Genomic DNA, 144,179 nt, shown 5'->3' with positions numbered 1-144,179 from the left:
TAGCAGAGACCTTGCTAAGCAAGCTGGTCTAGCTGCCCATCATTGAGCCCTGAGAATCCTCCTGCCTCTGCCTCCCCAGCACTGAGATTTCAGAAGCACACCACCATATCCAGCTTTTTACTTACAGGGATTCTGGAATCAAACTCAGGTCCTCCTGCTTACAAGGCAATCACTCTACTAAGTGAGCCATTTCCCAGTCTCCCTCTTCTCTCTGTTCTCATTCATTCATTCCTGGGGGCTCTTCTAGGCCTCATCTGGCCTTATACTACCTCCATGACACTTGGACTCCCTTTTTTGAATGCCCGTGGAGCCATCGTCTTTTTTTTACTCACTTGAAAACTTACATTGTCCTCTTCTAATATATGCTATCCTTAGCTAGTCTAACTTCTAACATGTTACTACTTTCAAGTTTTCATTTCTTGAATCTTCAAAGACAACACAGATTTCTTGGGGGAGCACAATTGTCTTGTTCCCTCTATCCCAGCCTGGCTGTGCAAAACTCTGGACAAAAAGGAAATAGTGAGGGCATCACCCATTACTATAATTGGGGAATTGACATGGTTCTTAAAGATTTTCTCACTAAGAACTAGTCACCTATAGAAATCCCCCTAATGATCACATTGGCCAATAAACAAAGATATGTACTGTTGCATATATGTACTAGTCTGCCCAATTCTTTCTTCCCTTAGGCAGCATCTATAATTTTTAAGGAGATGAAACAGAATCCATTATTTGAGAGTTTGGGGCTCTCACAGTTCCTGAATTGATAGATAATCCCTTGGAGCTCACCTATGGGGCATGCTGCAATGCTTTTTTAATTAAATTTTCTATATACCACATATTTTGATCATATTATTTCCCCTCACCCTCAACTCTTCCCAGAGACTGGGAATTCTAAAATTTTCATGGCACATGTTTAAATATCCCAGCAACATCAATAGTAAGACACTCCATTAACATTTCCACAGTGAAACATGTATATTCATACTACCAGGGATAAATAAAATCTCACTACAGCCATGTGCCAGGACAGGATTTTACTTCCAAATATGTTTGACAAGCACAGGATTTCAGAGCTTTTCCTGGCCCATAACAGGCAGTAACTATACCTGCCTGATACCTACCATGACTTTACCTCTAATAACCCACCACCAACACTGAACTCCCTTATCACTGATGATGAAACCAGATTTAACAGGCTTATGACTTGTCTGAGATTGTATCAAGAGGAGCATTGGATCAAGACTCCACATACACATTAACGCCCCCTCATCTCTATGGTCCCCTCTAAAGGCATTTAGATGGTAGACTGAGAGATTGGGGCATGGTAAGTAACCCCATAAGATTTTTGGACTTTTGGACTGGGGAAATTTTACCTTAAGACCTGGGAAAGCTGAGTTGCCAGCCTAAAAAAAAAATAAAACCACCTTTTTGAATTAACTAAATGACATATTCAAGGACAAAGCATGACAAAGGCTCTTCTGGAACTAAAAGTCTAACTAGCACACCTGTTAAGAATTAAGCTCATGCAATGAGGACCCAACCTTGTAACAAGTTGGGTGTCCTTCACAAATGTACTTCTGGCCAAGCTTCAAGTCCTTCTGAGGAAGGTGGTTTTCTGGTGCTTCTCCACAAGACCACTTTGAAGACTAAATAAACAAGCCAGGTTAAGCTCAGAGCCTGGCACAAAGTGAGCTCACTATGTCAACTCTCAAGCAAACTATGCCATGGAAGAAAACAAGGCAGCAGAGTCAAGCAAACAGAAACACTAGCAGTCTGATCCTCCAGGGTCCTTGTGCCCAGTATAAATCTGTTGGCAAACACAGCCTGCTTGAAGTTCTTTATTTGTTTTGCTGTGTTGGGGTAAGGGAGGAAGATGTAGGTATAGATGTAGGTATGTCATCCAGAGGTAGATACTGGGTATCTTCCTCAATAGCTCTCCACATCTATCTATCTATCTGTCTGTCTGTCTGTCTGTCTGTCTGTCTGTCTGTCTATCCATCCATCTCTTTAGAGACAAAGTCTGTCACTGAACAATGAAGCTCACCAATTCGGCTAATCTGGCTAACCAGAAAGCCCCAGGAACCACCTCTCTCTGCCTCCCTCCACCTAGATTATAGATGTACAATAGTTTGCCTATGGCATGGGTGCTGGGGATCCAACCACAGGTCCTCATGTCTGCACAGCAAGTACCTTACTAACTGAGCCTGGGTTCTATATAGTTCAGCACTTGAGCACACTAGACAGATGGGTTTTGTTGTTGTTGTTGTTGTTTGGTTTTGGTTTTGGTTTTTCGAGACTGGGTTTCTCTGTGTAGCTTTGGAGCCTATCCTGGCACTCACTTTGGAGACCATGCTGGCCTTGAACTCACAGAGATCCACCGGCCTCTGCCTCCCGAGTGCTGGGATTAAAGGCGTGCACCACCAATGCCAGTCTAGATAGTGGTTTTAGGAGATAGCATGTGAGTGAAGAAAGTCAGATGTGGCCAACACAAGCCATTGGAGGAGTGGTAGTTTTGTGGGGGTGGGCAGAGGGTATCTTCATGTACTTTCTGTTGCTGTAACAGAATACTGAAAACTGGGAACTTGTATATAAAAGAGGTTTGGTTTTGGCTCATCTTCTGGAGGTTGGGAAATCCGAAAACATGGCACCCACATATGCTTTGATTCTAGAAAAAGCTTAATGTTATCCTAACTCATGGCAGAATATGAAAAGATAGGTGGATATGTGTAGAAGACAGAAAATATAAAGGATTCCTGGCCCTGTACAATTCACTCTTTGGTAACTATCCCAGCACAGAAAGAGTGAGAATTTCAAAGAGGAACACATTGATCCTCACTAAAACTTTATCATTTCTTAAAGACTCCACCTCCCAATGCTGTCCCAGTGACAATCACATTTCAATATGAGCTTTAGAGGAGTCAGCCACTTGGACTGGAATATGGTGGGTTAAGCCAGCCTCCACAAAGACCTTGGTCTTGATCTCTTAATACAGGTGGAGAGTCATTTCTCTTGTTGGTTGCTGCTTGTCCATACTCTCAGGGAGTTACTAGCTGCCTGGGATTTTCCTCCCACATTCCTAAGACTAAGGTAATTGTTCATGGTGTCAAGAAAAGCCATCTTGAGCAGCCAAGATGATCTAAAGACGATACAGCAGAAGACACACATCTTCAATGGAGGCTCCAGGATCATCCCTAGGCCTGTCTTAGGCCTAGGTTCAAATTATACATGATGCTCATGGAGTCATAGTGTCTGTGGAACCTCTATAGACTCCATAAATTCAGGGCCAGCCCAAGTACCAACTAAGATGAACAGTAAAGATCCATAAAAGACTGAGTATTTGATTAACTTACCATTGTGTCTTCAAGAAAGAGAAATGTTTGGTGAGCAATACTCAATCCTCAATCAACATTTGTTGAGTAAAATACATACAAAAAGACACATGCCTTAGGGACAAACATGGTTTCACTTCCTCTGAGGGATACCCCTGACTTGTCCTACCCCATCCTGGCCTCAGATTCCTCTTGGTCAGCCACAGAGTTCATCTGAATATCATGTCCCACCCCTGAGACAGAGGGAAAATGAAGCCAGAGTAAAAACACTGCCTTGACTGGCTACTGTTGGCTTGGTCTGTCATTTCCCTATTTAAAGCTCAAAATGTCTGCTGTTATTCCACAGACAGACCCTCCATTAGGAGCAGTCCAGACCCAAGCCAGCGACTCCAAAGAGCAGTAATTAAGTCAGTAGACCATGGTGTTTGCTTTCAGTTCTTTTCACACCTGCCTGCCAAGAGCAGAATTACTGTAGGAAGAGGAGCTCTTGTCTGTGCCAGACCTGGTAAGCATCCTGCAAAAATAGCCAGTGGAGAGAGAGGTGGTGGTCACATGTGATCCTCATTCTAAGAGCCACAAAGCAGCTTGCTGACATTTCTTCAGGGCTGCCATGCAGCCAGGGAGTGAGTACATGGGGAGGCATTGGGATGTGGTTAGGCTTCAGAGAAAAGTGGTGCATGCATGGTCAGTAACAGAGTATGAATAGCTCTGTATAGCATTGCCTAACACTTTTTAGGTACTCCTATATGGCAGAGACTTTATCTACATCCTCTTCTTAGTCTCTTCTCACGTGGGTAGCATGTCCAATCTCTTGATGTCATGACACAATGTTAACATGTACAAAATTCTCGCCTAAGAACTGTGCGATCAAGTTACAAAACATAATTCTCAAAAAATAAACTTCTCATAATGGTTTCATTTTTTAAATTTTTATATGTGTGCATGTATATATGTATGTATCTGCTCATCTGTGTGTGTACTATGGGGGCTTTCAGTACACAATGGGGCAAGAAGAGGGCATCATCACTATCATCATCATCACTATCATCATCATTATCTTCATCATCCTCAGCCTCATCATCCTCATTCTAATCATTCTCCATCATCTTCATCACTATCACCATCATCATCACTATCATCCTCATCCTCATCATCCTTGTCATCATCTTCTTCATCATCACTATTGTCATCATTATCACTATCATCATCATCCTCATCATCCTTGTCATCTTCATCATCATTACTATTGTCATCATCATCATCACTATCATCATCATCCTTATCATCCTCATCATCCTCATCATCATCCTCATCACCTTCATCATCACTATCATCCTGATCCTCATCATCATTATCCTCCACATCATCATCTTCTTCATCCTCCTCCTCATCATCATTCATCATCCTCATCCTCTAAATCCTCATTATCATCCTATCACCATCATCCTCCTCCTACTCCTCCTCATCATCTTCTTCATCATCATCCCTGTCCTTATCATCCTCCTCCATCCCATGGAACTAGAGTTACAGGCAATTGTGAGTGGCCTGATGTGGATGCTGGGAACTGAACTTGTGTTCTCTGCAAGACTACCAAGTGCTCTTAACTGCTAAGTCATCTCTCAAGCTGACCCCACACCTATGTCACCTATTACAATGTTTTAAGCCAGTTTATACTTTTGTGTCAGGTTGCATTCATAGATCTCCTGTATACACAACATTTGCACATTGATTTGAACATACCTGGAACTTTAAAATTTCCCCAAGGTTGAGGACAGCACAGTGATGCTCTCAAATGACACTCTGAAAGTCTTGTTAAAGTGGGCTGACATCCCAAAGATTGTGAGAGGCTCTGCTGCTAAGGTCCCCTCTTTCTGGTGCAGCTTGGCCAATTCTTCAGTATCCTAGCTTAGGCAACAGCCTGGAGGAGGCAGGAAGAAGTCTCTCTGTGCCCAGGCTCCTCATAAGAGAGGTCAGTATGTCACTTTCCTTTCTCAAGACCCCCCATAGCTTTCCATAAATACATACAGCCTGCAATTCCTGTCCAGCTGGCTGTCAGGAAAAGAAAAAACAACCAGAGAACCCCCATGATCCTCACTGTGTTTCAGGTCTCATAAACAACAGTGCCCTTGAGGGCAGCTCACTGGAGCTCCCCAGTCTGAGACAAATGAGAGAAGCTCCACTGAGGTCATCATCATCCCCAAAGGGCCTGCCACCAGCCTTGGTAGAAGATTCTGGAAGCAGAGGTGCCTCCACAAACTGGAAAGAAAATCATGCAAGAGGCCTGAGAATGCTAGAATTAAACCCATCCAAGGCCTGCCATGTCTCCTTGTAGCTGAGGCATGGAATCAAAGGATACATGAAGAATGGCCTGCTTCTATCACCAACGGGGAAAGCAAACTGTATTTCCTTCTCTAAATGCTCCCTTCATAGCCCTGTCTGCCAGGCTCTACCTCATCTGGGCACTTTCTGACCTTTCAGCATCCTAAGGAATGGATGGTTTGGGAGCTTAGCGTAGAAAGGCAATGGATGGTGTGGGCTAACTTAGGGTAGAGGAGCCTCTGAAGTAAAGCTGAGGCTGAAGGAGAATTTCCAACCTAAGACGGAAGCTGTGCAAAAGGGTGGGAGAGCGGGCAAAAAAATTCCCCATGGATTGTCCCGCGCCCGCTCCGTATTCCTCGCCAGCAAGAAATACACGCAGGACATTCGGATCCTTCTGCAGACAAGCTTTAATGCATTTTACCAGAGTGGAGACTGAGCAGAGACTGAGCAGAGACATTGAACCAAGAAAACCATCCCTATATAAAAGGCTGACCAGCCGCCTGGGACGTATTACCCTATGAATGGCTTTAGCTCCTCAGGCTAAAATGAGCCACGGGATAGGCAGAGATCAAAGGAATGGAGATTACCCAGCGCCTGTGAAGTAATTTACACCTTGGTGTCTTCAGGCAGCATTATAATGCAGGAACCGGCTTCCTACATATCACCCTTTTTTTATTAATTAATGAAAAGGCTTTATATTATTACAAGCAAATAGGTCACCCATATGTTGAGGGATAGAGGCAGGGGTTGACCTTCCCAAAATCAAACATTAAGACTGTGTACGAGAGTCACCATCAGGCTGTCAGCTTGACCCGAAGTACTCCCGACCTGTCCTCTGCCGTTTTTCTGGGAAAGGGAAATTCTCAAGGCAGGTAACCCTTATGCAGGTCAACGTACCTCCCAGAGAAGCCTGTATAATAGGCAACTCTGTGCGATGCCTATGCTCAGCATCCCTCTTTGGGGCTGCACAAACCAGACACTCTACCCTGTGCAGTGAGCCTAGGCTCCGGGTGTGCAAGAGCTGTCTGGCCGGCGGCCTATTGCTAGTAGCCAAAAATATAAGCGCTTGGATGATCTCTTGGTTTGAGCCCTGGAGCTTACATGCCAGCCAAAGAAGTAACAGCATTTCGCAGGCGGCTGCATCAAACAATTATACCCACCCCTTTTCTCATAGACCAGCCAAAAATAACAGCAATCTGCAAACGGCTGCATCGAACAAACACCTCCACCCCTTTTCCGCCAAGGGCAGGAGTTAATCTGGATAACAATAGCGGCTCTCAACTCCCGGGGGTAGAGGGTGGAGTTTTGACTTTTGAAGGTCTGAAGGGACTCTTTGGGTGAGTCTTTCTGGGATCCACAGAGGATTCTCTTCATCCTGTGGAAAAACACATATCGCTCCCCTGGATCTTATGAGAATAGGATCTGGGCCTTTCTAAAAATCAGTTAAGATATCTTTTTATTTTACCATTTCCTTTTGGCCTTTTAGTTTTTGAGGTGAGACGCTTGGCCTCGGTATGGCCCCCAGCGTTAATGTTAATGAGGCTTTAAAGCCCCAGGCATTCCAGGCCTTTAAGAAGTGTTGAATAGCAGGCATGGCCTTTTCCCCTATCAAAGACTGGGAAAGCCATCTGTAATTTTCTTCGCTCCTCTGATGGTAAGAAGGAGTCGGTTCCAAATAGTGGGTGTGCTGATAGAAGTACACCCGCTGAATTAACAGGCGATGGCCTCATATTTGTTTTTACTTTTGGCAGCTCTTCCTCTAGCTCTGCTTCCTTGTTAGAGTCTAAAATCTCAGAGTCTGAGCTGCTCAGCTCCAAGGCTTCCAGTTTCGTTGCAGGGCAGAGGCTAGGTTCCTCATCTCTCCTAAATTTACCGGGGTGTGACCGGTTATTTCCCATTCTTTCTCTCTCCTTCTCTGTCTCTCCCTCATCCAGCTGAGCTGTTCCTTTTAAAACTTTATCTCTTGAGCTTTTTGTTGTAGTTTTTCTTCTTATACACACTCCCTTGTCACTAGACATCCCGGGAGGTCCTTTTTTCTTATATTTTATTGTTAGGCGCGCCCCATCTCTCACCATATTCGGTTTCTGATATGTAATTCTGGACTTCTTTAAGATTGTTTCAACAGTGAGAAAAGTCAAAATAGCTCCTAGTAAAAGCATAGAAGCCTCTATATTAACCTCCCAAAATAGCAACATTCCCAAGCCAAAGTCTAGAAAAATCATACCTCTCCGAATTTACCATCCTGCAGTTCTGAATCCGCCTCATTAGAGGGGTCTCCGTGGTGCTGGAGATGTTAAGATTCCCGGGTTTCGGCACCATATGTCCCGCGCCCGCTCCGTATTCCTCGCCAGCAAGAAATACACGCAGGACATTCGGATCCTTCTGCAGACAAGCTTTAATGCATTTTACCAGAGTGGAGACTGAGCAGAGACTGAGCAGAGACATTGAACCAAGAAAACCATCCCTATATAAAAGGCTGACCAGCCGCCTGGGACGTATTACCCTATGAATGGCTTTAGCTCCTCAGGCTAAAATGAGCCACGGGATAGGCAGAGATCAAAGGAATGGAGATTACCCAGCGCCTGTGAAGTAATTTACACCTTGGTGTCTTCAGGCAGCATTATAATGCAGGAACCGGCTTCCTACAATGGATAAGTTTACAACTACACATTTGCTAAGCAGGGAGGACACCTCTGTGCTCCTCTCTTGAGTAAAAATGACATCAGTCTTACTTCAAACAATCTTTTCTTCTCCCAGAGTAGAATTTCCTAAGACATGAAGGTAAACATGGCACTGCATTGGTTGACGCAGTCACCACCTCAGTTTTGAGTTCGGTCTGATCGTTCTCTTCTATGTGTCCCTTTAAGGATCTGTATCTCCTAGATAAGATGGGGGGTCTAGGAAGCAAAAGGAAGGTGTCCCACCACTATACTGTCTGTGTCCTTCTGGGCAGTTCTTTTCTTACAGCTCTGGGATCTATGGATTATAAATCCTCATTTCTCAAAAGGGAAGTTTCTGATGGGGACCATGGGAAGATTTCATTGAACCAATGTATGACTGCCACTCGAATATTTTGTGTTCTTGGGCCATGGATCCAGAAAGTAAGAAGTAGCACCAAAGATAGACCACTAGAAATTCAATAGTGAGCTCCCCAGATCTGCCCCAACCCCTAGTACTGAAGGACTCACTATCTATACTGGCTTCTGTAGGTGCTACTAATGATAGATCCTTCAGAATGGCTTTGACGAAGGAGAGTTGCATGCCTCCCAAAGCCACTGCCCTTTCCTAGGCAACCTCCATGTAATGACTGGTGGATACCCTATACTCTGAACAGAGACAGATTCAACAGTCCAGCCTCTACTTGTACAGCCTCCCCCTCTGTCAGTATTTCCAACCAGTCTGGCTCAGTTGTTTGTCTGTTTTTACAACTAATGAGCTTAGAGTTATACATCATCATTGGCCAAAGCCCATAGTTTACACTAGGGCTCTCACTTGGAGTCGTATAGTCCATAGGTTTTGTTACATATCTAACCACACAATCCAACACTATAGTATTATACAGGACTCTTCTGCCCCTGAAAATCAGCCCCCCACACACTTCACTTGTTTGTCTTTTGCTGCCTCCAGGCCTCTTTAATTACCAATCTTCATATTGTCTCACAGCATTGCCTTTTTCAGAAGGCCACGTAGCTGGACTCATGCCACATGTAGCCTTTTCAAATGCATTTTGTTCATTCAGTGACATGCAGAAGGTTTCTCTGTGTCTTTAATGGACTCATAGCTCCTTTCTTTACGGTGCTGGATGATATCACATTGTCTAGATGTACCATGATTTCTTTATCTGCTCACTTACTGAAAGGCAACTTGATTTGCAGCCAAGTTATGGCAAGTACTGATGTTTCAGCAAATATTCCTATGCAGGCTTTTGTGTGGACCCAAGACTTCTCAATCAGCCAAACAGAAACAGCCCAATTTCTCTATTACATTTACTATAGCTCTCCTGACCTCCAACTTCAGGAATAATAATAACACTATAGGACAGTTTTGAAATTGACTGAGATGATGTACATGAAGCTTAGTGTAGTGCCTAGCACTTGGGCAGCCTGGGTGTGCACACAAGACAAAGTTGTTTTCTGTGTCGCAAGCAGGGTGGAGACACAGCCAAGCCCTGTAGTACATATAGCTCTGTCATAGTTTCATTTTTGTTGCTGTCATAAAATACCTTGACAAAATGCCACTTTGGACAGAAAGGGCTTGTTTGAGTTCATAATTCTGCCTTGACTTCCTTACTATGACAACCTGGACTAGTTACATCTCAACTGAGAATGAATGCATGCATGCATATTTGTGCTCTACGTTAGTATAGTTCATGACCATATGCCTAGGAAAAGGTGCTATCCACAATAGACCAAGTCTCCCGACATTAACTGAGTAACCGAAGCAATCCCCAACAGACATGCCCACAGGCCAAGCTGATCTAGACAATCCAGAACTTCCTTCTCACATGATTTTAGACTATGTCAAAAACGACCGATAAAACTAACTGCCACAGGCTCCACCCTTTGTCAGGGGCTGTGGAAATGACTAAAGGGCCAACAAAGGTCACAAAGCTGTACCATTTGCTACAGATGGCAGGTGTGAGGACCAACTCCATGTGATAAAAGTCCACTGAGTTTCTAGATCTGAGAAGAACATGGAGATTTGAGTCAGTTTACCTGGATTTCTGTCTTGCTCAGCTACTAACCCACCCAATGCATGCTACACCTCTCTTTGACTATGCCTTTGCCCAGAGACAGAATTGATGTTCAGATAATGAAATTACTGTGAGATAAAGGTGCTCATTTAAAAACAAAAGTATTTGTGAGGTTTGAAAGATTCAGGGGTGGTGGGGGTGGCAGGGAAATTATGGTGTGAAGACAGAGAACATGGTGTTCACCATTGAAGAGCCTTCAGCTATGGGTAGCCTTCTTGTTATCCTGTTAAGTGTAGTGACAATTTAAATGCAAGAGCCATAAACTTGAGTATTGACTAGAGGTTATAATATATGGGATATCATAGTCGCAGCCCATCTGTCCATAATCCAAGAAGTCACAAAGAATAGGAAATGCTATAAGTTGGTCATGGTACCATGACACCTCATAAGGTAGATTCAGTGTCTCCTATGGGCCTAACTGAATCATTCAGTCCTGAGCAGCCTGACCTCAAGAGGGGAGGTAGAGATCAACCCATTGTCACACAGTGATGCCTGTTAGCAAGACAGGGTGCTGATGTACACCTAAGCATGCTCCTTCCTTCCACTGTCAGTTTATCTCCTCCCAGGGGTGCCTCTCCTACTCTTCTACCATTCACTCACATGAAATAAAGCCATGCCCCATAACTGAAGCTCACAGGTATGGAAAACCAGGCACACCTGTAACCATGGTGATGGCTAGATGGAAAGAGACAACAGGAAGGTCCATAGAAGCTTGCAGGCCAGATAGCCTGGATTCTGTGGCAGCAGTCCAAGCCAATGAGAGACAAAAGGTAGAAATTCTTGTGGATCAAAACTTAAGGTTGCCCTCTGACCTTCACACAGGCACTGTGCACATGTGCAGGACCACGAACATTCATACACACAATACAAACATGTATGTGTACACATATATCAGAGTTAGTTGGCATTCAGTAAGAGTGAAAATTCAGCTCCTCAGCCACATTGGACATCGTTCAACTGCTCAGTAGCCACATGTGCTGTGACCATTGGATTAGATGGCAAGATATAGAATGTTTCTATCATCGCAGAAAATTCCTTTGGATGGCAAAGTTCTGTAACATTCTTCCCCTGCTTTCTTATCCATTTTTCAAGTCTTAGCTTAAATATCACATTCCCACAGAGTCCTTCTCTGACCCTCCAGGCTAAATTAAGTTTCCCTGCTTTCTTTCTCAAACAGCCAGCAATTTTCCTCTTGAGATCTTACAACTGTTTGCCAAGTGATGGTTGAGCCTCTGCTAATTTCCTATCTACATCCAGAACATACTCCTCCCGGTGGCTACATCAGTCACAGCCCCTGGCTCGGCGCACTTAGTAAGAGCTGATCATATGGTGGATAAGTGGAATAATGAATACTTGTACACATGGATGAGTGATTACACAGCAGTGTCTTGATTAAGAAGTGTCTGGTAAGAAGCAAAAGCTTGGAGACCGAATGCTCCTGGACTGTAACCCTGACCTTTGGAAGTTAGCCTTTGGAAGCCAGCACCTCCTCCTGTGGAGAGAGAGAATGCTCTTATCTATCCAGGAGTGCTGTGTGGGAGTGAGTGGGACGGCATACATACAGGGCATGGAGTCAGTGCTAGAGCTATGTGCATCTGCCCACCCCCCATACCTCAATCATGTTTCCTAACCCTTTCACCTTCCCCCAAGGTCCCTTCCATCCTCTCTGTGTCTCTGTCTCAGGCTACTAAGTCTCATTCATCATGCCAGCCTACGCCCAAAGACCTTCATTGCCTTTTAAGTTGCCACAACTGAAAGATCAAACCCAAATTTTCCCCACTACAGACAGCCCACTCACTCTGTCTAGACCATTTTTCTTTCTGTGTCCTCCCTGCCGCTATAGGAACCAGCCTAACCCATTTTCTCACTCTGAATAGTCAGAGGCAAGCTTGATCCCTGGGCTTGTTCTCAGAATAGCCACCTGGCCCATTCTCCCTGGGCAGTTTCATCAGTTTGTTCTTGTGAAGCCCCTGCATCAGTACCCCCACCAGTGCCTCCTTAAAATGCGGCCTCTCCGGCCTCAGTAGACTCATTGGATCTGAATCTCTGTAACAGGACCCCAGAGCAAGGTTTTCAAACATGAGCTCAGATGATTCAACTGCTCTCATCAAAGCTTCTCGGAGTACATTTAGCCCCACAGAACACTGTGAAGATTCCTTTAATAAAGCACTGATCCTTCCTTCATTTTCATTAAGAGATCATTTGCAAAATAACCCTCTAGTGGGTTTCCAAATTTGTTTTTATTATTCAGAACTCACAAGCTCCCAGGCTGGATATAGTCTCATCTCAAAACATCCTCCAAAGGTTTGACCCCAAAACTGTGGCATTATGGGAAGATGGTGGGGCCTTTTAAGGGGTGGGGCCTAGTTGAAGAGAGTTGGTCCTTAGTGGTGAATCCTGGAAGTGGATACTGAGACCCTGGTGAGGAGACTTCCTCTATTACATGATCCCGGACATTCACACATACATTGTAGCCACAGGCCCAGGTACTATGTACTGAAACTATGAGCCAAAATTAGCCCTTCCCTTTTAAGCTAAGGATCTCAGTTATTTTGTCCCAACAATGAACAGACAATATACTACATGAGGAATTTAGCCGGCTTTGCAGTGAACTCCAGCTTCCTGGTAGAAAAGAAGGCAGCCATGCAGTACCAGGCCCTTCTGTGAACCTCTATGGAGGCACATGTCCACAAAACTCACTGCAACCCCCCGTTTGCATTTAAAGGTCCCACTGTAACTACAGGGCCCTCACTGTGTCCTGGACCCTCATTCTTTCACACTGCTGCTCTTCTTGATGGGTCCTGATGACCTATGGCCAGTTCCTCACTATGGATTCACAGTGAAGAGATAACCCTCAACATTAACACAAACACAGTAAGTGGACTTAAAAGAAAGACACCTTCCTGCTTGTCTTAGTAAGGGTTTCTAATGCTGTGATGAAACACCATGAACCAAAAGCAGGTTTGGGGAGAAAAAGGGTTTTTTTTTTTTTTTTGCTCATATTTTCATATCATTGTTCTTCATTCAGATAAGGCAGTCAGGACAGGAACTCAAGCAGGGCAGGGACCTGGAGGCAGGAGCTGATGCAGAGGCCGTGGAGGAGTACTGCTTATTGATTTGCTCTTCATGGCTTGCTCATCTGCTTTCTTATAGAATCCAAGACCACCAATGGGCTGGGCCCTTTCACATCAATCACTAAGAAAATGCCCAACAGGCTTGCCTACAGCCTGATCTTATGGAGGCATTTTCTCAATTGAGTGTCACTCCTTTCCAGTGACTCTAGCTTGTGTCGAGTTGACATAAAACTAGCCAGCACAATTGACCCCTTGTCAACTTGACATACAAGCACATCACTATTAATCCACAACTTTTTCTTCCTCATTCATTCTGCAAGATACCACATTAATATGAACATGACAGTATAAGATATTCCAAATTTTTAAAGTTCCACAATCTTTAAAAATTCAGTCTCTTTAAAATCTAAAGGTCTTTGAAAATTCAAAGTCTCTCAACTATGGGCTCTTGTCAAGTGAAAAATAAATACTTTCTTACTTCAAGAGGGAAGAACCAGTGCACAGCCACACTCTAAACAAAGCAAAACCAAACCCCAAAAGTGTAAATAACTCAATGTCCAACTATCTAGTATTTACTCACAATCTTCTGGACTCCTCCAAGGGGCCTGGGTCACTTCCCTGGCTCTGCACACACATATTGCCTTCTAGGCTCAGTCTGACTCCACTCCACACCTGCCACTGTTCTTGGTGGTCATCCCATGACACTGGCATCTCCAAAATGCTGGGGTCTTCACTGCAACTGGGCTGTGCTTTCACCAATAGCTTCTCCTGGGCTCCCTTAAGGGACTCGAGCCCTGCCACACAGTGCCAAGCCTGCTTTCTGTGATCTCTTCATGCCTTCAAAACTAGCACCACCTGGCTGACTCTTACACATGATGAAGTTTAGCTGACAGCATGAGGTGCCACCTTGGCCTCCTCTGGAACCAAGCTTCTGTGTGTTGACCCTGAGGAAACACTTCCCAGAAGATTTCACCTCAGTGACTCTGGTCTCTTCTTAGTCACCACTAATTTCTTGTCCCCAGGTGACTAGCATCTATTGTCTCAGTAAAGCAAAGGTTTCACTTCAGTAGTCTGGTCTCTTACTAATCACAGCTGATTCTTATCCCCAGCTGACCACAAGCCACAGATTCTCAACTCAAAATAGCAAATGGTTGTAATGATAACCAGCCACCTGAGTTCAGCTTCCATGTTAGGACTGACAAATAACACAGAGATATTAATATTAGTTACAATGCTGCTGGCCAATGACTAGGATTTCCTATTTGCTAGTTCTGTCTTAAGTATCAGCCATAACCATTAATGTATATATTTTATAAAGACTTATCAAGGATGTCAGCGGCATGCGTCCTCTCTTCCCCAGGGATCACATGGCAACCCTCTCCCTTTCCTACATTTCCCATAATCCTCCTCTCCTAGTCTCACCTAACTTGCTTCCCTATTGACCAACAGTGCTTGATTTATCAACCAATAAGACAAACATATACACAGGAGGACTTCCCTCATCAAATGGTCCTGATGGAGTCTTTAAGGGGCTCCCTGTGAAACATCATAAGCCAGTCCTCCATCGTTTGCATCACCTTCCACATTCTTTTCTCCCAAACTCCATCAGAACATGTCACCAAGCATTGAATACTCAATGGCTTTTCTTGCCCAAAGTTCCAAAATCCTCCTACAGTCCTCCCTAAACCAAAGGGCCGGGTCTATCACAGCAATACCCCACTATCCTAAGACCAATTTTTCTTAGTTAGGGTTACTATTGCTGTGATAAAACACCAAGACAAAAAGCAAGTTGGGTAGCAAGGGGTTTATTGGCCTACATTTCCACACCATAGTTCATCATTGAAAGAAGTCAGGACAAGAACTCAGGTAGGGCTGGGACTCCAGCCGGTCTGGAACCTGGAGGCAGGAACTGATGATGCAGAGGCCACGGAGAAGTATTGCTTACTGCTTGTTCCCATGGCTTGCTCAGCCTGCTTTAATATAGAACCGGAGACCACCAGCCAGAGATGGCACCACTCACAACGAGCTAGACCCTCCCCCATCAATCACTAATGAAGAAAATGCCTTACAGCTGGATGTTCTGAAGGCAATTTCTTAACTGAGTGTCCCTCCTTTCCAACGGCTCTAGCTTGTGTCAAGTTGACATAAAACTAGCCAGCACACTGCTCAAATACAAATAGGATCAAAGCTAGAGCAAATGAGTGTGTACATGATCATTCCAAATTGGCCTTTACATTCATAGCTCATTATAAGAATCAGCCATTTTTCACAGGAAGCTATAAAGAGGGGAAATGGAGGATAGATAAAAGACTTTTAAGTAGTCTTGAGTTGGATTCTGAGTATAATTATTGTCATTCCTTTCTTTTACTGCCCTGGGAAGAAAGAAAAAAAAAAAAGCACCTTCCCTTGTACCTTAGGCCAAACCTCTTCCTTCGCTGCTTTGTGCTGTCCTGTCTGTCAGAGTGCTCTATCAACTCTGTCCTCAGGCGCCACGCTGGACAGACACAGCCCACTAAATTGGTTGAGGTTTCTCTGGTCCTCAGAAATGAGCAGTTACTAGCAGCCCCAGCCCCTATCTCCTTTCCCTCCTTGCTTGGGGATGGTTGACTCACAGCCTCCATACTCGGGAAACCACAGAGCGCAGTGGCAGCCGACCACTGCCTGCAAAGCTTCTGGAATGTTCCTTCATATCCCAACTAGCTTCCATGTGTCACTCTCAGTCCCTAGTCAGGTCCACAGTGGGCTTTCACACATGGAACACTATGAATTCTGCTCTCAGTCTCCACACTGGACAGACAGAGCCCACTGAGCCAGTTGAGGTTTTTGTGGATGCAGGAGGGAACAGAGGAAGGAGCTGCAATAAAGCAGAAGCAGGAGAAATGCCATCTCCACCGTCTCCACCTCCACTGCAACATAGAAGCAAGTCACCTTTAGTTGTTTATTTTATTTTGTGAGTCTGAGGAAGATCAAAGCCACAACCTTGCACATCCTAAACAAGTGCTTCGACACTGAGCCACACCCCAGCCCTGCAAACATGCCCATTGCCACTTCCTTCCATTCCAAAGGAAATGGCCTTCCAGCGATGCCTTCCTGGTCACGCCCTTCACCTCCTCAGCACTCTGCCAGTCTCACACCCCCTGCCATTTCCAGCCTGAGCCAACTGTACTCTACATCCGGCACAACGATGCCTTTCCTCCAAGGACCCCCTCCACCCCGATAACACGGCACCATGATACTCAGCACCTTCTCCATTTGTATGCCAAGAGTCCAACCTGGAGCCTGCAGGAGCCACTGGATCAAGTTAATGACAGAACAGTATGTGGCAGTTCTACCAAACCCCTCTGCCTCATGGATACACAAGGCAAAATAGCCCTTGGCTGTGACTACATCCAGGCACTTCTCCACATTCCTGCCGAGGGTCTGATGACATCCTGCATAACAGGTCTGTAAAAAACATCTTTGTTATGTTCATCTCAGTCTTGTTGATGATAATAAGGCAACTTGGGAGCAAGCCAAAAGTCAACACTGGGAGAGTTCATTAAATAAACTATGGTTCAATCTATACAATGGAAAATTGCATACCCATTAAAAATAACATTGAGGAAGCATATAAATAGGCATGGAAAGCTAGGGAGATACACTGCCAAGTTTTAAAGGGATCTTAGAAAACACCCAAGTGTTAACAGGTTTCCTCTCTGAGGTCAGCATTTCGGGTCACCATCTCATTCATATGATAGGCTAGTGCTTTGTGGGAGGCCCTAGTAGTAAAAAATGAAAGTCATTTATGGAAGGTGCCCAGTTTGATGCTGTAACAGCTTGAGGGAAGAGCGAGCACAAGGGTGTGAAATGTTATGACAGCAATCCCCATGCCAAACTGACCCCAGTGTCCCTGTCCTCCAAAGTTGCCCATGTCTCCTTGGAGTCTTTCTCTGTTCAAGGGCTTGCATGCACAGCTCATTGTTTGGAGGAAGGTTGATTGTTCCTTTACTTCTCAGGGACGGCTTCCCACTACCATGGTTTTATTTGCTCCCCTCTCTTTCCCAAAGAGCCCTTCTTCATGACTCAGCAGATGTAATCCAGCCATCCATAGGAGGCAAGTGAAAAGCTCCTCAGAGATGTTATGGCCCCAATCCTCTGGGTCTGGTAACTAGATTATACAGTGTCAAAAAAGTGACTTTTCAAATGTGATAAAGGAGGCAGACCCTCAAGTACTTGAGGCTCTTGGATTATGTAGATGGGCCCATGAGATCTAATCACATGAGCTCATGAAAGCACAGAACATTGTGCTGCTGGGGTCAGAAAAGATGGCGCAGCAGTAGTCAGAGAAGCATGAGGGAGACTGTCTCCCCTTGGAGGAGCACAGGGACTGTGTGTGAGGATTGTGGCTAGCCTTAGGGGACAAGCAGCAAGGAAGAGGGGCCTTTAGTCCTACAACCACCAAGATCCAGTCAACTACCTTGAATGGGTTCAGGAGCATTCACAGAGTCCTCCACAAAGGAGCACATCCCACAGCACCTTGATTTCAATGCTGTGAAGTCCTCAGAGCAGGACCAGCTGGAGCCCCACTGCGTTCCCACTGCAGATAATAAGTAGGTACTGTGTTCTTCTGTAATAATATGTTATGCTAATAATTAAAGGGGGAATCCTAATGCGCTGTGATGGTTTAGGTCACCATTCCCTAAAGCAGTGGTTCTCAACCTGGGGGTCAAATGATCCTTTCACAGGGGTCACCTAAGCCCATCAGAAAACACAGATATTTACATTACAGTTCCTAACAGTAGCAAAATTACAGTTATGAAGTAGCAGTGAAAATAATTTTATAGTTGGGGGTCACCACAACAAGAAGAACTGTGTTAAAGGGTCACAGCATTAGGAAGGTTGACAACCACTGGCCTAAAGGTCTGTGAAAGTTTGCTCCCCAGGGTAATGGTATTAGAAGTTCTATGGACCTTTAAAGGATGTGTCATGGAGGCCAAAGAGATAGTTCAACCATTAAGGACCCTTGGTACACAATTATGAGGATCCAAGTTTGGATCCCAACACCCACATAACAAGCTGGGCATCTCTTGAACACTTGTAACCTCAGCTCCAAGATGTGTGGGGGCAGGCGGGTCCCCAGGACTTGCTGGCTTCCATCCTAGCTGTGAAAACATGAGCTCCAGGTTCTAGGAGAGATGCTGTCCCTAAGGAATAGATGGAGAGTGGTAAAGAAAGACAGTCAATGTCTTTTTCTGACTTCTGTGTTGGCTCCTAGGCCTGCACACCCCCCTACACAGAGAGAGAGAGAGAGACACATATAAATACATAAGCAAACACAATTTCTAAGATATTTTAAAATAAGTAGGTCATAGTAGGAGGTCCTTTATCATTGGAGCTATGATAATGGGATTCCCCACCTTCATTCTTGCAACTTGAATGTTGACATTTGTCCAACACACATTCCATCCACATCCCCTGCCAGAGGCCCAAAACAGTAACACTGCTCAGTTCTTGGGCTCCAATCTCCCAAATTGTCAATTAGATAATCTGCAGACTGTCAATTAGCATCAGTACAAATGCCACTTCAATGAGACCCCCTCAGTCCTTCATCTACAGGCAAGTTTTTCTTCCTCCAATTTTTTGAGACAGGATTTCTCTATGTTACCAGGCTATAGATCAGGCTGTCCTCGAACTGAAGGGATCCACCTGTCTCTGCCTCCCAAGTGCTGGGATTAAAGGTGTGTGCCACCATCACCCAGCTTTCCTCTGACTTTTTCAATCACTCAGCCATTGCTATAGTCTACTGAACTTACCACTATTTCTACATAGGTCACAATTCTCCTGGATTCTGTGATACTTTGAGAGATATAGTAAACTGGTTCATCTTCATTTTCCTTCCAGTTCAGAGCATAACAGCTAGTATACAGTCAGTGCTAGACTTTTGTCAGGAGGATGGCTGGCTATCTGGATGGGTGGTTATTGTTTAGTGAAATGAGTCTCTATGGCAGTTAGGAATGGAAATGTGGACCTAAGGATGTTACAGATGTAGGAAAGAATAGGTAATTTGTGATGAATTATGACAGCATACAAAAAATATGGAACAGGAAAAAAAACTCTAAATGTCCCAAAGGAATCTAAAGGTGCTTGGAATTTCACAGTGCTTAGGTATCTGGCCCTAAGACACAAATTAGTAAATAAAACAAATAGGACTATATGTTGAAATAACGGATTTTGAAACCAGATGGGTGAGGCTCATGGGCTCCTTGGTCCAGTCTCATCTGTGCCACTTAGCTATGTGGATCTGAGGGGGAGTCCCCCTCCTTTCCAGTGTGCTGAGGCAATCACTGGAGTTTGTCTGTGATCATTCATTACTATTTACATCAAAGTGCAGTGATAAAAACCAGTCTCACCTGGTGCAAGGCCCCAGTTATCCATGCTTGCCTGTTCCCCATTACCACAACCTTCTGATGCTCAATAGTATGACTCAGCCGACATCTTCCTTTCCACCCCAGTTTTGAAAAGCTATTCATGCTTACCTAGTGGTCATCTCTTTGCAAACCATGATCAAAGGCCTGAAAACCATGAGAATTCTGCTCCCTACAAAGTATGTTCAGCTGGTGGGTACAGAGTTGTCCTGGAGATTATACCCATGACCTTATGTATGCTAGGCAAGTACACTCTACCACTGAGTTATACCCCAGCCCCCAAAATGCCCTTTGACTTCACTCACTCCTCACAACAGCCAGACAAACCTAGTGATCTCAGGTTACTCTTTTACATGGGAAAAAATCTACATTCAGATGAGCAAACAAACTTGACTGAGAGAAAAAAAAAGGGGGGGAAGGGCTTAGGTGGACCATGGGTGTTATGCCAAGTCCCCAACACCTGAGAGCCAGCAGTCTTGCTGTGTCCAGAGACGGGTGCTCATTCAACCTGGGGTGGAAAGGAAGACAGATGTGCCTGTAACGAGTCTTTTTCTGTCCCACCCACCAGCTTCCAAATAATGACACAGAGACTTCTTATTACTTATGAAAGCTCGCCTATAGCGTACGCTTGTTCTTATAACTTAAATTAACTTATATTTTTATTAATCTACATTCTACCACATTTTGCCTCTATCTCATTCTGTGTGCCTGACTCTTTCTGCATCTCATTCTGTATCTGACTGGCTTCTCTGCTTCTCTTCTTCCCACAGTCCTCTCTGTCCTGAAGTTCCACCTTATCTCTTGCCTGACTATTGGACATTCAGCTTTCATTATACCAATCACAGCAATACATTTTCACATGGTATACAAATATCCCACAAGGATGTCACCAACTAGGAGGACACCTGGAAATAGGCTACCAGGCAGGACCACAGAAACTCACACATGTGCCAGTTCAGCACTTAGCCAAACAGACACATGCCACTCCAAGTCTCAAAAAGGAACTCCAGGAGGGAGGGAGGAGGTGGAGGGCTGGGAAGAGGTGAGGGAGGGGAAGCTTTGGCTAGGATGTAAAAAAAAAAGGGGGGGAGGCACTCTGGGATGCTAGATTGATGCAGGAGCACATCAGAACAGGAACAACTGTGACACAAGCTGAGAACCCTTGGTCTTGGTCCTGTTCATGGAGCACCAGGAGAGAAAGGGCTGCTACTTTCCTAAAAGGGAATGGTACAGGAAGGAAAGGCATGAAGCTGCAACAGAGGACACAGGAAATTCCTTATGGGCCACAATGCAACAAGTAGCCTCACACAGTGTTCCTTTCTCCCACTGGGTGAACCCCCTCTACCACAGCCTACTGGTACCCTTGTATGCCAGTACAGGAGTGTTCCTCTCTCCATGGCTTTGTACCTGTCATTGTCCTGATGCCTCAAGATGACCTGACCACAGCTTCCCAAGCAAATGTTTTGGTATGGATTTCCAAATGGTTCATATGACTTTCTCCTTCCTCTCTGGTTGGGCACGTGCGCACACACACCACACAAATACACACACACCACATGCATACACATAAGCACACATACATACACCACACACACACATACACACACACCACACACACACATATACACATAAGCACACATACATACACCACACACATACACACACAAGCACACATACATACACACACACAAATACACATACACACACCACCAGCATACATGTACACATACATACACACACAAATACACACACATGTACATATACACATGCACAACATATACACCAAAAACACACACAAACATACACATACACATACACACACACAAACATACACACACACACACACACACCAATACACACCTACACATTTTCCCCTCTCTTTGTTATGGAAAATATACAGCCTTCTGGCTCCAAGACAAACCCCATCAGACCTCTCAAATGTCATACTCCACTGCTTCATCCTCTGATGTGGATGACGAACTACAGGAGGCAAAAAGCCATTACCCACCACTCCTTCCACAAGTCCTTATGACAGTTTGGCACCTTGCTTTGGGAATGAGATAATATTTCTGCACTTAATGTTGTATTCTCCACTTGTGGTTAGCAGAGGAGTCCCATTTGAGCATCTTATCCCAGGAGCATGGGCACAGAGGCACAGAAGGCAAATATCCACTTATCACAGTGCACAGCTTGGTCCTTTACTCTCCCCCAAGCAGGGTAAACCAGATTTCTGTCACCAGTGAAAGCTGCAGAAGAGAAATCACATCTGACTAGCAGATGCATGGGTTTGTTGCAAAAGCATGGACTTGGAGCTGAGAGGCTGTGCTGTAAGCCTGGCTCTGCCGTTAAGTGGCTATGGGGACCTAGACAAAGTCAGTTACCCTCTGTGAGCTCGAATTACTCAACATCAAATGAGTTGAACCTGATGGCCCCCAGGGTTCTTCCAGCTTGAGGATGCTCAGTTGGTCTTGGGGATTATGCAAGGCCAAGGCCTTAGTAGGTCAAGGACAGAGATGACCTCAGAATCCCCTTGGGCAGAGGCTGTCATTTCCAGATTGTCCCAGGCCTGTCTCCTGACTTAGGAACATGTCCTTCTCTGATTCAGGATAAAGACAAAACAAAAGGGCAACTTCCTGGGTCTGAGGGCACCAGGCTGAACTCAGGCCTCAGCCATTGAAGGAAACTGCAAGCTATGAATAGGTTCATCCGGGGATCCAAAATAGGCAGCAATGGGAACACTTTCCAAGTGCTCCCTCAGCTAAAGATAAAAATATCCCAGGCTCAGGGATGTTCCCAGTCATAAATCAATCAGCCAGAACTATTTCTGTCTTTCTCCTCTGCCCAGGGTTCCCCTCTGAATGACTTCCACCCTGTCCTCTGCACTCTGCCCCCAGCCAGCTTACCCCTAGAGTAGGATGAGTTGACCAGCTTCCTCACCACAGGTCGCCATCTTGTTCATGCCAATATGGGAATCCTTACCCCACCTACAAGTGAGTGGGTAGGGATTCTTATGCCTCTGTCCTTCTGCACACCAGAGGGCCGTTCTGACGGGCAGACTGATTCCCCCAAGGCATGCCAGAGCTCTCTGCCTTCAGAGGAACTGCTCCCAGGTTGTTCTGGGTTTCTAGGAGTAAGCAATCTCGACTTAACTCCTTTCACCCCCGGCATGGCTAGAGTAAGGCTCCTCCTTCCTGTGCTTACAGGGCTCAGAGTACCTACCCCTTAGGGCCACTTGGAGGATTAAATGAGGCTCTGTAGATAAAGCATTAAATTTGGCACATGGCATGTTGCAGATGTTCAAAAACCAAGAATTGCCTTCCCCTGCTAGCCTTCCATCTGGCTCTCATCCTCCCACGGTTGACCCACGTCTTGAAAAAGCTCCTTTGAGAAGATTTTGTCAGCCTGTCAGGTTCAAATCCAGCTCCCGGGAGGCCCTTGAAGATATCTGATCTACTCTGAGATCCTAAATCAGTCTCCTAGTAATAATCACAGATGCCATGCTGCTTGGCCATCTGGAGACGCCTGCCTTATAGTCAATCTTCTACCGCCCTCTGGAGGCTGCAGTGACGCACTGCAGGCAATGTTAGCTAGCCCCAGAAAGTCCAGGGAACCTCACTCCTAGACTTGAGGCACCCTGTGGATTAAGACAAAAACAGCAGGCAAGGCAAGACATCTGGGGAAATCAACACTTCAGAGAATCATGGAGATTTCTAGTTTACAAAGCACTTGCTGGGTGAGTTTCCATGAGCACTCTGTTCTTGCTTCAACCTAAGCACACAAGGGAATTCCCAGTCATTCATTGCTCACTTGGTAAAACCTCATTAATGAGTGGTCCTACCTCATAACAATCCAGAAAATCATCTGAAACAAACCTGTATAGTTCCTGTAAACGCCAGCTTGGTGATTAAAGTGTTGCCAACTATACCCATATGGTAAATAACAGCATATCTAGAATAAACTGAAGAGTGTTTGTAAGCATGGGAGGGGCAGCCCCATTGGTAAAATGTCCACCTATTATGCCCCAGGTTCCATCCCAATATTCCACAGATAGAACAAGGTGGCAGATGCCTGTAATCCTAGCAATTGGGAGGTAGAGGCAGGAGGACCAGAAGTTCAAGGTTATCCTCAGCTATACAAGTTTGAGGCAAGCTATGAGACCTTGCATCAAGCAAGGGGGGGGGTGGTGTAATAGAAGGATAGAGAAGAGGAGGGAGGGAGGGAAAGAGAGAAGAGAGAAAGGAGACAGGGAGAGAAGGAGACAGGGAGGGAGGGAAACAGGGAGGGAGGGAGACAAGAAAGGGAGGGAAAGGTGAGGAGAGAGGGAGGAAGGAGACAAGGAGAGAGGGACACAAACAGGAAAATGGAAAGAGAAGGAAATATAATACAAAGTGTGGGGGGGTATGTGCATGTTTCACATTTTAGAAAAGAATGACTGACTGATACAGAAGATGCTAGCATTTGATGTAATAACTCATAAGCATTTCTCACACGCCAAGCAGCTAACAGTTGCCTTTATTAGTAGCATCAAGCATAATTAGACTGCATCATCATTTCTGCCTATCCGTCCATGGCTAGAAATGCAGGCTCTGTCTGGCAGGCTGGGGATTTGAAAGAAAACACATGACCCAGCCATATTGTCCACTCAGTACTGTGTTGTGCTGGAACCTCCTGCCAGGGCAATAAAGGTGGATGTTTGTCTTTCTCCTGTTCTCCTCACTGACTGCAAGCACATGAGGGAATCTACACAGGGTTCATTAGGCTCCGACATTGCATAAGAGCAAAGGAAGCCAAGTCTTTGATAGCTACAGCTCCCTTATGTAAGTGGAGTTTTCAGGTCATATATATATAGACTTCGAGCAGGGGAAGATCTTAGTGATTGCTGTAGTCTAACCCTTTCCTTCCCAATAAAATGAAGCACAGGAAGAGAAGGGACACAGCTGTTATACTCTGGATTTCCCCTATGGCTGATATTGATTTCAGGATCATCATTTCCAGGTGAAAATTACTCCAAGGAAAGTTCCTAAGCCAAATCTTCTATATATACATGGGGGCTGGAGAGACCCAGCACACTGTACATACTCAGTAATTGGATTGATTGGAGTTTTACATCAGGAATAATCTTACTTTAATAGTCAACAATACAGAAACTAACTTCGAATTCATTTCATTCTTTATTGTCTTCCATGACCCAAAAGAGTTGGAGGTTTTAATCTCCCTCCACTGTCTCAGTGTGGATCTAAGGTTACAATGTGGTTTAAGGGAAAGGCTTTTTGAAGAAGGCATTTGGATCTGGAAAAACTTTGGTTTAAGCTTCAGGAGCTGTGTGAGAATCCTGGCAACATAGGACATCTCTTGAGTAGAGACATAACACAAATACTTCCTAAACCCATTTTAAACACATCATCAAAATGGATTCAAAATGACCCAAGCTTCTTATTCACCACTTAAGCCCAACATCTCTCCATTTCTTATCCTTTTGTTCGAAACTCTTATTTAGACCCAAATTGTCTTAATGCATGCCATTTTCTTTAAAATGCCATCCTGTTGAATCACGGCTCTCCCATGCAGCATGAGGGAATCTGGATACTACAATATGCACTTCTGGCTCCATGGAGGCCCCACCTTAGCCCAAAACACTGCTGGGACTTTCTCTTCAGACCCTCACAGACCAGGGTTTACAGTTTTCCGATGCTCCAGTGACACACTAGGAAGAAATAAGAGAATTCTCATTGTCATGGGTTTTTCTTCATGGTGTCTCTCCCACTCTGTCCCAATATATGCCACCTCCTAGCACAGCCAATACCAATCTAAGACCAAACCCCATTTTACAGTCTCAGCCTCAGGGAACAACCCCAGCACAGGGACCTTAAATTTCTAGTCCTTCATTTAGTTTTACTGAGCACTTGCCATGTAGCAACCATTCCAGTCGGCTCTAGAGAGATGGTGATTAACAACACAGAAGTGGTCCCTTTACACATGGCACTCACAGTCCTTAGAAAACACAACTGACATGTAGAACCAGCTGTTCTCACAAGTCTACTGCAGGGTTTTATAGTCACTGGTGTGTTGTTACAGAGAAAAGAGTCTTTGTTCTAGGTTGGCGGCCTCTGCGGACCACTTTATTATTGAGTTTTGCATCCCCATTCCTTGCATGATGCTGACTTTGCAACCTGCCCATAGGTACCACTCTTGTTCAAGATACAGGGCTTGGGTAACCATCAGCAGTGGAGATCATGGTGGGTTCTGGGTCTGGCACTGCTGTGGGAACTTCACTGCCTAAGACCTCACACACATGCTCTGTGGTTCTCACCTCCTAGCTAAAGCTATTGGCAGGCAAGAAAGTAGCTTGACTGGGAACCACCCTGTCTCCTTCCTTCTCAGTATTGAGGTCTAGGTGGCAGACTTTCCTCCCTTGAGGACCCCTCTATCCATTCCTCATGCCTGGAATATTTGGGAACAATAAGTATTCACTTTACCACCAAACCCAAAGGTTATGAAATTTCAAAACCCTACCTGTCTGCTAATCCAACAGAGGTTTTGAGTACTACTATTTGCACAATTTAGGCCAGGATGGCTCTGGGATTCCATGGAGGAAAAATGTGGTCCTAGCATGTTCTCCTTTTGCATGACATCATCTACCAAACATGAAATAAGGGGACTTCCCAAAGGGATTCTGAGGACCATAGAATTCCTCTACTGCAGTGGTTCTCAACCCATGGGGCACGATCCCTTTGGGGGTCACAGACCAGATATCCTGCATATCATGTTATAATTCATACACTTCATTCATAACATCAGCAAAATTATAGTTATGAAGTAGCAATTAAAATAATTTTATGGTTGGGGTCACCACAACATGAGGAACTGTATTAAAGGGTCACAGCATTAGGAAGGTTAAGAACCACTACTCTACTACTTGCCCCTCCAGTGTGGAAGTCAGTCACCCCATCATGCAGGCGTCTGGCTTCCCAGAAGGCTGCAAAGTCCTCGAGAGTACTTATATTCCCAGTGTCAGGAAAGCTAATGGTAATGTTGAAGGAAATGGTATTAACCATATCGTTTCCTTCCCTTTCCCTCTCCACAGCACCTCACATGGTGTTTTAAGCTGAGGAGTCCCCCAGATGATAATGATTAGCAGCCAAGACTGGGCTGTTCTGAAGATTTAGCCATCGCCTGTAGCCAGCTGGAAAATAACGAAATCTGGGGGTAACAGCTAAACAACACGTAGCCCTTCTGCATCAAGAGAAGCCCATCTGCAAGCTGAAGCTTCAAAGCCATGCTCATTATTCTCTTACAAGTCCTACTCAGTGTCCCACCTGGCTCGGGGAAGGCAGCCCTTGACCCAAGGCTGCCCAGGTAAAACAGACCCTGACATCTCTCCTCACTGCGGAACTTTCCACTCAAGTTGGCCAGTCAGCGCCTGTCCTCCCCTGGGTGAAATGGGAATTTGAGAAGTATCCTACCAGAGTGGTGAACTGGTCCACACAAGCATTCCGGATCTTCTCCGGAGTGGCAGGGCTGTTTAGCTGGAAAAGCTGTTTTGCATTATCACCGCCATGCTGAGCTCGAGCTGCCCGGATAGCATCCTTGATGGCAAAGAAGATAGACGAAGCCAGGAAAAGAGGGGGCTCTCCAACAGCCTGGATGGACAGGACATAGAACAAGGAATCAACCAAAGAGGTTCCAGACTCCATGTCATCCCACAGACCCAGGAAGCCAGGCTGTAGTCCTGCACCAGGACAGCTAGTGATGCCCACAAACAACTCCACCCAGCCCTAATGGAAACACACCAAACAAGGCAAGAAGAGGCAGCCAAAACTAATAGGTCTGAGAAACTATTTCTTAAATGACTGTACTTCATAGTTGTTTTTTAGCTCTTACTATGTCATTTTCTCTGATGATAACAAAATACCCATTAATTATATAATATACCTTTGAAAGTTATTCTAAATAATTATTTTTATTACTGAAACAGGTTTGGCTATGAAAACCTGCCTGGCCTGGTCCTCACTATGTAACCTAGGTTGTTCTTTGATTTGCAGCAATCTTCCTATCCCAGACTCTAAAATACCAGGATTCCAGGTGTGCACTACCATGCCTGGCTACTGTTTTATAGATCAAAAACTTGCCATGAGTCTTAGCCTTTTCCTTAGTTACTGGCACAGTGAATAGTCTATCTGTAGCTCTGGCAATAATGCTTCATGTGTACTGTAATTACGTGTACGAATCTGCTAGGGTTGCAGGTATCTCCTGATAGAGGTCAGTTTTCCTTCCCCATCGGGCAGATACGGAAGACCACCTACATCAGAACCACCAAGGATCCTTATTAAAATGTATGTGTTCAGGATCTACCTCCTGAAACTATAGACCCAAAATATCTGTTGTTATTTATTTTAATAATTTATTTTTATGTGCATTTGTGGTTTGCCTGCATATATGTCTGTGTGGGCATGTCAGGATATCTAGAACTGGAGTTACAGACAGTTGTGAGCGGCCATGTGGTGCTGGGAATTGAACCTGGGTCCTCTAGAAGAGCAGTCAGTGCTCTTAATCACTGAACCAACTCTCCAGCCCCAATTTCTGGGGTTATGATCCCCAGAGATGCACTTTTCTCATAAGTCTAGTAACCCTAACATATTGTACTTTGTAAGAACCAATGGCCAAGATTACAATGTGTTCCAGACCCTACCAGCCATGACAGCATAGTAAACCATGGCCTGAGCAAATGTTTCATTGGCTACATCTCATGATTGTCCTTCCTTCAGAGATACAGGACTACATGAATAAGCTAAGTTGATTTTCAACCATACTCTTCACTTCCCGATGACAGGAATAAAGGAGGCTCTCTGTGCATAATTCCCCAGGTTGGTTAGTAAGGTTTTTAGGGTTGGATCTCAACAACTAGAGAGCATGTATTAGAAGGTGTCCCCCTCCTCTGCACTGAATTTGCTAATTCTTACAAGAACGTGGAGATACTGTATCTTTAAAATCATCTCTGAGGACCAAGGACCACAGTGCAAGACTGAGGCCTGATCATAGGTCCAAATTTGACCCATAGGATTTGGTTAAGGAATCTCTTCAAGGCTCCCAGAAGGAGCCAGCTTCAGTTAATACACTCAAGATGTGTCCTCAAAACAAGATGTGTCCTCATCACACTCCCTTTGTTTCTCAGCTCTGCTGCCTTCCCAGAGCCAGTGTCAATCCTCTTTCTGCTTTAGGAAGAATCCCTTGCAGACACACCAGATGACTGGCTGAAGCTCCTTACCACCCACTGTGATCTCCCATCCTGCATGTGAGAAGGCAGCACAGACCCATAGCCGCAGTACCTTGGAGGCATAGATGGCCTTCTTGTTGGGACAGTCACGGAGCAGGGATACTCTGAACTCAATGGGGATGCTGCCAAATGCAGGTATCTTGTAGGTGCTGGGGCCACGAGTATGCAGGCTCCCCTCAGGGGAGTAGTGCAGCTCCTCCATAGTGAAGAGACCAAGGCCCTGGACAAATGCCCCTTCAACCTATGGGACAAAAGGTGACCATGGTTGCCACATCCCCTCTAGCCCTCCAGGACAGATACTGGCAGCTACAACGGATGTAAAACCTGACCTATAATGGGGCCTGGGAGGAAGCTAAAACAGCCTTCAATCACCTGTCTGGCTCTTGCCTCCATACCAAGGCATCTCTGATGACATGTCGCTGGAACTTGGTCTTAAGCAGAACAGAGGTTCAGAACATGTCAGCACAGTGGCAAGTACCATTTCTCACCAAAACCTGCCACTATGTAGATGGAGATGCCGTCTACATGTCATCATTGGTGATCCAACACTGAGAAATAAGCTCACAGGAGGGATTCTTTGAGTTGATTCTTTGAAATTTGCCTCCAGCCTTGTTGGGCTCCCACTCCTGCCTGTCTTCCGGGAGGGAATGTCCCCTCCATGGCTTACAGATCTAGGACACCTCTGCACTATATGCTGGTCCATCTGCTCCCCCACCCCTATTCAGAAGAGTGATATGAGGCACTGCAAAGGCTGAACAAACAAAGGAGGAGGGCTGTCAATAATCTTTGCATCCATAGTGCTTAATGCAATGCCTGCCTACAGAGGACATTCCCAAGCAGTCAGTGTGTGTGTGTGTGTGTGTGTGTGTGTGTGTGTGTGTGTGTGTGTGTGTGTGTGTGTTGACTAAAGAGATTACCCTTTTCCTTTTTAGAAATACACTCATATTTTCTACCAGATGCCACTATCTCAATTGTGACCCCTCCCTTTGTCCTCTCCAGCTTGGCCTATTCTATCAATTCCATACTTTCCAAAAATGGTTTTCATTGGGCCATCTTTTCCTCCTCATGATTGAACCCATGTCTTTTAGTGGATCCCTCCACCCCTTCAATCTTGGTACCATTTACTACCTAGAAAGTAATTAATCTAATGTCCTGGGTCAGTGAGACAGTCCGTTCTTCTAACATCAAAGCCTACTGCCTAGGATTCAGCCCCAGTCTCTATTTCCCTGCTATATTATGCTCATTCCCAGCTGCTTGATCTCCCCTCTCTCTCTCTCTGTCTCTGTCTGTCTCTGTTTCTCTCTCCTATCTCCTTCCCTTTATCACTCCTTCCCTCCTTCTCTTCCTTCCTTCCTCCCTATCTCCCCCTTTGCCCCCTGTGTCTGTCTGTCTATGTGTCTGTCTGTGTGTCTGTGTTACATGTGCACATCCAATGTCTCCTCCTGTACCACACTGGTCTTTGGGGTGTGTGACCACCCTTCCCAAGTTAATCTGTTTTTCCCTGTTTTCTGATTTGAGAGTTGGATGGATGATCATCAATCTAACTCTTACTCAGAATGGGGTTCTCTAAGTGCCCGTTCTGGCCTGCTTAAAAATGACAACATGCTGTGTCACCACCCTGGCCCCCACAAACCTTACCTGTCCAATATCAATAGCAGGGTTCAAGCTGGAACCAACATCCATTACGATATCTGTGCGGAGATTCTGGGGATGGAAAATAGTTTGAGAGCAAAGGAACATCTGGATTTGCACAGGTGTGTCTTGATAACACTTAGATTATAAGTCCCAATCCAAATAGCACTTTCTCAAGCACAGAGCCCTGAGCATGCTGAGACAGGGGTTCCTGTCACATCTTGACTGCCACTATCAAAGATGATTTATGAGATCTTAGCAGCTAAGTAAGGGATGGGCTTGAGCCCTGATCTCACCACACATCCACCCATGAGTGGTAAGAGAGGGTCTCCAGGGACTGGGACTTTGAACCTGGGCAGATCATGTGAGAAAGCAGTCAACAAACTATATTGTGGCTAAATCCAAAGCATTCTGGTTTTGTAGCACCTATAATGTAATAGCTACATTACTAAAAGGCTGAGGGGATGGGCTTCAGATATAGCTTAGTTGGTAGAGTTCTGGCCTTGCATGCATGAAGCCCTGGGTTTACTCCTCCAAATAAGAAAAATAAATAAAAATAAATAAATGGTTGAAAAAATACAGGAAGAAGATTTTGTGCTACAGGGGGGCGGAATGATTTGCGATTTAAATTTCAATATCCAGAAGTGGAACTTATGGTGCACATCCCATTCATTGCGGCTTTCACGACAGCAACAGTCAAAGGACTCAGGCAGTAACTATGTGACTCACGGCCTAACATATGTGCTCTCTGGCCTTCATGGGTCATTTACCTGCCTCTGATATAAGGCCTGTTTCTTCACCAGAAAACATGCCTCAACCAGCAATTCAGATGGCAGTTTCGTTGTTTTTCTTATCTTCTCTCTTAGGCTAAAGCTTCGCAAATGTCTTACCTTATGATCCCCTGTCAAGCAATCAATTTCTACTTCGGAGCAAGCCACCCCATAACTGAAATAGTGGAAGGGATTCCCGGAATTTGTCTCAAAGCTGTAGCCAAGATTGGGTGTCCTGCAAGAGAAAAGAGAAAAAGGCTTGTGTGTTAGGCATACCCACCCCTTTCCATACATACTTCTTGCCCCATAAATCTGTAGATCCTAAAGGTCTTTTTTTCCATTCAGCAATTCTCCTCCAAAGCCCACACATTTCAAATACTCCAAACTTTAAATGAAATCAAGATATTCTAGAGCATTTAGCTTGTATTTCATTTTTCCGAAACCCACGTTATAAGCATTCTGTGCAACCTGGCAGCATTTAGCAGAAGCCTGTCGGTTTCTACGTGGTAGTGACAACAGTGACAGACATGCCTGGGCTCCTGAAGGATGTGAAAATCTCTTCCTAAAAGAGTGAGCTAGTGAACCAGAATTCAAGGTCCTCAGCACTGCGGCTCTGCCTGGGATTGTGCCATACTGCTCTCACAAGTTCACCTGCTCACCTCTCTCCAGGTGAAAGGTCACAAGATCAGAGCCTCAGAGCAGCCTCAGGGTGCATCCCTAGGCAGGCACTCCCCATCTCCTCGACCCTTTGGAACTTCAACAAGTGATTTGAGAAAAGAATTATTAAGAGAAACAGATCTTGCATTGTGTGTGTTTCCTTTTTAGAGCCTGAGTGCCCCGTACAATTTCCATAGTGTGTAAACCACATAAATGGGTATTTAAACTCCAGAGCTTAAAATATGCTGTCCCTATGGTATTATATGTTGTACATATAATGGTATTATATGTTGTACATATATATTTACTATACAATGTGTGTTTACTAATGTGATTATATGTTGTGGAATAATCTTTTTGTACACTGTGAAGATTTATCACTCAGATTGGCCTAATAAAAAGCTGAACGGCCAATAGATAAGTCGGATTTTCAGGACAGAGACGATGCTGGGAAAAAGAGCAGAGATGCAGGGAGTCGCCAGCCTGATGGAGAGGAAGCAGCATGGGCATACAGAGGAAAGGTAATAAAGCCATGAGACAAAAAGTAGATGGGTAAAAATGAGTTAACTTAAGTTGTAAGAGCTAGTTTGTAACAAACCTAAACTATCAGTGGAGCTTTTAATAATTAATAAGAAGTCTCCATGTGGTTAGTCTGGAGCTGGCAGGTGGAACCAAAAAAATCTGCCTACAATTATATATAATGTATGCACATAATACTTATATATATATATAAAATACACCACATAGAAATAATGTGAACTGGCATGACCAGAACTCACCCTCAAACCAAAGCAACACAAGGCTGAGGAACAAGACTCCTCCCAGAGAAACTTCACTGTCTTTGACCTCTGACATCACCTTGTTTATCTAGGTGATCATTTGGAAACCCTACCTGTGCATACTCCAAACAGTCAGAGGGAGTAGGAGGACATCTGCATTAGTTGTATTTGTGTAGGATTACTGGGATGGATGACCTTCATTATCATCAGCCTAAATGGATTTAGAGTCACCCAGGAAACAGAGGCTCAATGGAGGCAGGAAGCCCCTCTGTGAACATGGAAGCACTTGCCCATGGACTGGGGCCCAGGACTAAATGAGAGGGATAGTGGAAAAGGTGAGCAGAGCACCAGTGTGCAGCTTTCTGCCTCCTGACTTGGGATGCAAGGTGACCAGTGGCCTCACATGCCCTTGCTGTGTAGCCTCAGGCTTGCCTTCTCTACCAGGAGAAAAGTAACTGATATAATTATACAGCCTAGATTATGAACAAATCATTCTATTCACAAATGAATATATAGTGCTCATAATAACCACATATTCAGTGAAGACATTTTAAAACAAACATGAAGAGTTTTCAGTTAAATTTCCCAGAAACATTAGGATGGACCCTTGTAACATTTAATTTTAATTGTCAACTTGATATAACCTGTATCATCTGGGTAGAGTCTCAGTGAGGAACTATTTGGATCAGCCTGGCCTGTGGACAAATCTGTGAAGGCTTTTCTTGGTTGGGTTATTTGGAGTGGGAAACCCCATGTTGAATGTGAGCATCATTATGCCATGGACTGGGCCCTGGACTGTCTGTGAGGGAAGGAGGTGAGCTGAATGCAAGCATGCTTGCATGCATTTCTTCTCTGCTCTCTACTGTGGATGCCATGTGACCCAAAAGCTCAAGCTCCTCCTCCTACAATGATGAACTATAACCTAGAGTTATGAGATGAACCCATTCTTCCATGTGTTGCCTTTGTCAGGGCATTTTTTCATAGCAACAGAACAGTAAACATAATCGTAGCTTTTTTTTTTAATGATTCCAAATTCAGATGGGAGGGGGTCTCCAACTAACCACACTGTGACACAAAATTAGGACTGTAGAATGTGCATACTTCCATCTATGTCTCATGAGTCACTGTGAAGAAATCCAATGTTTAGCACACGGAAGCACACAGGTTGCCCTAACACCTGTCGTAGTGTGGCTGAGTATCATATCCTGCAGAATTCAGGACAGGACTGTCCTTCTCCTAGGATATAGCACTCTCAAAGCCCAGAACTAGAACTGGGTTCTTCTAACACAGCAACCCCTGCTTTTGTTCTCTCATTCACAGTTGGTAATTGGGTGTAAGGAAGCGTCTTTAGACTGAATGAAATCAGCATGAGTCCCATTGACATAATGATGGGTTTGGGGGGCACTCTGCTTTTTTCTGGCTGTGGGCTAACTAGCATTCAGAGTTGTCAGCACACAGGAATGGATAGGAAGAGGATCATACTTACTTATAAAATCCAGTAGCAGACAAACTCACTGCACTTGTGTAGGCATCCATGACCTTAAGGAAGACAATGGCCATCAGGAAGAGACAATGATGGTTTCCAAAGACTCAACCCACCACTAAGCTATCATTATTCCAATATTTCACATGACAGAACTAATGCTTAGAGAAAACAATTTTTGACCTAGGATCTTACTGGGCATATAATATAAAGCAGGTACTGGTGACTGTGGATAACCTATTGGTGTTATCTGCTCACAATGGCTACTGGACTACATGGCTGGTAGCAGAGGACAAAGCTAAGAACAACAGGGTGAGTGAAAACATTATCATCAAGGCTGCTGTGAAAATATTACAATTGCCTGACAAACCTGTGCACAAGCTACCAGAATTAAGCTAGAGATGAGCAGTCTTCATGGATATGGTACTTAATAAAATGTGTGTAAAAAGGGAAGAGCACAGGAGACATGGAGAGAGAGTAGACGCGACACATCAGCTTGTGTGCTGCAAATCTGTTGAAATGGGGCTTGCTATCATATGGTTTATGGACAGTCCCATTTTGTTACTGCTCTCTCCTTGTCCCTCCTGTTGGGGGTGTGGGTGTGGGTGGTGTGTGTGTGTGATGTGTGTGTGTATGATTTGCGTGTGGGTGTGGTGTGGTGTGTGTATGTGTGTGTGATGTGTGTGGTGTGATGTGTGTATGTGTGTGTGTGTGATGTGTGTGTGGTATGTGTGTGTGTGTTGAATGTGGTCCATGTGGTGTGTGGGTGTGTGTTGGATGTGGTGCATGTGTGTGTGTATATGGTGTATGTGTTATATGTGTGGTGTGTGTGTGTGTGTGTGTGTGTGTGTGTGTGTGTGTGTGTGTGTGTGTGTGTGATGTGTGTGGTGTGGTGTGGTGTGGTGTGTGTATGTGTGTGTGTGATGTGTGTGTGGTGTGTGTGTGTTGGATGTGGTCCATGTGGGGGGTGTGTGTGTGTGTGTGTGTGTGTGTGTGTGTGTGTGTGTGTGTGTATTCTACCACTGAGCTTATACCCCCAGTCCTTGCTTTTTGAGAAAGTATCTTTCTACATAGCTCAGGCTGGCTACTAATTCATAATCCCCTTGCCTCCACCAAGGATTACAAGCACACAACACTTCTGAGAATTCTTAGCATGTAGACATCTAGTCTAGAATTCAGACAACAAGGCTCATTCTTATCAGAATTTTCTGTTTTATCACTCCTGGCATCTTCTAGCTCTCTCACAGATGACATTACAGTAGTTCCCAGATTCAACAGTTGGGTGAGGGGACATGGAGTTTCTAGAAGACACACCTCATTAGGGCTACTGGACATCTGTGTGGACCCATGCCTGAATGAGCCAAGATATCATGAGGAGGTGTTTAAGGCAGGCACTACACCCTTCCAGGCTTGGGGGCTGAACCCTAATCTAAACAAACATCAAGGTCTTGGATCATAAACTTTCCTCATGTGACTCCCATCACAGGGCTCATGAAGCGTGAATTTGTCCCTGCGCTGTGACTCAGGCATAGCTCCTTCTATGTGTGTGACTAGGACATCATCTACATGTGTTGGGTAGGCAAAGGCCCTGCCGTTATTGATAAACTTCTCCCTTACAAAAAGCAGCTTGAACCAGCTCAGACTTACCCAGTCTTCCCAGGAGCCTTGGGGTTTCTTTTTCTTGAATGGTTCCAGCCTTTTCAATATGACCTGGCAAGCTTCCTGGAGGAACCCCACCACACACCAGACATGTCAGTGTTATGCCCTCCATAGCCCAAGTGACACCTTAGGCCACCTGTAAAACCCAGACCCCAAGCAACCCTGCTGACCCTGAGAGTAGGCCACCATTGTCCTTTATCTAGAGAACCCTCCTGACACTATGCCTAAGCTACAGAGAGGGAACTTCTGAGAGACTCCCAGGGAGGCACCTTCTCCCATCATGCTTCTTGTTTGAGTATGCCCCTCTGTGACAAAGAAGCAAGTAGCTGGGACCCAGCTGATCCCATAGTCAAATATCAATTTCAGTCCATTATTTTGTGAGCAGTTTCAACCCTGGGTAGCATTATTTCCCAGAAGGCCCTGCTTGCCTTCCAATCCCCCTCCCACTCTGTAGCCAATTCTCCTGGCTTTGATGGAAATGGTGATTCTGGATTTCTCAATTGGCTGGGCATATGGAGGAATAGCATCCTCATTGGTAGCAGAGTGAACCACTTCCAGATCGTCACGGGGACCTCTTGAGACCCCATACCCAGAGCCCATCCTCAGCCATGCAGGCTCCTGTAGGCTCCTCACTTACATAAACAGCCTGGCCATTGATATCAGCACTGGCAGAGGCAGCCGTGGGAGAAGTGTTGGGGACAGTGTTAGTGCTGGTCTCACTGATGTGAATCTTGGAGGTGGGGATTTTCAGAGCTCGACTGGCCACCTGCAACAAAGGGGACATCACTCTCTGAGAAGGTGGTTATCATAGAGCTTGGCTGCCTGCTTCCTAGGGCAAAGTTCAGTTTTACTGCCAGGGGCAAGAAACAATCTCATGAGGCTCACTCTATTGACTCTGGAATGTTGTCACACCTGGCTGAGTTTGGAGGAGCATTTTTTTTAGTGGGGTCTGATTGGCTTAGACATTCAGAAACCCATTGTGAGCAAAGACTGGATTTTTTTTTTTAAAGTCTGGATAAAACCCAATAGACTAGCAGATATTCTGACTAATATCCAGTAGGATTAGCCCAACTCCCAGGTTTTGATACATGTGGGAAATGAGCTGTTTTCATAGATACAGTAAGCTCAGAGCCCGGGATGGCAAAGATGGACATGTCCTCAGAGACTGTACAGTCAATCCTTTAACACAGATAAGAAAACAAGCGAAGATGGGAGAAGACTTGCCAGAGGCAGTGTGTAAATGTGCTCTCAGGTCTGTTGCTTCTCCTGGCACAACTTCCCCCAGCATCTTCTGGACACCAAACATCCCAGTCCCCAGGCTTCTCACCTGAACCATCTTTGTGTGAAGACCTTGACCCATCTCAGTACCCCCATGCGTCAGCAGCACTGAACCATCAGTGTACACGTGGACCAGGGCACCTCCCTAAGTAAGGAGAAGGAAGCCAGATACAGCATTTGATAATCCAACTTAGCTCAAGTTTTGAAACTGAGGGGACAGCCCAGGAAGGAGAAAACTATCAGTCAGTCATGCTTTAGATGGAAACCTGAGTAAAAACTACACAGTATATACATTGTTGTTTAATTAAGTAGTCCTTCAGGAGTGTGAGAAATGCTCTCTCTCTCTCTCTCTCTCTCTCTCTCTCTCTCTCTCTCTCTCTCTGTGTGTGTGTGTGTGTGTGTGTGTGTGTGTGTGTGTGTGTGTGTGTGTGTATGTGTGTGTGTGTTATTCTGAGAAGAAAGTAGGTCATTTCTCTCTGTCTCGATACTATTCCTGAAGAAGTAGAATGAAGAAGACAAGTATCTGTGTATGGTCTTTCAATCATAAAGGGCAAGGACTCGAAGTTGACCCCAGATCCCTGTCTCACTGCTCCTTCACACACTACATCAATGGGGTGTGCAGATTTCATTTTATTTCAACAGCAGAAAGAGCCCTGGTCAGGTCTGCTACCAGTGATGAGGGATTCTCTTGTCACACCAAAAGCAGGGTGGAATAGTATCCCAATCCAGAGGACATAGTTATGAAAGCCATTACCTGGTTCAGAAAAGGAAGAGTGAAGCTTATTCCAAACTTGGTTGGGATTATACACAGTCCTCTTTTCTTCCAACAATTCTCCCTGTAGAGAAAAGAACATTGAAGGTCTCACTCTGTGGATCTGTCTGGCCTGGAACTCACAGAGATCTGCCTGCCTCTGCCTCCCATGTGCTGGGATTAAAAGTGTGTGCTACCCGACCTGGCCTGAAAAGGACCTTCTTATAGAATACATATTTATGTCTAGCTGGGTACATTTCAGTTAACATATTTGTGTGAACTCAGAATAGGACATCCTTGGAGCCATTTACACAGACACTGTCATAACTGAATTGGGTCCCAGTAGAGTGGACAAAAATGAGAGGTAGGAATCTGGGTCCTCCAGTGAAGGTGGCACAAACTTCAAGGTATTATAGAATTATCTCCCTATGTGGATTTGCATTTAGACCATGTGCCCTAATGAACTTTAGCTGTCCTTGTCCCAAGGAAGAAGATAATGATGCTTTCTCTATATATTTGTTCAAATAAGTTACTCCGTGAAGAAGATAGAGCCAATATAATTATCTCCACTTTAGAGGTGGATTAACTGAGGCCCACTTCCGAGAAATGGAATGACTGTCAACATCGAATGATTTTGCTAATTTCAAAGGTAGGCAAGTAGCTGTGGTGTTGTTGGTGACCAATAATGTGGTACTCTCAGGAAGTACACAAATCGATACAGATGAACCTCAATTGATGAGCTCTAATGCTGAGTGAAGGCTGAAGGTCCCTTGTTCTTAGACTAAAGAGCTTCACCTGATATTAAAGAGGAAGCTATCAATGAGCTGGCAGCTCAGTAGCCTCAGAAGCTGTCCATTAAACCATCAACTTGTAATTTGGGGATCAGTAGAAAGGCTGGGCCACAGCCAAGCAAGAGTGCATCAAAACAGCGGACGCCCCATCCTTTGCTTACTTGTTGAACTTCTCCACTTCCTTCTTTCGATCGAAATACTGAGAGCTTGCTATGCATTCATCCCAGCACCTGGGCAAGTTGAACACCTCCAGCTTCTGGTTGAAGTGAGTCAGGTCTCCTTCTTTGTACATGTTCTTCCTCCGTACCTTCCCAAGAAGAGAGACACTTGGGTCTTGTAGCTTCTGGATCCCTCCACAGTAACTGTTTATACTCCCTGCCCCTACCTAGGTAAGAGTCACTCTCCCCTGCAAATAGGCTTACCCACTGCTAGGCCAGCTCACCTCCTCTGCAGGCAGTCCACAGGTCACAGCCACCTCGCTCATCCAGTGTTCTGCAATTAGCATCCCCTGAGGACCCCCAAAGCCTCGGAAGGCTGTGTTGGAGGGCAGATTGGTCTTACAAATCCTCCCAGTGCCCCGAATGTTGGGGATCTTATAGGCGTTGTCCATGTGGAATAGAGCTCGTTCCATTATCTGGGGCAGAGGAAATAAAAAAGCATAGGATGTAAAAATCCACTGACTTCTTCTACATGCCAGCACAGGAAATGTTCTCAAGCCTGTGTTCTCTAAGCCAGATGTGACCATCTCTATTTCAGGCCTGTGATATTTATTTCTCCCTTAGGATAACTTAACCTCCTATGAAGGTCCCTAACCCTGTCTCTTTCAAGGGAATTCTTCCCAGGATCACCAGTTAGAACTGTTTGCCTCTTTCAAAAATAAAAAGTTGATTTTTTTGGTCCACTGTAGATTTGATTTGTTTTTAAAAATTTGAGTGCCTGTATGCCTGTGTCTGCCCATGTGAGGGAATGTGTACATGTGTACAGAGGAGGTTGCCAAAGCTCCCAAAACTGGAGTTGGGAGTCACCTGACATAGTTCTGGGAACTGAACACTGGTCCTCTGGAAGAACCAATGTTCTTAATCACTGAGCCATCTCTCCAGTACTGTAAATTTGCTTTCTCTCCATTAGAATTGTACTATAGTTTAAAGAGTCACCCCATCTCTAAGTCATGGTCTCTGACCATGTTACTTCCTCCACTCTCCTGAATCAGCCACCTATAATTTATAAATCTATTTCTTCTACAAGATGGTTGGTTGGTTGGTTGGTTGGTTGGTTGGTTGGTTGGTTGGTTGTCCTAGTGTTTGTGCATGTGTACATCTGCATGTGGAGGCCAGAGGTCAATGTTGATGTGTTCCTCGGTCACTCTTCACCTTAAATTCTGAGATAAGGTTTCCCACTGAACAAGGGTTTCCCACTGAACCAGGCTTTCCCACTGAACCAGGCTTTCACACTGAACAAGGCTTTCCAACTGAACTGGGCTTTCCCACTGAACTAGGAGCTCATGGATTTCTGTAGAAGGGATGATCATTAAACTCCAAGGACCCACTGGTCGCTGCTCACTCCCTGTCCCCCAGTGGTAGGATTGCAGGCAAATGCTGTTATGCCTGGCTTTTATGTAGGAGCTGGGGATTGAACTCAGGTCCTCACGCTTGTGCACCATGTTCCCAGGCCCCTTTCTCACATATTTAGTTCAACTTTCTGTATCTCTAAGGACTTTTATATTTCAGTGTCTTGCTTTTCCAGTTTTAGACTGTGTGTGTGTGTCTGTCTCTCTCTATCTCTCTGTCTCTATCTCTCTCTCTCTCTGTCTCTCTCTGTCTCTCTCTCTGTCTCTCTCTGTGTCTGTGTCTCTGTCTCTCTGTCTCTCTCTCTCTCTCTCTCTCTCTCTCTCCTTGTTTTTTCAAGACAAGGTTTCTCTGTATAGCCCTGGCTGTACTGGAACTCACTCTGTAGACCAGGCTGGCCCCAAACTTCTGCCTCCTGAGTGCTGGGATTAAAGGTGTGTGCCACCACCACCCAGCTTAGACTTTCATAGTATCTTCCCAATTTGGAAAATTGAAGTTTTATCCCTGCCTTGACCCCTTTCCCCACAGACACACCAGCTTCCTATCTCTCAATATACTTGTATTTTGGATGAATCAATGCTCAGTTTGATATTATAAATCTGTATACATTACCAACAGTTACATTGTGATTTCTTTCTCTCCTTTTCTCTCATTTTCCAGCTGAAAGGTAATTACTGACTTTAGTTTCTCAATTGTTTTGTTTTCTAGGTATAAATTATTAACCCTTGTAAAGTTTCTCTTGATCTGTTCAATTGTATCAGATTTTTCTATTTGTTTCATAGAATTCCTGGAGCTGACTGGTCTACTCTAGTTTAAAACAGCTACCTGCTAAAACTACCATTCAGCTGCTGACTTTAGAGTCTCCTTCATGGCATCCCCAATTCCCTTTCTCTTCCTGGAACGCATGTCTTTCCCTTTTAGTTTCACTCCCTCTTTTCTTGGAGTACATTTGTCAATATTTTCTCAAGAGTGTTGGTATGTCTAAGGCTTGGCAAACATTGAAAAGGGGGAAGAAAGATTATAAGAGCCAGAGGAACAGGAACTTTACTGTGGGACTGAATGTCTGAGAAACATCTGAGATACCTCACCAACATGGCTACCTAAACAAGACCAGTGACGGCAATAATAAGACAGGCCAGTGTGGAAGATGGAAATCTCATGGGGCCTCAACCCTAGAGCAAGCACTATCAGTAACTAAAGGATGCTGAGAGCACAAGAAATAGTCTTCCCCAGGGAAGTGCCCCCATTGGGTATGTAACATAATACGGACTAAGTTGTATTTCTATGTCTAGGAATTTGTATGTATGTGTATGTGTATGTGTGTGTGTGTAAAACAATATTTTTTAAGAGACCATAAACTTGAGAGAGAGCAAGGGAGGGGTTGAGAAAGGAAAAAAAGGAAATGATGTAACCATATTTTAATTTTAAAATAGAAGAGTGCCTGTATGCATTTACTGTGCCCTCACTCTTACCCAGCTCTGAATAGGATTGTGCATTGTAAGTTTACTAATTTTCTACTGTATTTTGAAAGCATTTACTGCTACATCCTAGTTCTCCAATACTGAGGAAAAATAAACCCCTTTCCAACTCTGGAAAGAGCTGTGTTTTTAACTTCCTAAAAAAACTCTAAAACTCAGTTTCCGGTTTCTAAATTCCATGGGGAGCCTAATTTCCTTTATTATGCTCTTTATAGATGGTCTTTTTAAATCTTAAAATCTATGTCCATTAGTCTAGGGATGGTTTTTAAATTGTTTCTTGACAGTTTCTTCCACTGTTTGTTCCCACTCTTTGTTTTCTGAAATGTCAATTACTTGCACCTCCTGGACTGGTCCACAATTTCTCTTGTATTTTCTTTCATGCCCTGCGGTGTTTTCTCTTTAGGGGAGAGCCATCAGGTTGCTTTCAACCTCTCTTACAGTTTTAATTCACAAGAGCTCATTTTCATTCTTGGACCATCTAGCATTACAGCATGCCGCTCTCTCTCTATGGTGCAATGCCCAATCTTCCTGAAGACAAATGCTGCCTTTCATTGCTTTTGCTTGCTTGTTTCACTTTGGTTCTAGTTTTCTTCCCCAAGTGTAGTTTCATTTTCCCATAGATAAATTACTTTGTGTGTTCTTCTGTCTCAAGTCCATTTTTACTTCCTTTTACAATCCTATCAACTCCTTTCCTTCTTTCCTTCATTCCTTCCTTCCCTTTTTCCTTTCCGACTTCCTTCCTTCTGTTTTCTCCTTTCTCTGTTTTTCCCACCTATTGTGTTTTTTTTTCCTTTGGGGCAGAAACAATGCCAGTGTCTCTTCACACCACCACCTCAGAGCTAGGTACTCAAAGTATATTTATGGAATTGAATTACAAGTTTTTATGATCTTTAGGGATAAAGACTGCATGCTTGTCACCCTGATTTACTCTAAAACACCAAAATATACTACACATGGTGAGAAGGCTAGAAATTCTGGTTTGAACAGTTGTAATAGTAGGTAGGGAATGCAAAGTTTTCTGACTGAACTAATCAGCCCCTAGCATAGAGGGAGACCCAACAGGCATAATGGAAGCCAGCCTTTTCTGAACTGTTACTTAAAAAAAATAGGAATCTATAGAGGTGTAACTAGTCTAAAATTAGGTCATAAAATTAGGATAATGACTTCTAGAAAGTACCACCAGCAAGGTACATTTGATAATTCTCACAATTGCTTTTATTTCACCCATTGCCTCTACTTCCTTCCTTTTTCTTTTCCTTTTAAAAGCTACATTTATTGTTTTACTTGAGGGGATTGTCACAGTATGCATGTATAGGTCAAAGGACAACTTGTGAGAGTCAGCTCTCTCCACCATGTGGGTTCCAGGATTAGACTCAGATGGCTAGGCTTGGTGCCAAACACCTTTGCCTACTGAGCACTACCTGGCTGGCCCTACTGTTTATTTTACTTTAATACCCAAGTATTCCAAGCTCATCTGCCAAAACTATGGCAGTAAAAGGAATATGCACTTCTTCTGGTCTTATCCTTGCCATTTGTATGACTCAAGGAGCCTTGGCAGTAGCTAAATACAGAACTACCCAAGGACCATGTTTGACATTATTCACAATGCTATCCTGGGAGACAGAAACCCAACATTAATATACAGTATGAGGACTTTCCCTATCCCAACAGGCATCACTAAGATATTACATAAATATATAGGCAGGATAAGATAAGATATATGGATAACCCAAGTAAACAACAATGCCAAGGGCATGCCCTTGGCCTCCCAATCACCCCTTGGGCATACTGATCCTACTTACACTCCGAGAGAGATCCTCAGTGTTCCCACCATTGCTGAAGTGAGCCACCTCCAGAGCCACTATATTCCCAGTCTTCATGAAGCCAACCTGATGAAAAGACAGTCATCCTCAATAGAACTTATGGCTGTCTGTCTCTGATCCATATCTGTCTGTCTCTGGTCCACCATACCTGCTTATACTACCCAAGGAAACAGAAAAGACCAAGAACCTTGTATTTAGCCAGGAAGGGATGTCTGCCACCAGTTATCAGCATGTCCTCATCACGGTCTAGCATGCAGCGTACAGGGCGGCCTGTCCTGGGGCAGGGAGAGACCAAGAGGGTTAGACACCTGTGAGCCTCCAGCAGCCCAACCCTGTGAGTCTCAGGGATGTGAAACAGGATGAAGGACTTCCTTTTCATCTGACCATTAAGCTTCACAATGAAGGTACTATGATAAACAACACAAAGAGTGCCAGGTTGAGTCCTCTCCACACTCTTAGGCTCCACACTCTTAGGATTACAGCTAATTAAGGAAAATCAGACATGGATACATGGGTCGATTTTCGAAGAAACTACCTAGGTTACCCTTGCCCTTATGCCCAATAGTTTGAAACACAGAAAACTGAGAATTCAAAGCAGGGACAATTACTTTCAATAGGGGGAGAATCTAAAAGGCCTTCCTGACCCAGCTGCCCTCATTCTACTTCCCAGAGAATCTAATTGTGATAGGAGAAAATGGCCTAGAAACTCACTTGTATGCAGCCAAGGCCACGGCTGTGGACACCACAGTGCTCCGGGTCTCTTTTCCTCCAAAGCCTCCTCCCATTCTCTTCACTCGGACTACAATCCGGTTATCTGGAACGCCCAGCATTTTTGCAACAAAGCTCTATGCAAAGGAAAAAAGTATATATCCTTGCATTGATGCAAACTCTGGGCTTTTTCCAGGCCTGACCTCAACCTGCCCAACATACCTGGGTCTAAGCACTACTATAAATTCTAGTATTCCTGGCATAAAAATTGTCATCACCTCCCAGTGCTGTCTGGTGCCAGGGTCCAGCACTCACTAGGCACCGCAGACTGAACTCAGGCAACTCACACACTTGTATTTAACCACAGAGGCAAAATAGCAGCATAATTTCAGAGCAAATCATTGTCTCATTCAGCAAGAGCCTTTAGGTCAGAAAGGTAGGAGCAATCACTATCATGTTACAGGCCATCAAGAAAATTCCAGCTGTGGCTACTAAGTTTGTGATTCCTGTTACTACCACTTAACCCCACACTTGATTTTAAAAGATGAGAAATGTGGGTAGGATATGCCCTGACCAAGGCCACGTAGCATCAAAATGATAGAAATAAAGACTTAATTAGGCTCCCATGCAAGCACTAAAATGCATCTAACTGATGCGGTGACACTCACAAGTTCTATCTTACTCATGAGAAAACCGAAGCAGAAAAGTTAAATGACCAGTTCAATGACACCTTGGTGGCGACAGGGTCTGGTTCCTAGACTAATACTCATGTCTTTCTCAGGGCCCTATCTACTTCTTCCCACTCTCTACCCAGTCCTCCTGGTCTGCTAGGGGCTCTCTTGTCACTGCCACAACTACTCTGAGCTGACCTGGGTTTTCATGGTGTTCTGTGTGCCCACGAAGAGCTCCATCTCCCCTGCCTCGCCTTTTGGGACAGCGATGGTACAGTTGGTCTCCAGGTAGAAGTGCTCCTGGCCACCAATATACAATTCTCCTGGAAAAGCAACAAGAGATCCCTGATGAGCCCAGTTTTATAGAGGGGTATGCCTGCTGTGGTAGCTAATCTTGGTTGTCAACTTGACACATCTGGGAAGACAGGGAACTTCTATTGAAGAACTGTCTCCATCAAATTGTCTTGTGTACACATCTGTGGGGAATTTTCTTCATTGGTAATCAATAGAGGAAGACCTCCCCCACTGTGAACAGTGCCACTCCTGAGCAGGTGGCCCTGGTTTATATAAAGAAGGCAGCTGAGCAAGCCAAAGAAAGCATGCCAGTTAGCAGCATTCCCATGATCGCTGCTTCAGTTCCTGAGTCTAGGCTCTCCTTGGCTTCCCTTGATAATGAACCTATAATCCAAATAAACCCTTTCCTCCCAAGGTGTTTCTAATCAGTGTTTTATCACAGCAGTTGAGAAGCAAACTAGAACATTTGCTAAAGAAAAAATTCAGCCAAGGAACCACCTGCTGGCCAGGTGACTTCTGGGTTTCCCAACTGGGGTGAGAAAGAGTCTCAAAGTCCTAGCACTCTGGGAGTTACATCTGTTCCTCCAACCCTCCTCCCATCAAAGCTGGAAGAACATTAAATACAGTCTTCTCATTGCAGCCATTGGGCATGTGGGATTTCTAGCATGATCATTGTAAAGTTTTGGGAAAGGTAAGAAAGAAATAGGCAAATATGATTGCAAGTGATCAGTCCTGGTGGAGAATTAATTAGCCTGCTGGTGACTTAGCAAGGCCCAAGAGTCAAAGTAGAAAGGTATTCCAAGTGGGCTATTAGGTAGCCTTGCCTTGCTGGGATCTGTGTACCTAATTCATAAAGTCAGAGTTCAGGGAACAGGGGGAGGGGCAGAAGCTCACAGAGGATGGGTAAGAATCATCTTCAGGCATCTGGGGTGAGTGTGGAATTTGTCCCAAAGCTGGATACATCTGTGGCCATTGTCCTCTCTACACAAGCTTCCAAAGACATACATACTGTAAGATCATTTAGGTACATCCAACCCAGAGATTGGAGAATGAAGGTAAAATGAGGAAGGCTCCATCCCTGCCATCTGCCTACAATTCCATTCCAAACATCAGAGGGCACCTTACATTAGAAAACTCAATCAACCACTTGCCTTCTCCAGGCCTCTGTGTGCATCTCTAGGATTTAATTGACAAACCAATGTCCCCATCCCTTCTGCCACATGGTGCTGCTATACCTGACACCACATTGTCAGCTTCAGAAAAGCCTTTCTTGAGATCGCCTTTCTCAATTTTTATCTCAGGGCCATAAAAGGAGTTGTTCTTTACAGCATCCTGAGGGTCAAAAGACAAAACTTCAGTAACATGGCCTTTGCAGGGAAGGGGTGATGGGAAAGTGGTTCTGACCAGAAAGAGAGGGGATTTCTGAATTGCTGCTTCTCTCTTCACAAATGTGTGTCTATGCTTTCATTCATAATCGTAAAGCATGCTCTACTGGAGCTCAGGGAATCATGTTCTGTATGTCTCCTTGATTGGAGATGGGCAGCTCTGAGTCTTCTGGAAAAGCAAAGACTCCCCAGAGTAACCAACTGCAGCTGAAATGTGGGGCAAGAGGAGCTCAGTTTGGCCATTAGTCGACTGAACCCAGGATGGTGAAACATAAGGTTTCCCAGGAGCATAAACTCTAGGGATGGAAGGAATTATAAAATCCATTTGCCGATGCCTCTTAACTTATGGTAGGATTGCATCCCAGTAAATCTATCATATTGAATATGTCATATGCTAACACGCTGAGTGAGCAGCATAGCTTCAACTGGCTGACCTTAAACAAATTCTGAAAGCCTATATTGGCTTACAGTTGGGAAAAACCATCTAGCACAAACTTGACTTTCAAGTGCAATGTTGGATATCATATGTGATTTGAATATTGTACTGACGGTGCAAAGCTGTGTGTTTGTGGGCTATGCTCATGCACCATTGGAAACCTGAAGAACTGATATAATTTAAACAGAACTGAGGGAAGCTGGGTGCCAACTGTAGCCAAACATTCATGTACTGCTCACACTGGAAGCTTCCTTCTCTAGAGGATCCTCCAAAGGAATGTCTGGGGATAAACGATGACTCCTCTACATGAGCAGCCCATTCCAGTTACCTCAATTGTGATGATGGCTGGAAGGTCTTCATAGGTGATTTTCACCTCTCTAGCAGCTCTCTGGGCATGTTCTGGGGTGTCAGCAACCACAGCACCAATGATGTGCCCAACACAAGTAACCTAAGACCAAGACAGGCTGTTAAAGAACATGAAGTTCCCCAAGAAGCAAAATTTTTTGGATATTCCAAAAAGGGCAAAAGTGGTCCCCACCCTTCAGTCAGAGCACATTTTTGGAATGCCCTCATGCCTTGCCATTCTCTGACCCTCCTCACTGAGGCCATGTGCCTCCTCACAAGATCACTGGCACCACAATAGAAAGAGATTTCAGCTTAGTGCCCGATTCTTGTATTTTCACTCTGGTAGCTTATTGAGAACATGCAGAGAAGATGATGTGGACAATGGCTGCCATTGTCCGTCATGAGCCAAATGGAAGGCATGGTCCCAGCATCTGTATGTCAATGGGGAGATGGCTTAGTGATTAAGGGCACTTGTTGCTCTTGCAGAGGATCTGGGTTCTAGTCCCAGCACCCACATGGAGGCTCACATCCTTCCATAAATCCAGTTCCAGGGAATCTTCTGACCTCTGCAGGTACTGGGCATGCATGTGGTACACAGATATATAAACAGGCAAAACACTCAGACACATAAAATAAAAATAAATTTTAAAATTTTTTTAAAGATGAAAACAGACTCGGGATAATGGCTAGATCTCAACTAACTAAATATTGGTCTTGTCTCTCAGCTTCAGTATCTTTCCACCAGACCACTTTCTTTCATGTCAAGCCTTCTCAAAATCCACACTTGTGTCTTACAACTTCATCTAGATCAGCAGTTCCCAACTGGTGCATCTCAACCCCTTGAGGGGGGATCATATATCTAATATCCTGCAATCAGATACCAACATTACAATTCAAAACAGTAGCAAAATTATGGCTATGCAGTAGCAACAAAATAATTTTATGATTGGAAGTCACCACAACATGGGGAATCTTATTAAAGGGTTGCAGCGTGAGGAAGGCTGAGAAACACTGTTCGAGATGCTCCTAAGCTGCAGGTCACAAACACTGGTTGAGACATGATGACACCAGTTTTCAATTTATAGTGATTATTGCTTCCCTTTAATGACACGTGCTTGTACATGCTCATGTGTATGTGTGTGTGCACATGCTTGCGGAGGTCAGAGGTCAGCATCAGATATCTTCCTCAGTTGTTCTATACCTTATTTTTGAGACAGGGTCTCTCACCAAGTCTGGAGCTCAGAGATTGGCTAGACTGACTGGCCAGTGAGCTTCAGGGATCTGCCTATCTAGATTATATATGAGTGTCACAACAGCTTGTGTTTTACATGGGTGCTGGGGATATAAACTCGAGTCTTCATGTTTGCACAAGCACATAAAAAGACCAAGCATCTCCTACAGAGCTCATAATGGATCTCCTGCATGGATAATTTTAATCAAATACTCATCAGAAAATAAATGAGTAATAGTGATTATATAGCTGATCATATTAAGATGCAAGGTTTTCTAATAACAAGCAACGCTTGACATGCAAGCCTCTGGAAGTTACCTCTGAAAGACCAATAAATACAGGCCTAACTGGTTCTGCAGTATTGACCTGTTTGTACTTAGTTGACTCTAAAATGTTGGAGTACTCCTGGGACTCTAGACATTGATAAAGTAATTTGTTCTTCTACCAAACACTTTATGTATTTTCTTTCATAAATGCCGTTGGAGTCCTTGTGTTTGCAGGGTTTCATCCTTTGCTTTCACCCTCACAGTAATATTTTTTTAAATAGTGATTAGCCTTCAGCAACACCTACTCGAATCTAATTTGCAACCTTTAATCAGTATTGGAATTATAAAATGAGCATCTGGGAGCTATCCAGAGATTGAAGCATAAGGAGTTTTGTAGCAACTGTCTTCAGAGCTTGGAGATGTTATTATTGCAGTTTTTATATACTTGAAATCAGTAAATGAACTCTCATAAGAGTGGATTGTCTATACCTAGTGGTGGGATTTTGAGCTCTTTCCTAGTTAGTTTATTTAATGTACTCTTATTTTCTTGTAAAAGAGATTAGCACTAGACATTACAATCCTGGTTGTTGACTCATATATAGTCACCAGCCTTGTTCTCCTGTCATTTTGGCACAGTCTCCTATTATGCCAGAATAGTAGTCATCAATTAAATAACCAAATAACATATCCTGTTCCTTTGTGGATTATCCCAAATACTGACCAATTACATGATGACCACACTAGATGCAATATTAGGAATTTGGGACAATGAGTACACATTAAAACCATTGTATTTATTCCAGTTATTTCTGATGACAAGTTCAAATATACCTTATCAGTTGCAAAGACAGTTTCATCGTTGAAAATGCCAGTTTCATTACTACTAGGAATATCTTCTTTAGTGAGGAAGCAAACAAACCCTGGCACCTTCTTGGCTTCTGAAGTGTCTATGGACCTGGGGAATAAACAGAGTGAGGAGCCAGGTCAGCAAACTAAGGCAGGAGACACATCATCTGGCCTGAACAGCCTGTCTCATTCAATTATCCTTCCTCTACCCGCAGTCCTCCCATCTCTGTCCTCTTCGCTTTAGATCATAACTTATTTCTATCCTATTCTGAAAATGATGATTGAGTGCCTTCCACAGTGAGGCTATTGTGCCAAATGCCACAGGGGACATAGGGTGGATAAGATGACCACGTATCAGATGTTAGTCCTAGTCTGGACTCCAAGTACAGGGAGCCTTATCAAAGAGAGCAGCAATAACTCTGGAAGGCTCTAGTTAAAATATATCTCACTGGAACAAGCACTTTGGGACTTAGGCTATGCCATGGATACAGTGGCTTTGGACATGTACTCACAGACAATTTCATGCATTAATAGTGCTGTGCCTATATCAGGGCATCCTACACACAATTAGGCAATGCTGACCTAGAAAGATGATGCTGCAGTTGACCAAGTTTAACAGACTACAGAGCAGAGGCAACTCGGGTAAAGTTCTAGGAAGTGCCTTGCAAGAATCATCTCTGAAACAGTTAATCCTCATTTAAAAGAAAAACCAAAACAAAAAAGCAATTACCGTTATCCCCATATTACAGTTAAGGAAATGAAAGATTGGGAGAGTCAAGTAATTTGTCCAAAGTCACCCAGCCAGAAAGCAACGTATCTGGGATTAGAACCAAGAGCAGCGATGAGGATGCCGCCAGGTAATGAAACTTCACCCTTCCAACCCATCCATTCACACACTGATGGGATGGGGGATACTGGAGTGTAGACAATATGAGTCATGGCACTGTTAACATGGGCTCAAGACAAGTACCAAGCAAAAGGACTCACCTCTAGCCCTGGCTGTCAATTAACTGAAATACTTCCCCCAAGGCCTGGAAAAGTTGATTACCTCATTAGGTATTTTGTATCTAGCTCACCATGATCTAGGTTAGGAACCCCAGCAAGGAAAGATTGACAGGGAAGCCCGGGTCTGCCCCAAGGCAGGGCCTGAGAGAGAGAGATTCCTGGGTATTCTGCCCAGCCACAGGCTATGTCCAGTGCCACCAGAAGATGAAGCTCAGTGTCTGACTATAAACATCCCGAGGTGTCATAGCGGCAGATCCTAATGCTCCTTAGTCTCAAACATAGCCCCTACCACCTGCCAATCACACGTCTGGGGCAAGAAGCTCCTCCTGCTTATGCCTTAGTTCTCTGCTGCACCTGCCTACAGGTTTGTTGTGAAGAGTAAGTTAAGGGGTGGGGGAGTGTCCTTCTGTTTGCTATGAATATATGTTTCTCTTATTGGCTGCTGAATAAAACACTGATTAGCTAATAGCCAAGCAGGACACATAGGTGGGGCTACCAGAGGAGAATTCTAGGGAGAGAAGGCAGAGAGAAGCTGCAAGAGAAACACCATGTAGCCACTGAAAGAGTAAAATGCTGGAGCATTCTCTGGCAAGATAAGACCACGTGGAAACACTTAGATTATTAGAAATGGGTTAATAATTAAGAGAGAGCTAGCCAATAAGAAGCCTGAGCCATTGGCCAAACAGTTTATAATTAATATAAATCCTTGTGTGTTTATTTGGGGCTAAATAGCTGTGAGACCAGGCAGAACCAAAACTCCATCTACAAATGAGCCAATATATGTAAAATGTGTAAAACTAGGTGGTAAGCACCAGGTGCTATCTATGTTCAGTGTTAAGCACTATGTTTACCATGACTGTTGCTTTAGTAGTAATTCTTGCTGATTGGCTTTTAGTATCTAACAGGTATGGCTGTTCTCTGCTAGGTGTGCTGTGTAGACACATTTGGGAGCCCTACAAACACCCTGTTACAAACTCCAAAGCAGATAGGGGTCTCAGCAGCTACACCTGCCCTGTAGCTCTTCCAGGATCCAATCCCAGCTTTGTGGAGCTAAGGCTAGGTTCCTTCCTATAGTGTCAGCTACATTTTTTTTTTAAGTTCTGCATGGTTCAGCCCAAGCTCTGAATGTAAGTCTGACCTGGTCCTGTTAGGAGCTTGTCATCTACACTCAGGGCTTTTCAGGCCAAGGGTGACCTCCCTGCTCAACTCCCAGACTGTCCTCCTGCCCTCTTCCCCTCCCTCCAGGAGAACTTCAGATACCATTTGTGGAGCCTAAGTCTTCCTGCTGCTCTCTGATGAGTTTACCAGGACTTCCTGCCTCTGATCTAGGACAGGGAATCCTCAAGGGGCCTCCATGCTTCTCACAGACTCCCTGGGAGACAATACTCACGTGATCTTAGCATGGGCCCGGGTGCTGGTGACCAGCTTCAGAGACAGCTCGTTCTCATATCTGGGAATGTCGTCGCAATACACAGCCTGTCCTGAGGCCTGCATTTCAGCAGCCAGGTGAGGGAGGGGCCGGCCCACCATGTCCTCCTCAGACTGATCCTTTGGCACCTCCTGAAATAATATGGTCACTAGTCAGGCTTTGGAGGACACTGTTCCTCTACCAGGCCCATGGGACACTGAAAACTAGGGAAAGCCAGAGGGTACCTAAAAAGTCACTGGCAAGGTACTCATAGTATAAACATATGAAGAAACAGCAAAAGAAGCTAAATATGCATTAGCTGAAAATTGGGTTATACTGTATCTGTACAGTGGAATAGTATGCAACCATTAAAACATACTTTTGAAGAATTTAAAACAAAAGAAAGAATGCTTATATTAAGCATAAAACATTCTATATGTGTGTATGTTGATTGATTTTATAAAAAATAGCACATGCTGCTAACATCAAGTATGTTTATCCACATAAGCAGAAGAAAAATAGAAATAAACAAAAATACAATGACTTTCTCTTGGAGGTGAGATTTTCAGGTGACTTTTATTTCCTTGTTCATACTTTACTGTAGTTCCCAGAATGTTTTATTAACTTTATAATCAATTTCTATCTTATTTGTTTTTCAGAGTAGTAAAGCGTCTAATACTTACTGAGCATTTTTATGAGCCACAGACTTTTAAGTGGTCTAATTTTATTTTTTGTTACTAGGGATAGATCCAAGGTTTTATCCTTGCCAGGCCAATGCTCTAGCACTGGGCAGGCAGCCCAGCAAACACACTTCAGTCCTCCCTCTCCTGCATACTGTTAAACAAGTCCATCATTAGCCACTTGTGTACCTAATTGACTTTCCTAAGAAGCACAGAGGTGGTTTGTCCAAGGTTACAGAATAAAGACAGGACAAACTTTGGATTCTGATCAGGCAGCCATGCCCTAGAGTTCATCTGTGGGCCACCAACTTTCGGCTCAGTAAATTGCAGCCAGTGTTTGATTCTATAAATAGTTACTGAACTTATTCATTTGAATGGTTTGTGTTGTTTTTAAGAGACAGAGCCTCCTGTTTCCTGGGTGGTACTCCAATTTTCTATGTAGCTGAAGACAGCTTCAAACTCCTCCTGATCCCCCTGCTTCTACCTCCCAAATGCTGGGATGCCAGGGATGCTCCTCCACAGCTCTTTTCTGTGGTTCTGGGGACTGAATGTAGGGCCTAGTGCATACACAAGCACTCTACCAACTGAACTGTACCCCAGCCCCTCATTCATTTATAAGTTTACAGCTGTTTTTGCTACAGTGACCACTTACACATGATAATACACTGTTATGGCTTGCAAAATCTGAAATGTGCTGACATTTCACCTAGTACATCCCCAAAACTTGTTAGAATGACGTCTTTTTTTGCATATGCTCATCCATACATGCATCTTCAAGAAGACTTTTAGATTGGCACATTAGGGGTCAGGAAAGACAGAATAGATTTTTCTTTTCCCTAAGGAACAGATGTAGTTTAGCACCCAGCCCTAAGAGAGAAACAGGCAAACAAGGACAAGAAGCAACAACACAACCCTGGTGCTCATCCCTGGATGTTCAAGCACAGGGTGAGGGACGGGAAGCCTCTGCATGCCATTCAAGTTAGTCATTTGCCAAAGCTCAGCCATGAGCCATCACATGTGGCTGTGGGGGCCCTGATATTAAACATGCCATGTGTACTCACTTGGAAAAGCTGGACGTTAGCTGGAGGGTCCTTCTGAAAGAGCAGAGTGGCACTGGCAAAGGTGGGGTCCAGCTTACCACACACCTGTGGAAGTGAGGTAACAGAGGAGGCTAGGACTATGTCACATTGTTTTCCTCCTTCCATCCACAAGTAATGAAGATGATGAGTCTTCTCCCATCCCCTCATCCCCAACCCCCATCCCATAGTCCCCCATCCCCCATCCCCTCATCTCCCATCCCCTCATTCCCCATCCCCATCTCCTCATCCCCCCCCATCTCCTCATCCCATCCCCCATCCCCTCATCCCCATCCCTTCATCCCCATCTCCTCATCCCCCCCATCCCCTCATCCCCCACCCCCTATCCCCCATCCCCTTTTTCCCCATCCCCATCCCCATCCCCCATCCCCTCATCCCCCATCCCTTCATCCCCCATCCCCCACCCCCTCATCCTAGAGTTTCGAGTATTATGCCAGATCTTTCTCAAAATTCAAATGTGGGCTCTTGGGACTCAGTGTTCAATAACCATACCAACTACATCCCCAGCCACCTTGATCCTGTGCCCTGAATGCCTACTACCTTCTCCTATACCTCTGACTTTCCACATGTATGCAACCTGCTCTTTGTTGGAATATCACCCCACCCCAAGCCTTCCTTAAAGTCTTCCTTATTCCTCATTACTCTGGAAGTATTTAATAATATGGAAGACAGTCTCTATATTACAAGAAGAGCAAGCTGGGGTATAAATCCCTTTACTAATCATGATTCTAAATCTGCCTAGAAAGTGATACCTACAGGCCCAAAGACAGGCTTGAGGTGGTGTCACTGTCCCCAGGTTGTCTTGACCCTGCTCTTCTGCTCTCAGATGATGAAAGGGGAGGAGCAACTTTGCCATCCAGCCCAGCCTGCTGAGTCCCCAAACAGTGCTGAAGAGACTCTGCCCTATACTCACATTCTCAGGGTTCACTCTGCCCAGCTTCTGGAGTACCGTCAGGTAGAACTTGAAGAAGAAGCTGAGGGTGAGGGTGCGCCGGAACTCCACCATACCACCAGGGGCATTGGGGGCCAGGTGCAGCTCCTCGGCCAGGCCAGCACACACATCCTGCAGCAACTCCTCATTCCAGGACCTGGAAGAGAGCAGAATGTGGGCTTTCTTCCTCCCACCCATCTCCACCACTCAGTGTGGAGTGTAACACCCAAGGCCTGTGCCAAATAAGCCTGGGTTCAGGCTTTGACTCAATGCCATGAATTGCACAACTGCAGGCAAACTATTCTGCCTTCTGATGCCTTGGTCCCCTAATCATAGATAGTTGATAGATAGACGATAGACAGATAGATAGATCTAGATAGATATCTATATAAATAGATATTATTTTTTTAATTTTTGAGATTATAATATAATTACATTTCTTCCTTCCTTTTCCTTTCTCCAAACCCTCTCATATAGCCCTCCCCACTCTCCTTCAAATTTATGTCCCCTTTTCTCATGAATTGTTATTGCATGCATATATATATATATATATATATATATATATATATATATATATATTCCTAAATATAACCTGTTTGGTTTATATAGTATCACTTGTACATATTTTTTTAAATCCCAAAAATAATAGTTACTTTAGGTTCTTATAATGTACTAGGCAATGTTAACATTACAGTAGGGAAAAGTCTAATGCCCATTTTATCACTGAGAAATTTTGGCATAGAGGGACTAATTAATAGGACTTCTGTTCCTCATCTGGTTAGTGGTAGAGCCAAGGAATCAAATTTCAAGGTCTCTCTTCTATGTAGTCATTGTAAGGATCACTCACATAAGATAACACTGATGAAGCACCTGGCATAACTGCTGCCATGTGGCAGCCCAGTAGGATTAATAATAAGAATGTGAATACCAGTGGTAGTGGAAATAATAAAAGTAACAGTAATACTGATAGTAGAGATAATGGTGACACCGCCAGCAGCAGCAGTAATACTCTTGGTTGTAATACTTCTAATGGCCATAAGCAGCATGGTGGTAACCATAGTTACAGTAACACTGGGGACCAAAGCAGAAATAGTAGAAAGCAGTGGCATCAGTAAGAATGGCACCAAAGATGCTGCTACTATAGAGTTGGTAGTAGTGATGGCAATAATGCTACTATCGGTAGTAACAGTAGCAGCAGCTGTGACAGCAGTGTAGTGGGAGTAACAGTGATGGCAGAAAGTAGCCATAGTAACAGCATCAGCATGCTGCTAGCAGCAACAGCATTAACGGTACTCACAGCTTGTAATGGTGCCAACAGCACTAGCAGTAGGAAGAGGAGTAGCAGCAGTAATGCTAATAAAAATAACCCCTACCATAGGGTTACCAATGTCTGTATTCACAATAATAGATTGAGAATAGAAGAGCCAGTGGCAATAGTCGTGGGAGCAATAGTAGTAGATACTTCCACTGCAGTCATTCATTAGAATGAATGACAGCAGCTGTGCGACCAGCAGCAGCTGTAGTCACGACTGAAGCATTAGAAGCATCGCCAGAAGGAGCAATGGCAATAGCAGAAGCAGGAGCAGCCATAGTAACATCCCAGCAGCCAGTGGGGCAGTGCAGGCAGCTTACCTGGAGAGCTGCCTGGGAGTGGTCTTGAGGGCTGAGATGGTTCTGTCGGCCATCCCTCCATAACAAAGGGACAGTTCCTGCACCTCAGTGGTCCCTGGCTTGAACAGGACTCTCATGCCACTAGTCACCTTGGCAATGTCATCTTCTCTTCGGGAGGCCTGCTTGAAGGCTGAGAAAAACTCACCCTAAAAAAAAAAAGAAAGAAAGAAAGAAAGAAAGAAAGAAAGAAAGAAAGAAAGAAAGAAAGAAAAGAATTGACATTCTGCACAGTTTGCAAGCATAACAAATGGCCAGCATGAAATATAGGGACTATTAGACAGAAGGCAGGAGAGGTAGGGAGGATGTGTCTGTGCCTTGTAAATCAGTGGGAAGCAAAGACAAGATATATTCTTAGACTACATATTTGCAAGTTCCAGGTTACATTCCCAGAAGCAGCAAAGGATCAGGACTCCCCTGCCAGTCAGGTGACTGGGGGATGGGATGGTGTCTACAGAACAAACAGCTGAAGGAGAAAGATAACCAGAAATCCATCCTGGTGTCATATCAGAACCCACTGGTCCCTCCAGAGACCTCAGTGAGAACTCCTTGGCATGCTGCCTCTCCAGCTGGGACAGGGAGATGTGGTACAGGCTGTGACACCACCTCTCCTGTGGCTCCCAGATGTCTGTAATGTGTCCCTCCCACCAGCGTGCTGCAGATAGAGATCCTTGTCCCTGTGAGCCTGGGTCCTGCTATGAGGCAACTGTTGCTTCATGCTAGAAGCATGCTTCTCTTCTGCATCTGAACCACATCTGTTTCTATGGAGAGGAGGGTAATATGAATCACTTTCCAGGAAAAAAATTCCTGTGCTATCTGCCTTCCACGTTGTGTGCTCCTCAGGTCACCCTGCTTTGTGGTCACTCTGGGTCTGCATATTTATATTAACATCAAAGGTCCTTTGTTCTGAAGGAGCCATAGAGACTCCCAGGTATCATTCTTGGGCACTGACTTGGCCTGGAGCACCTTGCCCCGAGCTTGAACTGTTCTAAAGCAGACAGTGGTTCCGTGTGTTCACTCCTGGGGCCACACTGGTGCCACCAGCTGTCCGGGTACCAGTGCCCTTCTTGATAAAACTTTCTAGTTCACAGTATAATGTCTCCTCTCTCTTATCAAATGATAGATTTTCTTAAAAATAAAATCTCTGAAAAATAAAAGCAGAGCCATATGAAGCCTGACTCTATCCCCTGTCCCTACTCAATTAAAAAGAAAATTAGTGATCTGTGAAATTCAGAATTCTGAGAGTCGTTGCTGAAAATAGTCTATAAACACAAGCTGGAAAATCATTAGGAGGCCACCTCAGGGGCATAATTGCTCAAATTGAATTAGCATTCTCATTAAGGAGGTCAAAATCTGCAAGGATGAACCCTTCCCACACGAGCTGAGCACTTCCTGTAACCCGTAGCTGTCCTGACAGCTGTTTTGCTGGCCTCGCCTAGAACATTCTTGTAATGTGTCTATTGTGGATGTGTTCTCAATTGGTGACTGCTGAGAAGAGAGAGCTACAACAGGTCAAGCCCCCCCACACACACACATCTGTCCAAACAGGTGAGTAAAGCTGCTCACAAAGCCAAAATCCAGCAGTGGCTAGCCAGAGTGAGGTCAGTGCCAAAACCTTAGCAAGTCCAAGGTCAGCCATGGGGGTCTCACCATAGCAGCTTCTACACTGGCATGCAGGACCTATACACTTGAACTTGGGAAAATAACATTACTGGCACAAGGCAGGAATACCAAAAAGACAGGAATGTGAGCTACTGGTTGTTGATCACCATTGACTTCCATACATCTACCAAAAACCTCATGAGTTTGGTCCCCTTCAGTCTTCCCTATAGTCTCTACAGTAGGTAACATTGTGCCTACTTTACACAGAGGGAACAGGGGCTCAGACAGATGAGACAAGCCCCTCTAGGTCCCATGTCTGACTGTTGAGTCCCATAGTCCATGCCCTGCAACTTCTCCTTGTCCAGAAATGATAGGGCTGCTTCATCAAAGGCAAAGTTAGTGAGAATAGATCAGTGTTAAAGTTAAGAGATGCTAACTATGGTTCTGAGACTATCTTTGGCTCCTTATCTGGAGTCCAACAGTGGAATAGTTTGGGCAGAGCCTGGAGCAACTCCCACTGTCTTACCTCCCGGCTGTAGGGGATCTCAATGGACAGCAGTATCTCCTCTGGACTGAGCAGAGTTCTTCTGTAGCCAGGGAAGAAGGTATGGTCCATCCGAACAGTTCTCTTGGTGCCTATATGCAGAAGAGACAATGACAGCCACATGTGGGTGAGGCTGGGGATACACTGGGAGCAGAGGACAGTCATGGGGGGGGGGCAAGTTCCTCTCTGTGCTCTCTGATGCCATGGTCAGAGGAAGCACCTGGCAAAATTGGAACTGAGTTCCCTTCTGAGGCCCTTAAACAGCGTGTTCTCATCAATGTCTATCATCTTTTTTGAGGGAAGGATGCACTGGTCTGTGGTACATGTCATTCTATGGTCTAACTACATCTGCCAGGGCCAAGCTCAGACAGTCATGCAAAGTCATTGAGTGTGAAGTAAGAATAAGGGCAAGAAAGAGTTGTGTCACTCCCCTGTTCACGGTCCTCCACCAAGATAGCTGACAAGGATTGCCTTTGGGTAGCTGGCATCTAGGAACTAGATTTCAGAAGGATTCCTACCATTTGGGTAGTGTGGCATATGTAACTTGGGTGGTAAGTCTCTAACAAGCTTTTCTGGTAGATAGTAGTTCTCCCATGTTGTCACAATTCATTGCAGAGGAAATTATCATATATTCTGGCCCCAGCCCACCCTCATCCAGGTGGCCAGTTAACTGTGAATCACCTACAAAAGACTACAGAAATGAATGTGGAGGTTTCAAGAGAATGAAACGAGAACTCCCATATGACAATATCCCTTCTGGCCAACACCCATGTTTATTGCTGCTCTATTTATAACATCAAGGAAATGGAACCAGCCTTGAAGTCTATCAACAGCTGGATGCTTAACAAAAATGTGATACATGGAGAAAATGGAACTTTAATTGGCCAAAGTGGAATTACAAAATTTGCAAGAAAATGGACAGAATTGGAAAACAACATTTTAAATGAGGCAATCCAGGCTCAGAAAGACAAACACTGCAATTTCCCTCTTCTGAAGTGCCCAGCTTCTAATGTTATATATGTGTGCTTTGAAGAGGCTAGGAAATTAGGAAGGGACCCATGATGATGAGCAAGGGCCTTTAAGGGACCAGGGTAAAATAAGTAAAAGAAGACATGTGATATAAAGTAGAAGGGGAAATATTGGGGGTAAAAGGTTAAAACGAGGACAGGGTGGGGGACAGGAAGATGGAGGAGAGGCCCAACCAAAGCTAATATGTATGAAAATGCTGTAAGAAAATCTGTTACTTTGTATACTAATTAAAAATATTAAATTTAAAAAATAAAATAAAGAAAAGATGCTTAACTCTCTCAGCCCCTAGTGTGAATTGATTCCACTGCAACTTCTATGAATCCAAATCTTAAAGCACTGGGGACCACCGAACTGGAGGCTTTGTTTCCCTAGAAAATTACCCAGGTAGTAAAACTTTCCTCCTGCAAGCCATTCTTTCTAGATCTCTGCCTCAGGGGCTCACCTCTAGACACGAGGGTCAGTTTGGCTCCACTGGCCATGAACACCGGGTTGAGATCAGAGATGGGGCTGGCGGTGATGATGTTTCCTCCAATGGACTGGTGAGAACAAACAGAGAGTGGTGAGAGCTGCTCAGACTCCTGCATGCAGGGCAGGAGGTTACAGTTGTGACAGGGGGCACTGGAGGACCTGACTGCCTGAGCAGCCCAGTGAGACACGGTCATTCAAGGAAACACACAAGCCTGAAATCAAAACACTTGGGATGTGTTCTCAGCTCAGAAACATATGTATGCATCAGTAAACTGAGGCAGGCTCTTTCTAAATGTTTTCCCTCACCCACCTTTTTTATGCTGGAAGGACTGAGGTGAGCTATTGCAGAGGCTGTAAAGAGCTAGGAAAATGAAACCCAAGATAGAGATCAAGGAGAAAGAGGACAACTCAGAGATGAATAGTTGGCTGCTTTCGGATCTGAACTTTCTGGCAGTGTGACAAAAACAAGTAAATGGAACAAGAATCAGATAGAGGTTCTTGTTACCAAAACCAAGGAGGAAAAACAGTGTGAACTGAGAACAAAACCTTCTCAGAAGCACGCTTAGGAGAACTTGGGGACATAATGGCACTTTCTGTATCTGCGTTCCTTCCTCTGAAACCAGAGGTGGCACGTTCTTGGGCAGGGTAGGGGAGGTGGAAGTGTACTGTTTTGTTCTGTTCCAACTTTAAAGGCAATTTTCAAAGAATAGAGTGGATATAGAACATTGTCTCCCAATACCATAAACTATATGAATCCCAAATGGAACAAGAACATGAATGATACCATCTACAAACTAGAAATATCATGGCTGCTCATAAGACTTGACAGAATGATCAACAAATGGGCCCTTTCCTCCTTCAGAGGGAGCTCTGCCTTTGGTTTATCCCTAAACTCTGAAGGGACCCAGATCTGGCTACTCTCTGACATGTCTCTTATCCACTTGCTGAGAATCTTGACCAACTTGAGAAAGAGGGAGGCAGGACACTGTCTCTCCAATCTGGAGGGAGAAGTGTGAGTGTTTCTCAGTGGCCCACAGACTACCTTCATGACTGGTACCCAGAGACATACAGAAAACCCAATCTCTGGGCTCTACCTCTCCCCTCTGTCTATGACCGAAGGACTCACCGCCACGGACTTGACCTGCTTGCCAGCGAACCAGCGTAGCTGCTCCAGCACACCTCTGAATACTTCTGTCTTTTGTTCTGAAAGATTATTGACTGCCTCTGTCAGGACATTTTCTACCAAACTAAGGGGGCAAGCAGCTCCAAAGGAGATTCCTGTGGATATATGCCAGAAATAAAGTCACTCCTGTGAAACCTGAACCAGGTTGAAGCCAGGCTTCCATATTTATGGGGCCCAGAGAAGGGACTTAACTAATGGACTATGCTCATATATTTAGATCCTATAATCAACACATTTTCCTGTAATCCAGTAGTTCTCAACTCAAAAAATAAAAAGCAATACCTCTGGAGGTAAAGTTCTGGCTTAAAGGAAGAAAAAAAAAAGCACACAAACACTATAATCCCCATCTCTCTAGTTCCATCTCCATGTGATCCAGTGTGTCATCAGGACCAAAGACAACACCAAGATTCTTACAGCCTCTTACTAACACTAACCACATATACTCAGTGGGGGAAAGTGATGAGGGTCACGTCCTTCCCAGCTCACCCCTGCCCCTGTACCAGGTGGATTCCAGGAGAAGCAGAGGGGAGCCTTACCCTCAGGCCCATGTGTCACTGAATTCAGTTCAGGGATCCAGGCTGGGCAGACCATCAGAGGAAATAACATGTTCTTAAACTTCATTTCAATGCCTTTGAAAATTAAGAAACCTGGGTTAGAGACCTTAGCAGTTTCCCCACATCACACACAGGGTGCATGGCCCATTTAGCACCAGAAGGAGGTTTAGATTTAGGAAACAGAACAAATGACGGGGTAGAGGAGGGGGGCGGGTACTGTCAGTCATAATCTCTGCCTTTCTCTCAAAAACAAAAGAAAATGAACTCAGATTCACTGCAATGCATTTGTGTTGTGTAATAGCATTCAAAACCATGGGACATTAAGGAATGCCCAAAATTCTTCCAAGCACTTTATATTTGAATTTATTTGTTACTCCTAATAGCCCTGTGAGGGACTGTAAGTTTCTGTTTATAGATGTGGAACCTGAGGTGCAGAAATGTTCAACTTTGTAACGAATGGTTATTTATGTATATGTATACAATGGAATCATGTGTATTCCTTGATGTACATGTAAATATCAGAGGACAGCTTTCAGGAGTTGGTTCTCTCCTTCCACCATGGGTCCTGGGGATAGAACTCAGGTCATCAAACTGATGTATCCAGTGTCTTTTCCCCCACTGAACTATCTCACTAGCCTCAAACGTTTTGCTCAAATCCACAGCTAAGAACAAGCCGTTGATAGTGATGGGGTGTAATAACAAAAACATCTAAGCCTGAATTTAAAACAAAAGAAGAAAATTAGACACAAAATGTCAAATCTGTCTTCCAATTTCCAATGTTTCTGTATGGGTTCCTCAAGGTGAGTGACTTTGCAAGGTTGCACCATTGCCCAGTTTCTGTCTCTACCCCAACTAATCACTAGAAGCCTCTGCTGATGCTACCCCTCTGCTCCCTGGGGTCCAGATGATATACTGGCCCTCTCAGTCTTGCCAATAGGATAGCAGATGGGGAGAGTCGAAACAGAAACCCCAGACTCTCCATCTTGATGTGGCTGAGGATTTCAAAGGACAACCCAGCCTTAGAAGTCCATTCCCAAGACAGGACAGGGACTGATGTGATCTTAGTAAGAATTTTTCTACACTCACTCCCTTTACACCCCACACTAGTTGCAGGTAGGTGTTTACTTTGTGTGGGTGTGTGTATAAGGAGGAGGGATAGAATAGCTTGAGAAATTATTTCTAATTCTAATCATAAGTTTTCACTATATATAACACAGAACACTGGCTGAGTCATGGAGAGGAGCATGTCCAAAGTCAAAACATCCCCAAAGATCCTTCTAGCCACTTTAAACCATGCTACCCTTAGCCCCTAGAGCTCTAGTTATGGAGACAAAGGCCTGAGAGCCACAACCATACGGACAACAAGAGCATCAACCACCATGAATGCTGCTGAGCCACAGCCTTCAAAATCACACCACAGAGACATGTCTCATTCCCTAAACACTGAGTGTCACAAAGCTACAGATAGCAGCCTCTGTATCCTATTTGTGCTTCTGAGGACAGGGTCAGTACTATGCTGACCTGTCACTGAACAAACAAAGCTCTCCTCTCTGGGCTGAGGATACAACCAGAATCTAAGGAGTTGATCTCCTTCAGAAACCAGAGCAGATTTCAAACAGCTGCTTTGATTTCTTAAGCATGGTGTGTCAACCACCTCAACACATACACTACACTACACATATATACATGTACACACACATAATATATACATGCATACATACATATACATACACTAAACAGAGATCCTCTGAGCTAACCTTCACTGTGCTGTGAACTTCTTGGATTTCACTAGGTTTGATATGCAGCAGAACATATACCAGCCAAGCAAGGTTTAGAAGTGGAAAGAGGATAACAGGGATCTGAGCCCTCTACCCTTGCTCTTGTCTCATGGAACACCAGGACTGGGAGTATACAACCTTAGCCTCCCTGGCCTGTTCAGCTATTGTGGGTCCTAGACCCAGATGATGGCAGGGTCCATACAACATAGCCACCCTTGGACATCTCTCCTTTGCCCTATTACATCATCCCAGAAAAGGAGAGAAGAAAAGGCATTTATAGATCCTGGGGTGATTAGTCAGCAGGTAAGAACACTTTATTGCAAGCAGAGTCCCTGGGTGCAAATCCCCAACAACCATATAAAGACCAGGAGTGGTTACAAATACCAATAACTCCAGTGCTGTGTGGGGCTTGCTCAGTTTAGGTCCAGATTCACTGAGGATCCTGTTTCAGGGTTATAAGGTACAACACGAAAGAGTAGTACATTCCCTTTGGCTACTGAATGTCCACATGTCTCTCTCTCTCTCTCTCTCTCTCTCTCTCTCTCTCTCTCTCTCTCTCTCTCTCTCTCTCTCTCTCTCACACACACACACACACACACACACACACACACACACACACACACACACACATTTATAGACCTCTAGTATTGATCAGACATTGGTCTGGACACTTGGCTAGCATTTTTTCCACCCCTTTTAGACCAGGAAATCTGTGAGGCAAGGAACTTTTCCTCTTAGATCTTTCTGTGCCTAATTCTTCCCAGAGATGGGAAGGGTCAAGGTTGGCACTCCAGGGATTTTCATGGAGAAAATCAGCAAGTGTATGGTATCCAAGCAGCCTTCTGAGACATGATACCACCCCATACACAAAATGAGAAACCAAAGAACCTTTCCTAGGATACACAGGAAGAGACTGAACCAGGTCTCACTGGCTCCAAAGCCAATGTCTTGGGAGTCCATATGCCCTGAGCTCAGTGGGTTCTCAGTGAGCAGTCAGTGAGGCAATGTGTAGAGAGCAGAGGGGACATTCTGGAAGAGAGTAGAGGGACCACAAGAGCCCAGCAATGCCCAACGGTCCCCATGCATCCTTACCTATCTCCGTGTTCCCCACCACCAGCTTGGCATCGGGGTGCTGAGCTTTGATGTCGAGCAGTTCCCCCAGGGTTGAAGCCTGGATCCAGGTCACACGCTCCCCTTCAAAACGCAGCTGCTTCTGCATAGTGTCTTTCAGCCTCTGGGAAGTATAGTTAGCTTACTATACTGTCTCCTTCTTATCAACATTCCCCAGAGGAATCATGTTAAGTCTATGGTGAGGTCAGCCTGTTTACTGGCCTGTCGAATGCCGAATTGAGAAGGAAGAAAGAGTACATGCCAAGGGCAAAAGTGAAGTGGGTTACATACAATATCTGTTTGGCCCTATTCAGTACATCATAGCACCCTTCAGAAGAGCTTGGTAAGAGGCACTTTGAGCCTTGCTGCTACAGCTGAAAGAACAACCTGAAGATCAAGGTGATGGTACCTCCCAAAAGCTACCTGCTATGAGGAGCCCAAACCAGAAATCTCAAGTTCCTGACACTGTCCTGCACTGTCTCCAGGAGGCACAGTGGACAAGGAATGGGAAGGGTTAAAGGTCAGGTGCTCAGAGAGCAGAGAGCATGCAGAGGAGGGCAGAATCTAGTAGATATGAGTGACACTTGGTGGGAAAAGAAATCCCAGGTATCTAACTGATGGTGTCTTCAAGGGTCCAGAGAATGATATGCTAATAGTGGCACTGGTAATCTATCCTCTGGCCTGTTGAACCACTGAGGCAGTCTTCAGCAGCCTCTGTCCCCAAAAAGCATGTGCCAAGAAACACTGGAGAAGGCTTGATTCTTTCCTTGCAATAAATATAAATGAAAATAAGAAAGTTAGCACTAGGATGTGTCTCCAAGATAGAACCTCAAGCCATGTTTGTTTCCTTTTAACATAGCCATGTCTCCTTTAAAGAAGTAAGCTGCTTATAGATGGACAAATAGATGGCTTGATGGGTTCACACATAGAGATAGCCAGGAGGTCCACAAATTGATACAGAGTGGATGCAGATATAATAATATAATCAACAAATACCATCAATGACAATGTCTGCTATTGATCATGTATTGCAGAGACCAGTGTCTATTCCTGTGGGGCTCAAAGTCCATCCAGAAACACAGACATGGGATCTGTAACCTTATAACACATGTAAGGAGAAGCAAAGGATGCTAAGAGAACATGTGATAGAAGGTCTTTACTTCCTAGAAATTGCAGAAAAAGGAAGGAGAACTAAGCTGAAATCTAAGATGAAAAGGTACAAAGTTCTCAGCATCCATGTAAACAAAATAGAACTCAGGGCTGGACTTCTCCCCAGCATCACCTACCAGCAACTCCGGGGGAAAGATGGGTTCTTGGGTGGGATCTAAAGGTTTGAAATCCTCTGGTTTGAATAAAGATGGTGAGGAAGCAACCTGCAAGGAAAGAGAGCAGTAAGTGGTAGATGCTCCCTGGCTGACCCTGTTCTTCCTCCAGGTGAACTCATTCCCAGGAAGAGGACAGTCAGCTCCTGGAAGAAGGAACAAGGGGGCCTTGCCAGAGAACCCAGAAGCATTGAGCACCATTGCACCTTCAACATCTGAATACCACTGCCTCTCATTGTTCCTTCTTCCTGCATCACTGAGGGGTGTGGAAAGAGTGTAGCAACTCCCCCAGATCTGAGACTGTCCCCCGCCAGGCTTCCAGAAACAGAAAGGCGTCATTACCATTTGGTCTTTCATCTGGTTCATGCAGCAGTTTGGGTTGTTTCCACTTCCTCCACAGCACCCACCATCCTGAAAAGATGACACATTCACATAAGAATAATAAAGCCCAGCTCTAGAAATCCCAGCCTGTATCCACAGAGACACATGGCCTATCCCGTCCAGTCTGCATCCATTTGGAGAGCTGAGGTCCCAGCCGCATGCTTACTTCACTAATGTGGATTAAGGAAGTCTTTGGAGGAACAGGGAAATTTTATTTTCAAGAAAATTTCATCATGAAAGCTGGGTTCTACTTTATATGAACATATGTTTTGCCCACTTTCCTTCTTCAGCATTGCTTCCTTAGGAAGCCCCTAAGGGAAAAAATCTTACCACTTCTTATAGAACTCTACTTTTAGATCAGCTGAGATTTATGACTCTTGGCTGGGAGTCTTGGCAACCCGGGTCTTTGTCAGACCCTATCCCAGATGCCCTACATCAGCACCAGTTTCAAAGATTCATCCAGTCCCTGTGCCCAATGGCCTCTGCTATTTACTATGCATTTCCTGCAGAAAGCTAAACACTGCACTCCTCTCTGTGGCTGTGCTCTGAAGAAAGAGCATGGGTCACCCATCACTTATGGAAAAGCACTTCCTCAAATGTCTCAGGGTGTCTGTAGCAGAGCATAGATAGAGTAGAGATTGCTGTCTCTCCCAACTGAAGGCTGCACATAGTGGGTTAAGTGTGTGTTCACCTAGCATACCCAACTCAAGAAGTCAGGAGAGTTTCCAAAATCATGAAGTGCATGCTAAGGGCAACTCAGTCTTCTAATGTAGTAGGTCCTGAAGGATCAAGATGGGGCCTTTCTGTATGTGAGTAAGGGAGGGTGGCTTCCATGCTGGCCTTTCTCCAAAGAGGAACTGCAACCTACCTTTGCCTCCAAAAGTTCCCAGAAGGCCATGGAGGTTGAAGGTGCAGCCTTTGATAAGAGGTAGCATGGCCAAGAGAAATATGTGCTGGTTCCTGCCCTGTGAATGTGCAGCTCTGTGTGCAGGGACCCTCAGCATCTCAGATGTGTCACTACAAACCAGACCTGCACACCAGACTATTCCACACACACACACCCATCTTGTCATTCTCTGTCCTTAGACAGGAAGAGAGATCCTTTACTGTCTCTCTCAGCTTTCTTCTTGGAGAAGGATTGATGAAGTTGCATTTTCAGACTTTCTGGAAGCAAAAGGAATTTGCATATAGTGAAGCATCACCTTATTCACCTGGCCTCCTTGAGGAAAGACATTATTCAAGCTGCTTTTTCCACACAACCAATGTGCCAACATGATACCACTTAGATCATTTCCTTGATAACTCATTGGTATATTATGCTATAAATTATTGTGATGTATAATAATGAGTCAATCAAGGTCTACCGAGGTGGAGTAAAGCTGACTTTTCCATCCACACCCTCCCAAGCTTTATGAGGTAAGCAAGAAGAGAATTGCCTAAAATACTAAAAGTCCTGAGAGAGACAAAAACCCTACTAACTTAGAATTCTGTACTCTGAGACTGGTTTATAAAAGTTGAACAGAAGAAAAGACACACATGTGTGATCTCAGTACTTAGGAACAGAATCAGGAGAATCACTGTGTGTCTGAAGCCAAGGGAGTGGTCGTGGGTACAACAGCCAAGTCAAGAAGACATAAAATATCTTCATGTAGAAGTTGGTCATGTTGGTACATGATTTTAATCACAGAACTCAGAAGCAGAGGCAGAAAGAGCTCTGTGAGTTTAAGGCCAGCCTGTTTTAAATAGTGAGTACCAGGATAGCTAGGGCTCTATAGAGAAATATTGTCTCAAAATATTGTCCCCCCAAAAGGAAAAGTCTTAATGTGTATGTAGATAACAGTAGGGCATCAAAAATTCCAAGATAAACTTTAAAATGTTTTAAACTGAACATAACTAAACATAGAGAAGTCAAGGTCAAATATTCGAATTGGAGACTGTAACACTATTCCATCAGAAATGGATAAATCCTGCAGATAGAGAAATCAGTATGGACATAGCTGAACACAACACCACCCTCCTGTTGCATGTAACCTTGAGAATTCTGAAACTGAAATAACACAAGTGAAAAGGTAAGTCATACTACTTTCTTGACATGTGCTAATTATAGACTGCATCATTAGTGCATTCTTTGTTCTAAAGAAAACATTTTTCCCACTTACCAGGCATTTATTCTCATTTTATGGGGAACAAGCTTTGTTGAAGCCAATCTATTGACTGTTTGTTGGGAACGTAGAGATCAAACCTCAGATTCATACTTAGTATCACAAAGGTTTACAAGTCAGGGTGAAGTCTGATTCAGAAGGGCCCTTCCAAGTCACATCTGATTATTTTTCTTTGGTTTATACATCTCCAATCAAGCATAAATGCCTGTAATGAGAGCAGTTACACCCCCCATCTTCTATTACTACAACAACAACCAAAGCTATGAAATAAAGATGTAGAGAAATTATTGAAGCTGAAGTCATGTTGTTAGGGTCTTAAAGGCTGAAGTTTCCATGGAAATGGTAGATAACATTGGACCTGATTTGCAGAATTCACCATCTGAAGTTTCAGGTACTCAGAGCAAGAGGTTATGCACGACCCTGCTGTCCAGGAAGCAGCCATGATGGGAATGATCTGGAGATTTTCCTAGGTCCCCTTTATTATCCATTTGATGTTTATTTTTCCATAGTCATTGCCTTTCTTTCACTTTGAATCAGCAATCTGTATTGTTTTATTCCTTAGACAGCTGGTTCAAAACGTATTGCTTTCATTGATTTTTTTTTTAAAGAACCAGATCTTGTTTTGTTGATTTTTCTCTATGGAATCCCTGGTTTCAATTTCATCAATTTTCTGCTCAAAATATTGTTTCTTTCCTTCTGCTTCTTTTGGATTTAATTTGCTCTTTTTTATTTTCCTAAGGTGGGACCCTACATTATTGATTTTTAGATCTTTTTTCTCTCCTAGATTTACATTCTCTGCTAGAAATTTCTCTCTAAGCAATTTGACAAAATATCTTCTTCAATTCCATTCAGTTCAAAAGATTTTTAATTTATTTGGGGATTTCTTCTTTGCCCCGTGTGTTATTTGAAAGCATGTTTCTTCATCTCACAGAAAACATTTTTGGAATTTTCCAACTATTGTCCTGTTGTTGGTTTCTAGTTTAATCTCACTCTAGTCTCCAAACAAATATTATATAATTGCTATCATTTTTAATTTGTTTTATAGTCCAGAATTTGATCTATCTTGGTGAAGGTTCCGTGAGAGCATTAAAATAAGTTTTTTTGTCATTTCTGGTGTGGTGACATAGAAATCTTAGCCACGTGTAGCTCATTGATAGTACTGTTGAATTCACCTATGACTTCTGAGGTTTTTTTTTTTCTATCTGCAGGATATGGCCATTTCCATAAGAGTGATGAAACTATTTAAAACATTAGAATATTCTGTCTTTTCAATTCTATAAATTTTCATTTTATTCAGCTTAAAGTATTTTAATTTTTTCATGGAATTTCTTCTTACAGTATTCTGCTCTTAGTTGCATACATATTAAGGTTTTCTATGTCCTTAACATGTTGGACCCATTAACTCACAGCAGAAGTGGCTGGATACCTGGACATGACCTGCACTAGACTGGGCCCACTAACATCCCATGCTGGTGAGAGGGGGCTCACAAAGCTCTATCCTTCACTGAGGAACTGTAGGCAGCTAATCCTTGATGGGGGAAGGGGAGTCAACGTTCTCAGTGTTGTTACCTCTGTTAATTTGTATTTTCTTTGTCTAAAATTCATATATGGATTTAGCAAAGGATTAGCAGCCTACAATCCACACTGCCAGAAATGGTAGGAAACAAGGAGGACTCTAAGAGAGACATACATGGTCCCCCCGAGAAGGGGAAAGGGACAAGATTTCCTGAGCAAATTGGGAGCATGGAGGGAGGAGGAGAGAGCTAGGAGAATGAGAAGGGGAGAAGAGGAGGGGTGAGGAGGACATGAGGGAGCAGGACAGTTGAGTTGGAGGAAGAATAGAGGAGAGCAAGATAAGAGATACCATAATAAAAGGAGCCATTATAGGTTTAAAGAGAAATCAGGCACTAAGGAAATGTCTGAAGATCTACAAAGATGTCACTAACTAACAATCTAAGCAACAGAGGAGAGGCTACCTTAAATGCCCTCCCCTGAAAATGAGATTGATGACTAACTTATATGCCATCCTAGAGCCTTAATCCAGCAGCTGGTGGAAGTAGAAGCAGATATCCACAGCTAAACACTGAACTGAACTGGAATCTAGCGGCAGAGAAGGAGGAGTGATGAGCAAAGGGGTCATGACCAGGTTAGTGAAACCCAGAGAAACAGCTAACTTGAACAAGGGGGAGCTCTTGGTCCCCAGACTGATATCTGGGAAACCAGTATGGGACTGTTCCAGACCCCATGAACGTGGGTGTCAGTGAGGAGACCCCAGAAATCTATGGGGCCTCTTGTAGTAGATCAGTACTTATCCCTAGCATAGCAATGGACTTTAGGAGCCCATTCCACATAGAGAAATACTCCCTGAGCCTAGCTAGACACATGAGGGTGGGCTCAGGCCCTCTCCCAAAGGATATGACAGACTCTGAAGACCCTCTATAAAAGGCCTCACCCTCCCTGGGGAGCAGAAAGGGTATGGGATAGGTAGGGTGTTGGGGGACAGGGGAGGAGGGGTAGGAGAGGGAGCTGGGATTAACGTGTAAAACAATCTTGTTTATAATTCAAACTAAAAAAATGAAGGAAAAAAGTTGTGTTTTCTTGATAAACCCTCTCCCATGCTTTAAAAAATGAATTTGTATGTCTTCTTAAAGCATCAGTCCCTTTATTGACCTACTAATGAGTGGCCTGGAATTCTACTCATTTCTTCTCTTTGCTCATTGGCTCTTGAAGTCTGCATTTTCACATCCTCAGTCTCAGAAATACATTCCTGAGACACATCCAGTTCACAAATGAGCCCACCAAGAATATTCTTTATTCTGTTGCATGGCTTAGACTCTAGCATTTCCTTATAATTCCTTTATGGAATTCCTATCACCCTGTTTACATTATCCATCCATTATTACTTGTCTATTTGTTTATATTAAAAACATTTTGCATAGTGATTATATTATTTTTTAAAACTCATGATTTGATCTAACACCTTTGTCATATCATTTCTGCTGTATGTTTAGTCTCTTCAAATTGTGTTTGTGTCTGTGTACGTCTTTAAACTAGAATGCAAATAGTTGAACTGAATACAAAGGACCTCTGTCAATATGCCTTTAATGATTCATCAGTGTCAAGGAGAATTACCTAATAGCCCTAGGATTAATGAGTCTGCCCTGCACTATCAATTTCACAAGAACCTTTCTGTAGTCCATTCTTCCCTTGATGGACCAAGGAGGTGTCTGAGATTGACAATGCTCAATAGGGTAGGCTCCAGTAAGATAAGACCTGAGAAGGAGAGGCTCTGGTACTGCCGCTTTATGTTTCTTCTTTCTCAATACACGTTGAGATTGTAATATAATTACAACATGTCCCCTTCCCTTTTATGTGTTTCTTCTTGTGTCTGGGATTTTCTGCACTGTCCTATCTGTCTTTAACTTAAGGAGCAGCAGCTGGTCCTTTAACTTCTCTTCCTCCAAAGGATCAGAGAAGAGCTATTACCTTTCTATTTTCTGGATTTGCCTTTGTGTTTAGCATGGAGTAAAATAGTATAAGTTCCTCAAACACCAGAGTGAGAAACAGAAATCCCATTTCTACCTGTTCTAATGGCTCGTCCCTTCCCTTTCTCTCTGGTAGATGGACACAATCATTCTCGATGTCAACCATGCGCCTAGCTCTACCAGACTCCTGCCCATGCTTCAGTATCAGTGTGCTGTATAGAGGAAAGTGGGAAATTTAAGTTCAGTGCAGCCATGCACAAAAGTAAACAGGCTCTAAGTTAGAATCCTGGGGTTTCTAAGGAGGAACTTACAGGCATTTCTGCGTGCTTGCTTAGTGCCAGGCTTTTGGGCTGCTTAGAGCTCACAGCTTAACACAAGAAAAACTGGGTTGGGAGGGGTAGAGTACTACTCCATGGTGGAGTATGTGCCATCTCAATTTGATGAGCCCTGGGGAAGAGTAGAGTTGTTGACATCCTTTGCTTTTGGAGCTCTCTCAGGGCTCATTAGATTGGACATCTTTGAGCAGGCTCCTAAGATGGGCATGCAGAGACAAGATGAACAATCCTTGTTTCCCACAGAAGCCTGGGCAATTAATGAAGACCATATGGCAGATAAGGGAAGACATATGTCAGCCCTGTCACTTAAAGAGCCACTTGTTGAAGGCCTAAGTTATACTAGGTATTGTCCTAAAGTTCTGCAAGAGGCCCTTGATTTTTTCAAACTCTGATGATTTATTTGCTCCTTTCAAAGACTTATTTTTGGCTGGCCTCAGACATAGTGGAAGATCTCATCAAGGACAGTTCACACCTCTTGGCAATCTGTTCCAGACATTTTTCTTTAGCTTCCTTCATTTTCTAGACCAAAAGTTTAGAATATTCTGCAGCCTCCTAATTTTGCTTGCTGCATTATCTCTTCCATAGAATCTCTCTCTTTAACATTTGTGTGGCAGGATACATGAAATATCAAGATGCTGAATCTTGAGTACTTTGGTTCTGGACTTGCCTTCTTTGTTTAAGGTGCTGAATCTTGGGTACTTTGGTTCTGTGTGAGGAGCCGCACTCACATTCGCCATTACAAGATGGCGCTGACATCCGCTGCCGGATCAAGTAAACAACGTTGGTATGCATGTGCTCAGTGTTTTTCCACTGCCTAGCCCCGCCTATTTCATGGCATCATATAGGGTGACGAGTCATCCACCTATCCCAGCTGTACACGCATCGCTCAGAGTTTGTGAGCCTTTATTAGGGGACGGGATTTTTGGCTCGGGGTCTCTGCTTTTGTAAGCTTATGCTCTCTCTCTCAAGACGCATAAAAGCTTTACTGCAGAAGGATCCGAGTGTCCTGTGTTGTTCTTGCTGGCGAGACGATCGCGTGGGACAGTTCTGGACTTGCCTTCTTTGTTTAAGGGCTTTCTGACAACATATTGGTGGACAGCATCCTCTTTAGAGAGACTGAAAAGCTTTCAGACTCTGCCAGTCCTTTTAGGCCCCAACTACCAAATCACAGTAGTATCTGTCAGTCCAGGAATATCCGTCTCTCCTTTTATTTTCTTCAATAACCAAGTTGAGACCACTCAGATTGGCATCCACAATGCATTGCTAAAGCATCTTGCACTTCCTCTCACCAGTTCTCCCCGGGCTATAACAAGAATTCCCCAACCTCAAAAGTAAATGTACTCTGGCATGAGTCAAGACAAAAAACTTCACAGCAAAGCCTTGCCTGTCATTCCCATCACTGATTCTGACTGCACAGCCCTTCCATCTTTTGCCCAGAGCACCAGCAGCAACAAGAAGTACTTAATTTTTTATAAACACTACACAGTAGGCATTTTAATTCCAGACTCTGAATCTGTCATTTCCATCATTCCTACTTGATTGTATAGCTCCTACCTCGTGATCAGTTTCCCAGGAGTGATATGGCATTTCATACCTTTATGAGGCTTCATCTCTTCCTCTACTCAACTTTTTTGAGTTATATAAACCCGACACTTTCTCCCAGTGTGCCTGCCCTAAAGGTGAGTGAGCAGCTCCAGGTGTCTAACTTGCCCTGGAACCACAATCAAACCACCATGAGAAGGTTTGACTGAAGTCAGGATTCTCTTAACCCGGAGTCAGGTAAAAACCAAGTGGGTAAGCCAAGAGCAGAGGTGCCAACGTTCTGTCCTCACCATATGGCAAGTATGTGTCTGTGTTTACACAACCAGTGACCACACACTGAGCTGTGGTTTCAGACTAGAGGTTTATGAACTCCACAGGGGTTCACAAACTGTCTGGAGATCTAATTATCAGCTTCATGAGGCCAGCGGAGTGCCAACTGTGACAGCAGCTAAGAGAGGGAAGGAGGAGGGGTGTGAGGCTGAGCCAGGCAGGGATGCTGTTAAATGCCACATTCAGCACCTGTGCAGGCAGAGCCTGCCAGTCTCCAGGGAAAGTGGCCAAGCCTCGAGGCACTGTGGGAAGATAGCACTTGAGCAGTGTACATCTTCAAGAATGTGAGCTGCAGGCCTTCCCACAGCAGGAAATCCCACACTATGAATAAGATGGCAGCATCAGTTTGCCTTAGCCCATGTCCCCAGCAGGAGGACTCACTCACTGGCTTGCCTCATCCTTCTTCCCTGGAGACCTGAAATCCTTGACATCCTTCTGAACTGTGCTCTCTGTGGGTTCCTGCTTTAGGGTAGGTCACTCTTGTTCCTGGGCCCCACTTACCCTGGCAAAGGTCCGGAATCCCTGGAGGATGGGTCTGTAGCCTGTACAGCGGCAGAGGTTTCCTGCAGGCGATGGGGAAAGTTGCAGTGTCATCGCTCTCCCCAAGTGGTGAGCTTGTGGCTTTGCTGCATGTGCTTGACCTTTGATATTCTATGTCTGCTGCCTAGAAGGCCCTGTTCATCAAAACACCCATCCTGATGCTCTCTCAGAAAGCCCAGACCAAGCACATATTGGCCTTGCCAGGGTGTCTCACCACCATCTCAGTGAGCTTCTCAAACTATATCACCAATATGCTTCCTCTTCAGAGTGGGAATCCCTAGAGAAAGGACTCCCATCTTTTATCCTGTGTCCCTCACACTTCAGAGAGTGGGCAGCATAGGACTCAGGTGAAGTTTGAACACATGATTGACTGAGGTGCTGAAAGGGTGGGGAACCTTCTGGGGGAACAATTCTCTAGAGACAGTCAATCCACTCACAGGAGACCAAACAGGAAGCCAACAACTGTTGTGGCTCAACATCTAGTCTGTTTTCCTCCTAAGTGGCAATCACCCCGGTGAAGCCTGTTCTGATGATGAAGGTCAAGTGAACAAACCATGTTTTATGAGACTCTAGGCCAGTGTTCTCAACCTGTGGGTCATGACCCCTTTGGTAAACCCCTATTGCCCAAAATGTTTATATTATGGTTCATAACAATAGCAAAATTACAGTTATGAAGTAGCATTGAAAATCCCTTTATGGCTAGGGGTCGCCACTGCATGAGGAACTATGCTAAAGGGTTACAGCATTTGGAGTGTTGAGAACTACTCATCTAGGCAGTTTCCCAAATGTCAGTGATCCTCCATACTAGCTGTCCTGGGACAAGGTTGAACCATGAAGGATAGGATGTAGACATCCCAGGATGCAAGGACCAATGAGCATAGCCTGGATCTTCCCAGTAGATCTTGGCAATCATGTTTTGGTGGCCAAGGCTTTGAAAGAGCAACACCTGGCATTTCTAACCCATTCTTGACTGTCACCATGTTGATCTGTTCAGGACCCGTGTGCCATCCCATACCCAGGGCTGTGCCTGAAGGTCACACCTTGGAAGGCATTCTCGATCTCTTCAATGGTGGGCACAGGCTGGTTTCGGAGCAGTGTGTACATGCTCATAACAATGCCTGGGGTGCAGAATCCACATTGGGAACCATGGCTTCTGGCAATTCTTTCCTTAAAAAAAAAAAAAAAAAGACAGATAACCCATGCTTGTGTTGTCAGGAACCTCCCCATCCCAGTTCCTTTTCAACTCACATAAAGCTGTGCTGATAACCATCAGGTTACCAAGCCCCTGTGGGGCAGAGTCTCCTCATCTTTATGATGGGAACCATCCCACCACTTACAGCCAAGGATTTAAAGATGCAGTTCATTTTTTAAAAACTCTTTTCATCCTTTTATTTTTTTATTATTCCCTTTCTTTCATATTGTTACTAGTGATTGATCCTAGGACCTTGAACATGGTAGGCTGGTCTCCATCACTCAACAATGCTGCAGCCCTTTTCTACCATTTGTTTGTTTGTGATGGTGTCTCACTGTGTGGTGTAGGCAGGCCCTGAACTTGAGATCCTCCTGCCCTAGCCTCCCAAGTAGCTGGATTACAGTAACCAGGACCTTAAACTACCTTAAACACCTGGCATTCTGTAGGCATCCATCAGTGTTAGCTATTAGTGAACAAGTCCCTTCAGGTAACAGTGACTGTTCTCACTCAGGGGATTCAGGAATTTACCCAGGTTCATGTGTCATAATTAGAATCACAGCACTGTATTCCTTTGGCTACATGAGTCTGCCATGCAATTTAAGCACCACTCCTGAAGGACCAGAGTGTGTCCTATCCCAACCCGGCACTGCATTCTGAATTGTTGAATGAATGTTCCCTCTGAGCACAGTAAGGACATGAGAGTTGGAACATGAGCTAAACTGAATTTACTCTCTGCATGGAATATCACAAAAATCCCACCCAAAACTGGTAGTTTTTGACTACAAGGTACCTTTTCTCATCCACATGACCCAATTCTTTTTCTTCCTCTTGGGAATCTTGTTACTTATGTAAAACTCACAGAAGTTATAGCATCTATATCTATAGTCTATTCATTAATTTTGTGAACCCAGACTAAAACCTAGTATGCACTAGGCATGGAAAGGTCCTATAAACAGAGAAGAGAGATGGAGTGAGAAAAATTCCATATAGAGTATTTGTACAAGATGACCTTATCCAGAGAGACTGGTATCTACTGCGCCTGCTCAGAAAAGGCCACTGTAGAGAGAATCTGAGTCTGACTTCAGTGTCACAATTTGGATCAGGGAAAGAGAACAGTCAGCAAGAAGACTCCACACAGGGTGAGCTTGGCGTGCTAGAGCTGCTGGGAGAATATGGTGGAACCTGCTGGTGCTAAACACCTTGGCTGGGAAAGCAGCTCCTCACAGGCCAGGGCAGGGTACAGAACTTTCTCTGTGTGATGAGAAGCCTTGGGAGACTTCAGGCAGCAGGGATGCGATTCATGGCTTGAAGAAAATAATTCTGGGCCACTGGATGGATGGAAAGTGCATTCTCAAAGCAAGCACAGAAACAGCACTGGGATATAGTATAGCCAACCAAACAGAGATGATGGCATGGACCAAATAGCAGGAGTAAAAACAAATGGGGCAGGTGTCATAGATGGCTTGGATTGGAGAGTAGACCACACTTCTAGATGGGCAGGGTGAAGTATATGAGAGAATCAATGTTTATTCATAGATTCTTATTGTGCAAAACAGAGTGGATTATTTTGCCATTGGTTCAGGTAGAGCAATTCCCAAGAAGGAAGACGTTATGGGAAAAAATAGCTTTTTAATAAGGCTAAGATTATACATTTATACAGTGGTGTCAAGCAGACATTTGGCAATGAGTCTACTTCTGAGGAGATGTCAACCCTGAAAGTACAAATGTGTGCACCACTTGCAGGTAGTAGGTATTTGACTTGCTTACGGAGACTATGAGAATAGAGAAGGGTGAGGCTGAGGCCTCAGCCTGGATACTGTAGCAGCCTATAGCTGAGCCAAGGAGTCACATGATTCCAATGGGAGACAGGAGGAAACATGGGAAAGCAGAAACCAAGAAAAATAAATCACAAGTAGACTCTAGCCCCATTGTTTACATAGAGATAAAATAAAAACACCAAGAATAAGAGTTTATACTGTTGGAAGGGAGGGTACAAATCCCTACATCCAAACTACTCATTCTTTATTTAGCTATGAAGGACGTGACAAGCTCAAATTAAGCTCACACTTCTCACAGGTTGGGCAGGTTTAGGGATGTCCCCTTTTCCTGCCTGAGAATAACCTCGCCCTGCTCTGACCTCATAGACTGGATGAGATGCTCCTCCTGTGGAAGAGAACCTGTTTGCTTATTGGTGTCAGGGGAGGAGACCAAAGAAGATGTGGCCTCCTGAAAGACACAGTTCCTCAAGTGGTCAAGAGAGGGCTAAGGCCCAGGTCTAACACTGGAGCCATCTCTGGTTTCAATTTTCCAAAGAACTCTTGCCTTAGTTACCCCAGTGGAGGGCAGGGGAGGAATAGCCCACTGTTCTCTGCTCCCACCAGTTTCTACTTGGCCTAAGAGCATACAAATTCTCTCTTCAAAACACCAGATTTGTGCATAGATTCTCCCACTGTATCTGCCTTCAAAACATTGCCAAGTGGTCCAGTTCCACAAGGCAGGAGACAGCAGTCAGGCATTTCTAAGGCTGGCCTTAAAATCGCTATAGTTGTGGATAACCTTGGACTTCTGATTTTATTGCCGCCTTCCAAGTGCTAGGATCACAAGTGGGCCCTGTGCCTACCTAGTTTATATGGTGCTGGAGATCTAATCCAGAACTCCAAACATGGTAGGCAAGTACTCTGTCACGTAAGTCACATATCCAGCCCTCTCCTTTATCTTATCCTTTGTTCTCAAAGGAATGAAGGTCTGGCAGTCCATAACTTCCGTGGTTAATATTCATTGATAACTTGATAGGTCCTGTAATCAACTAGAAAATGAGCCTCTAGGTATATCCTTGGAGTAATTATCTAGATTAGGTTTGCCTCTGGTCAAGGCTATGTGGGCTTATCTCCATTAGGATGAGATGGGGAAATGGCTGAATCTAGGACTAAATTGAAGGGAGAAAGGTAACTAGACATGAGCATTCCATTGCTCTCTGGTTCCTATGATGCAATGTGCCCAGCTGCCTCAAGACCCTACTATTTTGATTCCCCTACCACAGTAGCAAGTACCCCCAGTAAGTTCTTCCTTCCTCACTTTGCTTCTTCTATCCGGCATTTTGCACCACCAATGTGTAAAGTAATTCAACATTAGTATTGTTCTAGGGTGGGAGGTGAGTGGTGCAATGGGAATTAGCACTCCACACAATAGGGAGTATATGGGCTTACGACAGAGTCATGGAAACCTGGGGAGACTGGGGGTTGTCAAAGCATACTCAAGAACAGGGTTCCTTCACTGCCTTCCCAGGTCTGGAGCAAGGATATCCTGGGCATTAGATTCAGCTGATGTTGTTGTTGTTGTTCCCTTGGGCTCACAATAGTGATGGAGAGCTTTGGTTTTGCATGCCCATTCTTTCTACCTTACAGCACCTAGAGCTGGAGACAGCCCTCAAACAACCTCCTTTGCTCAAGCAGGGAAGTTTCTCCCAACAACCCAGAGCAAAGCTGTAGACTTGGTGGTCGAAGCCCCCTGAATTGTTCTGGCTTCGCATTCACCACCCACTCACCTGTACAGGATGCAGCTTCTGAGTGTTTCCTATGCCTTCCACAGTTGTCACAGCAACATGATGCAAGGAGCAGATGGGGGCCAGGCAGGCGTTGACAGAAAAATGACTAAAACCACAGATTAAGGTCATTTCTGAGGTCATCAGAACAGTGCAGGGCCTGATAGGACCTGGAGGCTTCCTACATCTCTTTGCTCTCGCTATGTTCTTGTGTCTGCTACTGCTGTCATTGCCTCTCCATCTAGGATCCTGAGACAGGAACAAAAGGCACTCTATTCCAGCTGAGACTGAGCCCTCACTGTTCATGAAAACAGCCAACATCTGTTTCTAACGGCATCATATGCCATCTCTCTGTGGGGACTGAGGGAGTCAGGGTGAATAGGATGAAGTCCCTACCCTGCGATAGCTTGCAGTCACCAAGGGAGAATAGAAGTGGGCATGAAGATGCAATGTATAAAACTGTCCAGAGAGCACTTAGAAACCCGCATAGACATGAAGGACCTAACTCAGCCTTGGGGGATGAGAGGACGTGCAGGACAGGAAACAGTTTACAGCAACATCAAGAAACAAGTAGGCCTAGGCCATGAGTTCTTGAGATTGCTCAGCTTGAGGAGTATTGGACCCTTGGTGGCAAAGGAAATTAGGGAGGGAATCAGGGACATACTATGAAAGATTAGAGAAGTTTTTGTTTTGTTTTGTTTTTTTGTCTTTTCAAGACAGGGTTTCTCTGTGTAGCTTTGGAGCCTATCTTGGCACTCACTCTGGAGACCAGGCTGGCCTCGAACTCACAGAGATCTGCCTGCCTCTGCCCTCCCCAGTGCTGGGATTAAAGGCATGCACCATCAATGCCTGGCTGGAGAAGGATTTTTATGAGACAGCATGCTAACCTAGACTGTAGAGTGTATATTTTATCAGTAGTTCAGAGTTTGGCCCCCGTTCATCAGCCAGGAAAAATACCCCCATAAGACATCATTTGACACTCTTTGTTCCTGATTGGAGTCTTTTCAGAAACACATCCTCACACACTCACTCACTAGGCAACCCTACATCCTACCCTCCCATGGTCCACCAGGCAGCAGGCAAAGGATACACGATCTTGTTCTGGAGACGGTCATACTTAGAAATCATCACTGTGCATGCCCCGCAGCCACCTTCTCCACAGCCAAGCTTGGTCCCACTCAGCCCCACTGAGCAGCCACTTGTTAAGGACACAAATCCAGAGAAAGGACTCGACAGATGGATAGGAATGTTGGGCAGAACTTATACACGGCTCAAGCCCTTGACCCAGGAGGCAGCAGAGCCATGGCCCCCTCACTCTATGAGGCAGGACTGTGCCCTACAGATGTGACAATAGGCCACCTCCACTGTACCCACACAGCACCATCCAAGACACAAGGTCAAGGGTCAGGGCTCCCCCAGGGTCTGAGCCAGAGAATCATGAAACCCCCCCCCCAAGACTGATCACATGGTATGTCTGAGTGTGTGGTGAAGTTCCTCAGCCAGACAATGATATGTCCTGGGACTTACCACGTTCTGGATTTTTACTCAGAAATTTTCAAGTTGATAAAGCTCCAAAAACCAAAACTGAAGCTAGACTAGGCTTTTGAATCCCTCAAAATATATACAAGTGAAAAATAAGAGGGTTTGGTTTTGGGGGTTTTTTATTTGTTTGTTGGGGGGGGTGGTCAAGACAGGGTTTCAATGTATAGCCCTGGCTTTCCTGGATCTCTCTCTCTGTAGACAAGGCTGGCCTCGAACTCACAGAGATCCTCCTGCCTCTGCCTCCTGAGTGCTGTGATTAAAAGTGTATGCCAACAACACCTGGCGAAATAAGGTGTTTTAAAGATTGGAACCCAATAATGGGCCCAGCACTTATATATACTGTGAAAAGATAATCTACTACATCCATAACTAGTAGGCTGCTCCAAACCCACAGCAGTTCTGTGGCCACCTTCCTTGAATTGCGCAGGCCTCTTTGCTGAGTTTCTGTCAGTCCCTAAGTCCTCCCATGTCTTCTGCAGATGGGAGACACAGATGACTATTAGTAGGTGGCCATGTCCTCCGTTTTCAATATAAAATTAACAAGGAACAATGGTATCATATCTTACACTTAAAAGCTCTTGATTTTAATGGGCCAAGTTTTGCCCACCCTCCCATGGGAGCCCTTACCATGTGGGAGGAGTGGATGTGGGAGTTGGGGGGAGGCAAAGGGGGGTAGGAAGAGGGGTGGAGGGAGAACTGTGGTTGGAATGCAAAATGAAATTTAAAAAATAAACAATAAATAAAAAAAGAAAAACAAAAAGCTCTTGACTTTTCAACTTTTCATGGCAAGTTGCTTAGCAGGCAAGAGCAACTATTTCTCTGCAGATTAAAATGCAAAGCAAAAACAGGCTGAGGCCGAAGCTCATATTACAGTCCTCTGACTCAGAAATCTCCTGACTCCACAATTGTGTGATCTCCTCCCCTTGCTACCTTTCTTTAAGCCAAAGAGGCTTCCTAAAACCTGAAGTTCTTTTGCTTGCTTGTTTGTGTGATGTTATCTGCCGTTGATACGCATAGAAAGTTATGCGTTGAGAAGGTGGTCATCTAGTCTTTATCTTCTGGCCTTGGCATCTTTGTAGAAACCCCAGAGATGGAGCAAGGCTAGGAACATTTCTGCTGCTCTCACAAATTAACTACCAACCCAGACTGCAATAAGGAAATGGACTTTATTCTTTACTTGGCAACTTTCCATTTTAAATTTCATTTGAGCTTTGATCTTCAATCAGCCCACTGTGATCACGAGTTTCTGGGGTTGTTGGGCTTGTGAAACCAAAACTAAAACTAGTAGGGAACTAAAATTAGCTTCGTTTTCAGAACACTGAAATTCATCTCATCAACCTGCTGGTGGAGTTGAAGGGAGATGGAGTCCCCTCTGCCGACCCACTGAACCCTCCGCCACAGAAGAGCCACCAAGGTCATCTTCTGAACCTTCAAATATACCCACACCAGGACATCTGCCATGCTGCCTGATAGGGACGGGATGAAGCAAAGGAAAGCCATGATTCCAGGCTCACTTCTGTGAGTGCTGAGCAAATGGTTCTCTCAAAGGCATACCTCTGGGAGGGGAGAACACACAGACAGATGTCAAAGGGAGCCTAGTCCTGACAACAGGCCCCTGGAGGGTTTCCAGCCTGGGTGAGAAGTAAAGCACACAGCTCGAGGCTTCCATCCAGCGTCTGCCAGAACTTGCCCAGACTATACTCAGTGAAAAGCAGGTCACTTAATCAGTGTTCACTTCCTCTCAGAAGGGAAATAATGTTACACTTCCATAGACTTTCTGTGAGGAGTATATGATATCAGCTATAAAAACCACTTTGAACTTCGTCTATATATAGTAAGTGTTCATTAAATATCAACACATATGTTTTCATTTTCGATCCAGGGTCCCAGAACACTTCAAAAACCTGAAAGAATAAAATGTGTAAGGGATCCTTCAGAAGCCTTCCCCACAATGGATGAAGAACAGCAATCCAGAACACTTTTTTTTGGTGGGGGGAGCAATCAAATAAACCTTTCCCAAGAGTCACAAATAAGTTATCCTGCATATTCGATATTTACATTACAATTCATAACAGTAGCAAAATTGCAGGTATGAAGTAGAGATAAAAACAATTTTATGGGTTGAGAACCACTGGTCTAAGGAGTCTCCTGCCCTTGCTGTCTCTAAAGCCTGCCCGTCTTAAGCAGTGGGTACTTCACACAGTTCCCACTGCAATCATCCTTTCCCAGTATCCAGCCCTTGTCTGGGAATACCCAGCAACATAAAACTTGCCTGGTATGTGGAAGGCCCTAGGTTTGATGCCCAACAAGATGCAAGAAAAAGAAATAGAAACCCTTTCCCTGGTCTCTCTGGGCCTCTATGGAGCCAGAGAGGCTCCTGGGTAGTCTTCTATATGTTAAGCAAATGTCGGCTAAAGAATATCCCACTGTTGCCAAGGAGAATGACCATGAAACTCGCAGGGGCTGGTGAGAAAGGGCCTTGTAGGGCACAGAATCAAACTCCAGAATAACTAAACTCTTCACTGAAGAAATTGGAGAGAACACCATTAATAGTCCTCTTGTTTGAGAACTGAGAGTTTATGATGTAGGTAGCCAAGGATTGTTCAAGGTCTCCCAGCTATTGAGTGCCACAGCTGTCCAGACTCCAGCAAGGCCACCCCCTGGTCACTGGGAAATGATATAAGCTTCAGAGAACAGTCCCAGCATCCCCTCATCCTCACTGCCATTGCAGAGTCAGGATACACTTTCTTCTCAGGTAGACCAGAAGAGTTGTTTCTGGATCTGCATTTTTCTCCACCACCTACCAAGAAAATGAAAGAAAACACATCAAAGGATCGCCCAACCAATCTTTTGTAGTTGGCTTCCTCCCTTTCGTATCTCACACCACAATTTGTAGGCCTAATGGGCACATACTGAACAGACAATGGCAATCAAGGTATTTTTCTCGACAATCCCACAAAAATGAACACATGAGCTATAAGACATGGCCATGATCATGCCCTCAGGTCCTAGAATTCCACCTGGACATACCACAGAACAACTGGGTTCTATGCTGGCAACAGCATGGCAGTCTCCTGATTTGTCCCCCTGGGTTGTGCTTATCACTCTTAAAACAGCTGTGTCTGGGAATCCCAGGTTCTCGTTGCCAGCACTGCCTGACTTTGGTCATTCTTCCCCCTCTGCAAATCAAATGTATGATGCTGGACTTCTTAGTAAATTTGCTTGGCATGAGTCATCAGCTTGAGCAAGACCTCCTGGCTCGGGGATTGCTTTTGTCTTCTTTATTTCTTGTTCTCTCTATTTCTTATCCTGGTCCTCCCACTCAACCATTTAAGACACTTATTCCTACAAGTTCAGGACAGCATAGGACATAGAGTGGTCTGCCATACCACAACTAAAGGCAGGCCTAATATAATGTTGCTAACTAAAAATGATGTTTAAAGTCCTACTTAAGCTTAAAAGGAAAAAGTGGGAGTATTGGTTCACATTCCCAGAATTTAATCAGCCCAAGAATTTTGTTAGCAGTGAACATACAACAAACCATCCATAATGTAGACAGGGTTGGTTTGAGTGTGTTTAAATCAGTCTCAGGAGGATTGCCTAGAGGACGTGATGGGCCCTCTATTAGAAGTCTTCTTTATACAGTGGACTTGTCATGTTGGAGGCTAAGAGAAAGAAGAAGGTCTGAGAAATGCACATCACTTGCGTTATGGGATGTATGAGCAAATGCACCCTGCAGTGGTCCCTGAAGAACACTTGAAGCCATCAAAAGAGTTAGCTCTGAACAGTTGAAAGACCACCTTAAAACAGAGCCAATTACCAAAGCTACACAGAGAAACCCTGTCTTAAACAAACAAACAAACAAACAAAAAGAGCCAATTAAGTGAAATCTTTCTCACTATTTCATGATATCATTCTAAGTTGGGACTGTTTGGAGAAAATTTACCAGAAAATAAAATTGTGTTACATATGTATGCTGTTCATGTATATGAGCATGTTGGTGCACGGAGACACAGAGAGAGAGAGAGACAGAGACAGAGAGAGAGAGAGAGAGAGAGAGAGAAAGAGAGAGAGAGAATGAGAGAGAGACCACAGTAAGATATAAGCTGTCTCTCTCTAGCTCTCTTGGTCTTACTGTCTTCAGGGGGGTTGTTTTTGGGGGGGTTGTTTTGTTTGTTTGTTTGTTTGTTTGTTTGTTTTGGTTTTTCGAGACAGGGTTTCTCTGTGGCTTTGGAGACTGTCCTGGAACTAGTTCTTGTAGACCAGGCTGGTCTCGAACTCACAGAGATCCATCTGACTCTGCTTCCCGAGTGCTGGGATTAAAGGCGTGTGCCACCAACGCCCATAAAATTAATGTTTTTTAATCAACTTTCTTTTATGATAACACCCCAGGAGTCCAGCTTCTGGCTATTGAGTCCATATAAGGCAAAGCTCCTTTTGGAGAAGAGATGATGAATGTAAACATTTATCACCCTTCTGGTGGGCATCGGTGACCTTAAGCATGCTACTTCTCACCATGTTGCTCCTTCCTCCTCCACTAGTGTGTCACACCACACACACACACACACACACACACACACACACACACTTGCTGTGACCACATATAAATTCAAAATAAGTTCCTTAGCATTTCTCAAAATCCTTTTAAATATGTCCTCAGTCTTCAGCTTTAGCTGTCCTGCCTTCTGGTTCCCTGGCAACCTGATCTGATTGGATTGAAAATCCATCTCATATCTCCCATCCCCGTGCCTTGAGCATGCCTCCCTCTTTCTCACACATCTGGACTTGTTGGAATATATCCTAGGCTCTACTAGTCAAGGCTTTCTATGTTACCACAGTTGTAGGCCCACCTTCCCTTGAATATCTACAAAGAACAGCCATGCTACTTTTGAGGTGTGGCTCAGAGCTTGCCACAGTATGCCTCACAGAACACTCCCTCAATGGAAAGCCCAAGAGAAAAAATACTTGGCAGGTGACACACAGATCGAATCTGAAGGGTTCCCTGCAGGATCATGTTTGGAACACTTGTTACCAAGATGATGGGACAGAGCTGGGGTAACTGGTGAAAGTAAGTCATGGTAGCAGGGTAGGCTTTGAAGGTCATACCCAGTCTTTGCCTCTTCTTTTTCTTTGACTCCTCGTCTGCCATGCTGTTGATAACTGTTCTCCACACTCTCATTGTCATGATGGTCTGTCCATTCAAGTATATTTGTGGACTAAGTCCTCTGAAATTATGAGCCTAAACAAAGTCTTCCTTCCTTGAATTGATTCTGCCAGGCATTGTGGTAAAGTAATACAAAAGTAACTTACACTGTGGGGAAGCAGGCTTATAAAAAAATTTGGGTTGATGGGCCAGCAACATGGCTCAGGTCATAAAGGTGCCTGCTCGATACCAAGCTTGATAACTTAAGCTCAGTTTCGTTCATATCCTCTCCCTCTCGCTCTCCTTCTCTCTCACACACACACATGCACACAGAGAAAGATAAAAACACATAAAAGTGTAGTAACAAAAAAACTTAAAGAAAAAATGAGTGAGTTGATTGCTCATAGAATTTGAACTTTAAAAGAAATACTGATTGCTGAATGTGGCAGCAGGACAGCCTAGTCTGCATAGTGAGTTCTGAGACAGCCAGACTGCATAAGTGAGATGCTGTCTCAAAAAAGGAAGGAAGAGGGAGGGAGGCAGAGGAGGAGGAAGAAAGGTAGATAGAGCTTAAGGTATGATAGCATACTATATATAATTAAATCTATAACTTTAAAATGATAATCAGTCAAAGTCAAATAGATGCAAGGGAAGACCAGCTACCTCTGACATTAATAAATATGACTGGTCACCTAGTAACTGTCACAATAACTGATCCAGTTAATAAACAATGGTGCTGATCAGTGCAAGGAAGCTTGATGAATGAGACAGTTATATAGGTATATGACTTCAAAGTACCTGCTCATAGATTATTAATTATGAAGGAAAAAAGTTGCCTTTGGGGGAAGAGAATTAATGGACACCACCTCAGTTTAGAGTTGAAAGTTCAGGTCACTAATGGCAAAGCTGATATGATACATTCCTTGACAAAATATGCCACAGAAAAATACACATTACTTCTGGGGTAGTCCTGCCCAAACATCAGACTGAGAACTGAATTATAAGACAGCACAAGGAAAACTCAGAATTAGTGTCACCCTAAGGAATAATTGTCTGTTCTCTTCAGAAATGCCAATATTACTAAAGACTAAGAAAACATAGGAGCTGATGCAAGTTAAATGAGATGAGATGAAAAAGCCATGTCATCCATGGTCTAACCCTGCTGGTGGATGGCAAATGACATTAATGGAAAATTATAATAAATTTGCATGAGACGCGGTGATTTTATATCAAAGCTGTATTATCTGAATTTCATAAATGGACTGTCAATTTCTAAGAACATCTTTATTCCTAGGATAAAAATAGAGATGTGACATCTGCAGCTCTCAATTGTCCAGAAGAGTATATGCTTCACATATCTATACATAGTTATTAAATCTAAGGGGATGGGATAGGTAGGATGTTAGTTGGGAGGGCAGGGGAGGAGAGGAAGAGGGAAGGGAGAGGGAACTGGAATTGACATGTAAAACAATCTTGTTTCTAATTTAAATAAAAAAATTTAAAAGATAATTTGCATGCTTACATACATATTTTCATCTGTGCTTATACACAGATGTATGTATATTCAATATATTTGCCCTGGATAAAAGAGATAGAGAGAGGGACAGGCAAGATGGCTCAGAGGTAAAGGCACTTGCCACCAAGCTTGACATCCTGAATTTAATCACAGGGACCCACATAGTGAAAGAAGAAACGGGCACCTACAAGTTGTTCTCTGTCTGCCTGCTCCCAGATAAGAATGAGCCACCATCTTCTACAGCTTCTTTGGTAACGTCTTTGCACAACATCTATGGCCCAGTGCCCAGAACATCTTGAAAAAGGAAATTAATCCAAACTTACTCAATCTGCTTCTGCTTACCCAGATCCCCTCGCTTGCCCTGCTTATTCCTGGTGCTTTTTTCCTTACCCTCGGTATCACCTCCTCCTCCTTCTGGCAGTTTCCCAACAGCCCACCTGTTTTTAAATGACAAACATGGCTGACTATTCATCACGAGAACTTGACAGGACCAGAAGCTTCCAGAGATAGAAGGGTCTGATATGATGCTACTCTCTAAGAATTTAAAAATCACTTCTCCACAGTGCAAGTAAAATACAAGGAGAACCCATTTCAGTCCAGCCAGTTAACCTCAAAAATATTCCTCTCTGGATACAGAGGCTGACAGCAAGCCACCCCTTCAGAAGAGCTGTGGGTCACATACAAAGCAACAGCTTACTATATAATAAAACATTAGAGAAAGGCATGACCTTGAGAGTCCTTGGATCCTGCTACTAACTCACTGGAAAACCCATTTTTGAAGGCCCTGAAGAAGATGTCTTTGTGTACACAGTATTTGTGGAAAGTCAATTTAATGGGTGTTTCTTACACCTATATGATGCTACTTCTGAATACAAAAGAAGTTTCAAATATCGCATGCAAGGGCCTTACTGACACCAGATTAGGCCTTTAGCCTAGTTCTTGCCTTGGTACCAGCTGCTCAACACAAAAGCAGAAGCATCTCAGAGAGGATCTAGAGATGGTATCGCTCAATCTGAATCCAAGAGGCTTGACAGTACTGGTATTGAAATGGCTCCTAAGGCTTCCATGCTAGTTACCCAAACATAGCCTGGCAGTTTAAGTCCTTAGGGATTCTCTGAAGCACATGTTCATTCTTTCAAATTCCCTTAGAAGTTACTCAGTTTCTACAATCAACACAAAAGTAGACACAAACAAGACAAGGGAAGTCATTCTTCTTCGGGGGACCCTTTGGCCCACTCATGGTTTATACTGTCCATGTAGCTAGTTACAGCGGGGCATGATGGGTCCCCTCCTACGATCTTGTTTATTCTCAAGTGAGGAGCTGGAGTGCTGTGAGTATCTTGCAGGCAGGCAAACAGGAGCAGAAGACAATACACTTATTGTCCCCTTTTCCCCTCCAGCAAAAATTCTCAGGCTCTTGGGCATTTGTGGTCCCCGTGCCACTTTTCCTTCATCTTCATGCACCGGTGGTGTTTAAGGGGTTTGTAATATTTATTTGAAGAACTGAGAAATGGTGGAAGGGAATTCCTTTATGAAAATAATAGTCATAATGGCTTGCCACAAGGTGTCAGTATATGCCCCCACACAGTAAATCAGTTCTGGCTGTTAAATCTATAATACGGGATATATCAGAATTGACGGCTATATGTGTTTTATATCCTGGCATTAGCATGAAAATACATTCCTGCTGCTGTTCTCAGTAAACAGAGCCAACAAAGCACTAGGCTGAGTTTACTTAAACACGGAAATAGAGGGGTGTTGATGACGCCCCACCTCATAGTCTGTTTCCTGTCGCTGAGTCAATACGTCCACTACCACGGAGTAGACACCTTCTCTCCTCCCTCTCCTTCTCTCCTCTGCCCTGAGTGCCTTGCCTATGATCTTCTTGCTCTAAAGTTACCAAACTACAGCAATACCTTTCAAGGGATAAAACAAGACCATAGGGACCAGGTAAGAGAGATGACACAGTCCCTTCCCAGACAGCAGGAACTCCAAACCAAACTCCTGCTTACCTTTTTGCCATTCACAAAGAAAACCAACTCGTCTGCTGTCATCTCGACTGGTGGAGTCACTGAGCTCCTAGGAGGTACTTGCAGATATCACTGCCCTGCAACTTGAAAGATACGCCTCCTAGCAAAAATGAAACAAAGTCGGCCAATGAGAAAGAACCAGCCCCAGGCATGAACAGTTCTTGGCAATAGTCACAGGTTTACATAATCCAGGAAGAACCAAACAAGCACACAGCAGATCATACTCTCTGCTCCTATGTCAAAGTACACAGAGGAAAGTGTGTGCATAAATTAGTGAGGCTTCGTCTTAGCAACAGGTGACTGGGAATTCTGGGCACCTGCCCTTGTGGAACCTGCTCCATCCTCCTCCCACTTGCCATACCAGGAAGAGAGGGGGAAGGAGCCGTTTGTCAGCCACTGCCAATGGAGCTGATTCACTCTCTTCCCGTCTACACTTGCTATTTTGCCAGTCCGGCTTACACTAACACAGACTCGGCACTGGCATGCTCAACTCATTCTCTCATGGCCTGGTGAAATATGAAGGTCACAGGCATGGAACTTAATGTCCACACTCTAGCCCTGACCTTTGACTACAGCCTGTCACTTATCACCTGAAGAACTCAGCTGTTTCATCCCGGAAAAGGGACATAAAAATAATACTGAAGTCAGAAAGCTGAGAGACAAATGGTCTCTTGGATGTGTTTTATGAACTTGCAAAAAACAAAAATAGTTATCACTGTTGTAAAAGCATCCTCATCATAGCAACAATCCTAAAACAAAACGTGCTCAAAACTTTCACAGAAGCTATCAAATGAACAGAGGAACTCACAAAAATAAATAATAAAACATTTCAAACACCAAATATATAAAAATGCTTATACAATATAATCACAGTCTATTAATAGGGCTGAACCCCACCCCCACCCCCATCAAGTACCACTGACTCCTGGTGTAAAGGTCTATGCTGACAGCCAATACCAACGGGCTCTCCCTGTTCCACCCCTCCACTGCTCCATTCATTCCACCCACCTCCACATCAGCAGCCACCCTGTCCTTCCCCAGCCCTGCAGTCACTCAGCCACTCAGCCAGCCCACAAGAGGACACATTCGGTACTCATGGAAGACCACAGCAAAACAAGAAAAGAGCGTGAGTCAGATGTGCCTGGTGCAGCAACATCTTCAAGAAACAACACTACTGGGACAGCCACACCAATGACACAATGCCCCTTGGCCAGCACAGCCTGGACAGGACCAAGAAATGAATTAATTTGCCAGTTGATCAATACCCCAGTGTACACCCAGGATATGCTGGGTCTTGTGCACCAAATCCCTGTTAAGTTTCTCAGTCCAGGACAAATGGGGATGTTGATGATCATAAAACAGTGTTTGTTAGCCGAAATGGAATTCTCTGCAAAATGGGTCATTTGGCTATCTGGGACGTGTTAGTGGCATCATTGGTACGGGGTGGTGATAGTGGTTGTTGATGCTGTTGTTGTTTCTGCTGCTACTCCTGAGACCAGGAAATGGGACTAAGTATTCCAAGAACAGGCCAATCCCTCACAACGAAGACTTATCAAATGTCCATCGAGAAGACAGAGAAATCCTGATCTGAACATAGAAGGGTGGGGAGAGGCATTAAGGCTAAACCTAGGGTGTGCATTTCTAACTCTCCCTGTTTCTCATATTCCTATGACTGACTGGCTCGTCTATACACTGACTCACCCATTCTTACATCTTCATGAGCTCTGCCCTTCCACCTAGGCTGTCCCGCACAGCCCTAAGGAAAGTTATGTAGGCCATATTTAGTATTAGCTGTCACCTTTCAAAAGTCACTGCCTTGAGTTCAGTGCCCTCATTTACAGACATGGCTTACCATGCCTACAAAATCAACTCTGCTGAAAATTAAATCAAGAAGCTAAACTGTCCCCAGCAGACATTGGGCAAGTGCTGGATGAGGGGTTCAGGAATGTGAAAATGCAGGGGGATTCTAATGCCTACACTCACCCTCCCCTGCCATAGTTTGAAGGAGAAAGTAGCCTGACTAGGGTACTGCAGGGAAAAACAAACTGAAAGGCAACATGAGAAGTCCAAGGTAGCTAGCCTCTACCCCTGGCAATTGCCACGAAGGGAAAGAGACAGCTATCCATAGACATAGCTCCAGAGGAAGGAAAGTGGACTCTGAAGTTGGTAGTTGACACGATACATTGTCCCCAACCCCATAGCTGTTGGTGCCTTGTGGAGCAAGAGACCCCTGGGAACCACAGGGAATAGACAAGCAGTGTGGTGAATGGATTGCAGTTTCTAGGTGGGAGCAGCAGACCCCAAGACACTGGACTGTGGAGATAGCTGCAGGGTGGTAAGGCAACCGGAAGCTGAGAGACTCTCAACATAACCACACCCTGGCCACAGCAGAGAGAAACTTAGTGGATGACAGGAAGCTTAGCTTGTGGTGAAAGGTGATGCAAGGCCCTGGTGAAACAGGAGACACAGGGTTGCGGCTTTCTCCTACCCAGGAAGAAACAGGGACAGAAAATATATTTGTCTTAGTTTATTGTTCATTTCTGTTCATATATTTTTTAATTTTATTTTTTGTTTACTGTATATCTTTAGTTTTTCTAATTCTTTAATTTGAATTTTTCTCTCTTTTTTAATAGAAACAAGTTTCTTTTACATGTCAATCCCATTTCCCTCTCCCTTCTCTCCTCCCCTACTCTCCCACCCTCATCCTAACCCCTTTATGCTGCCCAGGGAGGGTGAGGCCTTCCATGGAGAATCTTCAAAGTCTATCATATCATTTAGAGCAGGGCCTAGACCCTGCCCGGTGTGTCTAGGCTAAGAAAGCAGCATCCCTCTATGCAGAGAGGGCTCCCAAAATCCATTTGTGCACTAGGGGTAAATACTTATCCACTACCAGAGGCCCCATGCATTGTCCAGACCTCCAAACTGACATCCATATTCAGGGAGTCTGGAACAGTCCTCTGCTGGTTTCCCAGCTGTCAGTCTAGAGTCCATGAGCAACCCCTTGTGTAGGTCAACTGTTTCTGTGGGTTTCTCCAGCCTGGTCTTGACCCCTTTGCTCATCACTCCTCCCTCTCTGCAACTGGATTCCAGAGTTCAGCTCAGTGTTTAGCTGTGGGTTTCTGCTTCTGCTTCCATCAGCTTCTGGATGAAGGCTCTAGGATGGCATATAACTTAGTCATCAATCTCATTATCAGAGAAGGACATTTAAGGTAGCCTCTCAACCACTGCTTAGATTGTTAGTTGGGGTCAAACTCGTAGATCTCTGGACATTTCCCTAGTGCCAGAAATCTCTTTAAAGAGAATTATGGCTCCCTCTATTATGGTATCTTTTTTCTTGTTCTCCTCAATTCTTCCCCTGACTAAATCTTCCTGCTCTTTCATGTCCTCCTCTCCCTTCCTCTTCTCCCCCTCTCTTTCTTCTAGCTCCCTCTCCGATCCCCCCATGCTCCCAATTAGCTCAGGACATCTTGTCCCTTTTCCCTTCTCCGGAGAACTATGCATGTCTCTCTTAGGGTCCTCCTTGTTTCCTAGCTTCTTTGGCAGTGTGGATTGTAGGGTGGTAATACTTTGCTCTATGTCTAAAATCCATATATGAGTGAGTACATACCATGTTTGTCTTTTTGTGATTGGGTTACCCCACCTTTGTGATTGGGTTTCTTCTAGTTCCATCCATTTGCCTGCGAATTTCAAGATTTCATTTCAAGATTTTTTTTCCCAAACGAGTAGTACTCCATTGTGTAAATGTACCAAATTTTCTCCATCCATTCTTCAGTTGAGGGGCATCTAAGTTGCTTCCAAGTTCTGGCTATTACAAATAATGCTGCTATGAACATGGTTGAGCAGATGCCTCGTTGTATGAATATGCACCTTTTGGGCACATACTTAAGAGTGGAATTGCTGGAACTTGTGATAGACTGATTCCCATTTTCTTGAGGAACCACCATACTGATTTCCAAAGTGGCTGTACGAGTTGGCACTCCCACCAGCAGTGGGGGAGTTTTCCTCCTTCTCCAAATCCTCTCCAGCATAAGCAATCATTGGTGTTTTTGATTTTAGCCATTCTGACAGCAGTAAGATGGTATCTCAGAGTAGTTTTGATTTTCATTTCCCTGGTGGCTAAGGATACTGAGCACTTTCTTATGTGTCTTTCAGCCATTTTAGATTCCTCCATTGAGAATTCCCTATTGAGTTCTGTACCCCACTTTTAATTGGATTAGTTGGTGTTTTGGTGACTAGCTTCTTGAGTTCTTTGTATATTTTAGAAATCAGCCCTCTGTCAGATGCAGGGTTGGTGAATATCTTTTCCCATTCTGTGGACTGCCGTTTTGTTTTGTTGACTGTGTCCTTTGCCTTACAAAATCTTCTCAGTTTCGGAGGTACCATTTATTAATTGTCGATCTCAGTGTCTGTGCTACTGGTGTGATGTTCAGGAAGTGGTCTCCTGTGCCAACTCGTTTGAGGGTACCACCTAATTTCTCTTCTAAGAGGTTCAGAGTGGCTGGATTTATGTTGAGGTCTTTGATCCATTTGGACTTAAGTTTTGTGCATGGTGATAGATATGGAACTATATGCAGTCTTCTACATGCCAGCATGCAGTTATGCCAGCATGTTGAAGATGCTTTCTTTTTTCCATTGTATAATTCTAGCTTCTTTGTCAAAAATCCTGTTTTCAGGACTATAGCTCTCTAATAGATCTTGAAGTCAGGGATGGTGACACCTCCAGATGTTCCTTTATTGTACAGGGTTTTTTTGGCTATCCTGGGTCTTTTGTTTTTCCATATAAAGTTCAGAGTTGTTCTTTCAAGGTCTGCGAAGAATTGTACTGGGATTTTGATGGGGATTGCATTGAATCTGTAGATTGCTTTTGGCAAGATTGCCATTTTTACTGTATTGATCCGGCCTATCCAAGAGCATGGGAGATCTTTCCATTTTTTGGTATCATCTTTAATTTATTTCTTTAAAGACTCAAAGTTCTTGTGATACAGGACTTTCACTTGTTTGGTTAACATTACTCCAAGGTATTTTAGTGGCAATTGTAAAGGGTGATGTTTCTCTATTTCTTTCTCAGCCCATTTATCTTCTATATATAGTAGGGGCTACTGATTTTTTTTTAGTTAATCTTGTATCCTGCCACTTGGATGAAGGTGTTTATCAGCTGTAGGAGTTCCCTGGTAGAGTTTTTTGGGTCACTTATATAAACTAATATATCATCTGCAAATAGTGAAAGTTTGACTTATTGTTGGTTTTGGATTTGGTGGTGGTGGTGAAATTGTGTGTGGATTTCCTCCCCCCCCCCCTTTTTTGGCTGTTGGTAAAGTGGGATTACCTATTGCCTATGTTTTTCTGGTTGTAGTTAACTTCCTTGGGTTGGAGTTTTCCTTCTAGTACTTTCTGTAGGGCTGGATTAGTAGATATGTAATGTTTAAATCTGGTTTTGTCATGGAATATCTTGTTTACTCCATCTATAGTAACTGAAAGCTTTGCTGGGTATAATAGTCTGGGCTGGCATCCATGGTTTCTTAGTGTTGGTAGAATATCTATCCAGGACCTTCTGGCTTTAGGGTTTCCAAGGAGAAGTCAGGTGTAATTTTGATAGGTTTACCTTTTTATGTTACTTGACCTTTTCCTTAGCTGCTCTTAATATTCTTTCTTTGTTCTATATGTTTGGGGTTTTGATTATTTTGTGACGAGGGGACTTTTTTGTGGTCAATTCTATTTGGTGTTCTGTAAGCTTCTTGTACATTCATTGGCATGTCTTCCTTTAGGTTGGGAAAGTTTTCTTCTATTATTTTGTTGAATATGTTTTCTGCACCTTTGAGGTGGGTTTCTTCACCTTCTTCTATACCTATTATTCTTAGGTTTGGTCTTTTCATGGTGTTCCATATTTCCTGGATATTTTGTTTTAGGGATTTGTTAGACTTAAGATTTTCTTTGGTTGATGAGTCTATTTCTGCTAGTGTGTCTTTAACTCCTGAGATTCTCTGTTCCATCTCTTGTATTCTGTTGGTTATGCTAGGCCGAGCATTCAAAACTAATAAGTCTCTATGTTGTGATTTGGGAGCTGGTTGGTGGCCTAAAAGAAAAAGCCTGGTGCAGCTGTCATTGCAGATTGGATAATCATTAATTTAAGTGAAAACAAGATATCAAAAAGAGTTACATAAAACAAAGCAGACAGAAGCAGTGGGGAATCAGGGAGGAGCTGCAAACAGAGGACACATACTCCCCAAGAGATGCACAAAGCACAACAAAGAAACAAGAAAGTCGTGAAATGATATTCCAGCTTCTCAACCATAAAAAAACAAAGATGATAAGATGCCAAACTGCAAACACACACACACACACACACACACACACACACACACACACACACACGGATTGCAGGTTTTTATCAAAAAATATTCAAAGGCCAAATAGACCCAAATAAACAGATAAGGAATTTAGCTTAAATGATAAAATTGATTTAAAACACAAAAAGGAACAAGCAAAATTCTGGAAATGAGAGAACCAATAAAGTAAATAAATAGTATAGCAGAAAACATCAACAAACAAGAACAAGCAGAAGAATAAATCTTTTTATTTTTATTTATCTTTTTATATATTTGAATTACAAACAAGATTGAATTACATGATGATCCTAGTTCCCTTCTCCCTCCCTTCCTCCTCTACCAGCCCCCCAACTAAAACCCTACCTGTCATATGTCCTTTAGAAGAATAAATCTTAAGAGTGGATGACACCAGAAACTGGAAGCAGCCTAGATGCCCCTCAACTGAAGAATGGATAAAGAAATTGTGGTACATTTACACAATGTAGTACTACTCAGCAGAAAAAAACAATGCAATCTTGAAATTTGCAGGAAAATGGATGGAACTCGAAGAAACCATTCTGAGCGAGGTAACCCAATCACAAAAAGACAAACATGATATGTACTCACTAATAGGTGGACCTGCTTTATGATACACAGTAGTGACCATGCTTTATCAGAGCTGTTTTTAATGATGTTGCTCAGAATGGTTTCCTCCCAGATGATGACTGAGAAACTAATTTTTAAAAAAAGGGTTATAAAATTATTATATGAATTTTATGTACCTCAAGATTTGTAAATTTACTGGGTATGGTTAAAGATTTATAAAGTCTATAACAAAATGTTAACTTTAAAACTTAAAATAGGTTGAAAAAAAAGAGTGGATGACAGAGTTGAGGGAGGCCATGATGCATACAGACATATAGGAGGAAAAATTGGGCCAAAGAGATTTCTCAGTACTTAAAATGCTTGTGTGAGGTCTGGAGTTTGGATCCCCAGAGCAAGTGGACATATGGACATGGAAGCCTACCTGTAATTCCAGCCTGAGACAGTAGAGGAAGAAAATCTCCAGAGCTAGCCAGCTAGCAAGACTAGCCATACTGGGGGGTTCTGGGTTTGCTAGAGAAGCATTACCTTATTGAACCTCAAGTGCATGCACATACACTCAAGAGAACAACCCAAGCCTACATGGGATAGAGAAGGTGGTAAGAAATCAAATGTCTTAGCCAACCTAGTCAATGAGATTTAGCCAAGAATTGTCAGGATCTAGGAAAACAGACATCCAAATAGAGTAGGTCATCTGAACCCCAAACAGTTATGACCAGAGAAGAATCTCTCTAAGATGTGTCATAGTCAAGATATCAAAAATATAAAGCAAAGAAACCATAAGAGGAAAACACCTACAGAAGCATAAACATCACAATAACAGATGGAAAAATAAGAATATCTCAAAATAACATAGGCACAGCCATACACTAAATAAATAAATAATTCATAATAACTAAGCCATCTCTAAGAAAAATCTTCAAGGATTATTATACACAGAGGAAGAAGAAAGACAGTTTCACACAGAAGAACACAGGAAAGAGTATATTCTATGAAAGCAACAGACAAAGGAGACTTGAGAAAGAATTAATCATGTCCAACACTACCAGGAAAGGAAGAAAAGAACTGCCAATCAGCCAAAGAACCAGAACAATGAATAGCAAAAGCATAAACAATAGCAAACCCTTCTCAATTATAGCCTTGAATGCAGCTGTTCTTAAGACAATAATTAAGAGATACAAACTAATGAACTGGATTGAAATACATGACCCAATTATCTCCAGGAAACTCACAATAGCTAGGGAAAAATTAAGAGTCAGAGGTTGGAAAGCAAACTGTCAAGCAAATAAAAGTCACAAACAAGCTGGCAGAGCAATTCTCTGATCTAATTTGGCAGATCTCAAACCAAAACTAGTCAGCAGAAATGAGGAAGGAGGTTGGTCCACTGAGTATTAATAAAAGGAACAGTTCATCCAGAGGATACAACTACCAGAGATATTTATGCACTGAATCTTGAGGCCCCCAATTTCATAAAACTAACTCTGAAAGACAGAAGACCACATAAGTCCAGATACAATAATAATGGAGGACTTGGTACCCCACTGGTATAGCTAGATAGACCTTCAAAACTAATGATCAGCAAAGGGACCTCAGGGCTAAACTACATCATAGATCAAGTGGACCTAATAAATCTACAGAACACTCCACCCAATTGGTAGAAATGAACATTCTTCTCAGACACACTTGGAAACACTTCTAAAACTAACCACATCATCAGCCACAACACAAGACCCAATAAATACAAAATATCTCCCACATCATATCACATCACAGTGGACTAAAACAAGAGACTAATATCAAGACTAACCTCAGAAAAATATATGAATTTCTGGGGACTGAACAATATGTTTTTGAATAGAAAGTGGGTCATTGAGGAAACCAAGAGGGAACTTAAAAATTCCTAGAAACAAACAAAATTGAACAGAATCCCTGGGATACAGGCAAGTCAGTCCTAAGAGCTCAAGCACTAACATTAAAAATTCAGAGGGATCTCAATCAAATAACCCAATGAGACACTTCAGGGCTCCTAGAAAGCAAGAAGAAGCCTACTCCAAATATGGCAGACAGAAAGTTGTAATAGAGACCAAGACATAGATTCATGAATTCAAGACTAAGAATACAATATATAGAATTAATCCAAGAATTGCTTCTTTGAAAGTATTAAAGTATAAAATTGACCAACTTCTAGACAGACTAACCAAAAAAAAGACATGTGTTAATAAAATAAGAGATTTTGAAAAGATTATTGTTACAGCAGACTCTAATGAGAGCACATAATCAAGGACTGCTTTGAAACTTTATATTCTATTGAAAAAGAAAAATCTGGAAGAAATGGATAAATGTCTAAACTCATATGGTCTACCAAAATTAAAGCCAGAAGATATAAATAACCTGAAGAAACCATGATAAACAAGGAGACTAAAGCAAGATTAAGAGTCTCCACATAAAGGAAGTCTCAGGGCTAGACACTTTATTGCTGAATTCTACCAAACTTTCAAGGAAAATCTAATACCAACACGTCTCAAATTTTTCCATAAAGTGAAAATGGAATGAATACTACTGAACACACTCTACAAAGCCAATGTAACCCCAATGCCAAAACCAGGCAAAAAATACAGCAAACGTAGAAAGCCATAGAAACATTTCCCTGGTAACACATACGCAAAAAATCCTCAGTAACAATAACAACAACAAAAAAACAAGAAACTGAAAAAACTTCCATGTCTCTAGATTGGCTGAATTAATATTGTGAAGATAGCTTTATTACCTAAAGCATTCTACAGATTCCATGCAATCCACATCAAATTTCCAGTGACATTCTTAACAGTACTAGAAAAAAATAATCCTAAAGTGTATATGGGAACACAAAGAACATGATGGCCAATGAAACTATAATCAGAAATAATACAACCAAAATTATCAAATTGCTTGACTTCAAATTATACTACAAAGCCGTAGTGTCAAAGACAGCTGGTACTAGCACAAAAGCAGACATGTAGATCAATGGACTGTGATAAAGACCCAGAGGTAAACTCACTCAGCTATTAACACCTAAATTCTGACAAAGGTGTAAAAAGGCATGTACTGGAAAAACAATGGCCTTTTCCATAAATATTGTTGACAAAACTGGGTTTCACTTCCAAAAGAAGTTAGATCCATTATCTCTCACCTTGTACAAAAAAAAAACAACTTAAACTGGATCAAAGATCTTCTTTTGAAACTAGTAATACTGAAATTAATAAGGGAAAACACTTCAGGATACAGGCACAGGCAAGAAATTTCTGAACAGAGTTTCACAATAGCACAATAAGCCCAATAGCACAAGAAACAGCCCCAGGAATTGATAAGTGGGATTATATGAAATTGTAAAGCTTCTGCACAGCAAATGAAACTATCAGTAGAGTAAACTGTCTACTGAATTTTAGAAAATCCTTGTCAGCCATACTTCAGAAAGGGGGCTAATAGCTAGAATATACAAAGAACTAAAAAAAGTAAACACAAAAACAGCAAATAAACAAATGGATCAATGAACTAAACAAACAGTTCTCAAAAGAAGAAACACAAAATGCCAATAAATATTTGTGTCAAGTATACAACATCCCTAGCTACCAGGAAAATGCAAATTAAAACTTTTGAAAACAAGACAAAGAGAAATAAAAAAGACACCTAGTGTCAACCTCTGACATCCACATGCAAATATATACACCTGCACAAAACACATATATCCAAATACACCACACACACACGGTGTGTGTGTGTGTGTGTGTGTGTGTGTGTGTGTGTGTGTGTGCGCGCGCGCGCGTGCGCGCGCGTGCACACACGCATGTGTGCACGTGCACCTATCCCAGTGCACATGTAGAGGTCAGGAGTCAATTCTCTCCTACTATATTGGTCAACAAGATAGAAATCACATTATTACACTTGGCGGCAAGTACCTTTACAATTTCAGTGGCCCTTAAGTTTTTAAGTAAAATAAATTGGCATAGAATTCCAGTCAGAAAGGCTACCATCACACAAGCAAATTACAGCAAATATGAGAGAGAATATGGGAAGTGAATTTTCATCTACTCTTGGTGGGTGCAAACTGGTGTAGCCAACCATAAAATAATCAGTGTAGAAACTTCTCCAAAAACTAAAAACAGATCTACCATATGACCCAGCTGTCTCACTCTTGAGCAATTACCCAAATGACTCTACATCCTACCACAGAGACACTTGTGCAACTGTTTATTGCATCTCTTTTCACAATAGCAGGGAAATGGAATTTTCCTGAAGGTCCATCAATAGATAAACAAGTTGAAAACTATCATACATAGACACAATTGAATTTTATTCAGCCATAAAGAAAAATTAAAATGTGAAAATTTCAAGGAAAACAGATGGAACTGGAAAACATGCTAAGCTAGGTAACCTGGGCTCAGAAAGACAAATAGCCCCTTCTATATTCAGATCTAAGCTTCTAGTTGCTAAATATGCATATCTAGACAGGAGCAAAGGTGGTGTCTAAGTTACTGGTCTATTGCTGTGATGAAACTATGACCAAGGCAATTTATAAAAGAGAGGATTTAATCAGGGGATTGGTTACACTTCCAGAGGTTTAGTCCATGGTCATCATGGCAGAGAGCATGGTGGCAGGCAGGCAGGCATGGCGTTGGAGCAGTAGCTGAGAGCTTACAGCCTAACCCCCAAGCAGGCGGTTGGGGAGAGAGAAAGAGAAACTGAACCTAGCACACTTCCTCCAATAGGGCCACAACTCCTAATCCTTCCCAAACAGTCCCACTAACTAGGGGACAAACATTCAAACATGTGAGCTTCTGGGACCATTCTCATTCATAACACCACACCACAATGCCCAAATAAGGCAATATGAGACAGAAGGAGACAAATGGGAAAGACAATAGAACACAAGAGCTATAAACATAGAAGGGAGAATATTTGGGGCAAAAGGGAACATGGGGGACAGGAAGAGAAGGGGAGGAGGAGCAGAGTAGGAGAATCAATCGAAACAAAGTACATATGAAAATGACATAAGGAGCCTTTTTACTTTGTAAGCTAATTTAAATAATTACTTTAAAAGAAAGTTAAATAAGACATAGCTGAAATACGTTATTTATAGTAGATGTTCAATACAGACCCCCTTCTCTGTGCTGGATTCAAAACTCCACTCTACCCCTGTGGGTCATTGAGGGTGAAAGGGAAAAACATTTTAACTATGGGTTTATATTGCCATTCAGAGATTTCATGTCTGTAATTACTAGATGGAAGTTCCAATACTAAAATTTGATAAACACTTTGACTAACTTGATTTAATTAATATTCGGCAAAATATTTGCAACCACTTTCTCTGTGATTTTGAATTTCTTCAATTGACAAAATTGTATATATGTATAAAATGTTTCAAAATGGGGGTATATTTTATAACAGCTCACTCAAGCTAGCTATGCAATAAGTCATTGCTAACATTTTATGGTTTGAATACAACCTCTGATGATTTTCAAAGTGCAATGCACTGCTATTAAGTACAGCCACTGTTTTGTACTGTAGATTTCCTGAATGTGTTTTTCCTACCTAACTGAAAAAAAAATGTGTATTCATTTACCAACATCTCTTTCATCTCTCCCCTCTCAGCCTCAAGCAATGATTTTACTCTCTACGTCTGTTAAGATCAGTTGTTCCTATCCCACACAAAGGTGAGAACCAGTACTAAGTATCAGAAGAAATGTGTCTTGCTTAATGCCATTTCACATAAGAGCCTCCTGAAGCATGCATTGTTTCCTTTGTCATACAGGACAAAGCTTTTGAGTCTACCATAGTCTTAGTTTTCTATTTCAGCTTTTGTGCCTGTACTCGTGAACTCACATAAAAAGGCAATGTTTACAGCAGTATTGTGGTTCACTCTGCGTTGCTTCCAAGTGGCTTATAGTTTTTGTTGTCTTGCATTTTAGACTTGCATGCATTTTCAGCTGATTTCTTATATGATGTGATATAGAGATATCATTGCATTTAAGTGTGGATATCCAGTTTCTCCAACACCATTTATTTAAAACCCTGCCATTTCCTCATTGGTCAGTTTCAGAAACTTTGCCCCTCCCCCTCCAAAATAAATTTTCTATACATTCATTGGGCTTCGCTCTGTTCCATTGGGCTAGGCAGTTTGGATTTTTGGTCTTTGTTGATTTTTTCCAACTTTTTTATTTGAATTAGAAACAAGATTTTTTTACATGTCACTCCCAGTTCTCACTCCCTCCTCTCCTCCCCTACCACCCCTCCCCAACTAAAACCCTACTTATCACATATCCTTTCTGCTCCCCAAGGAGGGTAAGGCCTTCCATAGGGTGTCATCAGAGTCTATCATATCCTTTGGGATAGGGCCTAGGCCCAACCCTGTGTGTCTTGGCTCAGGAAGTATCCCTCTATGTGGATTGAGCTCCCAAAGTCCACACCTATGCTAGAGATAAGTACTGAACTACTACAGGAGGTCCCATAGATTTCTGAGGTCTCCTCACTGAAACCCACGTCCCTGGGGTCTGGATCAGTCCCATGCTAATATACCAGCTATCAGTCTGGGGACCAAGATCTCCCTGTTGTTCAGGTCAGCTGTTTATGTGGGTTTCACCAGCCTGGCCTGGACCCCTTTTCTCAATGCAGGTACAGTCTGATTACCACAGCAACACAATATATTCTAAAGTCAAGCCATATGGTGCCCCCAGCTTTATGAGCTTTGGTCTTGCTATTGCTGATTTCCTTCAACATTTCTTTGCCTATTTGGATGCCTTGTGATTATGTGTGATTTTTTTAAAGTAATTTGAAACTAGAGAGATGGTTTAGAGGTTAAGAGCACCTGCTGCTCTTCCAGAGGACAGTTCAGTTCCCAGTCCCCACATTGGGCAGCTCACAACCACCTATAACTCCAGATCCAGGGAATCTGACACCTTCTTCTGGCCTCTGTGGGCACATGCACACATGTGTACACACACACACACACACACACACACACACACACAGAGAGAGAGAGAGAAAGAGAGAGAGTGAGAGAGAGAGAGACTCAGACATAATACATACATGTACATAAATAAAAATAGAAGTATTTAAACATTTATAGCTTCAGTTTCTTTAGTTTTCACACAAAGATATTTGCCCTATTCACTTTCTTTAAACACACACACACACACACACACACACACACACACACACACACGTGTCTATATAGAGAGTTATATAAAAATATAGACAGGCCGTGGTGGCACATGGCTTTAATCCCAGCACTCAGAGGCAAAGGCATGTGGATCTCTGTGAGTTCAAGGCCAGCCTGGTCTACAAAGCAAACCCCATCTCAAAAACCAAACAAACAAACCATTCTGAGCGAGGTAACCCAACCACAAAAAGACAAACATGATATGTACTCACTCATATGTGGACCTGCTTTATGATACATAGTAGTGACCATGCTTTATCAGAGCTGTTTTTAATGATGTTGCTCAGAATGGTTTCCTCCCAGATGATGACTGAAAAGCTAATTTAAAAAAAAAAAATGGTGCCAAGTACCACAAGAATAACAGAACTGTGCTGTTTTCTGGGATTTTGTTTTTTACTTTGTTGTTGTTGTTGTTGCTGTTTGTTTGTTTGTTTTTGTTATTTTTTTGTTTTTTTTTTTTTTTAATGGAGTGTGCTGGATGTCTCTACAATTTTGTTCAAATGACTGCAGAACCCGGAAAAGCTGTTGCTGCTATTGATGCATAACATATTGCCATTATTGCTCTTTTTATATAAATATATATATGTTACGATAAATCTTTCCACCAAAGCCACCTGAGCTCCACCACCATGTGTGAGCTTTACACCAGCCGCCCGCCCGAGTTAGGCCCAAATGAATACACAGAAACTTGTATTAGGTACAATGCTGCTTGGCCAATGACTAGGATTCCTCATCTGTTAGCTCAATCTTAATTATCATAAATCTATATATTTTATAAGACTTATCTTATTGGACGCCTATTGGCATCCCTCCTTGCCAGTGGACCACATCTTGCTGCTAGAACAGGAGCGGAGGGGAAAAGAGAGAGCCCTTCCTGTTTCTCCTTCGCTTAAATATGAGTCTCTTCGCTATGTCACTTCCTGCCTGGATCATCACTTATCTACTACATTTCCCAGAATCCTCTTTGACTCCTAGTCCTAACTTGCTGTCTCATTGGTCAAACAGTATTTTATTCAATAATCAATAAGATAAACATACACAGTACATTCCCCATCATTTATATATATATATATATATATATATATATGCTAATTGAAACCCAAATATATGATGAATCCAAGGTGTTTCAGTGAGTGCTCACCTGTGCATGCAAATTTGATTTCATCTTTAGTAAGTAGTAAAGTTATATGCTTGCCAAAAAAAAATAATAATAAGTGATACACTGGAAGACAAATGTCACACAATTTCAATTTTATGTGTAACCTAGAAATGATGAACTTATGGGAACAAAGAGCAGAATTGTGGCTATTAGGCTTCAATGTGGGTCTTTTAACAATGGGGAAACAATTGGTTTAAGGATATAAAACTGCAGTTGGACAAGAGGCATGCACTCTCTGAAGTCTTGAAGTCTACTGAGAGCATGATAAATATGGTTGATAACAATATGCTATATTTTAAAAGTTGTGAGATAGTATACGTTAAGTGTTCTCAAAACAAAAATGATGAATATGTGTGTATAACATGTAAATTGGTTTAATTTAGCCATGCCATTGTGAACATACTGTATTCTGTATCATAATTGTGCATGACTTTATTTATGAGCTATATAAATGAATGGGGAAAAAAAGAACAAATGAGCATGAAATTCAAGATAAAATGTCAGATCCATTACAATTGTATGCATTCTTACCATGCTAAAAAAAAAAAACCAAACAAATAAATACAAGTGTGTGTGTGTGTGTGTGTGTGTGTGTGTGTGTGTGTGTGTGTGTGTGTGTGCATCCTAATCGTATCTTGCCCTCTGATCCCATCTTCCTTCTGGCTTCAAGCCTTTTATATATATAACCCACTGAGCACACTTAGTGCTGCCCATATGCACAAGGCTGTAGAACCATCTATAGGGCATGGGCAATCTGTCAGTGACCACCCCACCAAACAAAAAGGTACCCCCTCACCCATTAGCAGCCTACAACTTCCAATAGCTCTTCACTTAGGACCAGGACCTCAGGAAGCCCACCCGACACCATGCAGGAGTTTTTAACATACGGAGTTTGAACATATGCAGGTCCTATGCAGATGATGACAGTTGCTGTGAGTTCATATGTACCACAACCATGTCATGTCCAGCGGACATTCACAGCTCTCCTTCCCAGCATCTTTATGCCCCCTCCTCCAGGGTGTCCTTAAGACAAGTGCCATTTAAATTAGTCCCCAGCATAGGTTACTAATGGAAAACAGGCCTGCCACGTAGGAAAACAGCAGTCCCCAAGAGGCTGCTGTTTAAACTGCTTATATTGTCCAGCTGCCAGTGGAGCTGCTGACTCACTGGGTGTTTACCCCAGCTGAGAAATGAAACTACTTGAAATTGTTGTAGGCATAGAAGACTTTAGATCTTCAAATGCTTATATATCCTCGAAATAATGGTTAATAGTCACTTCAAAAAGACAGACATACTTTGTAGTCACATATATTTTGCCTTTGATTTCTAGGTTAATTAATGTGATTGTTTTTGTCAAGTGTTGTCTTGTGTCCTTAGCCAAGAACTAAACTGAAGCAAATGTTACAAAGTTATTTTATTCCCTTAGTTTTATTCACCACCCTCAAAAAGTCTGTCAGGGCTGTAAAGAAAACTAGAAACATGTTTTTGCTGCAGCCAAACAATTCCCTGAAGTCTGCTGAAAAAATAAATATTTCGTGGGTTTGTGTGTATGTGTTGGCTTTTTGAGGCAGTGTTTCTTTGTGTAGCCCTGGCTATCCTCAAACTCAGAGGTCTGCCTGCCTCTGCCTCCCAAGTGCTGGAATTAAAGGCATGCACCACCATTGCCTGGCCCCAGACTCACATATATTGTTAAAGATCACATATGCTTTAACCTGTTTCAATGCCAAAAGCTTGTTATTTGCTCATAATCTCCCCGTGATTCCTTCAGAAAGTGATTTGTCTGCTTTGATGAGTTCTATTGGATGGAGCTGGGGAGACAGCTCAGTGGGTAAGAGTGCTGGCTGTGCAAGCATGAGTGCCTGAGTTCATGCCATATTAAATGATTTTTTAATGTGATGTTAAATGTGGTTCTTCAAGAGATTTGGGGAAAGCTATCTAGTGTTTGCTGTGAGTGAGCTTGTTTCTGATATCTTTGAATCAGCTAGCTTGATACCTTGGCCAGCAGGTGGGTGGGCCTCAAGCCCAGGTCCATGGCATGGAGGTGCTTATTTGATCACAAGTGGTGGTCTTGAAGCCTGATTCTGAGAGTGTGGAACTGGGTCCTATTTCCACAAGGGCCAGCCTGAAGCTTGAATCCACAGATGTTGAGATAGCATGAGACTTTAACCTTAGTCTCCAGGGACTGGCCAATTACTAGGATGTAAACTGGTACCCTAGGTTCCCCCTTGGTGTTTGACTGTGCCAGGAGGCTCAATCTACAAGTTCCAGCTTGGAGTTTGGGTCTATAGAAGCTTTCTTGAAGTGGATATACTGGATTAGATCTAGCGTGTGCTCCAAGGAAAACTACAGTGCTCACTTCCCTCTTCTTCACCAATTGGAAGGTCTCACCCCACACTAAAAGCAGTGTTGGAGAAATGGAGACCTACAATATAAAAACATCACCCTGTTCTTCCCAGTACAACTTTCCAATCTTGCTATACCCAGCTACCATAAACCGTACTAGGTTTCCTTAGCTTTTTGTGACCGTCGTTTCACTCACAGACTTTTGTCCAAATTGTTGTTTTTGCCTGAGTATGGACACCACGACGTTCTATGATGTCATCTTGCTGATGTTAGCTCCCTCCCTCTGTGATTCCTCCAGGTATCAAAATTTACGATCAGACAACGTAAAATGCCGACTTGTTTCAAACTAAAGGCTCTAGATGTGCTCTCAGTGTGGTCATGAATCCTGACATTTGAGATGTATTAATACAAAGTCATGGTCTGAAAATGGCCCAACTATAACTTACATTGCATTGCATTAACTCTTCCCACTTTCTTAAGAGACATCTTGGCTCATAATGCATGCTGTTTTAGCACAGAGAGCTGCAGAGTCCACAGAAAACCCAGATGAAGCCCAACTCCTCCTTCAAACAGACACCTTCCATGCTGGAGCATCATTTTCAGGAAATCGAAAGTGATCAGAAATATCAAATGCTGCCAAAGAGCACATTCTTGCTTCTGAAACAGGACTTCCCTCAAGGTCAAGCACTCCCTGGAGAAAAGCCACTTAGACAAGGCTTTAACGCTCTCCCCAGAGGCCAGAGTTGAACCAATGGCAAAAGTCTTGAGTTTGTGCTGTGGCCATGCCTACTCTTGCCATGTTACCAGCTCCCTGTACAAGTTGCAGTGCAAGCCTTCGTTGTGGTCTGTACACTCCCTGTTTGTGTCTTGGTGTGCATTCTTGTCTGTAACACCGCGTTTGTTTTCTCTGCTAGCTACAAATTTTACTTACGAGGAGAAAACTTTTCTTTCACTATGTTCCATTGTTCTGAATTATCTTGTACTATTACACTCTTACATATACCTCACTTTGGATATAAGATCTTGCTACATCCTCCAGACATCACTGCCCAGTGTTCCTCCTTGGCCCTGCCAGACATTTATTAAACTGGCCTTAATAATAGTCCTTAACACCTAAATAGCATTTTTCTCATCCCTTGAATTTATTTGATCCTTATAATAGCCCTATGATGTGAGCGGGGAGGTTATTATTATATTCCCATTTTAGACAAAGCAAATGAAGATGGGCAACTGTTACAATGGAGAGTGCCAGTCTCTTCATCTGTCACCAACTTCCCAATAAAGAAATCATCTCTTTGATGGAACCCCAGTAATAAACGAGGATTCACCCCAGCATTCATGGTATCCCAGTTGGCCCGAATTGCAGCTTTCTGGCTGGGGAGTGTCCTCCTCCATTGCCTGCTGGTAAGCCCCTGAAACCAGGAACAGACTGTTTACCACTGTCGGCCTGGGACTAAGATAGAGCCACAAGTACAAGAAGTCTCAATAAGTCCTTGCTGATTGGGTCTGCCATGCAAGGGATGAGCTAGGTCTCAACACTGTTTGAGCGTCCGCTTTCTCTGAGCATAGGGCTTCCCACGTCCACCTGCCAGGGGCCATGTCAGAGGAGCAGCAGGTGGCAGCCCACCAGGAAGCCCTGATACCACAGACTCTAGAATGCCTTTTGCTTCTGCTGTCCCTTTACATGTTTGCTGCTGCCATCTTTCTCTGGTACCTGGAATGGTGTGAATGGCAGTGGGGGGATCCCCACTGCCTGTAATGTAGTGTGATCATCTCATGGAAACATCCCATTCTACTGGGCATTTTTACCTGTGGATTATTATGAAGATGATCCCTTCTTAAGGTGTATTGTCCCATTGATAATAATAATATTTGTTTAAATAGAGTCTTGATGATAAAAATATAAACAAGGAAGTGTCACACAGATCGAATACATGAGTTTCTATTGAGGAGCTGTAAAGACTTTGGCTTAGGTCAATGATTAAGAAAAACAATTGAGTCCCAGTACACTTTTTGCTAGGATTGGTTGATGACCAAAGGTGATGATTAATTCCTTATATCGATTGCTGCCCTCAATCTCCATATATATATATATATATATATATATATATATATATATATATATTGATGCGTGCATATGCACCATAAGTTTTAAAGTAGAGCTGACTGGTTCTTTTTCATATATAAAAGTTTAGGTTTGTGATTCCTTTAAGATTCCTTATAAGATTACCTTTCAAGATAAGTAATAAGGCCCTTTCTTTGCAATGCAGCCTACCAGTAAAAGACCTGACTGAGAAGAATATCTTGCTTGCCTACATGGTTAATCTATAACAAGTTGCTTGAGTATGAATGTATGTCGGTTCCTGGGATAATTTGTTTTTCTCCTGTAATACATAAAATGTTTATTAATCATGTAAGAGATATGGAAAACATGCTGTTTTTTACTTGTATTCATTCACTTGAAAAACAGAATGTAGTCACATTGTAATTTTTATATTGCCTGAAAGATTTTGCTGGGGTATATAAGTTATAAGGGAAAGAACAGAGATAGAGTTAAAAAGACTTTAAATGGGTTAGAAGGAAAACATCGAGAATGAGAGAGTTAGAAGGGAAACATGGAGAAGCAAGACAGAGTTAGAAGGAAAACATCAAGAATAAAAGAATCAGCAGGAGAACATCAAGAGAGTTAGAAGGAGAAAGAAAACATCTAGAGACAGAAGGGACATTTCTGGAGAGAGATAAGAAAAGAAAACATAGAACACACGATGAAGAATACAGAAGAATAAAGAAGGAAACCATCAAGAGAGTATGTGTCTTTTTCTCCTAACTCCCTCAGACAGAAAAGTCTAATACAAGCCCACTGCTTGGCTTCTCTCTGAGCCCTGTACTGCTGGATGCTGCCCCCCCTCAAGCAGTGGTACCTGCCATTTAATATATTCTTAGCAGCAGTTAACTCCCTCACTAATTTTGTCTACTTAACTATCTGTTAGGTAATCAGCTAGTCTTTCCACGTATATTCTCTAGCGATATTCCATTTCTCTTTGTTCTTTTTTTTATTTTACATGTCATATAAAAATAGACCTAGAGTAAGACTAAGTAAACTGTGTGGTCCCAGAGACATTAGTAGTGATGACGGTGTGTTAATAACTAGCTGAAAGTCTCTCCATCTCTGTCTCTCTCTCTCTCTCTGTGTCTCTCTATGTCTCTGTCTCTCTGTTTCTCTCTGTGTCTCTGTCTCTCTCTGGGTATCTCTGGGTGTCTCTGTCTCTCTCTGTCTATCTCTGTCTCTCTCTCTGTCTCTCTGTCTGTCTCTCTGTCTCTCTCTCTCTCTCTGTCTGTCTGTCTCTCTCTCTCTTTCTCTCTCTCTCTCTCTGAGCTACTCACACATCCCTCAGGAAGGAAAGTCCTTCATTTCTTCACTGATTCAAAGAATTACCTCCCAGGTACTCTGGCCAGCTGGAAATCAGTGGGGAACATTGCCTGCACAGCTCTTGCACCTCTCACTCCCCCAGATTGGTTTATTTTCCATAGTGTCAGCTGAAATGCTACACAATGAAGCCCATGTATGTGTATCAGCTCTGCTTCCTTGCACCCAAGGGAATCCAAACATGAGGGCTGATTGACCTGCCCATCAAATATTCATTCTCTCTTTTCCTACTGAAGAGTTGCTGTGAGAAAGCCACTGCACACACAGTGAGAAACTCCATTTCCTGGATTCCTCATACCTGGATAAAGTCATGTGGTTGAGGTTTGAGAAAGGCAACTGAGTGACTGTAGTGTACACACTGTGGTCTTGTTTTTCCCACAGCTAGACATCAATATCAATGTCCACAATGACCTTGGAGGCCACATACTGGAGATAACACTGCTTCTAGCCAACTCATTACTTAAATGATACCTCCAGCTAAATGCCTCTCTCCCACTTGTGCATGTATGCATAAAAATTTATTTAAAAGGATAAAGATCACTAACACGAACCATACAGTTGTCTCCTTCTCATTCACAATTTGGCTTTTCATAATCTCAGTGACTCATGATCAGCCATGACCTAAAACCATCAGTGGAAAATTCAAGAAATAAACAATTTGTTAAGTTTGAAACTGCCTGCTGTTTGGAGTAATACAGAAACATCTCAAGTACCCTGCTCTACTCCACCAGAATGAGTCATCTTTTTGTCTAGAACATCTGCACAGTGTGTACCAGCCTTGCATTGTTTATGTTCAGATAACCTTTGTTTCAATGCTCCCCCAAAGCACAAGCTGGAAATCAAAATATGCCACAGAGAAGCCAAAACACGCTTTTTTAAGTGAAAAGGTTTGTATGCTGGGAACACACATTATGAATACAAGATTGAGTACTACCCATGGTTTCAAGTACCCTACAATATGTCCCCTACACACCAAAAAGATTCGTATAATGCTGCCATATTTATTCAAGAAATGTCTGATAACCACAAAGGAAAAGAAAAATAGTGACAGCAATGGCAGAACCATGCATGGGAACCCTGTTTTGCTCCCATGCAAAGCCACATAAATAAATGTTGTCACCAATCATCATGAGTTCCTAATTAGAAAAACTTCGGTCTTATACTTAGGCCCTACAACTTAAGTGTCACAATCCCTATACTTTGTTTCAAAAGATGGGTTCTAAACACCTTATACATCAGGTAACCTTCTCAAATCTATTTATTATCAACTTTAATGAGACTTAGTCTTTTGTCAGGTATTGTGCTGAATACTCATTAAATCTAGGGTCAAAGAGCCTTGAGTGTTATTATTGTACCTTATAGGTTACTCATAATGCTCTGGGTCAGCACTGCAGGAACTGAAACTTGAGCTTGTTACCTGGCTTCCAAACATCACCACTCTCCCAGCCAGGATGCAGAATGCAGATTTACATACTAACATATTTAAAATAGCAGCTTCTGAGAAGTCAAAAGGCACCAAAGGATCAGCTGGCATTCCCATTCTAAATGTATTTGTTCTAGAACTCCCCCAAGGGAATGTACTGTTGTGGTTGCATTTTGTTTTGTTTTTCCTTTAAAAAGGAGGACCTCCTTCTGCCCTACAAAAAGAGGTTCCTAGGGGCTGGATAGAGGATGGGCTGTGGTTAGGAGCACTTCCTGTTCTTGCAGAGAATGGGGGTTTGATTTTCAGCATCCATGTAAAGCGGCTCACAACCAGTTACTCCAATTCTAGGAGATGCAAACCTCTGACCTCCACATGGTACACATAAACTCACAAGCACACACACGCATTAAATAAATAAATGAATAAATAAGTGCTTAAAAGAAAGAGACCCATTATTTATATTCCCAAAGTTCCCAGTGTGAACTAGCCACCTCAGACTTACTCAGTCAAGTACATACAGGTTTTACAGCACTCAAGAGAGGGAATAGAACTTGGACAGACTTGCCCACCATCTTGTATTCCATGCAGGGTACACACTGATGCTGTTTCTTGGGCTTACCTATCCTGCCCTTGGAGGATCAGACATTTCCTTGCCTCCTGTATCACCCATATGAAAAGCATTGACCCCTCTCTCCAGAGCCTTAAAGACCAGTGGACACTTGGCATTTGTAGACTAATGTGGACCCATAGAGAGTTCATTGGGAGGGCTCTAGTCCTTGCCTAGCTCCCTCAGACCTTGACCACTCCCATGGTTGATCCTGAGGCTGTGGTCATGGATGGATGGATGGATGGATGGATGGATGGATGGGAGCCCCCACCCCACTCCACCCCTGCCTTGGGTACCTATCTATGTTAGGGAAGATTTTAGCTATTCATAAACAATCCCGAAGGTTTATTAGCCATTTTTCTGGAGCATAATTTTTTTTCATGTGCTACAGGGATAGAAGTGCAACTTGGCAATAAGAAACTGTCCTTAGATTTCTAGCTTTGTTTTAAGATGTTAGGTAAGGTTTTGAACTTTGAGATCTTTCCTTATTTACCAACAAACCTCAATGTCTTTAGTATACACAGCTCTTATAATAAATATTGCAGCTGAAGATCTCAAGTCCTAAGGTTTGGTTGTGGTCAAAGCAAAACTGTCTCCACAGTGAGAGGCATTTTAAAGAGAACAAAATCTTATGAAGCAGCTAATACATGTCCTACCCTTAGGTAGGCATTTCTTGTACATCTCACTTTTCTTTCCAAAACCCTAAAACCCAATGTCTTAGTTTGGGTTTCATTGCTGTGAAGAGACACCATGACTATAGCAACTCTTACAAACATTTAATTGGGGTGGCTCACTTATAGTTTCAGAGATTCATGCAGATATGGTGCTGGAGTAGTAGCTGAGAGTTCTATACCTTGGCAACTGACAGTCACACTGAGGGAAACTTGAGCAAAAGAGACCTCAAAGTCACCACCGCCCAGCCCAGTGACACACTTCCTCCAACAAGGCCATACCCCCTAATAGTACTGCTCTCTTCGGAGTCCATTGTCCTTCAAACCACCACATATAAATATAACTTTTATTGTACAGATAATGACACTCAGATAGATTTAGCTAGACCCCAAAGTCACATGGGCGATAAAGTGAGATTTGAACTCAAGTCCTGTGCTTCCAAAGTCTCCCAACAGTGGGGCTGGAGAGATGGCTCAGAGGATAAGAGCACTGCTTGCTCTACCGGAGGTCCTGAGTTCAATTCCCAGCAACCACATGGTGGCTCACAACCATCTGTAATGAGATCTGGTGCCCTCTCTAATCTGCAGGTATATATGTAGGCAGAACACTGTATACATAATAAATAAATAAATCTTAAAAAAAATAAAAAATAAATAAACCTCCCAACAGAAATAGACAAGTGATGCTAGATTTTCCCAGCCAGGGACTATTCAGAAAGGTCTTTTGATCTTTATAGGACAGAAGGCTGAAGAAAGGCTATATACTGGAAAAGACTTGAGATCACTGAGTTGGTATCAACAACAAGAGCTTGGCTTGAAAATAAAAATGAAGAAAGTAGAGACTGGAATAACAAAAACACCAGCCTGCATTGTGGCACAGGCAGGCACAGGGTCCTTCAGGCTATCCTAAGGGAGAGGTTGTTTGAATCTGTGTCAACTTCTACAGTCACTATGAAGTGCTTTGTGGATGAGATTACCTGATAATCAAAATTCTGAGAGCTGACTAAAAGGACCTTGTGAACTTTTGATTTCCAAGATTCTTGTAGAATGTGAACAAGTAATAAGAAAAGAAAAACCTTTAGCAGAGATCAGTATAGGCTTAGCTATCACTTGTGCGACATGTTGGCTTCTTGAGGACTCCTAAGAAGGCCAAGATCCCATGTTCCCTCTCCTAAGAGGAGGAGCAGATAGAACAGGACTTGTGAACTGCTACCACTTCCCCAACTCCAGGCCAAGAATATGCAAAGAGAACAGAAGAAAAGCACCCTTGTGTGGTCTGTCCTACACTTGGATTCAGTCCTCATTCTCCAAGAAAACAATAGGTTTTTGGAAAGTACTTTTCACTGGTGGCTTGGAAGTTTCCAAGAACATAAAAAGAACATGAACTTGAGTGGAAAAAGTTTTATTATTTGTTTTAATTCTTGAGAATTTTATACTCATATACAATGAAATATGATCATATCTATTCTATTTTTCTCTCCTCCATATCCTTCTTAATACATTCATCTCCCAACTTCATGGTTCACTCTTTCTTTCTTTTTGGATAACCACCTAAGTTCAGTTAGTACTGAATGTGGGGCCATCGCTGGACCATGGGAAGTCTACTGGTAGCCACACTCTCCCCTCCATATATAACACCTATGGGTCTGAGCAAAGTGAAGGTGATAGACTTGGGACTAGGCAGATAAGAAGGAAGACAGGCATCCTAAAAGAAGGAACACTAGAAGCAGTGGTTCTGGGAGATGGTGAACACAGAATGGCAGCTCTAATCAAACTTCCTATCCCTATGACTCTTCGCTGTCTTCTCTCTCCTGTTGAGCAGCCAGAGCTGACTGTTAATAGTCATTACTAATCTGCCAACTGCCATTTTCCAGTCCTGATTACTATCAGTATTTACTCTATCTTAAAATTCCCCCATTCATCATCTCTATCTTTTTATCATCATTATTCTGAGAATCCCACGGTATTAACTGAGGTAATAAGAATCTGGGTGCTGCCAGTAGCACAAACATTGAGATCGACAATTAATAAATGGGACCTCCTGAAACTGAGAAGCTTCTGTAAGGCAAAGGGCACAGTCAGCAAGACAAAACACCAGCCCACGGAATGGGAAAAAATATTCACCAACCCCACATCTGACAGAGGGCTGATCACCAAAATATACAATGAACTCAAGAAGCTAGCCTCCAAAACACCAAACAACCCAATTAAAAAGTGGGGTACAGAACTCCATAGAGAATTCTCCATGGTGGGATCTAAAATGACTAAAAGACACGTAAGAAAGTGTTCAACATCCTTAGCCACCAGGGAAATGCAAATCAAAACAACTATGAGATTCCATCTTACTCCTGTCAGAATGGCCAAAATCAAAACCGCCAATGACAGTTTATGCTGGAGAGGATGTGGAGGAAGGGGAGCACTTCTCCTCTGCTGGTGGGAGTGCCAACTTGTACAGCCATTTTGGAAATCAGTATGGCCACTCCTCAGGAAAATGGAAATAATGGGAATGAGTCTACCACAAGATCCAGCAATTCCACTCTTAGGCATATACCCAAAAGAAGCACATTCATACAACAAGGATATCTGTTCAACAATGTTCAGAGCAGCACTATTTGTAACAGCCAGAATCTGGAAGCACCCTAGATGCCCCTCAACTGAAGAATGGATGGAGAAAATGTGGTACATTCACACAATGGAGTACTACTCAGCAGAAAAAAACAATGGAATCTTGAAATTTGCAGGAAAATGGATGGAACTAGAAGAAACCATTCTGAGCGAGGTAACCCAATCACAAAAAGACAAACATGGTATGTACTCAATCATATGTGGATTTTAGACATAGAGTAAAGGATTACCAGCCTACAATCCACACTGCCAGAGAAGCAGTAAACAGGGGACCATGTATTTAAGAGAGACATACATGGTCCCCTGGAGAAGGGGAAAGGGACAAGATCTCCTGAGCAAATTGGGAGCATGGGAGGAGGGGGGAGGGAGATAGGAGAATGAGAAGGGGGGAAGAGGAGGACATGAGGGAGCAGAAAGGTTGAGTTGGGGGAAGAATAGAAGAAAACAAGAAAGGAGATACCATTAAAGAGGGAGACATTTTAGGTTTACAGAGAAATCAGGCACTAGGGAAATGTCTGGATATCTACAAAGATTACACAAGCTAACAATCTAAGCAACAGAGGAGAGGCTACCTTAAATGCCCTCCCCTGATAATGAGGTTGATGACTATCTTATATGCCATCCTTTAGCCTTCATCCAGCAGCTGGTGGAAGTAGAAGCAGACACCCACAACTAATCACTGAACTGAACTGGAATCCACTTGCAGAGAAGCAGGAGTGATGAGCAAAGGGGTCCAGACCAGGCTGGTAAAACCCACAGAAACAGCTGACCTGAACAAGGAGGAGCTCTTAGTCCCCAGACTGATAACTGGGATACCAGCATGGGACTGATCCTGACCCCAAGAATGTGGGTTTCAGTGAGGAGACCTCAGAAATCTATGGGACCTCCTGTAGTAATTCAGTACTTATCCCTAGCATAGGTGTGGACTTTGGGAGCCCATTCCACACAGAGGAATACTCCCTGAGCCAAGACACATGGGGTGTCTAGGCCCTATCCCAAAAGGATATGATAGATTCTGATGACACCCTATGGAAGGCCTCACCCTCCTTGGGGAGCAGGAAGGATATGTGATAAGTAGGGTTTTAGTTGGGGGGGGGCATGGTAGGGGAGGAGGGAAGGGAGTGGGAACTGGGAGTGACATGTAAAACAATCTTGTTTCTAATTCAAATAAAAAAAAATCTGCAAAAAAAAGTGGAGTGCAGAACTAGATAGAGAATTCTCAACAGATGAATCCAAAATAGCTGAAAGACACTTAAGAAAGTGCTCAACATCCTTAGCCATCAGGGAAATGCAGCTCAAAACCACTCTGAGATACCATCTTACCCCTATCAGAATGGCTAAAATCAATAACACCAATGACAGTCTATGCTGGAGAGGATGTGGAGAAAGAGGAACACTCCTCCATTGCTGGTGGGAGTTCCAACTTGTACAACCACTTTGGAAATCAGTATGGTGGTTTCTCAGGAAAATGGGGATCAGCCTACCTCAAGATCCAGCAATTCCTCTCTTGGGCATATAACCAAAAATGCACATTCATACAATAATTCATTCAACTAAGTTCATAGCAGCATTATTTGTAATAGCCAGAACATGGAAGCAACCTAGATGCCCCTCAACTGAAGAATGGCTGGAGAAAATGTGGTACATTTACACAATGGAGTACTACTCAGCAGAAAAAAACAATGGAATCTTGAAATTTGCAGGAAAATGGATGGAACTAGAAGAAACCATCCTGAGTGAGGTAACCCAGTCACAGAAAGATAAACATGGTATGTACTCATTTATATATGATTTTTAGACATAGAGCAAAGGATTACCAGTCTACAATCCACACTGCCAGAGGAGCTAGGAAACAAGGAGGACCCCAAGAGAAGATTGCATAGTTCCTTGAAGTAGGGGAGGGGGACAAGAACCCCTGAAAAAAGTGGGAGCACAAGGTGTGGGTGGAGAGGAAGGAGATGGGAAGGGAAGAAGGGGAGATGGGAGGCGAACAAGAGGACTGAGACAGGGGAGGAATAGAGGAGAGCAAGAAAGGAGATGCCGTGATAGAGGGAGACAGTACAGGTATGGAGAGAGGTCTGGCACAGGGGAAATGTTATGGCACAGGGGATCCACAGGGATGACCCCAACTAAGAATCCAAGCAGTAGTGGAGAAGATGCCATTGATGCCCTTCCCTTATAATGAGATTGGTATCTACCTTGGTTACCATTCCTAGAGCCTTCATCCAGTAGCTGTTTGAAGCAGAAACAGGCACCCACAGCTAAGCACTGAACCATACTACTGGAATTCAGTTGTGGAGAGGGAAGAGGGATGAGCAAAGGAGCCAAGATGGGGTTGGAGAGACCTGCAGAAACAGTGGACCTGACCTAGTGAGAGCATGGAGACCCTAATCATAAAGCTGAGGAACCAGCATTGGACTGAACCAAGCCCTCTAAATGTGGGTGCCAGCTAGGAGGCCAGGGCAGTCTATGGGACCTCTAACAGTAGAGTCAGTCTTCAACCCTAGAGCACAAATGGACTTTGGGAGCCCGTTCCCTATGGAGGGAAACTATTGCAGCCCAGATACAGCAAGGAGGGCCTAGGCCCTCCACCAAACTTTGAAGGTCTCTGGTGGAAGGCCTCACTATCCCTGGGAAGGAGTTGGGGGATGAGTTGGGGAGGTTGGGGGGGAACATGGGAGGATGGGAGGGTGAGGGAATGGGGGGATGGATATGTAAATATGAGTGGTAATTAAAGAATTTAAATTTTAAAAAACTTAAAAAAAAAAAAAAGAATCTGGGTGCTGGCTGCCTTATGAATGGATTGCATAGCAGCCCCAGTGGTCAAATATAGGATTCCAAGGAAGAAGTGTGTGTGTGTGTGTGTGTGTGTGTGTGTGTGTGTGTGTGTGTGTGTGTGTCCTAAAGAAATTTTTCCACCTTTCTATGCAGTGGTTCTCAACCTTCCTAATACTGTGACCCTTTAATACAGTTGCTCAAGTTGTGGTGACCCCCACACACACCATAAAATTCTTTCACTGCTACTTCATAACTGTAATTTTGCTACTGTTATTAATACTGTTATTAATTATAATATACCTATCTTATATGTTATTCCCCCAAAGGAGTCTCAACCCACAGCTTGAGAACCACTGGCCTATAACATTCACACACCCTCTTGTACATTTAAAATCTTTTGCACATTATTTATAATATTAAATATAATGTAAGTGCTATGTGAGTAGTTACACTTCTTGCTTAAGAGAGGATGGCAGGAAAAAATTACACTCATTCAACAGGATTTTTTTCTAGGTATTTTCTGTCAGAGTTTATTAAGTCCATGAGTACAGAGGGCTGACTGCTTGTGTAGGCTATGATGGTGAGTTTTAATTGTTAACTTGACACAATCTAGAATTACCTTGGGAAAGTCTCAATGATAAATCATCTGGGAGGGCCTTTGAACATGTCTGTGGGGGATTGATTGTCTTGACAGCCATAATTGATTCGGGAAGTCCCATTCCCAAAACTGGCAGCACCAATCCTTGGTTTAGGGTACTGGACTATAAGACCAGAGAAAGCTAGATGAGTGACAAGCATGTATACATTTACTTCTCTGTATTTTTGACTGTGGGTATGATATCACTACCTGCTTCAAGTTCCTGCCTTGACATTCCCACAGTGATGGATTAGAACCTGGAATTAGAAGCAAAAAACCTTATCCCTCCTAAATTGCTGTTTGTTAGAGTATTTTATCACAGCAACAGAATGAAACTAGTACCTAAATCAGTATCAAGAATGAGTCTCTTGCTGTAGTAGACCTAACCATGTTGTTTTGCAAGGAGGAGTGTGGAAGACTTTGGAATCTGGGCCTTGAAAAGTTTACAGCTTAATGGGCCCATTCTAAAGGGGGTTGGAAGATAAAAAATGCTGAGAGAAATACAGAGAGTGGGAACTCAGCATTGAGGTATGGGGGTGGTTATAAGGACTCTATCAGGAACCAACATAGGAGCCATTTGTGTGATATTTTGGCCAAGAATATCATTTGTTCTGCCTGTGTCCTGAAAATCTGAGTAAATCTAGATTTGAAGATGTTAGAACAATTTATTGGGTAGAAAAATTTCAGGATGGAAGAGCATTCTAACTGGTGTTAAAGAAAAAGCTATAATTATTTTTTTCAATCAGCTCCATTGTAAAGAGCCTCTTTTATTACTCTGTGGTCATGGGAAACTGTTTCCTCAACATCAGCACACAGAAATTGTTGTATTTGTGATCCAAGGAGACTGGGACACATCTCAAGCAAACAGCACAACTTAGCAATGTAAGAGTCATCACTATGTCCTTAGACTAACAAAAGCAATGTAAGGGTGGACTTGGTACTGGTTTTAAACATCATAAAATACCAAAGATTTGGGCAGAGAGTGCTTGAAGAACAGTTGAGGCCAGGTACCATGTGACAAGGTCGGAGTCCTTGAGAGAATCTCAGAGGATATTGCATGAAACTGTGGAATGTAAACCCTAAGCTACAGCAAGACAGAATAGTGGAGATGCCAGGGCTGTGGAATGTCTACCAAGGAGAACTACAGGTATGGGTGGAGCTGCCCTAATCATAAGAGAAAAACTCTACCAAATATAGGTAGCAGAGTTGGAAGGGTGGGGCTACGCAGGCCCTTTGGGACCCAGAAGATTTTACCATAAGACCCAGATGCTAGACAACAAAGCTGCAAGATTTGTTGTTCTCCCTATTGAATTTTGGTTTAAGTTTGGTGGTTGTTTACTTGCTATGCCCTGTTCTTCCCTTCTGTAGTAAGATTGTTTGTTCTGTACCAACTAATGTTGAAAGCATCTAAATTATTTTTATTTGACAGAATTTCAAATAAAAGGATTTGGACTTATAAAGTGTTAAAATTGCTAAAGACTGTGGGAACATTTGCTGTCGGACTGTATTTTATATTGAGATAAACATGAGGCTTCTGAACAAGGAGTTAAAGTAATGTGTTTATGTATCAAGTTGACAAGGGGTGGAGCTGTGATGATGAGTTTTAAATTGTCTACTCAACAATTAAAGGAAAACCAAGAACTATTATTTCCCAGACTTCAGGCCTGGGCTTGATAGAATCCTATTTGTTTGAAAACACTGGTTTCTTTTTTTAAATGTCTCCATGGTGTCTCCTGTTCCTCCTCCTCTTCTCCTCCTCCTTTTCCTCCTCCTCCTTCTTTCTCTTCCTCCCTCTTTCTCTGTCTCCCTCCCTCTCTCTCTGTCTCTCACACACGTATACTCACACTTCATACAAAGGAATGGGGTCCATTGTGATATTTTCAAGCAATTATACTTTGTTCTTGTAACTGAGTGACTCACAAAGACACTGACAATAAGCCAGTACAGAAATCCAACCAACACTGGATTGGAGCCAGTAGGAAGACTTGGGGAGGAAACCCTCAGAGTTACAAAAACAAAACAGTCACTGACCTCAATAGGCATTCAGGGACAAGGAAGTGAGTTCCACTAAAAATAAATTCAGTCACCAAATGTGCTGGTTTAAGGGAAGCTGAGCTTTCCAGAAAGGGGTGGGCTCTGTGGGTGTGGGTCAGGGTTTATAGCTCCATCATAGTGATGATTGGTGGAACATTCTTAAAGGGGTTTGGGAATAACAGTCACTAATGGAAAGGAAGGGAGCTAGAGCAGGTACATAAAGTGTGGACAGGGATGAAAAATAGACAAGTGAGAAAACTGATCCAGATAGAGGGTGAGGAAGGAAACAGATTGGTCCTCTGTGGCCTCCTGGTCTCTTGTTGCATGATGCCAGCCTAAGTCTTCATCAGTTCATGTGAGTCATTTATGCAAAAAAAAAAAAAAAATGGACCTTGACAATGGTTGAGACCAAGGTCTGGTATACCCACCTCCAATGAAAATAATACAATGGTTCTCACTCCCCTGCCTGGGGAAGCTGCTGTTCCTGCAGTTGAGTACCCCCTCCCACTCCCAAGACCCCTATGCTTCCCTTTGTCCCTCTAGGAAAACAAAATCCCCTCACCAAGTCCCCTCCTGCAGACAAAGGGCATGAAACCTGTCAGCGACTTTTACACTGCATGGGAAGCAGGACGTTCCCCTCGGTATTTGTAGAATGAGTTAATATCTTCATACTAAAGTCTTTTCAGTAAGTTCAGTTTCCTAGAGCCTAGGAACAAGGCAAGAGAATCAGATATCACCACCAAGAAGCAATAATTGTCATATTATGATTTAAAGTCTCATTTTCATATGTGTAGCTCCCTCCCTCTCCTTCACTAAGGGCCTGGAGCTGCATATCCTTTTGGCCAGCATCCACAGCGGTCACGGGTGGGAAGGGGAAGGAAGAGGAGGGAAGGGAAGATTGTGTATTGGGTGGGGAGACTACTCTGAACAAACAGACTCAGATAGCTACTCATGTTCCCATCAGGACCTCCTCATGGCAAGTTGCCACAGGTCCTGAAAGACCCAGTACAGCCACCTGCTGAGAATCAGTCACCAACAAAAGTTGGAAGGTCAACTTGAGAGCAGACTCTGCTACAGCAGGCAGGAGCACGGGGCGGCACTGTCTGAGCTGTGGGTGCCAGTGGGTGCCTTGGCATGTTCCCTAATTATGATGTTCTTGATGACTTGAGAAAGCCACAATTAGTTCAAGAAAGAGTTCTGGGGAGATGGGTCCTGCAGCTAGAGCATCCTAGCAGTTAGACAGACATTAGGTGATAGATGTGGATATCCAAGGAGACTCCCTGAAAGGAAGATCTCAGGCCAGGGCATCATCTTTGAATTCCTGCATCAGCCCAAGGCTTGGTCCTGTCAGTGTGGCTTGCACCTTGGAGGATGCATATCCCTGGCAGGCACGGTATGATTTGAAGTCAGGAGGTGGAGAGAAAGCTGCTATCGTGATTCCCAAATTTTGCCCCATCACACTTGTAAGAACAAATTTTTGTCACAAAGAAACTATTTCTAAGAGACTTGGGGGTGTCATTTTATTACCAGGCCAATAGGAAGAGCTATTAAGAAAAGGTTCGGTTAGAGTTAGACCTTGGACCCACTGTTAGTGACCTCATATATTGTCTCAGCAGCACCACTGTCACCTATATAAAGGGAGCCTAGTTTGTTCTTATGCAGGTTCCCCATTTGTCAGACCAGAGTCAGTGATTTATCATCAGCTGATTCAGTGGGTTTCCCCATCATGGTCTTGACCCCTTTGTTCATATTATCACTCCTCCCTCACTTCAGTTGAGAGGTGTCTTGGTCCTGCCTCAAAGAGATGATGGGACTGACTTAGTAGACTTCCTAGGGGAGTCTACTTCTCCAAGGAGCAGATGGGAGGTAGGGGGAAGTGGGAGGAGTGGCAGGAGATGAGGGGGGAACAGGGATTAGCATGTAAAAAATAAATTAATAGAAAATATAAAGAAAAAGAAGAGAGTCCTAAGGTGAGAGTTAGCGAAAAAAACTGATGCAATCTCAGGGGCAATAGCATTCTTATAATTAGCATGCCACATGAGATGAGAGGCCAGGAGAAGGGTGCAGAAAGCATAGAACTCAAATACTTCCAAATCCATGCTCCCACTTATGAACTCTGCACCCCTGGGCAAGATCCTTCTGCTCTCTAAACTCATGTCCCCAGTTTTAGAATGGAAATGGTGATATTTTTTCTTAGCTGAGAATTGAAAGATGATGTTTGTCAATTTCCAGGAACAAGAGACACTTCTCTGAGCAAAAGCAGAGCTTGGCAGTCATTATGTTTTAAGTCGCTTTCCCAAGAACTTCCTGGTCACATGCATCTAATGACAAACCGATGCTGTTCTCTAGGCACTTCTCAGAAAAAAAGCTCGGCATCCCACACTGATACCAGTAGCCAGCCAGGTGGCAAGGGGTGTCAGCTCCTCAAGCCAGCTTTATCTGGGGCCATGCTGCTCAAGTAAGAGCATGATGTCCATCAGTTTCGGTTGTTGGGAACCAAGCAGAAACTGAACTGAGTAACCACTAGCAGGGCTGGTACCCCTAACTAGAACAGTCATCTACAAAGTTCAAGTATGAGAACCATGCAATAGAGCTGAAAACTAACTAACTAACTAACTAACCTACAGTGCTTTATGTCAGTTTGCAAATTGCACTGGGCCACATTCATAGCTATCCTGGGATGCATAGGCCCAATGGGCTGTAGGTTGGACACTCCTGATCCATTGTCTATTTGACAGTCTGTGTCTATTCTCCAATGTCTCAATCGTTCTTGTTTTGTTAGGACTTGTTGCTAGGAAGCAAACGTCCTCTAACATCATCCTTTTCAAAATTGTTTTAGCTATTCTGTGTCTTTTGTAATATTTTCTGTGTTTAAACTCAGCTTATAAGTGTCAACACAGGTGTCTAGGGGGATTTTGTTTGAAAGTGCATTCCTTTAGACTGGTTCAGGAAGGATTGACATCTAAGTATTTTATATTTTTGAAGCTATATTGACATTACTTTTAAATTTCATTTCCCAGTGCTTCATTGCTACTATAAAGAAACATTTATATTCTGTATATTAATTATTGTATACAAATTCTATATTCTAAAATTGAATTCTCTAACACTGGTAAATACCAACATTCTTTTACCTTTTGTCTTAGAATAAGAAATTTTAGCTATCTATGCATGTTATTTATGACTTTCTTTTTTCCCAAGAAATTATTTTTATGACTTTCATTTCTATTCATCAGTTTGCTTCATATTAGCTGAATAGATGACCTTGTCATGCCTATCTTCTAGTTCATAGAAGGAATAAATTTATTTTTTATGCCTCTCTTCTTTCTCCACCTTCTGAGAAGGAATCAAAACTTACTCATAGATGCATTTGTCATCATCCCTGACACAGTAAAAGTCTGACATTTTGGAGACATTTGATAAATACTTGCTGATGTGTTTATTAGGTGAGCTACAGATTGCAAAAATGCCTTGGGCCGCTATTTTGATTCTTGGCCACATATCAGCTCTTAAAATGAAGTGACAACTCATAAACAGGCAGCCAGCCACTGATTAAAAAAATACTTTAAAAAAATATTACCAGTTTCACATACTGAGTTCTATGTAAACATTTTGATAGAATACCAAGGCAAACCCAAACTCTTTGATGTGGCCTTGCTGAAGCAACTTAAAGGAAGAGGAAGGACACTGTTCATCACCATGGAGAAGGCTGGAGCTCCATCCACTGTGGCAGAAGCTAGTGTGAACAGCTTGTTACATTGGTGGATCAGAAAGCAGAGATCTGGGCTGTAGCCATGGACATTACCTTCTAGGTTCATCCCTGGCCCAGTGGCCTATGTAACCCAACTATGCTCCACACCCCAAAGGCCCCACAACCTACCAAAACTGCACCACCAGCTAGGAGGCATGTGTTCTAATACATAAGGGATAGGGGAGGTCCTTCTGTGTATATATTTGCCTTACTGGTTGATAAATAAAGCACTGTTGGCCAATAGGGAAACAAGTTAGGCAGGACTAGGAGAGAAGGAGGATTCTGGGAAATGTAGGAAAGGGAGAGTCGCTATGTGATCCCAGGAAGAGAGGATGCATAAGGCCAGTGTCCTTGGTAATATAAGTCCTTATAAAAATATATAGATTAGTAGTTATGGTTGATAATGAAGACTGAGCTAGCAAATAAGAAATTTTAGTCATTGGCCAGCAGCACTGTAACTAATATAAGACTCTGTGTGTTATTTGGGGGCCCTAAAGCAGCAGTAGAACCCAGTTAGCTGGTGGAAAGAGTTATTGTTACACATAAGCCTGTGAAAGACTTTGTACATTCAACCCATAGCAGTGGCCATTTTGAACTAGATGTGAAATAGGACACAACTCTAAGTCTGAAGTTCAAGCACACAAAGGACCATTACAAGTAACAATAGGATTCAAATACACCAACAGTGATTCCTAAATACGTAAAATGATAAAGATTATTGGAAAAAATAGAATCATCTATTCAATACTCATACACAAAATACAATACTTGCCAACAAGAATGTTATGACAGTAGCTACTGTTGATTCAAAGCTTTTTACAAAATAATAGGTAATAATAATCACTACCGATTATTGAGAATTTATGCTAACAGCTTCATCTACTGATGCTATATTACCTATCAACAGTTAGAGCTAGGCATTACATCACACTCTGTTGGTGAGCAGGTTAAGGTTATGTTACTTACCCAAGCCATGTTGCTCCTGTGTCACAAATTCAAACTGTTAACTTAAATGTTATTATTTTTCTTTAGCTGCGGCTGTGGGAAATAAAACACAAACCACAAAACTCTACAAACCATGTGGAGTTTATTGGAGGGATAGGTGTTGGCTAACCAGGGAACAGAGATGGAAGTGGGGAAGGGGTGGGGGATGGCAGGGAAGGTGGGAAGAAGGAGGAAGAAGAAGGGGTAAACAGAGGCCTTACACAGCCATGTAATGCATGATGTAGCCACACAACACAGGGCCCCTTGAGCTGTCTAAGTATCTGCCTGAATGCCAGTTTGCATATCCTGCCAGTTGTCAGGGAATGGGGTCAGCATAATGCCAGGATACCAATATTAACTATTGAACTTTGGCTTTAGATTCCACCCGATTTGAAGAGCTGTCCCAGTCCTCAGTGATGAATTGTGTGACTCATAACTTCAGGGCCATATCCATAGGTCACCACTCCAACCAATGTCTAGGATAGGGGCTACCACTAAACAGGCACTCAGTCAAACTTAAAGTTAGTAACATAATTATCCATTAACCCTAATCATGATCCTAATAGCTGGCTGTTTCACCTCTCCACAACTGAAAACCTCCATTCTGAGATTGACTTTGTCCATTAATCCTGGTAATTCTAGACAGCTTACTGATCTTCACTTTCTGGTTTCAGAACTATGTTCAGGCTTATTTCTAATTGTTTCAACTTTTTAAATGTTGTATAATGACATCATTGCTACTAAAGAAGCTTCTTAAAAATCTATTTTAACTGAACTTAACATCATTGTGAGCTTCATGTATTTTGCTTTTCTATCCTTCTTCTTGTTACCTAACCTCTGTCTTGAATTTTTAGGTATATTTTTTGTAAAAAAGCCACATGACAGAATTTTTATGGTACCATTTCCAAATCCATTCTATTTTAACTAGCATATTTGCCCCATTTATTTTATTAAAATATTTGAGTTTTTCCTAACATTTTACTTTGTTCTTCATTTTTCTATGATTGTCTTTTCTCCTCTCATTGTCTAATTTAATAATCAGCATGTGTACTATTTTTCTTATTTTCCTTCTTTTTTTCTCTGGTTTGAAAGTTTTTGAACTGTATTCTAATTCTTTTAATGCTTATCTTTGAATGTTACCTTTTACAAATACTTTTTGAAACTTTTGTTTCATTTTTTTAATATTTTCTCTTTCAAATAATCCAGAATTTTAAAACATTCATCTTTTCTAAGAACAATCTGTCAAAAACTTGGCAACAAGGTGACTAAAGAAAAAGAAAACCATTCTAAAGCGAGGTGTTTGCAGGTAGGAGCTACAAATTGTATGCAGACTGCAAATGCTCATAAAATAGAAAATGTCTACACTTCGAAATTTCATGAGGTGAAAACAGAAATTCTGACCTGCCAAGAAGAAGGAAAAATTACTTTTACTTGAAAAGAAAATTCTGGCTAGAAGAAACTTCTTTTAAAAAAATTAATAGTGTGTGTGTGTGTGTGTGTGTGTGAGTGTGTGTGTGTGTGTGTGTGTGTGTGTGTGTGTGTGTGTGTGTGTGTGTGTGTGTGTGTTGTATACAAATATGTGCATTCCATGGTGCCTACTGGGATGCCAAGGAATAATTTAAGGGAGCTATTCTCTCCCCCCATCATGCAGGTACCTGAGATCCAACTCAAATTGCCAGGTCTTGTTGACAGGAACTTTTATGGTTTCACCCAAGCACCTTGTTTCCAGAGAACAGAAATGTTCAGCCTAAATATTGACTTGTGGGCATGAGACACGCTGTGGAAGAACCTTTTCTTCAACAACTACTCATAGACGATGGTAAAGAGGAAATGTGAACATGTGATATGGCTGTGAGTGTAAGAATATCCCATACATAACCCTCTCCTCCCCCCAGGCAGAACCAAACCAACAAATAGATTCCCTTACCTCAGACAGGGTGAAGGGAAACGTAATTGTACATTTAAAAGGAAGAAGAGGAGGAAGGAGGGGGGAGGGAGAAAGACAGACAGACAGACAGACAGACAGACAGACAGACAGAGAGCAATTACCAATTTAGTAATTACAATTGCAGTCACTGATTGCCCCCCCCCTTTTTTTAAACAGGTCACATGAGTTCTGGCATCCAAGTCACATGTAAATGGCTATTGCCTAGTTGACAATAAGTCGTTCCTCCTTCATTTTCTGAAAAATCTGCAGGACAAGTTTTCAAGTTGGCAGGTCAGATCATATATTTTTAAATCTATGGTCTCTGTATCAAAGCTCAACAAACTGGTCTCTCACAGCTAATCCAAGGTTAACTAAGAATATCTACAAGCAATGACTATCTGAAGGTCATGAAGAAAGCCATTGTTGCTTTTCAGACACATCTACTATATAGATGGCAGAATGGTATGAAATGCTGCTTTCTAAACTGATATGTCTCAGAATGCCAATTCTAATGGGTATCGAGTGATTGCTAGATAGTCAATAACAGTAGTAGGGTCAAATATATACACCATTTGTGATTTTTACTTTTTAGTAATTTATTTATCTTTATTTTATGTGCTTTGATGTTTTGCCTGTATGTGTGCCTGTGTGAGGATGTCAGATCTCCTAGAACTGGAGTTACAGGCAGCTGTGAGCTGCCATATGAGTGCTGGGAATTGAACTCAGGTCCTCTGGAAGAATAGCCAGTACTCTTAACCACTGGGCCATCTCTCCAGCCCTGACATTTGTTTTTTTTTTAAGTATTGTGTTGAGGATTCCCTACTTGATCTAAACTGTAAAATATCTTTCCTGTGTTGTTTTGTGGAACACAAGTTAGGGCTGGGGCAATGACTCTGTGGGTAAGAACACTTTCTTTATAAATGTGAGGCCCTAAGTTCAATCCACAGCACTAATATAAACAGACAAGTATGCCTGCATATGCCTGTAATTTCAGCTTCAGGGGATGGAGACAGTAGATCCTGAGAGCTCCCCAGTCAGCCAAACCTACCCAAAATGGCAAGCTTCCAGTTCAGTGAGAGACATTGCTCAAGGCAATAAGGCAGAATGCAAGAATGCAATAGAAAACGCCAATGCCCTGCTCTGTTCTCTGCTTGTGCATACATGGGCATGTCCACCTACATATTTCCATGCACACATGTACAGCACATACACACACACACACACACACACACACACACACACAGTATAAAATTTGCAGATAGCACAGAATCTTTCTCACTGCTTTTGAAATCTGGTAAAATACAAATGACAAAATCTACCATTTGAATCATTTTTAAACATACAGTTGTAAAGTGACCACAGGATGCCCAGTTCCAACTGATACATCTACAATACAACCCCTACACCTAAGGCTCAGGGAACATTGTCAAAGAAAGGGTAAAAAATTGTAAGAGGACCAGGATGTCTGCAGCTAGACAGTGTTTTCTAGACATGGCAGAGATGCTACATCCATGAAATCTCAACAATCCCTAGAAAGGCTAAAAAAGAGCTGTATAATGCTTTGCACCAGTTGACATGCCTATGTAAATAGGGGAAATTTTACCAGGTCTCATCCCAGATAAAGAGCTTCAGGCAATCAATAGCTACTGAGAGAGGAAGAATCAGTCTTCTCTAGGGACTAGCCCCTTGTAGGTTATCCAATTCCAACTGCTCAGCCCTAAACACAAGGGCTCTATAGGCTATATATACATGTATATATGAATAAATGTGTAATACTAGTAATTACAGGAGAGATTATAAACAGGAGAGAACTGGGAAGGACTTGAGGGCAGCAGGAAGCATAGAAATGATATAAATACAGTTGGCATATGAAATTCTCATGTAGGTAATGTGAATATTAAAAATACAATTCAATGCCACCAAATGCATTTGTGTTGTTGGGCAACCACCACCACCATCATCATCACCATCATCCATCTCCAGAACTACGTATTCCTTCAAAATGAAACTCTCTAGTCTTTAACACTCCTCATGCCTCCCTCCTTCCAATCCCTGGCAATCATCGTTCATCTTCCTGTCTATGACATTGACTGCTCCAGGTAACTCATATAAGTGGAGACACACAGTTATCTGTCTTTTTTTATGACTGGCTGGTTTCCAGGTTCACCTCCCAGTTCACCAGCATTGCAGCATGTACCAGAGTCCTCATCTTCTTCTATGATAAAATTGTGTTTTGCTATAAATGTCCCATCTGGGCTGATTCGTTGAGGGACACCTGAGCTTTCTTCTTCTCTGTTGTGAAAAGGGATGTTATGGCTCACTATGCTTTATTTACATTTCACTCTATTTCTGTTTGTGACACTGAAGGAAAAAATTAGTCGGAAACTTTCCCCACACACACACAATATGCTTTCTACTGATTAAAACTCCCTACTTCTGACTGAGGCACTTCAAAGCCTTATACATCGTTTGTATCAATATTTTTCACAAACAATGCACTCCCCCTTTCAACCATCTGGCAGCCACATAGAACCTTCTAGAGAGCACTTGTAGCTGTCTATTCCTCCTTCCCCCACTCAGCTTGTCTTTGTCCATAATGAACTTCAGACATCCACACATGCTCTCAGATGGTGTCTGTGGGGAAACAGAGTAACTTGAGTTTAAGGGTTCCCCCCACCATTGGAAAAAAAATACTTTCCTCTCAAAGAGAAGAGGTTTTCATTGAGTGTTTGAAATATTGCAATTGCAGCCTTCACTGGGATGAAATTTTATTACTCTCCATCAAAATTCCTCTAAGATTTAAGAGCAAAGAGGAGGCACCCTACTTTAGCAGAGAAGCATGAACTGACATGACCTCAAGCTGTGTTAGCAAGGAGAAAACTTGCAGATGCTCTTAGGGATGGGAAAGCGCACTGGCCAGGCAAACCGCACAAGGTGGGAGGCAATGTCTAGCTAGAGAGAGCAGAAGAAAAACCTCAGCTTCCACCTCTGGAAAAGTGCTGTTGACAGGACAGACTGAATTATCAAGACACTGAAATGCTTGCTCTGTGTATGGGACATAAAGATCGTATTACACTCTCCAGGCAGCCTCCTCCTCCCTTCTGAATGCATTGAACCTAGTTCTCCTGAGCCGGGAGCTTCTTCAGCCCCACCTCATTCTCTGACCTCCAAATTTAACTAGAAGCAGACCAGACTGGATCCTTCATCTAACAACAACCCCACCCCTGTACCCTCCCTGGCTCCCTCTCAGCTATAGTTGCTGGAAAGGATTAGAAACATCTCTTTCCTGGTCATTATTGAATCCAAATCTCCCCGTCACAGGATTCTTGTATAGAGCACCTTTGCTTTTGAGCCTTCTCTCTCTCTCTCTCTCTCTCTCTCTCTCTCTCTCTCTCTCTCTCTCTTTCTCATCTACTTGCTTTAGTCCATACCTAGAGCTTAGTCTCTTTTCCTTAAACTCTCAAACACCACTCACTGAGACATGTATGTCAAGCAGGTTTTACAAAGATCCCAGAATGCTAACAAGGAGGTTGAAGCCCTGACCAGACTCCCCAGAACTGGATACAGAAGTTTTTACCTGCCTTCCATCTCCATTCTGTGTGTCTTCTCCCAAACACATCTTTGGTTATGGAAGTAAGATGAGGAACAGAGAAGTATACCCCCTTGTGCCCTCTGAAAGTACCGACTCAAATCTGTGTTTGCATTATGCCTTCTTCAATTGATGACAGCCAACTCAAGAAATTTCTCCAATGACCACCCAATGTCAAAAAACAAAACATCACATTGAGATGCTGCACTGCCATGCCACCCTTTCTCAAGAGTCATAAAAGTTAATCCCACTCTGCCTGCCCAGATCTAACCTTCATTGGGATGCTATACACTTTTTTAAAGACTGTGAGAGTCTGCCACAATCAAGGCAAAGTCATGTTCAAGATGTAAACTGTCCAAGATGAACCTCTCATTGGCAGGATGCCTACAAAGGTGAGATCTAGGTCTACATGACAGCTTCTCCCCATCCTCCTGCTCTTCCATGTTTGATTCAGATCATGTATGGTCCACTGGGAATCATAAACTTGGGAACTCGGAGACAGAGTCCAACCAAGCACTATCTGGAAACCCCTAGCCTGGTTCAGAGACAATCCTTCCCTTATGTGTCTCTTCCTTTGTTCCTATGGCCCACTCACTGACTTTCCTTGAAAACTGTGAGTTCTCCTGTGAACAGACCACACTAGAGAAGCACTGGTCAGGCTGGCACTTGCATTTGGTCATCTTGGCAATACATCCCTCACCGCTATAAATGACCCACCTAGCATTTGGCTTCATAGACTCTCTTCTTGAAAAGCTTGTTGATGTGAATCAGCTCCCTAGTCCCATGCACCTTAATCCAGAGCCTAATCTAGGCTCGATGCCTTCACCAAGGCAATTGCCACATGGTGTTGAAGCTCTTTTGTGATGAGTCAGCCAGTCCTTCCCAGACAACTCCTGTCTTCCAGTTCCCCCAAATCCTGTTGTTCAGTCCAAAGAAATAAAAAATACCTTTAAAAACTCAAGGAGGAATGGATTCAATTCAGAGAACTAGGTCTTTTCAAGTTCATCAAAAGGGCTTAAGGATCAGGTTCCACACTGAACACCCTGAAAAATCTCTAGAGAAATAAAACCAGTCCCTCATGAGGACCACTCCTATAGACCATAACTAGCTACAGAAGCAGAAATCCAACACCCTGTCAACTGTCTCAGATACCAGAGAGCAAGAAAACCAGCTACCAATGTCCCATACTATATCTAAGATTCAAAGTTAGAACAAGAAGCTATGAACAGCATCAATTCTTCTCTACTCCCAGAAATAAGAAGAATGACCCCCAATCTGTAGGATTCTCATGTGTTTCCACAACCATTTTTTTTTCAGGGAGGGAGGACAGAGGGATGACCTTTGTTTCACTTCTAACTTTAATCTGTGTTTGTCTATACCAAATTGCATGATTGTCGAAGCCAAATTACATCCTCAACTCTGGCTACAAGAAGCCTGAGAAATGTAGTTTGTAGTCTTCCAACATCCCCCACATGAAGAAAGCTGAGATAGAAGTGGGGTGAGCTACTAAGAGGATCCAGCAGCAATTCTGTTACTACTACCTCACAGACAAATGCTCCAGGGCTCAAAGAATTCTGTACCTGAAACGCACAAGAACTTTGAAAGCACATCCAACTGGCATGCTTTTTATTGTGTTGTGCTGAGATTCGCCCACACAGATAAGGGATTTGTTTCCACACAAGGCCTTATTTCTTGAATCTGAGGTAACTGCAGCAGCTCAGTTACAGTCTGTTATGGAGTCTTGCTTCTTCTTATGCCATTCCACGTGTGTGGGATTCAGAATTATAAAAGAATGAGCAGGGGGTGTGCCTCTAACAGTGTTAAGCCTCTTCCATGGATTCACTCACCTGTGCTTAGCCCATCAGGTGTATTTTTGATTTCTCTCTTTGTTGTCCACTCTGTCTGCCTTTTTTAAGTCTCATATCCTAGAAAATCCCCTCATCGCGGCATCCCCTCCCTGGACCTTCTAGCCTTCATGAAACCTGCATGCTAATTTTAGCTTAAACCTCTACATGTGTGTTAATCACATACTTATTTAATTAGGGACCTCCCATCCTCATAAGAACCTGCTTGTCCCTGTTCTTCCCTGACTGAAAGCCACCTTGAGTACATGAGGATAGCTGAAAATTAAGATCAGAGAGAGGCAAGGCCCATATATACCAATCCTGGAGAACATGGTAAGGAATTTGTATTTTTATTCTACATATGATAGAAAATTGTTAGAGGAAATATTAATTGCATCACTTCATATGTTAAGATCATTCTGAGTGCTGTGTGGGATAAACCATAGTACTGTGTATTCGTGTGTGCATGTAAGAGGATAAAAAATATAGAAACATGGAAATATGCTAAGAAACTCTCCTGATGAGAAATTTGGATACTTTGGGTTGAAAGAAAACCTCCTCCAAAATATATGCCGACATCACAACTCTAAGAACCTATAAATATAAAATATTTGAAAAGGGCGTCTTTGAAGATGCAATTAAGCTAAGAATATCAAGATGAGATCATCTTGGATCATCAAGAAGAGCCCTAGATATAATGACAAGTGTCCTTATATGACAAAAGACAAGGACAGAGACAAAAGGAAAATCTGTGTAAAGTCAGGGACAAGTGAAGTATTGCTGAAAATCTGGAAATATCTGGGGTCCTCAGAAGCTAATCTCTTCTGAGTGTGGCCCACCCAACATCTTGAATTCAAACTTCGGCCTCCAGACTTTCTTCAGAAAAAAATTACTGTTTTTTTGTTGTTGATTTGTTTTGTTTTGTTTTTGGGGGTGGTTTTTGTCTTTTGCTTGGTTTTTGGGGGGTCTTGGGGAGGTTGTTGTTTTTTTGTCTTTGTTTTCCAAGACAGGGTTTCTCTGTGTAGCTCTGACTGTCCTGGAACTAGTTCTGTAGACTAGGCTGGCCTTGAACTCAAGAGATCACCTTTTGTCTGCCTCCAGAGTGCTGAGACTAAAGGCATGCATCACCACCATCTGGCAAAAATCTATTGTTTTAGGCCACCAAATTGTGGCCCTTTGTTTGGGAAATTAATAAGCACATTTGTATTTTTGTTCAGTAACAAATTATCTCAAAGTTTATCAGGTTAAAAAATAAACATTTATGATCCTGTATATTTATGTTGTGGGAGTGACTTAGCTAGACATGGTAATAAGGCTGTAAACTCACTTGGGAAACATACCCCCAGGAGTGTCTGTGAGGGTATTTTCAGAAACATTTCTCTGAAGAAAGAGGACCCATTCTGAATTCAAAAGTCACTGTACCATGGCTGGGGTCCCGGACTGGGCAAAAAGGAAAACTAGAGAAAGCAGACTGAGAAGGACCATCCACTCCCCTCTGCTTCCTGACCATGGGTGCAATGTCCGCAGCCACCTCACACTCCTGACACTATGATTTCCCTGCCCTGCTGGACTTTATCCCCTCAAACTTGGAGCCAGATTAAGTCCCTTCTTCTGTGAGCTGCTTTGTCAGTCATTTTGTCACAGTGGTAAGAAAAGTAACCAATGTACTGGTTATTATGGGTCAAGCTTTCTCTCTCTCTCTCTCTCTCTCTCTCTCTCTCTCTCTCTCTCTCTCTCTGTGTGTGTGTGTGTGTGTGTGTGTGTGTGTGTGTGTGTGTGTGTGTGTGTAAGCATGTGCATATGTTCGCATGTGTGCTCACGTATGGGTGGGTGCACACATGTGTATATATATGCATGGAGAGGTCAGAAGACAACCTCAGGTATTAGCCTTTGGAACACCATCTATCTCTTGAAACAATCTCTCTCACTGGCCTGGAGCACACCAGGGATCCTCCTGTCTCCACTTCCCCAGCACTGGAATTACAAGCATGTCCCACCACACCCAGCATTGTTACAAACATTCTTCAGATAGAACTCAAGTCTTTACTCTGGCCATCCCATTAATTCTGGGTCAGGTTTTCTCATGAGGTTGTAGTCAAGGGGTTGACATTATCTAAAAGCATGGCTGGAGATGATGGTTCCACTTCTAAGATGTGGCAACCACATGACTCATTGTAGACTTCAGTTTCTCACCATGGGGATTTGGCCAAAAGGAAGCCTGGGTGTCTTCATGACATAACATCCAGCTTCTCCCAGTGGAGAACTGCAGCGTTTCTACTACAGTTGAGTCATTTTGAATAACCCACACTCAAGGGATAAGAAATTAAGTGAAAACTGTAATATAAAGATGAAGACAGATGGAACAATTTGGGATACATTTTGAAGATACTGTGAAGACAAGTATGCATGAAGAAAAGAGTTAAAATGTCTACAAATTTTTGATCCATGGAACAAGATGAATAACAATATCATTTAACAAGGGAAAAAGAAGTTCAGAAGGCAGGAAAATCAAGTTCTGTCTTGGCCTATTGTATTTATGATTAAAGATTCAAGTTGACATATTGAGCAAACAAATAGGCTTATAAGTTTGGGGACAAGAGATATCAAAACTTGAGATAGAAATGTAGACATTATTGAAAAATAGCATATTAAATCATGTTATCATTTGAGAATTCTGGGGAAGTAATAAGACAATAGGTCTTGATACATAATCCTAGGAAACTCCAAACTTCATTATGTAAATTGACCAAGAACCATAAAGGAGACTAAAAAGGTATGACCAGAAAAGCAACAGAAAAAAAAATAATGTGCCAAAGCAGTTCACAGTTTTTGAAGCAACTGTTATTGAACATTGATTCTGATAAGGAAAGCAAGTTGAGTATTGGTGGGAGATGCCTTAGTTAGGATTACTATTGCTGTGATTAAACACCATAACCAAAAGCAAGTTAGGAGGAAAGGGTTTGTTTGACTTATACTTTCACATTGTAGTCCATCACTGAAGAAGTCAGGACAGGAACTAAAGTAGGGCAGGAACCTGAAAACAGGAGCCGATGCAGAGGCCATACAGGGATGCTGCTTACTGGTTTGCATCCTATGGCTTGCTCAACCTGTTATCTAATAGAACCCAGGACCACCAACTCAGGGATGGTGCCACCCACCATGGGCAACCCCCCCATCAATCATTAATTAAGAAAATGCCCCACAGGCTGGCTGCCAGCCCTGTCATTTAGATGCATTTTCTCAATTGAAATCCCCTATTCTCAGATGACTTTAGCTTGTGTCAAGTTGATGTCAACTATCCAGCACAGTTGATGTCATTATTGCCCTCCCCAAACATGGTTTCTATGGAGGGGTGAGTTATAAGTAGCTAAGGAGAAAATAGGAACTAGAATATGGAGAAATTAAACAGATACAAAGCTTTCAAAGAGTCTTGCTACCAAATGGCCAGAAATATGAAACAGTAATTAGAACTGTCCCATTAGAATGGGAAGGTTTCTGAAAGGAGAGATCTTATGTAGAATCCAGGGATGTTCACACTGTGACAGGAAAGAGACTGTTGCAAGTGGCTGATGATTTTGTGGTACGAGTATAAAGCCATTGTCTTTGTTTTGTTCCTGAGATAGACCCTCCCAAAATGTCTGAGCTTGCAAGGCCCAAGGAGATTTTCTCTGTTTTAAAAAACAACAACAAAATGGAGCAGTTTCCCACATGCCCTATGCCACAATTGCTTGACTGTCCTTCTTTTCTTGGAGACTCTCAGCTCAGGAAAAATGGGATGATACTTGGTTTATTCAACACTGGCTCTCCAGTGCCTGGAGAATGAATTGTGGAAAGGTAGCTAAATGGGATTAATTAACCACTTGGTCCAGCCAATAGTCATAAGAAATAAATGCTAGGCTTTTATTTATGTGACTTATCAGTCCTCACAGAAGCTCTATAAATCTAGCACTCCTCTTAGCCTCCATTTTGGGTAAACTGAGGCACAGAGAGATGAAGCAATGTATCATCTTTGTGTTGCTGTAACAAAATACCTGACATGGACTTCTAAAATAAGAATAAGAATAAGAATAAGAATTTTTGAAAGGTCTGTTTAGCTCATGACTTTGTAGTTTGAATATCCAAGATTCAATTGGATGACCCCCTTGGTTTGGCCTCTGGTGTGGCCAGTGAATAGCAGAACACCACAGTGAAGGGGCATGTAGGGATAAGTAGTTACCTCTCAGGTGGCAAACAGAGAGGTGCTGGTATCCCACAAACCTTTTGAAGAGCATGACCCCAGTCTATCTAAGAGCCTCTTATTTGGCTCTACCTCTTAAAGGCTCCATGGCACTTTCCCTCTAACCAAACATCTAATCAAAACAGACCCTTGGGGGGATGCTAGAACCACACCTGAAGTATTGCAAGTCATGTGCCCCCGACCCAAGAGTTAGTAAGTAAAATACAAGATTCTTATCCAGGTAATCTAGTTCCAGGGTCTGCCTCTTAAGTCCTAGGCTGATGGGATCATTGTAGCATGCCTGTCACTTCACATACAGGGAGTATTAAGGCACTGATTAAACACCTGGAAAGCACCATCCCTTCACAGAATTGGAATAATGAGCTGGGCTCCATGCCCTTGTCATTCACCCTCCAAGAGGGAGACTCTGCCCTAGAAACCACTGCTGTCTTGCCTGCTTTCACACACAAGAGCATTTCTTTATTTATGAATCTTTTTTTATTTAGAGAATACTTTGTTAGTTTTTGTAATCAAACCCACATAGATAAGACCTCACATATTTAATACAGTGCGTTACCCCCGTACAAATGGAAAAAAATTAAGTTCAACATTTCTAGACCAATATGGCTGTTAATTTCTGTACTATGCCAACTCAACACAGTAAACTGGGATACTTTTTTCCAAAGTTGACAGCACAGCTAAAGTTTCCAAAAATTCAAATTATATATATATATATATATATATATATATATATATATTTATATATATATATATATATATAATCAATATGTTATGCATCAATAGCAGCAACAGCTTTTCCAGGTTCTGCAGTCATTTGAACAAAATTGTAGAGACATCCAGCATACTCCATTTAAAAAAAAAAAAAGTAAAAGTAAAAAACAAAATCCCAGAAAATAGCACAGTTCTGTTACTCTTGTGGTACTTGGCACCATTTTTTTAAATTAGCTTCTCAATCATCATCTGGAAGGAAACCATTCTGAGCAGCATCATTAAAAACAGCTCTGATAAAGCACGGTCACTACTATGTATCATAAAGCAGGTCCACATATGAGTGAGTACATACCATGTTTGTCTTTTTGTGATTGGGTTACCTCGCTCAGAATGGTTTCACAAGAGCATTTCTAAAAGCAGCTGAGTCAGATGTAGGCAAATTCCAAACTGGTTCTGCTAGAACAATGACTGAAGCTCACAATGGACTCAGAGAGGAGCAAACACAGTAGCTGAGTCATCAGTCTTAGCAAGGAAGAAAGCAGGTTCTAGAAAGATCCTCAGAGCAGTCACCAGTTGTACTGAGCCTGGAAAGGTACATAGACATTTGTGGGTGGAAGAAGGAAACAGGAACCCCAGACACAAGGGCCTGGTGGGAGCAGGCACAGCTTCTGCTGGGGCCTTGCTGTGTGGCTACACTGAATCCTACATTCTTGCGTTCCATTTAAGACAGTGGTTTTAAATATGTCCTATGCTTAAGTGTGTCTAAATGTGTCCTATGCTTAAGGACACTATGTATCCTTAAGTTGTTCTGTAGCCAAGGATATCCTTGAACTTTTGATCCTCCAGCCTCCACCTCTCAAATATTGGGATTATAGGCATTTGGCAGTTTGCCCAGTTTACGCCATACTGGGGCTCAAACTCAGAGCTTTCTACATGCAAGGAAATGCTCTACCAACTGAGCAACAAACAGCCAAGATTTTGACCTCAAGGTGGACCCTGAGATGAGGCTATGCTCAATCAGAATAGTATTGTGGCCAAATGTTAAAGGTCTCTCTGCCTCCTGTTTATCATTATTCCAAGAAACTCTTGGACTCACTAATCTACTGGAGAAGGCTGAGCTGAGCCTAACAAGACTTCAGTGCAACCAGAGAAAAAGGCAACCAGCTCAATAGCCACTGGCATGCACAGAGTTGTGCATGACCAAGAACCCCATCAAATCCTAAGCCACTGATTGAACTCTGTTGTGTGCTGTGATTGCCATTGAGCTCCCAGGGCTCAAGATCCCGTCATTCATTCTTCTAAGACAATTTTGCTTTCCTTTTTCCAAATACCATGCACAATGATATTGCAAGATGAGGAAGATAAGCATAATCCTGACTTTTCTGGTATCTCTATTATGAAAGATATGCATTCAATAATTCGCCTTATAAATACTTTGATCACACTGTTTTAAAAAAATGATAAAAAGTACACCACACCTGGCTGGGTTGGATCCCAACTAGAATGCCATTTAATCTGAAACTTGTTTTAACAAAGAGGAAAAGGGAGAGAATTCTAGAGAATGGAACAGCATGTCAGAAGACTTGCAAGTAGAAGGCAACTTCACATATGAGGAACTGGAGAGACCAGTATGGTTGGAGCATAGTAAAAGAAGCCACAGATGGGACAAGGAGGCTCAGGGGGATGGAGCCTCTATCTTACAGCATTTACTTAAATGTGTAAAGGGTTACTATAGTTCCTGTACAGAGAGCGGTTTAAGTGGGTTAAGGAAACCCAGTCTCTACAAGGAACTCAGAGGTTGGGGGGGGGGATGAAGAAGGAAGGAAGGAAGGAAGGAAGGAAGGAAGGAAGGAAGGAAGGAAGGAAGGAAGGAGAGAGAGAGTGAGACACACAGAGAGAGAGAGAGAGAGAGAGAGAGGAAATATGAATTTGTTTGTTCATGACCACAGGCTTGATGCATGTTAGCTCTACCAACTGAGCTAACATGAGCTATGTTCCCAGCATAGAATATCAAATATTAACAAAGAAGAATTCTGTGGAAAGAAGAGGACAAGGATGCTACTTCAGACTTCAGCATGGCTTCATCTATGTAGCTACACCCTCATTACCCATTCCCTTACTTACCATAGTAGACTCTAAGTACCAAGCTCTGATGGACTTCCCTCTCCATTGATAACACCCCATTAATGCATGTGATTACAGTCTGTTACCAGAAAGAGCATTGGACAGCTAAGCATGTATTCAGAGTCCCACTGAGTCAGTTCCCAGCTTTCTTCTTCTCCATTCTGACCTCTATATCTATAGCCTTTAATTTGTCCATGAGAAAGCTGGGGATTAAATGGGCTGGAGCAATGTGTGTTTCTACTGTACCCAATAAATTGGATCTTTAAATTTAATTTCTTAACCAAGACTTTATGTGATTTGGCTTTAACAAACCTCTGGTGGGAATAGCTAGTAGGGATTGTTAAGGAAACACAAGACCCCAGACTTGAAATGTAAACGTTGGACTCTCTATTGCACAACCAGGAAATAAGAGGGTATCTGTGTCCTCATGTTGGTCCTTGGCCATTGACCACTAAATTCTTCACACAGCAACATTTCTTCAATATAGAAACAGAAACCAAGGATGTTCTCAGAATTTCCTTGAAGTTATCAGAGAACAGAGCCCCAGATGGGACATGGGACCTGAGACGGAGGATGGGATTGGACTTTGCCATCGAAGATTAGATATGTTCCAAATTGCCTATTAGAAGCCGGTGCTGATAGCATACATTCAAAAGAGGACACAACCTAATGATGAGGTTCCTAGGTTCCCCAATGTATAGTTTCAACCCAGTGGTCACACAGATAACCCTGGTTAAACTAAATGAATCAAAAACTTAAGCCAAAGTCATGAACCTGGGAAAGGAAATGGCAAGAAATGGGAATTGCATGGTTTGGTAAGGATAGGGGAGAGAGATGAGAGGGTAAGGGGAGAGAGTAGTCTCTATGCATTATATACAATGTATGAAACTGTCAAATAGGACACATATTGCCCAGAAATATTAGAGATATATAGATCAGGTTTTATCCATTGTGTTCAATGTCCATAAAAGGGCTAAAGTCTTTTATTCTAAGAGAGCCAAAAGGGTAAGAATTATATATGAGTGAGTGTAAGAAGTTCTTTCTTGACTGATATTTTATCTTATAGAACTAGCCTGGACAAATGAGGCTGTAATGTGTTGCTATGCTATGCCACACATAAGTGTGTTACTCAGACTCATTGACCAAGAAGCTCAGAAGGATGCCAGATATAAAAACTGAGAGTAAGACAAGGCTACAATTAGCCCAATTAGTGATAGCCACTCAGCCACCTGGGCCTTGTAATTTAGAAGATCCAGTAATGTTCATGTGTCTGTGTCAGATAATGACACTGATGGCATATCTGGCAAAGAGTAGTGATCTAGACATCACCTCCCAAGCAAAGCCATGTTTTCCTCTTCAAATAACTATTCTCCTTTGAGACAACTCCTGATGTACTGCTGAGCCCTAAATGAGGCTGAATGCATGGCCGTGTGAATTGGAAATACCATTCATTCACAGCCTTTGTTTTATCTAAAAGTACACAGACAGCCTTGGGACATACACAGCTGTATACCACAATGAAATAGAAATGGTCCCTAAACAGCCAATTGGATGGCAGGTGATTCTGGTTTCCCTTAGCACTATTCCCCTTTTACAGTTGATGTAATTGAAGCCACAAATGATAAAGTATGTTTTAAAGTGCACTGTTCAAGATCCAGATGCCTTCTGGGTAAGCTAGCAAGTAAGTTTTTACATGAGGATATCAGAAGATACACCACCCTTTCATCTTTCAAGTCTTTGATGACAGCACTAACATCTACAGTTCATCCAGATGTGTGACATTGCTATATTTATTATTTGGTAGAGAAAAATTCCCAGGGGCTTCTGCTTAAATTTCATCTCCTAACAGTCCTCAGGATACACACCAGGAAACTAAGATGGGATAGTTCCAGTGACTAGTTTGTCTATTCCAATCATGAGTTCAGAAACTTTGAAACCAACCCTGAGACAAATTAAAGACTTTCCAAGACCACTGTGATATGGATGTAAACTAAAACTCCATTTATCACCCAACTTCCTTAAGCCCCAACTCTTGTAGAGCAAAGATGTATTTTTAGGTACCCAGGGATTAGCACTAATTCCATTTTCTTGCTAAAGTTCCTAAGGATATTGTCATTTCTACTCCAACTTGCTGTTGTACAGATATACAGATGCACGTCCCCTGAGGAAATCTTAAGAGTGATTTTTATTTTGTAGAACTGTGTTAAATGTCGTGGGGCTAAGGAAATGACTCAGTTGGTGAAGTGCTTGCTATATAAGCCAAAGGGCCTGAGTTCAAACCCTTCTACTCATGTAAAAAGACAGGTGTGCTAGAATATGTATCTAATCCTAGCTTTGGGGAAGTAGACAGTGGTGGTTCCCCAGGACTCGCTGGACAGAAAGCCCTGCCTAATTGTCAAGACCCAGGTCCCTGTGAGAAACCCCATCTCCAAGCCATGAGGAAGACTGATCCTGAGAAACAATGCCCAAAGTTGGCATCTTCCACCCCCCACCATACCCACACATACATGAACATGTTCAGGGGGTCTCTGAAACCATCACAGCCAGAAGAGTAATGACCCAAGGGAGACAAGAAGGTAGTTTGGTTCAATACAACTTGGTATAGCTACCCCAGGTCTGACCCCAGCAGTTTGTTTTAGGAATATTTAAGCACAAAACAATTTGGTTAAAAATTTTTTTCCTAATGATGAATAACTCAATCCCATGTGCACAATAAAGTTTAAGATGTGACTACATTGAAACTCTTTGTAAAGTACATGGGACATCTTCCATAAAGATGGGTTCTATAGATTGACAAGCCCATGATAAGGGTCTGGGGGAGGATCCAGTGTGGTCTCAGCTGCACAAATAGTGCAAAGGTCACCGGGCTACTAACCATGTCTGCTTCCAGCCTTCTGGTCACAAAATGGGCTCTACATCTTTCCCTTTGAAGAGACAGCCCTGTATGTTTAACATCCCTGGTTTTCCTAGTACTTATCTGTGAGCACAAGCATCTCCATGTGACACACACACACACACACACACACATATCAGTATCACAGATTCAAGTCTCAGACAAACTTGAGTCTGAGATAATGGTCAAA

At 43.0% G+C, this 144,179-nt stretch overlaps 1 protein-coding gene across 2 annotated transcripts; it reads right to left on the bottom strand.

Annotated features, from left to right (window-relative positions):
• Window positions 1–25,030: 25,030 nt before the first annotated feature.
• Xdh (xanthine dehydrogenase) lies at window positions 25,031–90,241 on the bottom strand. Of its 2 annotated transcripts, XM_027426101.2 has the most exons (37): window positions 90,105–90,231; window positions 88,281–88,386; window positions 84,176–84,233; window positions 80,982–81,078; window positions 79,895–80,000; window positions 76,199–76,325; window positions 75,120–75,181; window positions 66,726–66,794; window positions 66,348–66,434; window positions 65,044–65,185; window positions 62,156–62,248; window positions 61,563–61,714; window positions 60,411–60,504; window positions 58,922–59,031; window positions 56,758–56,942; window positions 55,108–55,282; window positions 54,159–54,242; window positions 52,400–52,569; window positions 49,990–50,113; window positions 47,645–47,764; window positions 46,731–46,827; window positions 45,400–45,524; window positions 44,534–44,667; window positions 44,010–44,097; window positions 43,802–43,888; window positions 39,399–39,590; window positions 39,118–39,263; window positions 38,169–38,250; window positions 37,464–37,559; window positions 36,774–36,902; window positions 36,125–36,199; window positions 34,481–34,533; window positions 31,679–31,793; window positions 30,795–30,860; window positions 29,209–29,397; window positions 27,346–27,522; window positions 25,031–25,586 (listed from the first exon to the last, which is right to left on the bottom strand). In XM_027426101.2, the coding sequence occupies exons 1-37, from the start codon at window positions 90,113–90,115 to the stop codon at window positions 25,536–25,538; spliced, it is 4,074 nt and encodes a 1,357-aa protein (XP_027281902.1). In that variant the 5' UTR covers window positions 90,116–90,231; the 3' UTR covers window positions 25,031–25,535. The 2 variants fall into 2 exon arrangements, with proteins under 2 accessions (XP_027281902.1, XP_027281903.1); XM_027426102.2 differs by lacking the exon at window positions 88,281–88,386 and having other exon boundaries at window positions 90,105–90,241.
• Window positions 90,242–144,179: the final 53,938 nt, after the last annotated feature.

Source organism: Cricetulus griseus, chromosome 7 (genome assembly GCF_003668045.3).
Source record: "Cricetulus griseus strain 17A/GY chromosome 7, alternate assembly CriGri-PICRH-1.0, whole genome shotgun sequence".
Taxonomy (NCBI): Eukaryota; Metazoa; Chordata; class Mammalia; order Rodentia; family Cricetidae; genus Cricetulus; species Cricetulus griseus.
The sequence above is the reverse complement of the archived record's forward strand: the minus strand, read 5'-3'. Positions and strand labels throughout refer to the sequence as shown.

What these genes read in the sequence shown, in the direction of transcription:
- Xdh (XM_027426101.2), bottom strand. An exon ending in AGATCCCCTACAGCCGGGAG is followed by an intron (nt 56,943 to 58,921) that starts GTAAGACAGTGG and finishes TTTTTTTTTTAG; the next exon opens with GGTGAGTTTTTCTCAGCCTT. An exon ending in GCAGAGTGAACCCTGAGAAT is followed by an intron (nt 54,243 to 55,107) that starts GTGAGTATAGGG and finishes TCACTTCCACAG; the next exon opens with GTGTGTGGTAAGCTGGACCC.